This window comes from Podarcis muralis, chromosome W (genome assembly GCF_964188315.1).
Source record: "Podarcis muralis chromosome W, rPodMur119.hap1.1, whole genome shotgun sequence".
NCBI classification, from domain to species: Eukaryota; Metazoa; Chordata; class Lepidosauria; order Squamata; family Lacertidae; genus Podarcis; species Podarcis muralis.
The window spans coordinates 24,594,654-24,738,518 of record NC_135674.1 but is presented as its reverse complement, the minus strand read 5'-3'; the positions used below and the strand labels follow the sequence as shown (position 1 = coordinate 24,738,518).

Here is a 143,865-nt window from a genome sequence, read left to right as displayed (position 1 = left end):
CTGTCAGAGCTAATTCCTGAGTGGGTTCCATGTGGATACCCACTGCCTGTCCAGAATTTCTAATCGTAGCAGTCATCAAATCCGCCTTCTCATGCAATTGCTCTAGTAAAAGGCTTGTCAAATCCGTCTTCTCATGCAGCTGTTCCAGTAAAACGCTTGTCTTGCAAAGAGCACGTACCAGAGCCTCTGAATACATTGTTATGCAAGGTCAGCAGTCCTTTCCCACGATATTAATCTATTTGCAGCTGTAAGGCTTCCCAGTTCAAATTCAGTAACAATGTCCCAAGCTCCCTCTAGGGGAAAAACTTCTCTTTGTATCCATCTCTTTTTTCAAAGGCAGATCTAATAACAAAGTTTCTTTTTTCTGGTATTTTGTTAATACTTGTTCCTTTAAAATGCAGAGGAGAACAATGGAATCACTATCTTTCTCTTCTTTTAACTATCTGCCAAAGGCGTTTGTCTGTAGTCAATGAACTTCCCAAATGCTTCTGTCCTGACACCCCGCTCCCAGGTTCAAGACTATGGCAGATTACTTTTCTTTGCACTTTCTTCTGCAGGTTAAAACAGTCCGAAAAAGAATCCCCCCTCTTCTCCGGCTTCCGAAGGGGGGTTCAGCAATTTTTAATGATGAAAGTTGATCCTTTGAAAGCGATTTTTTAGACTTTAGTTTGCCATGTCTTTGCTTTAGTCTATCTACAAAAAACGGAAGGCTGACTTCCTGTTTAGACCTTCTCGTTTCAGTTCCAAATTAAAATAGATTTCTTAATCCAATTTTCCTTTCTACTCGCAGGTCATTATTTATAATCCAATTGTCCAAAGTTGAGGTACTCACGAGTAGTTGTTTTAAAAACCGAATTGTCCCAGGAAAAAGGCAGCGCTCTCCGGCAATGGCTATGCGGCTTCGCCTAGAGTGGGAGTCAGAGCTGCTCTTAGGGCTGCATGTCTGAAGCATGGGCAGAAATCTTTGGGTGTGAGGTTGCATGGGGCTGTCTCTTTGTGTTTTGGTGATGCCAAGCCGCCAGCCAGCCACAGGCAGGCAACCAACTGGCTTCAGGGGCAAGCTCCTTTGCAAATCCAGTCTGATTTCACCAAATGCAATGGCAGAGGGACCATTCGGCCCGTGTTCTGCTTCGCTGTGAAATGGCGTGTGTTCCTCAACCCAGAGAACCTCTCGTTCAACGTCAAGCTGGTCTAAGGAAGAAAAGCATAAGAGTTAGTCTTGAATCCCCCCACACGTGTGCTGGGAGATGCCTGCACACCGCACATGTAAAGCACATCTCCTCCCACCCACACCCAAAAAGTCCTGGGAACAATGGTTTGTTAAGGGTGCTGGGAATCGTAGCACTGTGAAAGGAAAAGTAAGGTTCTTAGGATGCTTTGGAGGGGGTGGAATGTTGAATACACAGCGGCCACATGGACGGACGGACACACCCACACACCCCAGCATAGCTTCAACTTTTAGCACAAAAAGTCTTCAGCCAGATGTCATGCAACCCTTTGGCAGGGGCAACTTATCATTTTATTGATTTTCCATAACAAACAATTAAAAAGGCGGACAATCTTGCAAAGGAGTGTTGCCATTTAAACTGCTGGTGTGACGTAGGAACCCGAACAAAGAGAAGGAACCAACTACCCAGAGTCTGCTTCCGATTGCCCTTGTTCTCCACCTCCCTCTATGCTAATCAGCCGCAAACAAGAGTTCAGATTTGAAAGCCTTGTTATCACCTCATTCCCTTCAATTAGCCAGCTGCTCTGGCAGATGACATCAGTTCCTTCCCGCTCCCAATATTCCTGCTCCTAACCTGGTTAGCCACAGCCCGGAAGCTGAATCTCAGGGGAACGCCTTTGGGCTGGGAAGGGCTCATCTTTTCTGGGCCTCTTCTCCCCCTCAGGAAGGGGTGCTTGGCTCCTGGCCTGTGAAATGCACTCAGAATGTAAAGATGCCTTCTTTCCAGTGAGCCAAGGGAGAAGGGGGGGAATTTGAAATATCTCCAAACCTTCCCACGTCAGAGATGCAGGAGTTGCGTCACCTCCAACTTCCTCAGGGATGAAGCAGCTACGAAAAACGAAACATCCTACCTGGGCATGGTTTCTGAGAGAGCAACAGCAGAAGACCCAGACTCTGGCAAGATGAGCATTTGCCCAGTGGATTCTGGCCGGTCCATGAGGGCAGACAAGGGATGGCTGTGGTGGCCGCCAGCCCCTTCCCACTCCATCTGAGATACAGAACGCATTTGCTCTGCCACTCCTTGGCTCTGGCGCCACCTACTGTTGGCCTCCTTGCCTTCCACCCTCCCAGTCCCAATGAGCAACATCCACCCCTGATCCAGAGGCGCAGAGCAGTAGTTAGGTGATCTTGCGCCCCGGCAGAACCGTCCAGATTGCGCCCCCTAGCCACGGACAAGTTAGCTCTTCTTATTGCCTCTCCTCCAACCCCCCCCCCCCCATTCAATTCACCCTGGAAATACAAGTATCGAAAAGTAAAATGTTAGAGATTTCCCCCCACCCCATAGCAATATAATTGGATTCAGCTAGCTGGTCAGTCTACTTTCGGTTTCACTCCTGGCTCCTTGTTAAATTAACACTGCATCAGAAACTTCCCAAGCAGATATCCAAAGTTCTTTGGCATTTCTCCAGTTGTTAATGAGATGTCTCTTCTAGTCCAGGGGAGTCTTTTGATCTTCTTCCAGGAAACCAAGACTCAAAAGCCTTGATTTTCCTTTTTTTCCTTTTTCCAGTCATTTCCTCATTTTTTTTAGTCTCCCTTGCTTTCCTGGTGACCTTCAGCTTAAAGACAAACTGCTCTGGAGTGAGAAAAACCCATCACACTCAAAAAGCCCAGCTGGAGGGACCTGGAAGTGTGAGGGAAAGAGCAATTTTGTAGCAGGTTTGTTGCACAGGAGCACCAAGTTCACTAACTGGCTGATTCAGATTGAATCCCATTCAAAAAGAGTGCAATGGTGTGTGTTTCAGCCAGCCATCCGGCTGCTGCAACTATTCCCTGGGTGCCACCACACTGTCCTGTCTGTGTGTTTGGAAGGGAATGGGAGCTATGCTCCCCCCGGAGACACTCCACTCCTTCTTCCTTAGCTGTGTTGCTCAACAGTTGAGGCAACCTTCACAGTTCTGGGATGCCGAGGAAGCGAACCAATAGTCACGTTCATCTGTACTGGCTCAGTATGACCTATTCTGACAGATGCTGCCTTTCATATTCACGCCCAAGAGCCTTTCCGCTCCAGAGATCTGGGGCTGAACGCGGGATCTGCATGCCAAGGCTGGAGTAAGAAAGAGCCCTTGCCAGCTGGCCACGTTTGGCGCCTTCCTGGAGAGTGGAAACCGGGGGTTCGAGGGACATCGTGCTGCTCCTGGCAACCCCCACCCAACCCGACGCCCACCTCCACCTGAATCCCGCTTCCCCTGGGACGCACTTCCCATCCTGGAGCGGCTGGGGGGGAGCGCTCCCCACCCCCCTTTCCAGACTCTCCTCCTGCTTCTTCTTCATGTCTCGGGTGTTTTCCTGAGTGTATCTTCAGAACAACCCTCTGTGAGGGAGGCTAAGCTGGCCCAAGGACTGGCCCAAGAACTGGCCCAAGGTAGATCAGCCAAGTTGCCAAGGCCAGCATTTAAGACCGCACATCCTTTCCCCTCAGATGAGAAAGCCGGGATGAGTCATGCTAGCAGCCCGTGGCCTTGATGGGCTTTGAGGCAGCCCAGCCCCCTTCTCTGCAAGCAGGCTGCCTCCTGGGAGGAGCAGCACTTTTCTGACAGGACAGAAGCGCACGACTTCCCCCTCCCACTTGCCGCCCGCCCCAGTCTTTCTCCAGCGGCTCAGTTTAGCGGCTCATCCCAGGTGGAAATTCGGGTAGCGCTGCTTGCAGAAGGAGAAGTGGCTGGCACTAGTGGGAACTCCTATTGTTCTTCTCAGGTAGGACTTCCGGGATCCAGACGAACGTTTTACCAAAAAGTATGGCTTGACTACTGATTTCCCATTTAAAGGATGGCAAAAAGACCGAAGTTTGGAGGACAGGTGAAAAAACCACGAATTACATTTAAAGTTCTGCGAGATGCAAAGGAAAGCTTGCTTTTTAAACTTTCATTTTACAGCTTGTTGCTTGGTGCGGTTAATGGAATGGGGATATTGAGAAAGAAGAGACTTGGAATTAGAAGGTTAGGATTTCAGGGTTAGATGGCTTGGATATTTGTGGTAGATCAAGTCAGAGTAAATGCGCACCTTGAGAACCACTGTATTAGACATGTGTGGCGTATTAAGAATCTGAAAATAGATATAAAGTTAGTTTATACACAAAGACTCTATTTTGGGTTTCACCAGAAGACACTTTTTATAGACAAAAGGGTGACGGATAAAGAGAAATGGTTAATCTATTGAGAGTTCTTAAAGTGGAAACGGGGAGATTGTAAAATTTAAACAAGGGGTTTCTCTTTTACACTTAATAAAAGAGAGTTGGGGTGTTGTTTATGGGTTCTTTTTCCGAGGGGGGGGGGTTTGCTGTTGCTGATGTTAATTTTTTTCCTCTTTAGTTTGGATTATATGATTTACGTGGAATCTTATTATTTATGTGGATTTTTTTTTCAATTTCGTTGTGTACTTTTTGATATTTTGTTCATTGTTTACGACTAGTTTTGTTATGTTTGCAGTTATCTAATATTTTATTTTTTTGTAAGCTGCCTTGCACATGGTTTGAAATTTGGAAAGGCAACATACAAATAAATAAATGATTGATTGATTGATTGATTGATTGATTGAGAGATTCTAGTTGGAAATGAAGACTTGGGGTATGGAAGAGTGGAAGACGGGTTTTGAGATACAATTGTGCAAATCATGTGATATCAAAAATGTACAAACTTTTGTTGAAATGGAAGAGGAACAGATTAAAAAGTGCATGATTAAAGAGGCAGGATTTTCTATTTTTTTGGTTATATTGTACAGTTGGAATAGTGGTAACATATGTGGACTAAAGAGTTAAAATATACATTGAGTTATGACTTAAAATAGACTTTTAAATATATATATATATATATATATATATATTTAAGTATTGTTGGTATCTAACTCCCGAGAAGTTATTTAGAATACATGAAAACATACCAAATGTTTGTTGGAAATGTCAAGAAGATGAAGGGACATTTTCTCGTGCTTGGTGGACATGTGAAATAGCTTAAAACATGAGATACAAATACATACATTGATTTTGAAGGTTCCTATTCCACTGTTGGGACTTGCTGATATACAGAAAGCCTTTCCTGACTATAGCGCTGCAGCAGCTCCCAGCCAAGTGCTAGGAAATGTTCCCCAGCAGATGCCATGCTAGGAGGTCCTGCACCACTGGGTTTTTCAAGTATTCAGAGAAATTGTGGATTTTAGGAGTTAGAAATGGGTCAGTAGCTTCATTTGGCACTGCCAGAAAAGACTGCCCCTTTAAATTCTGTTTCGGTTTAGGCTGGGTGTTCATCAGTATGCGAATGATACCCAGCTCTACCTCTCCTTCAAATCAGAACCAGTGAAGGCAGTGACGGTCCTGTGTGAGTGTCTGAAGGCGGTTGGAGGATGGATGGCGACTAACAGATTGAAACTGAATCCTGACAAGACAGAAGTACTGTTTTGGGGGGACAGGAGGCGGGCAGGTGTGGAGGATTCCCTTTTCCTGAACGGGGTAACTGTGCCCCTGAAGAACCAGGTGCGCAGCCTGGGAGTCATTTTCGACTCACAGCTGTCCATGGAGGCGCAGGTCAAATCCGTGTCCAGGGCAGCTGTTTACCAGCTCCATCTGGTACGCAGACTGAGACCCTATCTGCCTGTGGACTGCCTTGCCAGAGTGGTGCATCCTCTGGTTATATCCTGCTTGGACTACTGCAATGCGCTCTACGTGGGGCTACCTTTGAAGGTGACCCGGAAACTACAACTAATCCAGAACGCGGCTGTCAGACTGGTGACTGGGAGCGGCTGCCGAGACCATATAACACCGGTCTTGAAAGACCTACATTGGCTCCCAGTACATTTCCAAGCACAATTCAAAGTGTTGGTGCTGACGTTTAAAGCCCTAAGCGGCCTCGGTCCAGTATATCTGAAGGAGCGTCTCCACCCTCATCGTTCTGCCCAGACACTGAGGTCCAGCACCAAGGGCCTTCTGGCGGTTCCCTCACTGCGGGAAGCCAAGTTACAGGGAACCAGGCAGAGGGCCTTCTAGGTAATGCCCTCCCACCAGATGTCCAAGAGAACAACAACTACCAGACTTTTAGAAGACATCTGAAGGCAGCCCTGTTATGGAAGCTTTTAATGTTTGATGTACCACAGTATTTTAATATTTTTTTGGAAGCCGCCCAGAGTGGCTGGGGAAGCCCAGCCAGATGGGCGGGGTATAAATAATTTTTTCTACCCCGCCCATCTGGCTGGGTTTCCCTAGGCACTCTGGGCGGCTTCCAGCAAAAGATTAAAAATACATTAAAACATCAGTCATTAAAAGCTTCCCTAAACAGGGCTGCCTTCAGATGTCTTCTAATTGTCATATAGTTGTTTATTTCTTTGGCATCTGGTGGGAGGGCGTTCCACAGGGCGGGTGCCACTACCGAGAAGCCCTCTGCCTGGTTCCCTGTAACTTGGCTTCTCGCAATGAGGGAACCACCAGAAGGCAGTGTCCGAGCTGACCGATGGGGCTGTATTGAAGCACAATAGGGGGTGGCGTAGGGACTTTGCACAGGTGATCGATGGTCAAGAAAAGGCAACCTTTGTGCTGTTTTATGTCAGGAGTTGGGAATTCTAGAAGTAGTGCTCCTTTTTACGTGTTCTTACTTCCTGTACTGCTTGAATGGAAGAGGAAAAATTCACTTACTAATTAATTATGTTAAGCGAGGCAAATGTTAGGTCAGGAAGCTCAGCGCAGTATACCTGAAGTAGCATCTCCACCCCCATCATTCAGCCCGGAGGTCCTCCTCCGAGGGTCTTCTGGTGGTTCCCTCCCCGCGAGGTTGCAGGGAACCAGGCAGAGGGAGGGCCTTCTCAGTGGTGGCAGCCTCTCTGTGGAACGCCCTCCCTACAGGTGACAAGGAGATGAGCAACTATCAAACCTCTGGAAGGCAGCCCTTTATATGGAGGCGTTGAATGTTTGTTGTTGTAATATGTGTTGGAAGCCGCCCAGAGAGGCTGGGGAAACCCAGTGAGGTGGGTGGGGTACAAATAACACAATTACATTTATAGCCCCCATTTCCTGCAAGGAGGTCAAGTTGGTGTGCAGAGTTCTTTCCCCCCCCCCATTTTATCCTCACAACAACCCTTTGAGGTAGGTTAGGCTGAGCGTGAGTGCCTGGCCCAGGGTCACCCAGTGAGCTTCAGGGCTGAGTTTGAATGCCTGCCCCCAGCATTCCTCCTCTGCAAGGCCTGCCTCCTCCCATGACAAAGTCTGCTCACACACTCTCAAGCCCCCATGGATGGCTGAGGCAGGTAAGGTTGCCTGTGTTGGAGGAGGGCAGGAGCAGGCAAGGTGAGCCATGCCCCAAAAGGAGGCAGCTGCAGCAGCCCCCTCCTCCTGCTGCCCTCCAGGAACAGGGCGGGGAGGGACCAGCCCCCAGGAAGGACATGTTTGCCTCCCTCTGCAGTGCTCAGAACAAGAGGGGAATGAGGCCACCCAGGCCCTCTGGAGCACAGAAGGGCTCACCATCCTTGACTTTCCCCCTTCAACTGCCTTTTTACCCAATCCCTCATTTTGAGGAAGTCTCCTCTTTTGAAGTCAAATGTGACTGTTCTGGATTTCCTTAGCAATTGTTGGTGATTGCCGGTGATTTCCCCAGGAGTAAAAAGGCCTACCTACTCTGGGTTTATTCTTGGGAACTACTTTGCAACAAAGAACAAAGCTTTTCGTCTTCTGTTTCTTTTCATTTTTATGTTTTCAAAATGCTTGATATCTGACACTGATTTCTGTATATTGTGTTTTCTTTGTTTTTCAAGCTTTCATAAAAAATAGCCTTTGAAACCAGCTGGTACAGTGGTCAGAAGACTTGCCTTCGTGTCCACAGAATGGAGAAGAAAAGTTCACCCAACGAATCCCTGGGTGCGACCCCAGAGACCTCCGGCTCCCACCTGGCTGAGCCTTCTCATTGCCAGCTCACTTCAATGCCCTCTGTTCCCAGAGATACCACTGGAAGAGCTGCTTCCCTTAGCCAGGAAGAGTCGGGCTCCCAGCAGCCTTCCCAGCAGGCCTCCCACATTTCCTCCTCCTTGGGCAGTGCTCCATTGCAGGTCCCCGAGCAGCTTTCTGAAGAAAGGCCCCATGGCACTGGCCAAAGTGCTTCCCTCCCATCTCTGGATGAGGTTTCTTCTTCCCAGTGCACCACCCAGGGAATGGGTCACCAGTGTACAGCGACGTTCTCTAGCCTGCTGCCTGGGAGTAGGAAAAGTGTGATCACCTTTGCGGGGACCCAGGCTGTTTCCTCTACCTCTAAGTCTCCAGAGGGGTCTGTCCCAGCTCCGAGCACAGCTGATCTGGCTAAAGGCGGCCAGGGGCAAGGCCAGGTAAGTCCAGATTGAGAGGTAGGGAAAGGGCTTTGAGGCTGCAATGCCCTCCTTGAGTCTATCCAGCTGGTTTGGACAACTGCCCCCATCCCTGACCCCTGGCCATACCGCCTGGGCCTGGTGAGAGATGGAGCCCCAGAACACCTGTTACGAAAAAGGAGCAATGCAGCAGCGAGCTGCAGCTGGCTGGAAAGCCAAACAGGATGTTGATGTTTGGGACTGTACCGTGGGAACAAAGGGACAGTCTATTCACTGTACTAAGCACCGGATGTTAGCTCAGAGTGTCATCTGACCTGTACTGGAAGTACAGGGGTGGAGTCTCTCTCTCTGCTGTTGGTGTTTGGAGAGTGCAGACGTGTTTCTCTGTACTGCTGCAAAGACAGAAATAAAGGCATGTAAATACATTTCTGTCTGTCTCTTTCCCCTCCCTGGGGGAGGCAGGGAGGAGGGAAGAGTGGTGTGTTCTTCTCACGTTTGAGGAGGATCGCCGATAGAGACGTCGCCTGTATCTTGCCGGGAGTCGCAGACGGGGAGGTCAACAAGGAACTCAAGCCGGGTGCCTGGAGAGTGGCCAATTCCTCTGATTAGGCTTGAAGATTCCAACAGGGTGGGGAAGGATGTCGTGAGGTGGAAGGCAAAAGGAAGGCATTTCCGAAAGGCAGCTTCTAGCTTAATGGCTCACCTGAGCCGCCATCCTTTAAACTGGGGAAGCAGCAGTGGCTCATCAGAACTCACGAGTTAGGAAGTCCTATGTTATAGTGCCCATCTTCTTGTTATGTCCTGTTGGTGGGGAGATTCGTGCCGTTTTCCTGTGGGTGAGCAGCCAGCCAGCAGCAGGCTGGCAGGTGGGCCCAGGGAAATGGCTTTGTTGGGGGAGCCTCAGAACTCGTCCTCTGCATGTTTGTTCCCTGTTGCCCCAAAGTGGGAACTGTCTTGCAATTCAGGCTTGTGGCACACAGGTAGAGAAGGGGAGCCGTTTGTCTCTTCAGATGCCTGGGAGAAGAGAGCAGTGGGTGGGGGCAGCCTCTGCTCCCCCTTCTAGAAAGGAGGCCTTTGCCAACATGGGTGCAATTCTGCTCCATGTGGGGAAAGTGTTTATCCATCATGGACTTGGGGGGATGTTGCTGCCAGCCAATATGGGCTTTGAAGGATATTTTTTTACTGTAGGCCTGTTTATTCTGCTGCATTTCAATGTTTGCCTATTTTTGGACCTAGTTGTAAAGTACCTTGAGATTCCCACATAACAGGTTGCAGGTAAATACTCTAAAAATAATAACTCCCCCCCCCCATCATGTCACAAAGTCAATTGACACAGAGCCTAAAATAATGCCAACGAGCTCTTCTACCTGGAAGTGCAACATCAGCCCTTCAACACATCAGCATGATGTGCAGTTGTCACACGGCTACGACTCATAAGCCATGAATGCAGGTCTGAATAGTGCTCCTTTGGAAACCCCCACCCTCCATGCAGAAAAAGAGCATCTGCCCCTGAAATCCTTTCAGTATAAAGTGTATGAATGACAGGCAGCTAAAAAACTGTCTCCTCGGCTATTTGGCTCATGTGTCTCATAGAACACTTTGTGGGAGAGCTTGCTTGCAGATAGGGATAGTGCACAGTTGGAGAGCCTTTTATTTGTAATTGCTCTGGTTGCTTAGAAGGGTAGTTGGCGGATGAAGTGTGCATGCACACGAAAGCTCATACCAAGAACTAACTTAGTTGGTCTTTAAGGTGCTACTGGAAGGAATTTTTTATTTTTTTTTTACTATGGCAGACCAACACGGCTACCTATCTGTAACTGAAGTTAATCAAGTCAACTTTAACCATTTAACCTGCCAGAAAAAGGGCCAGTTTAAAACAGCGGCTGTCTAGTTCACAGAGTTCCTGAACAAGCATGCATGGAAACACCGTTTCTATAATAACTGAAATGTGCTTCATTTGCAACTAAGTAGAGCCTCTCTCCTAATGCAGAGCACAATCCACAGCTTCAGGCAAGGCCATTTATATACCCAGAATCCAGAGCAGCCTTTTGCGTGGCGAGTTCCCGCCCCCCACCAGGAAAATAAAGACACGAGACACCATAATTTAAGGTTAAATGGGTGAATTAGGCCACAACTTTATTGAATTCAGGAATGAGAGGCATTGGCTTAGGCATTGGTGCTATCGACTATCCGGCTCCAGCCCATTTGCTGGAGACACGGGGAAGGGTTAACACTATATCGGGGGAGTCTCCTGCCGAAGCACGTCGACTAGGAGCTCCCCCGGGTCACCGCTCTGGGGCGTGCCTTTGGCCCACACCTCCATAGGCTTCGGACAGGGCCACGCCCCCGGAGTCCTTTAACGGACTACCCTTGGCTCACTGGGGGGAGGTGATGGCGTTCCTCCCCCCCACATCCTCTTAACCCCTTCCTACCAATGCCTACCGCCACACGAGCAATCGCTCGCCGCCAATACTCTCATGCCTGAAACCAATTTATTATCCCCTTTGCTATCCATCAGCCAAATATCATTTCCAGCATCCGAAAGATGCACGCCATCACACGAAAGAGGGCCTCACAGTTGAAACGTATGCCCGGGTGTCCAATGACCTTCCCACCCAGGGCTGCCACTCTACGCACCACCGCCCGATCCAAGGCTTTCCTAGGCCTATTCATGGCTATCGGGCACCTGCAATCTCTCCAGACCCGCCTCTCCATCAACGAGGCCCAAATAATTGTGACATTCGGGTAAGAGGCCTTAAGCTCCTCAAAGTCACTAAATATGTGCCACTGCAAATCAACTGCCTTTCTGTAAGCCAGGTCATTCTCTCCCAATTGTATCAGTAAAGCATCTGGGGGGCCCTCCGCTGCTGCTCTGGTCTTAATTGCGGGCAGCGTCTCGGCCCAGCGCATTCCCCTCCGAGAGACCCAGGATATAGTGATGCCGGACGGTAAGCCAAGGCGCGGCCCGAGACCGGAGTTGATGGCGCGGACCCTGGCCCAATGCACAATGCTGTGCCCGATTATCCAGACGCGCACCCCCATATCTCCTGTAAGAAATTGAAAGGACAGGCCATGGTCAGTCAACCCCAGTTGAACCGTCATAAAGAACCGTCATAAATTTTTCCTAACATAGCATTTATAAGCATCCGATTTCCAGCGGCCTAAGTCCTTAATCCTCTCCGCAGTAAGGCCCAGGTGCATTGCTGTGGTGGCCGCTCGTGCCCCAAGGAGTTTTGCCTTGCCAAAGCAATTCATTGATTGCAATTTTAATTTATTTAAATAAGCCTTTCTATATATATAAAAGTAGATCTGTTAGTTTATATTTTTTTTTAACAATATTTTTATTGGTTTTTTCCAGATACAAGCTATAGAAAAAGAAAAAGAAAATAAAAGACAAAAAGCGAAAGAAAGAAAAAACCATCTTTCCAAGATATTTTTCTCATAACCAACTGGACTTCCCCACGTCTCCCTCCCCCTGCATTCTTTACAATAAAGATATCAGCAAATTATTACCTTGTTTCATGCATTCCTTTGTACTTTCCAATAGTTATACTTTATGTTTAAGAAACTTATTGTCTAATTACTTTGCCTTAAAATAAAAATGATGTTACTTTAAACATTGGTCCTTTCGTACTTATAAACTTAATTTCCATATCACCAAATCTTGTTGCTGAAGCCAAATTTTCTGAGTCATGCAAACTCTTAACATTCATATAACTTATAATATTTTTGTAGATAGTCTTTAAATTTTTTCGAATCCTCTTCAATTGTTCCTTCTCCCAAATCTCGGATTCTGCCAGTCATTTCGGCCAATTCCATGTAATCCATCAATTGCGTCTGCCACTCTTCCAGTGTGGGCAAATCTTGTGTCTTCCAATATTTTGCAATTAATATTCTTGCTGCTGTTGTTGCATACATATAAAAAGTTCTGTCGTTCTTTAACACCTTCTGGCCGTCGATGCCCAGGAGAAAGGCCTCTGGTTTCTTAGGAAAGGTGTATTTAAGCACCTTTTTTAGCTCATTATGAATCATTTCCCAGAAGACCTTCACTTTTGGGCAGGTCCACCAGAGGTGAAAGAATGTCCCTTCAGCCTCCTTGCATTTCCAACATTTATTATCAGACAAATGATATATCTTAGCAAGTTTGACTGGGGTCATGTACCACCTATATATCATTTTCATAATATTCTCCTTCAAGGCATTACATGCCGTGAATTTCATACCAGTGGTCCATAACCTTTCCCAGTCTTCAAACATAATGTTGTGCCCAATGTCCTGAGCCCATTTTATCATTGCTGATTTGACTGTCTCATCCTGAGTGTTCCATTTAAGCAGCAAGTTATACGTTCTCGAAAGTACTTTAGTCTTTGGTTCTAACAATTCTGTCTCTAATTTTGATTTTTCCACCTGGAAGCCTACTTTTTTATCCAACTTAAAAACCTCTTGTATTTGAGCATAATGGAACCAATTTTGCACCTTATTTTTTAATTTTTCATAACTCTGCAACCTCCAATTTTCTCCAACTTTTTCTAAAATTTCCCCGTATTTCGGCCAACCAAGCTCCATATTGGGTTTTTTCCAGGCCTTGGCCTCTGCTGGTGATAGCCACCTCGGGGTCTTACCTTCTAGTAAGTCTTTATATTTTGTCCAGACCAAAAATATTGCTTTTCTGACAATATGATTTTTGAACATTTTATGAACCTTTACCTTGTCGTACCACAGATATGCGTGCCAACCAAAAGCGTTGTCAAACCCTTCCAGATCTAGGACATCAGTGTTCTCAAGAAGTAACCAATCTTTCATCCAGCAGAAAGCTGCCGCTTCATAATACAACCTTAAATCTGGCAGGGCAAACCCCCCTCTTTCTTTTGAATCAGTTAGTATTTTAAACTTTATTCGGGGCTTTTTGCCCTGCCAGACAAACTTAGAGATATCCTTCTGCCACTTTCCAAAACATTCCACTCTGTCCACAATCTGTAGGGTTTGGAACAAAAATAACATTTTCGGCAATACATTCATTTTTATAGCTGCAATTCGACCCAACAAGGAAAGTTTCAATCTTGACCAAATTTCCAAATCTTTTTTGATTTCCGACCAACATTTTTCATAATTGTCTTTAAATAAATTCAAATTTCTAGCAGACAAGTGAACCCCTAGGTATTTCACTCTTTTGACCACACTTAATTCTGTCTCCTTCTGAAACCCCTCTGTTTCCGATAATGTCAGGTTTTTTGCCAAAACCTTGGTTTTTTGCTTGTTCAGTTTAAATCCCGCCACCCGACCAAACTCTTGTATCAGTTCTAGAACTCTTTTTGTACTAGATTCTGGCTCCTGTAGTGTTAAAACCAGATCATCTGCAAAGGCTTTCAATTTATATTGTTTCACTCCGACCTGTATTCCTTGCACCAACCGGTCCTCCCTAATCATATTCAGGAGCACCTCCAGGACTGAAATAAATAAAAGAAGGGATAAGGGGCACCCCTGTCGTGTCCCTTTTTCAATTTTGAACTCTTCGGTCACCACATTGTTCACTATCAGTTTAGCTTTTTGCTCTGAGTAAATTGCTTCTATTCCATTTTCAACCCCCCGTCCCACTCCCATCCCTTCCAGGTTTTTCTTCATGAACATCCAAGAAATGTTATCAAAGGCCTTCTCCGCATCAATAAAGATTAACACAGCTCTCGTATTGATATTTGTTTGTAAAAGTTCCAAAATATCAATAATGTTCCTAGTGTTATCAAACATATGTCTACCTGGGAGAAAGCCAGCCTGGTCTTTGTGAATCACTTCATTGAGTACTTTTTTAAGTCTTCTTGCCATAATGTCTGCAAAAATTTTGTAATCCACATTTAGGAGTGAGATGGGACGGTAGTTCTTAAGTTGAGTCTTTTCAGTCTCCAGTTTAGGTATCAATGTGATGAAGGCTTCTTTCCACGTTTCCGGTGCCTTCTTCCCCTCCATAATCTGGTTACAAACCTCCATTAGTGGTTGTATCAAGTAGTCTTTTAATGTCTTATAATATTTGGAGGTAAGTCCATCAGGGCCTGGGGATTTGCCCAGTTGCATATTCTGAATGGTGCCCTCAATTTCCTGTTGTGTTATTCTGTAATTCAAAATTGTTGTCATCTCCTGGGATAGTTTTGGTAATCCATTGGCTTTTATAAATTGGTCTATCTCTGTCTCTTCCTGAGGCCCTTGCGTATAAAGTTTTTTGAAGTATCTCTGGAAGCACTTTCTAATTTCATCTGGTTTCTGAATATTTCTCCCTTCTACCTCTAGATTTGTAACAAAGTTCAATTTTTGTCTTTTTTTCAACTGCCATGCTAGCAGTTTTCCACATTTGTTCGCCGATTCAAATGATCTTTGTTTCATTTGTTTGATTTTCCATTCCACTTCTTGATTTATCAATTTCGCATACTGTGCTTGATGGAACTTAATTTCTCTTAAGATCTCTTTAGATTTTGGTTTTAGTCTCAATTTTTTCTCACCATCTCTTATCTTCTCTAGTATCTTATCCTTTTTTCCATTCCAGAGTTTTTTCTTGATCGTGTTCTGTTGTATCAGAAACCCTCTCATTACTGCTTTGCTTGCGTCCCAGATTGTTCTTTTTTCCACCGAAGTATTCAGGTTGATTTCAAAGTAGTCTTTTAAAGTTTTTTGGGCCTTCTTTACAATCTCCTGATCTCTTAGTAGGGCGTCATTCATTTTCCATCTGAAGGAACCGGTTGGAGTAAGTCTCAATTCCGCTTTCAAAGCGTTATGGTCGGAGCAGGTTTTTGGGCAGATTTCCACTTTTCTAGTTTTAGGAGCCAGCCCTCTAGTTGTCCATATTTGGTCGATTCGTGTCCATGACAGGTGGGCCTCAGAAAAGAATGTTCCTTCTTTACCTAAGGGATTTTTTGTCCTCCAAATGTCAATCAAATCCATACTGTCAGTTAGTTCAAAAAAAGTCTTAGGTAGTCTACCATCCTTGGTCAGATTTTGGTTCTGTGACTTATCCATATAAGTGGAGACCACCCCGTTCATATCTCCCATCATAATGATGTTGGTATAGTCCAGATAATCCAGCATTGTCTCATGCAGCTTCCTATAAAATTCCGATTTCCCCTCATTTGGTGCATAAATTCCAACTATTAGAAATTTTTCTCCTTGAGTTTGTATCTCAATTGCCAAAATTCTTCCTTGTTCATCTTTAAATAGAAACTTCGGTGACAAGTTCTCCTTTGCATAAATCACTACGCCTCTTTTCTTAACTTTGTCTTGATGAGATAAATTCTTGGCCTAATCTTTTATTGATTAACACTTTCCTATGGAGCCTAGTCACATGTGTTTCCTGCAAACAAATAATGTCCAGTTGTTCTTTTTTCAATATATGAAAAATCCTTCTTCTTTTTTCCGGGGAATTTCCGCCATTTATGTTCCAACTAAGGAGGTGCAGAGACATCCTGGATCAATCTATGGGTCTTTTTGGGATGTGTCTTCCTTTTCGTCCAGAGATGGCACGGGTGTTGAATCAGGCGGAGGTGATGGCCAAGCTCCTGCTACTCCCTTCTGAAGGTCCTCTCCGTGGTCGTTTAGAAACTTTTGTTGGTCCTCTGCTGTTCTGATTTTAACCTTCTTTTCTTTAAAGTTAAAGGATAATCCTTGGGGGAACTCCCACCTGTAAGGAATTGAGTTGTTTCTCAATAGTCTTGCTAGGTCTGCTCTTAAATCCAAGAGTTGTTTCGGGATGTCTCTGTAGATTTCTGCTTTCTTGTCCTGGATCACCAGTGCTTTTTTAAAATGTAGGCCTAAAATTTTATCTCTTTCTTGCCTAGATCTCAAAATGATCAGGCAATCTCTAGAGCTGTCCTTCTTCACCAATCTTCCCAGTCTGAAGGCGGTGACAATTTTGAAGTCCTTGTCTTCTTCTATACCCCAGAACTTTGATAGTTCTGATGTCAAATAACCAATCAAATCTGCTTGTTCCAGTTCTGGAATTGCTCTTAATCTGAGGTTGTTTTCCCGATTTTTCAATTCCACCATAGACAGATAGGCCTGTTGTTCATTGATTTGCCTGCATAGTGGCCTTACTTCCTTTTGTACTTCCTCGGCCTTCTTGTTCGCTTGTTCTGCTGTTTGATTCGCTTGCTCAGCCAATTTGCGATTTTCCAAAGCTGCTGTTTGAAGGTTCCCAATTACTTGTGTATTTTGGGAGACCTGCTCAGTCAGTTTATTGATAGTAGTTGTAACTTGATCAAATTTTGTGTTTAATGCTGCCAGCTGTTCCAAAATTTGTTTAGAAATTGGGTCAGTCCCTCCTGAAGCCATATCCTCTGAAGCTGGCTCTTGAGCTGGCTGAGCAGTTACTCTTTCTTGCAGTGTTACAACAGTAGGGACAGATGCTCTACGTGGCTGAACAGTTAACGTTGTTTGTAACAGTTGCTGTAAAGTTTGTTTTGCTCTTGTCTTTGCCGCTCTTGATTTCCCTGTGCCACTCATTCCACAGCTGTCTATGTGTCAAGGTCAAATTGTAGATCCCATGGGAAAAGACAATCCAAATTATAAACAAACACTAAATAGATAATCCAAATAATATACAGTTCCCAGAGACTTATTAGTCACAAATCCACCAGAGGGAGCTCCCCTGTAATTCAAAAGAAAGAAGAAGCTTTTTCCGCCATTAATCCAGCAGTCCGAAAGAGAAAGTTACAGAGGGACCTTTAAAGTTGCAGAGTTTCCCCCAAATAAAACAAAGTTTCAGCGAAGGTGCAAGTAACAGTTTCTTATTTGTATCCACCAGCGCTCAACAGTAACAGTTCCACCTACTACAGTTTCTGCAGTTTGACAGTTATTTTATATCCTGGCAGCCCAGCGATTTTGGGTTTTGAACTTTTATAATCCACTAAAAAGAGGGGGAATTCCAGTTCTAATCCAATTCATTTATGCCAAATAAGCCGAATTTTTAAAGTTTAAGTCCCAACAAATTTCTTATAATCCTTACTCACGAGTATGTAGTTTTGAAGCCTGATGTTTCAGAAAGAAAGGACAGCGCTCATCAGCAGCAGCCGCGCGGCTTCGCTTCCGCGGAAAGAGCGATGAACTCACAGCACCGCTCCCCCTTCCACGTTCCGGGGCTCCTTACGGAGTCCCTTCTCCGTTTTCGGGGTCGCTCCTGGTGCCCGCCGAGTCCCACGGCCACGGGCTCACTCTACCCGTGGTTTTTCTGAATGGGTCGTCGCTGTGCCGCAGCGCACGACCCTTTTCCGCGGAGCCCCTCTTCAGAGACTGAAGAGGACCGCCATTGCCGTTTTGCGCCGCCTCCGGAAGTAGTAGATCTGTTAGTTTATAAGGCTATATTTTATCCGGCAATTTAATTCATTTGGTAAATTGGCAAAAGTGCTTAAGGGCTCCTGGGAGCTTGGTTTTGCTACTTAGGTTTGCTGCATAGGTTTGCTGCATAAATCAAGTTATCCCTCTCCACTGCTGTATTGTTGGGTACAATTCATAGCTCAACCTCTTGATTGCTGCATAGCTGCGTGCTTTATCAAGTTTAGCTTCTGTTTATTATAGATTTAGCAGGCAATCAGTTTTAAGGGATTAGCATTAAGCAACAATAAATAAACCGAATAAATAAATAAAATAAATAAATAAATAAATAAATAAGTATTTAGGAAGTTGCATCGAATTCATTAAATATAACCAGTTAAACATAACTAGTTAGCGTTTGTACCAGTGCAGATAATACTGACCTACTGTCATATTGCCTGCTGCAAATACTATCAGTGCAGACAATACTGACCTACTGTCATATTGCTTGCTGCAAAATACTACCAGTGCAGACAATACTGACCTACTGTCATATTGCTTGCTGCTAAATACTACTAGTGCAGACAATACTGGCCTACTGTCATATTGTTTGCTGCTAAATACAATTATTGCTTGCTGCTCGTGCATATAAGCTGAACTAGTTGCCACTGGCCTTATTGAACTAGGTTAATCAAGAGTCTTGACTGCAGCTATGTCGGCTCAAGAAAACCAGGTAAATTCCGCCGTAGCTGGGGGGGCACAGGGGAACCAGGAGGAATCCCAGCCCTTTGTTATACCAAGTAACCCACAGGCATTGGCACAGTTTTTCACGGCTTTTCAGGAATTTTACAGGCAAAGCAGGTCTGCGGGCCAAGTGCCAGCAGTGCCAGTGGCAGCAGCAGTGGCACCAGTGGCAGCGGCACCAGTGGCAGTTGCACCAGTGGCAGTTGCACCAGCGGCAGTGGCACCGGTGCCAACGGCACCTATTGCAACACCAGCGCTTGGCCTTCTGGCACCTGCAGGCTAGGGAAAGAGCTCTTTGGCTCCCTGGGGTGGAGCTCCTTCTCAGCAATAGCACTGTCTGCTCATTCCCAACTTCTTCAACCAGTGCCTCTGTGCCTTCTGTAAATGTCTGGAGTAAATGTCTAGCAGGAAGTGTCTGTCCTCTCCAGGATGTTGAAATACTGAAGAAGGCGCCCAATAGCCCTAAGACGGGGGCGGAAACAGTACTTAAGGGTGATCAAGCATTGGATATGAAGGTCCAGGAGCTTGTAGAAAACCTCCAGCCATTCCCTGCAATACTCCAGGAGCCGCAAGCAAGAGGTATTTTTGAGAATCCTGTCTTCACAAATTCCGGGGACATGGCCCTCCCAGTGTTAAGGTGGGGAGGTGGGGTTGGGAGTTTGCAGATAAGAGTCAAAAGTTAAAAATGTAAAGGCTAATGGAATTCTATTTAAAAATCAAAAGTCGCTGTGGTGGTTCAAGTTGTAGTGTCAGACAAAAGACAAGATGAAAAAGAAAAGATAAGGAAGAGAGAAAAGACATAGAGAGAAAAAGAAGAAAGAAAGAAAAAGAAAACACAAAAAATCCTACTGAAAATGGTTTGTTTGTTTTTTCAGAAAAGAGGAGGGGGGAAAAACACCATGGTAATAAGTAAATAGAAAAAGTGGGGGAAAGTGGGGATGGAAAAGTAGATATATATAGAATTCTTTAATGAGAATTTTTTTAAAAAAACTTCATTTGGAGTGGGAACAACCCGCCCCATCTGTGCACCCCAGCGGTCTGTGCATGAGCTAGAAGCCAGCGGCCCAGCCAGCAGCTGACATTGGGAGGTCCAACCAAAGACCTTGCTGGTCCGATATGCTTTTCTCACGCTGCCCTCTGTTGTAAACCAAATCTGCCCTTCGTCCCTTATGGGGTATGCAAGAGCCCGTATAGAGTCCTTAAGTGGGTTCCCTATTGGTAGGAGAAGATAACAGAGGTCAACCAGAGAATATTGAGAAGCAAAGCAGCTAGTAAGCCTGATCTTTATTAAAGCTGTTGCAACAGGGTGCTCCCCTCACACGCAGGAGGAGGGAGGAGGGCCCGCAACAAAGGTGTGCCCACCCTTATATAGACATTTAAAATTGCCCGCCCTGGAGTCCAAGACCACCCCCAGAAACATCATACATACATCACAGAAGGGGTGTAGCCCAAGACCACCCCCCAGATACATCACACCTACATCATAGAAAAGGTGGTCTACAACAGAAATCTGAGTGCGTTGTTTGTCTCCTGTCTGGCAGGTTACCTGTTAATGGTCACTTGATTGGATTACCTGGGGAACCTGGCCAGTCCTCTGAGATGGTAATCACTTAATTCCTGGGACAATGGGAAGGTTCCCTCTCCCTCCTTGGAGAGAAACATTTGGTCAGTTTGGGAGTCAAAATGGTTTCAGGACTGTATTCCTGTGCTGCTCCAGACATGTGGTTTCTATATTTATGCACGTGTTTGCTTGGTCCATTTATGAACATTTATGACCTATCTAAGACCTTCAAATTCTTATAAGACCACCCTCCAGATGCATCTTGAAAGCAGGCTTCTGGCGCAACAGCCCTCCCCAAGCTCGGAGCACTGGGGATGAGGGGCCTGCGGATCTCCAGAGGCTGCTGGAGCCTGGGGACCACATCTGGAGCGGAAGAGGCGCGCCAAAACTCAACTCCTCACCTCGGTCTGGTTCCTACTTCAGCGAGAACTTCTTGGTTTATGCTGTGTAATTTATTGGTTTCTGCATTCGGAAATGGTGAGCTGCTTTGGGTTCCTTGGCCAGAAAGGCAGTGCGTTACAAATTAAATCATTCAGAAAGCTGGGGAAGGGACCTCCCAGCAAAGTCCCACCAATTCCTGCAAGCCGGTCGACGGGAAATGAGAATGGGGAGTTCAGGTGTGGTCGACCCCCCGTGGCCCGTCGCTCGCCGGACTGGCAGCCAACATGGCCGTGGGCTCCCCCTCTCTGCCACCTTGGGAAGTCCTCTGCCTACCGCTGAGTTTCCTCGGTGCCGCTAGCAAAGATGTTTCCGCCTCTGTTATCTCCACCTCCCCGCGTCTCCAGCAGCCAATGATTGCTCGGGATCGGCCGCCAAAGAGTGAACCAGAAGCGCTTGAGGCTGCGTGCATCGAGGTCTGCGCGCACCCCTGCGCAATTATGCGCCATGCCAATGATGTCCTGATTCCTCTGATACCCAGAGAGAACTTGCTGCAAGACAGACCCAAAAAAGAAAATAACAGACCTTCTAAGACCTTCAAATTCTTATAAGACCACCCTCCAGATGCATCTTGAAAGCAGGCTTCTGGCGCAACAGCCCTCCCCAAGCTCGGAGCGCTGGGGATGAGGGGCCTGCGGCTCTCCAGAGGCTGCTGGAGCCTGGGGACCACATCTGGAGCGGAAGAGGCGCGCCAAAACTCAACTCCTCACCTCGGTCTGGTTCCTACTTCAGCGAGAACTTCTTGGTTTATGCTGTGTAATTTATTGGTTTCTGCATTCGAAAATGGTGAGCCGCCTTGGGTTCCTTGGCCAGAAAGGCAGTGCGTTACAAATTAAATCATTCAGAAAGCTGGGGAAGGGACCTCCCAGCAAAGTCCCACCAATTCCTGCAAGCCGGTCGACGGGAAATGAGAATGGGGAGTTCAGGTGTGGTCGACCCCCTGTGGCACGTCGCTCGCTGGACTGGCAGCCACCTTGGGGAAAAAAAGAGGAAGGAACAAAGCACGATTAATAAAATTAAAATAGAAGAACAAGAGATAGAGAACCCGAAGGGAATAAGGAAAGGATTTGTGGACTTTTACAAGGATTTATATAAAAGAAAAGAGAAGCTTAACATTAAGACAATAGAAGAATATCTGAAGAAGAAAAAGGTGCAAAAGATATCAGAAAGTAACAAGAACAAATTGAACGAACCAATAGGATTGGAAGAGATTTCAAGGGCAATAAAGGACTTAAAAAGTGGAAAGGCACCAGGGCCGGATGGATTCAGTGCAAGGTATTACAAAGAAATGAAACGCATCCTACTTGTACCGTTGAAAGAAGTAATGAATAGGATATTGGAAAAAGGAGAAATACCTGAAACATGGAAAGAAGCATACATAACGTTAATTCCCAAGCAAGATTCAGATTTAATGCAAGTCAAAAATTATAGGCCAATTTCATTATTGAATAATGATTATAAAATGTTTGCAAATATCCTAGCAAATAGGTTGAAAAAGGTACTAAATGAAATGATACATAAGGATCAAGCAGGATTCCTCCCCGGTAGACAAATGAAAGATAACATAAGAAATGTAATTAATATAATTGAATATCTGTCTAGCGGGAAGGAAAAACAAGCTATGTTGATTTTTGTGGACGCTGAGAAGGCCTTTGATAATATCTTTTGGGAATTTATGTTAAAGAATTTAGAACATATGGATGTGGGCCAATCCTTTATGAGTGGTATACAGGCGATATATTCAGAACAGAGAGCAAAACTAATTGTAAATAATGTTATAACAGAAAATATTGCCATTACGAAAGGTACAAGACAGGGATGTCCGTTGTCACCGTTGTTATTCATATCGGTCCTGGAGGTTTTCCTAAGGACAATAAGAAACAATGAAAAGATAAAAGGTGTAACAGTGGGTGGCAATCAATATAAGGTTAAAGCCTTTGCTGATGACTTAGTCATAACTATAGAAGATCCTATACAGAGTGTTCAAGAGGTGTTAGAAGAAATTGAACATTTTGGTCAGGTGTCAGGTTTTAAACTAAACAGGAAAAAAACCAAAATAATGGTTAAAAACTTAGATCAAGAAGTTATAGAAGAAATACAGCAACAAACAGAAATGGAAGTGGTTAAAAAAGTAAAATATTTAGGGATTACGTTAACTCCCAGGAATATTGACCTATTTCAAAATAATTATGTACCTATCTGGAACAAAATTAAATGTGATTTAGATGTATGGACAAGGATGAGATTATCGTTATGGGGAAGAATTGCAACGATAAAAATGAGTGTGCTACCAAAAATGTTGTTTCTGTTCCAAACGATACCAATAATTAAAGGTGTGAAAATATTTAAAGAATGGCAAAGAACAGTGTCAAGATATATCTGGCAGGGCAAAAAGCCAAGAATTAAATTTAAGATATTGACAGACGCAAAAGAAAGAGGAGGCTTTGCCCTGCCAGACCTAAAGTTATATTATGAAGCTTCATGTCTTTGCTGGTTGAAAGAATGGATAAAATTAGAGAACACAGAATTGTTGGATTTGGAAGGATATGACAACAGATTTGGGTGGCATGCGTATTTATGGTGTGATAAGAACAGAATGCATAAAGGTTTTGAAAACCATATTTTTAGAGGAACGTTAATTGAAGTGTGGAATAGGTACAAAAATCTATTAGAGCCTAAAATCCCAATGTGGCTGTCGCCATTGGAAATAATGAGTATGAAAAAAGTCAACATGACAGGGAACTGGGTCACATATGAAAATCTGATAATTAAAGAAGGAGATAAGTGGAATTTGAAACCATATGAAGAGGTTAAAGGAAAGGTGAATGATTGGTTGCAATATTTTCAATTGAATGCAATGTTTAAAAAAGAGATGAAAGAAAAAGGTTTTTCAGGAAAAAAATCAAGGTTTCATCAAGAAATCTTGAATAGTGATGTAAAAATATTGTCCAAAATGTATAAATTATTACTTGAATGGCACACAAAAGATGAAGAAGTAAAAACAGTTATGATTCAATGGGCCAAAGATTTTGGTTATAATATACAATTAGAGGAGTGGATAAAACTATGGAAAGAGGGAATGAAATTCACCGCATGTACTACGATAAAGGAAAATGTTATGAAAATGGTATATAGATGGTACATAACTCCTGTGAAACTTGGAAAGATGTTTAAAGTTAGTAATAAATGTTGGAAATGTCAAGAGAAAGAAGGAACATTTTATCATATGTGGTGGGTGTTAGGATATTTCCGTTCCACCTTAAGAGGGAGCAGGCTGTGAGTCACAGAGTCTGCGTATTTCCTGTTACAGGATGTTTATGTTTGCTATTCCTTTCGGTTTTGCTCTGTCTGTGCTTGAACGCTGAAGCAGACGGTCATGTCTTCTGTTTGCTCTGACCAACGTTGAAAAAAATGTAAATATGCTCTCCTGCTGTGCAACTTCTGCTGTGTGAATTCTGCTGAAAGAGTGTGCACCAGCCTAGGAATGTGGCAATCTATTTCTAAGGCTTTGTGCCGCTAATTGTTGATACTGAGTGACTGCGTGACTACGGGAGGCCGATGGATCGTCCGGCAGCCGGCTTGGGGGCTCAGATGGACGTTATCTCCCTGGCAGTATCCCAACAACAAGGTTTCGGGCCCAGATTCACGGGACTTACAGGAGAGTAAGACAACTGCGTCAGACTGCTGAGGTATGTGTTGGAAAAGCGAAAGCAGAGGCTTTTCCGTGGGCCCCGGCAAGAGCTTTTGATGTCCGGCAAGGCTTAATTGGCCTGGGAGCCGAGCCAAAAGGCTTCGTGATTAATGAGCTGCCGAGATAGGAAGTCTTTGAAGGCATAAAGGCTCACGGCTCAAGTAAAAAGCTGGAATGGAGTTTTTCCACGCTTTTGAAGCTTCAGAGGCCACTGAGTGCCCAAAGTTAAATGGGCACAATTATAAGACCTGGGCAAAATGGTGTGAGAGTTTGCTGCGTCAGTTTGGAGTGTGGCATACCGTGTCTGAAGCCCCTCCAGTTCCTCTGACAGGGAAATGGGAGGCCCAGAATTCGAGGGCCATGGACATAATAGTCCTATCCGTCTCTCTGGAGGAAATAAAAACGCTTGCTGGCAATGTGACTGCACGTAAGATGTGGAATGCTTTGAAGATAGCCCACATGCCAGTCATCCCAGCTCAGAGTTTGAATGCCCAGAGTTTGACTGCATCGGAGGTCCTGGCTGTTTCCCAGAATGCGAATGAATGCAGGGATGCTGAGGGCACCGGTTGCAAGCTGCAGGGGGAGCAGACTGTGATGTCATCCCAGGCAGCATTCCAGCCTCCAGGGGGAGCCAAGGAGTCGGCAGCTGAGAGCTCTGTTTCTCGTGGGAACCAAGGTCATCGCCTTTGCAGAGGCCGGAAGGCCAGAGGTAAACAAAGACAGATGCCTGCAGATGGCCCGAAGCAGAAGGGGGGTGAAGAGCCCACGCCAGTGGAAAACAAGGCTTTGTTAGCTGGCACTGCTTCACCAAAGGCTAAAGGCAAGTCTCATGGCCAGGAGCAGGGGGGCAAGCTGCAAAAGCCCACGCCGGTGGAAAACAAGGCTTTGCTTGCTGCAAAGACTGCTCCAAAGGCTAAAGCCAGGTTTATTGTGGACTCTGGTGCGAACCGCCATTTATCAAAGGATAAGCACCTGTTTATCTCCTTCACACCTCAAGACGGAGAGATCCACCTGGCTGATGGAAGGACGTTGCAAATTGCAGGAGAAGGGACTGTGAAACTTGCAAGTTTGCATACAACCATCAGTAATGTACTGTATGTGCCAGGTGCTGCGGACAATTTGCTTAGTGTCCCACAGCTGACTGGGCGTGGTTTTGAGATTTCCTTCAAGAGGAGTGTCTGTGTCATCAGGAAAGGCAAAGAGGACATTTTGCATGCAAAGTTTATAGATGGTTTATTCTGTATAACTTATGATGACAATGCTGTTGTGTCTAATGCTGATTCTTGTTGTGTTGCACAAACTAACAAGGTTCTTCATGCAGGATGTATTCATGATGCACATCGAAGATTTTGTCACATGTCTTGGCAGGCGCTGGCCAAGATGCCTGGATTGGTTGAAGGTTTGAACATCAAACCTTGCAAATTTCACATGAAATGTGTATCTTACCCAGAGGAAGATGAAGGTGATGAGAAAAAGGCAGATGATGCTGAGAAAGCTGAGGAAAATGAGGATGATGATGATGATGATCAGAGTTCGGATTCCAGTTCAGTGGGCGGCGCTGCTGCTGGTGTCAGTGACAGTGATGACCAATGTTCACCATTGGTCATTTTTCTCCAAAGAAAGAGGAGATGAGTCCAGAAGACTTGCGTCTGGTTCGCAAGTCTGAAAGGGCGACCAAAGGCAGACCTCCAAAGAGATTTGCTGATGAGTTTGCTAAGACAGCAACTGCTGTTCTTAGTAGCTCAGAGAAGGTGTGGGAACCTTCAAGCTTCAAAGAGGTTCAGGAGTTAACCTCTAAAGATGCTGAGCCTTGGCTTAATGCCATGAAGGCTGAAGTTGATTCCTTGAACAGGAACCAAACTTGGGAACTGGTACCGGTAGTCCCAGGTATGAGACTGGTTGGCAGCAAATGGGTCTTCAAGGCCAAGACAGACCAGAATGGTAAGGTTGTTAGACACAAAGCCAGTTTGGTTGCCAGAGGTTTTTCACAGGTACCAGGACAGGATTACCATGAGACCTACTCACCCACCGTCAAATATGAGAGCATTCGGCTGATGCTCAAGATCGCTGCGGAGGAGAAACTGCATGTTTCCCATCATGACATTAATACAGTTTTTTTGTACGGGATTTTGAACGAGGAGCTGTTTATGCTTCCACCTGACGGGATGCAGATACAGAAGGGAATGGTCTGTAAACTGCGGAAATCCTTATATGGTCTCAAGCAGAGTGCCAGGTGTTGGAACACAAAACTCACTGAGACATTGCTTTCTCTAGGTTTTCACCAGGGCAAAGCTGATTCGTGTGTGTTTGTCAAGGAGGAGGGGCAAAACAAACTGTATTGTTTATGTTTTGTTGATGATCTTCTGATGTTTTGGAAGAATCAGGCTTTCTATCAAAGCACCCTAGCTCAACTGAAGGAGCACTTTGACATGAAGGATCTTGGTGAGGTATCCAACTATCTTTCTCTGCAGGTGGAGAGGAACCAAGCAGGTAATTTTCTGGTACACCAAACACAGAAAATTGCTGATGTATTAACCAGGTTGAATTTGGTTGATGCAAACCCAGCAGACACACCGATGGTGACAGGTTACCAGGTAGATAGTACTGCTGAAGCGTTTTCTGACACTACGCTGTACAGATGCATTCTAGGCAAGTTGAATTTCATTGCTAGATGCTCAAGACCTGACATTGCTGTAAGCACTAACCTGCTTAGCAGACATGCTAACAATCCTACTGTTCAGGATTGGAAAGCTCTGAAGCGCATAGCCCGCTATTTGAAAGGGACTTTGCACTACAGGCTGAGGTTCACCAGTCAGAAGACTGGAGGTCTTGAAATCTTTGCAGATGCAAGTTTTGGAAGTGACACCACGGATGGTACAAGCACTTCTGGAGTATGCTACATGTACAACCACTGCCTGTTTGACTGGTTGTGCAAGAAGCAGACGACAGTGAGCCTAAGTTCCTGTGAAGCAGAACTCAATGCTCTGTCATTTTCACTCATGGATTGTGAATGGTTGATGCAACTGTTTAAGGACATCGGGGTTTCTGTGAAATGTCCTATACAAGTGTATCAAGACAATAGATCCTGTTTGGCTTTGCTGAACTCAGAGAGTTGCAAGCAGAGAACCAAGTACTTGCAGATTAAGCTACATCGTGCAAGAGAGTGTATTCAAAAGGGACTGATTCGGGTGTCCTACATGGCAGGAAATGAAATTCCTGCTGATCTGTTGTCTAAGGTTGTTAACAGAGAACAACTTAAGGTTTACGTACAGAGGTTGCAATTGGGTTGAACCACAGGTACTACAGGTTACACGGAAAGGGGGGAGGATGTTAGGATATTTCCGTTCCACCTTAAGAGGGAGCAGGCTGTGAGTCACAGAGTCTGCGTATTTCCTGTTACAGGATGTTTATGTTTGCTATTCCTTTCGGTTTTGCTCTGTCTGTGCTTGAACGCTGAAGCAGACGGTCATGTCTTCTGTTTGCTCTGACCAACGTTGAAAAAAATGTAAATATGCTCTCCTGCTGTGCAACTTCTGCTGTGTGAATTCTGCTGAAAGAGTGTGCACCAGCCTAGGAATGTGGCAATCTATTTCTAAGGCTTTGTGCCGCTAATTGTTGATACTGAGTGACTGCGTGACTACGGGAGGCCGATGGATCGTCCGGCAGCCGGCTTGGGGGCTCAGATGGACGTTATCTCCCTGGCAGTATCCCAACAGTGGGAATGTAAGAAAGTGAAATGCTTTTGGGAAATGATTTATAATGAGATGAAAAAAATGATGAGATATACTTTTGTAAAGAAACCAGAAGCATTGTTACTTGGTATAGTAGGGAAGGATGTTGAAAAGAAAGATGTGAAGTTATTTAGATATGCAGTAACAGCAGCCAGAATTTTGTTGGCCCAAAAGTGGAAACAGGAAGAAACACCAACGAGGGAAGAATGGAGAATGAAACTGATGGAATACGCAGAAATGGATAAATTAACTGGAAAAATTAGAAACCAACGCGATCAGAGATTCACCGAGGACTGGAATAAATTTACAGAGTATATGAAAACTGTGTGTGATCAGGAAATAACGCTTGTTGGATTTCAGGAAGCTCTGTGAAAAATAAATAAATTGGAATGTCGCTTAAAAGAGAAGATAAAATAGGGATTGTCAAAGTGCAACATAAATGTATGAAATGTGAGAAGTTGTGATAAATATGAAAATTGTCAGATAGGCTGATGGAAGTCTAAAAGAATGTATAAGTTAAATTAGATTTTTAATTGTAAATGGATTGGTTATTGGAAATCTGAATAAAAATTAATTGTAAAAAAAAAAAAAAAATACACACAGGGAAGTCCTCTGCCTTCCGCTGAGTTTCCTCGGTGCCGCTAGCAAAGATGTTTTCGCCTCTGTTATCTCCACCTCCCCGCGTCTCCAGCAGCCAATGATCGCTCGGGATCGGCCGCCGAAGAGTGAACCAGAAGCGCTTGAGGCTGCGTGCATCGAGGTCTGCGCGCACCCCTGCGCAATTATGCGCCATGCCAATGATGTCCTGATTCCTCGCGTCACTCCTGCTCTCGCGCACATCCTTCCTCTTCTTTTGAGCCCTTTAAGAGCGGCTGGTGTCAGCGCTCCCTTTCCCTCCCTTTCCTCTAGTCCTCCCAAATCACTACACTGTCATGTTGCCTTTTGGCCTCCGTTGTTGAAGGAGCTCTTTTTAAGAGATCTGGGGTGGCATAGTGATTAGTTTGTCAGACTAGGACCTGGGAGAGACCTGGGTTCAAATCCTCCCACTCGGCCTCGAAGCTCCCTGCGTGTGGCATTAGAGGCCAGTCCATGGAAGCCAACTCCTAGGGGTCGAGGTCCCTTTCGCCACCCCCTAATAAAATATTTGGGTGGGACAGTCGATTATGCGGGAAAGGGCTTACCTGCCCTCCCACAATATTTCATACAAGTCCCCCCCCCCCCCGGGCCAGTCACTGCTTGTCACTCTAGCCTACCTCACAGGGTTGTCGTTGGGATTAGATTGCGCCACTCTGGACGCCACGTGGATGGCACTTTGAGCTCCTCCGAGGAAAAGAGGGGATATAAATGCACTGAATGAATGAATAAATAGCACCCGACCAGGGTGTCGTGTTGAAATGTGTGCCCCTCCTTCTCTTTCCTTCCCTTTTTCGTGCGCCCATTTGCTCCACGCAGAATAATAGAAGAACAGAAGAACGTGGGGCAGTTGCCTTTTGCCAAGTCAGAGACTCCTGGTCTATAGAGCTCGGAATTGTCTCCACTGACTGGCAGCATCTCCTCATAGTCTTCTCCCAGCCCTGCTTGCTGGAGATGTCCCTGGGGACTAAGCCTGGGACCTTCTGAACTATAGCCCTTCTCCGCCCCTCGCGGCGACCCCTGGTGGATAAAGCCACGCGAAGGCCAGTCGCAAGGCATCACAGGGTATGGGCACTCTGCATGCACTCAAAGGCACTGCAATGGTATTGCTAGAGAGTGCTGCAATGGGATTCAATCGGGAAGGGAGAACCCTGTACCTCTGCCACCTTAAGCTCCTTGGAGAACGAGGTGGGATACAAATGCAAACAAAGAAATATTTTGGACTACAACTCCCATCAACCACCATCAGCTGGGGCTGAGGGGAATTGTAGCTCAGAAACCTCCGGGGTGAGGCCCAAGGTTTCATCACACCTGCTCCGCCAAGGCACAGAACAGAAGAATCTGGCGGACACTGGTGTCCATCTAACCCACCGGTATTGTCTGCTGTGCTGGCACCAGCTCTCCGGCCAAGGGTCCTTTTAAGGGGGGCGGGGGTGCAAGGGATTGAACCTGGAGCCTTTGGCATGCAAAGTGGGGGCACTTCACCACCGAGCAGATCTCCCCCCCCCCTTGGTGCCTGCTGTCAGAGGGGGCTCCGGCCAGCCAGGTTCTGCACAATGGGCGTGCCCAAGGGACTCCAGTGAGGCCCGCATCCCAGTCCACTGCTTGGCTGGACACTCAGTACTGCTCAGGATAGGAGGCCATTTCCTTGCAATGGTAGAAGAAGCTGAGCACCCGATTTAAACAAAAAATAAATAAACAATGTAGTATGTAATATGCATAGCATGTATCCAGGAAAAATAGAGCTTGCAAATTTTCTAATACACATGGGTCATCACTTCTTATTGCTGAGAATAAATTGGGGATCTTGTGTGACATTGTAATGATTCTGATTCTGATTATATTTAGACCCCGCCCACCCAGCTGGGATTCTCCAACCACAATTGTATGTTGCCACAGAAAGAAATATTAAAAATTAAGAAGTTTAGTTGTTTGCCCACAAATCTTTCCCTATAGACCAATATTTGGATTCTTCTTGAACATTCTCCACAGTTTGAGGAAGTTCCAGGCAGCTGTAAAAGTTATAAACAGTTCCATGAAGTTTTAAAAAGTGCTCATAGTTATGAGTAGTAACGTTACATATACGATGTTTCCAACTTTTCATTTTGGGGCGACCATTTCCGTAACTGAGAATACTTAGTCCCTTTTCCAGTGTTTCTCAGCAAAAGTGCATCCCTTTATGATACAGGAAACTGTTTTGGGGGAAGAAAAGAAAAGTCAACAAGTTACACCCCTAGTGCCCACACAAACACACAGACACGCCTTCTTGGCACTGCCTGCTTTCATCCACATGCCTTGGGATATGTGTGAGGGTGCTTCTGAGCATGTACAAAGTAACCCCCCCCCCATACATGAAAACCCTGTCTCCACCGGCTTATCACACAGCTCACCCATGAGCATGCCTGAGTCTGGATGTGCAACTGGAGAGGGTGAGAAAAACAGTCGCCCTGAACCAAATTTGAAAATTGCAATGGATAGAGAGGGGGGGGGAGGATTAGATTCTCAATTATACTCTCTATTGCTTCGTGTAGGTTATCAATGGAACCCCTGAAAAAGATATGGCACACAAATGATTCCCAAGGATGGGAATAAAATCTGCTTCCAGATTTCTTTGGGGAAACTCCTTGAAACTATTGCACAGATGGGAGAGCAGGAGCTGGTCGCTCGCGCATGCGCCTGGCAGGGACCTGGCCTCGTCGTGAGCAGCAGAGCTTCCCGCCGTGGGGCTCACGGCGGACTCCCGAGAAGGGCACAGAGGCTGCAGCGCCTGCTGTCGCTTACTCCAAAGTAAGTGTGTACGCACCTACCTGGGACTAGTTGGCCCGATCTGACTCAATGCACTTACTTCTGAGTAGACATTTAGGGGAGGGGGTGAAATGTTGCGCCTGCCTGTTGCGCCAACAAGGAGAGGGAGCTTTCTTGCAGGAAAAGCGCCAGGAAAGTGTTGTTCTTATTACACCTGTTGCTTGAGAGAACTGCCAGCACGGCAAGGAGGCAAGGTGCGCGCCCAAAGGGCGGCAGACCCGTGTATGGCTGCGCGTGTGTGAATGTGAAGTTGCGTGCAGTGGGCGAGAGACGAGCCCTGCAGCCAGGGAGAAAGTGTGGTTCCCACAGGCTTTCTCATGGGAAGCGGGCAAGGCAGGGAAGAGGCGCTTGCCCTCCGAGGCTGCAGCAGGACATGATACAAGAGCGAGCGCGCAAGAGGCGTGTGCACGCCAGGCACAGATGGCAGCAGCGGCTCCCTCCGAAAGCGAGGGGCGGGGATTCGTCTTCTGAGGGTATAGGCAGCAAGGAGCCAAAGACAGCTCCCGAGCGTGCAAAGGGAAGGCAGTGTGGTGTGGCGGTTAGAGAGCTGAACGTGGGGGCCGACCTGATCTTACTCAGAGCAGAGCCGCGGACATTACGGGACACAGAGAGAGTTTGGTGAGAGCCTGCAGTTCTATGATTCTTTGAGAGCAGGAGAAGGACTTTTCCCTACCCGCTTTCTCAATGCCATCCATCATTTTAAAAATAATAATCTTATATCTATAAAAACATATCAGTTCCAACAGTCATACAACAGATCTTCTCATCTTATACAATATTTTAGACTTCCGTCAACACCTCTGATGATTTCCCATTCTTTATCACTTATTCTGCATTTCTTAATTTCTAGATTACATTTAATTATCCTTAACTAATAATGCTTTTCATAGTCTTTCTTGCAGTATTTCAAACTATCCACCTGACCAAACTTCTTGCAGTCCTACTAGCGTAATCTGTTCATCACAATTACTTTTCAAATAGTTCATATATTTACTCCAGTCTTCTATGAATCTCTGATCCCGCAGGTTTCGAATCCTTCCTGTTAATTTATCTAATTCTGCATAGTCCATCAACTTCACCCTCCATTCTTCTTTCATTGGTAGTTCTTTTTGCTTCCATTTTTGTGCCAATAATATTCTTGCTGCAGTCATTGCACATAAAAACAACTTACAATCCTGTCTATTAATATCATCTCCTACAATGCCAAGTAAAAATGCTTCTGGTTTCTTAATCAATGTATATTTCAACATCTTTTTCATCTCATTATATATCATTTCCTGGAAGCTTTTCACTTTTTTACATTCCCACCACATGTGATAAAAAGGTCCTTCCTTTTCTTTACATTTCCAACATTTATTACTTATTTTATACATTTTAGCTAATTTTACTGGGGTGATATAACACCTATACATCATTTTCATCACATTTTCTTTCAAAGCATTGCATGCAGTAAATTTTAATCCTTCCTTCCACAGTTTCCCCCAATCTTTTAACTGTATAGTATACCCAAAATCTTTGGCCCAGTGTATCATAACTGACTTTACCTCTTCATCTTTCAAATGCCATTCAAGCAGCAATTTATATATTTTAGACAATTTTTTAAATTTATTATTCAATACATCAATTTCAAATTTTGATTTGTTATCATCAAATCCTTTCCCCCTCAAATCCTGTTTAAACATTTCATTGACTTGGCAATAGTGCAGCCAATCACTTACATATTCTTTAACCTAAAAGAATAACCGCTTTAACCCAAGTGGTTAGCACGCTGTCCACCAGCCCAAAGAGTGCTGGATTGTCTGTGTGCCGCTTGTTCGCTTATGGTAGTCTGTTGTAACATACACAGAGCTACTCTCTCAACCGGAAAGGAGAGTAGAACACTTCAAAATGAATAAATTAATCAGCCACAGGTTTGCTTGATCTATAAGTGATACGTTGTGGTCTTAATATTGATCCCTTAATTGGTCTAGGGGTTTTCAATTCAGCTATGCAGTTGTTCCTCGCAATATTGACTTGATAAAATGCTTATGACCCTGAGAGGTAGTGCCTGGCCCATGGTCACTCAGTGAGCTTCATGGCCTGCTGTGGATTTGGACCCTGGTCTGCCCAGTCTTAGTTCAACCCTCTTAGCACTACCTTTTACTGATGAAAATAAACTTGTTCAGAAACAGCATAGTCAAAGAGCATACACTGAGTGCTCCTAGCAGCCTTCTTCATCTTCCCAGAGGCACAGCTCTTAGTTACTGATTAACTGGAGTCCTGGAGCCGCTCCGTCTGCAACAACACAACATACTGGTTGAGACACACACACTCTACACACAGACTGAGGCCCACAGAGATGGCTGGTTACATTTATAGGGAACCCAAGATGAGTCCCGAGTCACAGTGACCCAGCATTTGACTGCTAACACTTAGGCTTGACAGATTTGTGTAGCCCTCGTAGGCCGCGCTGCCTAGGCCTGGCCTGCTTCTGCTCTCAAGAACCTTTGTCTCCTGACAAAACCTCAGGCCTGTCCTTAAGCGCTTAGCCATCTTCTGGGTTCTTGGGACAGGAGCATGCAGCTAAAGTGTCCCATCCTTGCTGCTCCTCACCAGTTCAGAGTCAGGCAGGTCTTTGGCCAGTTTGTGGCGATGCATCGACTTTGAGGTGATCGAGAGAAGTGAAGCTACTGTGGAACCATTGCTCTGCCAAGTCCTCAAGGGGCGGTACAGAGTTCTCCTCCCTCCCACTTAGTCCCACAGCCACGCTGAGAGGCAGGGACTGGGCATTCAGTGAGCTTCACGCCTAGTGTGGATTTGGACCCTGGTCTTCAACACTCTTGCCACTACCTGTCTGAGGAACTGGCAAAAAGCCACAGGAAAAGATTTTGCAAGGATACAACAGTCTCTCAATCTGTGCACTTTTGCCCATGCTAGACCCCAGCAATGCTTATGCAGCTGCAGTAAAAGAGCCAGGATGCTTCCTTGGATGTTTGAGCATGGGCCATACTGGAGATCTAACTCCTTTTTGTGTCTCTCCTCCTGCTGTAGGTCCGAGGGCGGCTTCCAAAGAAGCTACTGGGTAAGTTTGTTTTACTTAAAGTCTTTGGAAAAGAGGTGGACAATATTGACGCTGCTTCTGTGCAGTCGCTTTGACTGTGAGCCCGATCGAGATGCACAACAGTGCACTGCCGCCTTGGGCAAACGAGAAGCTATGGAGGGATCATGCAACTTTTTGTTCTTTTCAAAGTTTGCACTTCAAGACTTTTATTTTTTTAAAAAATCCCCTTTGCAAATTCGAGAAGTTTCCCCATGTTGTGCCTCAGCATTTGACGCTGCTTCTGTGCAGCCTCACCAGTGCACTGTGCTCACTAGAAAGACTCCCTTAAAAATCCATTATTTGCCAAACTCATTTTGGCACCAATGCTCTCCCTGATAACAACAACAACAACAATTTATTATTTATACCCCGCCCATCTGGCTGGGCTACCCCAGCCACTCTGGGCGGCTTCCAACAAAATATGAAAATACAGTAATCCATCAAATATTAAAAGCTTCCCTAAACAGGGCTGCCTTCAGATGTCTTCTAAAAGTCTGGTAGTTGTTGTTCTCTTGGACATCTGGTGGGAGGGTGTTCCACAGGGCAGGTGCCACCACCGAGAAGGCCCTCTGCCTGGTTCCCTGTAACTTGGCTTCTCGCAGCGAGGGAACCTCCAGAAGGCCCTTGGAGATGGACCCAGGTGTCTGGGCAGAACAATGGGGGTGGAGACGCTCCTTCAGGTATACTGGACCGAGACCATTTAGGGCTTTAAAGGTCAACATCAACACTTTGAATTGTGCTCAGAAACGTACTGGGAGCCAATGTAGGTCTTTATGTGGTCTCGGCAGCCGCTCCCAGTCACCAGTCTAGCTGCCGCATTCTGGATTAATTGCAGTTTCCGAGTCACCTTCAAAGGTAGCCCCATGTAGAGCACATGGCAGTAGTCCAAGCGGGAGATAACTAGAGCATGCACCACTCTGGCGAGAGAGTCTGCAGGCAGGGAGGGTCTCATCCTGCGTACCAGATGGAGCTGGTAAACAGCTGCCCTGGACACAGAATTGACCTGCGCCTCCGTGGACAGCTGAAGGAGAAAAATAATCATTTCCTTAATAACAATTTAAATAGCGTATTTAACTAAAACAATAAAATTATAGCATATGTATCCATGTTTGTTAACTGATGTGGTTAAACGTGGGGTTTTTTTTTGTTAACCCCCCCCCCAAAAAACTTAGACTGAGTTTTAGCACACATGAAAGACTTAAAACAAATACTTCTTTCCTGATGAATAGCCTTTGGACTACAATGTAACTTAAATAGAAAACTATCTTTGGAAAGATCTTTCCTCCAAAAGCATTTTATTTTAAAAATCCAATTTAAATAAAAAACAGATTTTTTAATTGTTCTTTTTTAAATCATTGATTTTTATCCACCCTGTTGGGTGTACACATTGAATGTGTCATACCTGGAAAATACCTCTTGCAAGAGCAGCCATAGGAGGTGCACTCTAGTAGAGGCAACTCCAATGAATTTCATTTAAGATTTCCCATCGTCCTCAGCTTGGCTATGTGCCCTGGTTCTTCTTGAAGAAGAGACATTCATCATGAGTTCTTCCCTTCTCCTTATCAGACTCTTGTATAAAGAGGACTGTCAAGGTAGGGAAAGATGCTCCACCTCGTAATAATCCTAATTGTTTTAGCTAATCTCTTGGCTGAAAGACAGAAAACTAATAGTTGTGTGCCTGCTTCTTAGCCTAATCCTGTTTCTTCCCACGTGAATGCAGTTCTATAGAGTAACATGAAAGACACCCTAACTCAGGCTTCCTCAACCTCGGCCCTTCCGATGTTTTGAGACTACAATTCCCATCCCCCCTGACCACTGGTCCTGCTGGCTAGGGATCATGGGAGTTGTAGGCCAAAAACATCTGGAGGGCCGAGGTTGAGGAAGCCTGCCCTAACTCCTCAAGATGTTGAACTTGCTCCAGCTTCGGAGTACCTGCTATAAAAGAGACAACTCTAAGAAAGTTACGGTGCTCCAAAGCGTCACCAGTTGCATCAAGTTGCTTTAGAGAGAGCATTCATGATCATCATTATCACATTACAGAATTGCTTGGCGACTAAGCAGGGAGCAGCACACGGAGATAAGGGGGGAAGCAAGTACTCTGCAGCCTGTGCCTCTCCCATCCCTGTGCATCATGAGTTCAACAAGTACAGAATGTAATGCAACCCAGCACAGCAACAGCAAGAGGGGCAGTCGCAACACCTCCGCAAGACCTCCTCATACTCTGGACAAGATGATGGTGGGAACTGCTTCTGAACCCTGTATCCCCTCCTCCTCCGCCTCCGCCTCCCTGCCACACAGCCTTAATGATAGAAGTATGGATGTGGAAGTAGTTGACCTCACTTGTGAAACTTCAGAACCTCTAGTTGTTGATCTTACGCAAGACGCTTCTCTTGTGCTTGTTGGAGAGAGTGGGCAGCAGCCCGATAGAGAGTTCAGACCTCAACCATTGTCTGACAGCCTCATATTTAGTGGTGGTGGTGGTGGTGGTGGTGATAGCAGACACACACAGAGTGGTGCTCTTGCCACTAGAAAGCTCCCCAGAGAAGTGGGAAGGAGGGAATTTGCAAGATCCTCAGGCACTTTGAGTTGTGGAATTTGCATAGACAGCTTTGCAGAGATTGTGCAAAGCGGACGGCTTATAGTGTCAACTGTTGGGATATTTCTGTTCCACCTTAAAAGGGAGCAGGCTTTGTGAGTCACAGAGTCTGCGCATTTCCTGTTCACAGGATGTTTATGTTTTCTATTGCTTTCGTTTTTTTCTCCTCGCTGCCTGAACGCTGAAGCAGGTGGTCATGTTTTTCTCTGTTCTGACTAACGCAGAATAAACTCTCTTAAATAATGCTCTCCTGCGTGCATCTTCTGCTGTGCATTATCTGCTGATAAGAGCGTGCACCAGCCCTAGAATGTGGCAAGCTATTTCTGGAGCTCGTGTCGCTAATTGCTGATACTGCGTGTCTACGGGAGATCGATGGACGTCCGGAGGCGACGGCGTGGGGCCATGATGGACTTTGTCTCCCTGGCAGTATCCCAACAACAGGTTTCGGGCCCAGATTCACGGCACTTACAGGAGAGTAAGACTGCAACAGACTGCTGAGAGGTATGTGCAGGAAAAGCGAAAGTGAGGCTTTTCTGTTTGCCATGGCAAGAGACTTTGATCTCCGGCAGACTAATGGGTCTGGGAGCTGAGCCAGAGAATTCGTGATTAATGAGCTGCCGAGATAAGAAGTCTTTGAAGGCATAAAGGGCTCACGGCTCAAGTAAAAAGCTGAAATGGAGTTTTTCCAAGCTTCTGAGGCTGCTGAGTGCCCAAAGCTAAATGGCCACAATTATGCGACCTGGGCTGTGTGGTGTGAAAGTTTACTGCGACAGTTTGGAGTGTGGCATACTGTGTGTGAGGCCCCTCTAGTTCCTCTGACAGATAGATGGAAGACCCAAAATTTAAGGGCGATAGACGTAATAGTCTTATCCGTCTCTCTGGAGGAAATTAAAACGCTGGCTGGCAATACTACAGCACGTCAGATGTGGAATGCTTTGAAAGTAGCCCATCTGCCAGTCATCCCAGCCCAGAGTTTGACTGCATCGGAGGTCCTGGCTGTTTCCCAGAATGCGAGTGAATGCAGGGGTGCCGAGGGCACCGGTTGTAAGCTGCAGGGGGAGCTGACTGTGATGTCATCCCAGGCAGCATTCCAGCCTCCAGGGGGAGCCAAGGAGTCGGCAGCTGAGAGCTCTGTTTCTCATGGGAGCCAAGGTCATCCTCACAGATACCGGAAGGCCAGAAGTAAACAGAGACAGATGCCTGCAGATGGCCCGAAGCAGAGGGAGGGTGAAGAGCCCACGCCAGTGGAAAACAAGGCTCTGTTTTCTGGCACAGCTTCACCAAAGGCTAAAGGCAAGTCTGATGGCCAGGAGCAGGGGGGCAAGCAGAAAAAGCCCACGCCGGTGGAAAACAAGGTTTTGCTTGCTGAAAATGCTGCTCCAAAAGCCAAGGCCAGATTTATTGTGGGTTCAGGGTGCACCCGCCATCTCGCAAAAGATAAGCATCTTTTTATCTCCTTCAAGCCTCAAGATGGAGAGATCCACCTGGCTGACGGAAAGACATTGCAAATTGCAGGAGAAGGGACTGTGAAACTGGCAAGTCTGCACACTACCATCAAAGATGTACTTTATGTTCCAGGTGCTGCAGACAATTTGCTCAGTGTCCCACAGCTGACTGGGCGTGGCTTTGAGATTTCCTTCAAGAGGAGCGCCTGTGTCATCAGAAAAGGCAAAGAGGACATTTTGCATGCAAAGTTTATAGATGGTTTGTTCTGTATAACTTATGATGACAAAGGTGTTGCTATGTCTAATGTTGATTCTTGTTGTGTTGCACAAACTAACAAAGTTCTTCATGCAGGATGCATTCACGATGCACACAGGAGATTTTGTCACCTCTCTTGGAAGGCACTGGCCAAGATGCCAGAGATGGTTGAGGGTTTGAACATCAAACCCTGTAAGTTTCACATGAAATGTGTATCTTGTGCAGAGAACAAGGTGAAGGTTGCTCCAAAAGGCAAGGAGTCTATCTAGCAGGCAGGCTTCCAAACCCTACCAGCTAGTGCACGCAGACCTGGTTGGTCCACTTACGCCCTCTTTGGGTGGAGCAAGGTACTTCATGGTTCTAATTGATTCTTTTTCCAGGTACATTCATGTGTTTATGCTCGAGCAGAAATCGCAAGCGTTTCCTAGGTTCAAGGCATTCTGTGCTTGGTTGGAGAATGTTTACGGTAAACGTATCGGCTGTCTCTTTACTGATCGGGGCGGGGAGTTCACTTCTCAGCAGTTTGAAGCTTTCCTGACTGAGAAGGGAATCCAGCATGACTTGTCAACGCCTAGATGGCCATGGATGAATGGGCTTGTGGAGCGAGCAAATCAAACTTTGCTTCAAGGCCTAAAAACCTTGTTGCATGATGCCAATCTCCCTGAAAAGTTTTGGGGGGAGGCTCTGTCGAATTTTGTTTACACTTTTAATCTCAGATTGTCATCACCTATTGGTTGTACTCCCTATGAGAAGATGTTTGGAAAGAAACCTTGCGTCAAGCACATGAGAATCTTTGGTTCTGACATGTGGGTACACACCCCACAAAGCAACAAGCTTGGGAAGCGTGGGGCACATGGTTTGTTCATGGGGTACGAAAAAGGTGCATACAGGGTATGGATGACTGACTCTAAGTCCATTAAGTTCACAAGGAGTGTTGAGTACAATCCTAAGTGGGGGGAAAATGTGGGAATTTTCCAGAGTTACCCAGAGGAAGATGAAAGTGATGTGAAAAAAACAGATGATGCTGAGGAAGCTGAGGAAGCTGAGGATGATGATGATGATGATCAGAGTTCAGATTCCAGCTCAGTGGGCGGCGCTGCTGCTGATGTCGGTGACAGTGACGACACAGCAGACTACAAGAGCGCAAAGGCCTCAGTCAGACCATCTGATGCGTCTGACAATGAACTGGAAGAACCACTGTTCACCATTGGTCACTTTTCTCCTAAGAAGGAGGAGATGAGTCCAGAAGACTTGCGTCTAGTACGCAGGTCTGAGAGAGCCACAAACCTCCAAAGAGATTTGCTGATGAGTTTGCTAAGACGGCAAAAGCTGTTCTTAGTAGCTCAGAGAAGGTATGGGAACCTTCAAGCTTCAAAGAGGTTCAGGAGTTAACCTCTAAAGATGCTGAGCCTTGGCTAAATGCCATGAAGGCTGAAGTTGATTCCTTGAACAGGAACCAAACTTGGGAGCTGGTACCGGTAGTCCCAGGAATGAGACTGGTTGGCAGCAAATGGGTCTTCAAGGCCAAGACAGACCAGAATGGCAAGGTTGTCAGACACAAAGCCAGATTGGTTGCCAGAGGTTTTTCACAGGTACCAGGACAGGATTACCACGAGACCTACTCCCCCACCGTCAAATATGAGAGCATTCGGCTGATGCTCAAGATTGCTGCAGAGGAGAAACTGCATGTTTCCCATCATGACATTAATACAGCTTTTTTGTACGGGATTTTGGGGGAGGAGCTGTATATGCTTCCACCTGACGGGATGCAGATACAGAAGGGAATGGTCTGTAAACTGCGGAAATCCTTATATGGTCTCAAGCAGAGTGTCAGGTGTTGGAACACGAAACTCACTGAGATGTTGCTTTCTCTAGGTTTTCACCAGGGCAAGGCTGATCCATGTCTGTTTGTCAAGGAGGAGGGGCAAAACAAACTGTATTGTTTATGTTTTGTTGATGATCTTCTGATGTTTTGGAAGAATCAGGCTTTCTACCAAAGCACCCTAGCTCAGCTGAAGGAGCACTTTGACATGAAGGATCTTGGTGAGGTATCCAACTATCTTTCTCTGCAGGTGGAGAGGAACCAAGCAGGTAATTTTCTGGTACACCAAACACAGAAAATTGCTGATGTATTAACCAGGTTGAATTTGGTTGATGCAAACCCAGCAGACACACCAATGGTGACAGGTTACCAGGTAGATAGTACTGCTGAAGCGTTTTCTGACACTACGCTGTACAGATGCATTCTAGGCAAGTTGAATTTCATTGCTAGATGCTCAAGACCTGACATAGCTGTAAGCACTAACCTGCTTAGCAGACATGCTAACAATCCTACTGTTCAGGATTGGAAAGCTCTGAAACACATAGCCCGCTATTTGAAAGGGACTTTGCACTACAGGCTGAGGTTCACCAGTCAGAAGACTGGAGGTCTTGAAGTCTTTGCAGATGCAAGTTTTGGAAGTGACACCACGGATGGTACAAGCACTTCTGGAGTATGCTACATGTACAACCACTGCCTGTTTGACTGGTTGTGCAAAAAGCAGACGACAGTGAGCCTAAGTTCCTGTGAAGCAGAACTCAATGCTCTGTCATTTTCACTCATAGATTGTGAATGGTTGATGCAACTGTTTAAGGACATCAGAGTTTCTGTGAAATGTCCTATACAAGTGTATCAAGACAATAGATCTTGTTTGGCTTTGCTGAACTCGGAGAGTTGCAAGCAAAGAACCAAGTACTTGCAGATTAAGCTACATCGTGCAAGAGAGTGTATTCAGAAAGGACTCATTCAGGTGTCCTACATGCCAGGAAATGAAATTCCTGCTGATCTGTTGTCTAAGGTTGTTAACAGAGAACAATTTAAGGTTTACGTACAAAGGTTGCAATTGGGTTGAACCACAGGTACTACAGGTTACACGGAAAGGGGGAGGATGTTAGGATATTTCCGTTCCACCTTAAAAGGGAGCAGGCTTTGTCACAGAGTCTGCGTATTTCCTGTTCACAGGATGTTTATGTTTTCTATTGCTTTCGTTTTTTCTCCTCGCTGCCTGAACGCTGAAGCAGGCCAACATCTTCTGTGGCCTCCTGACATCTTCTTCTATCCCAACATCTTCTGTGGCCACATCTTCTGTAGTCAGTGCCTCAGCAATTTTCTCCCCCCCCCCCCATAGATATTTATTGGCATTTTCAAAATATTACAAAATACAAAAAAGAAAAAAAAGAAAAATACAAAAAAAATTAATAATAGTTAAAAACAATTCTATCTTACTTAACTTAACTTTCATTTGCTTATTTCCCGGACTTCCTCACCCCTCCCTTTCCTGTATTCCAATTCAATTTGTTAATTCAGCAAATCCTTCCCCACTTTATTTGTCCTAATCTTTCATTGCATTACCTTAATCTATTTTCCTCATTATCTTATAAAAAACCTTATAATTCAAAACCTAAATCTTATTTTTACTAACTTCTCATAACCATTATATTCTTTCCTAATCCTTTAAACATATATACTAAAGCCAGGCAATTTCATTTCAAACATCCTTCTAGCATTCATCAGTTATGTAAGACTAGTAACAAAATAAAGAAGAAAAAATAAAACGATCCAATCTTCATCCAGCGTCCCTTCCTCCTGGTCCCGGGTTTGTCAGTCCATTTTATCCCATTGAACTAGCACAATGACCTGGTAATCTTATATCTGAGGCTCTTAAGTCTCTTCCATGTCCCTTCCACAATTTTTCTTCATATTCTCCTTTCACTCGTGTGAACTCCAACTTAGTAATGCTTTTGCCCCTTTTCAACCAATCAGTCCCTTTTCCACAGTCCAGACTGAGCTCCATGTAGTACTTAAAAGCATGTTTCAAAATCCCTCCAAAATTTAGAGCCCCCATATCTCCAAACCTCTCACGGCCCATTGCCAGACTCGGAAAGTCCATACGTCCCTGCTCAGGGGGGTCAATCCAACCCCCCATTTCCAAACCAGTCCGAACTTTATCTTTCCGAGTCTGATTTTTTCGAAGATCAGTTGCCAGATCCAAAGGCTCATGTTCCTGCAGGGCCGCAACTTCCTCCATCTCTGGCTCCATTTCTGACTCCCAAAATTCAGCAGCATCCTCTTCTTTCATCTGTTCTGTCAAGGCACACTCCTGGTTTGATTCCTGGGTAGGCTCCATACCTTTTGCTACTGCCTGTCCAAAATTTCCCGCTGTCTGCTTAAGATTTCCAACCAAGTCAGTCATCAAATTCATTCTCTCATGTAATTCTTCCAATAGAGCATTTGTTTTGTAAAAGACACACAACAACACTTCTGAATACATTGTCCTTCAAGGTCACCAGTCAATTCCCACGGGTTATACTGTAGCGGCTAGAAACTCCATAGAATTAGTTACAATTTCACAGTCTCCCTCTAGGGGGAAAACTTCTGTTACAAATCCAACCCCAAAGTTTCTCTCTTTTTTTTTTTTTTTTAGATACTTTGTCAATCATTGTTATTTTAAAATGCGAAAGGAAACAGTGGAATCACAATGTTTCTCTTCTTTTAGCTATCTGTCAAAAGACTTCTGTCTCTGGTCAATGAGCTTCAAACGTCAGTCCTGACACCCCGCTCCAGGGTCAGGACAGTGGAAAATTACTTTACTTTAAACTTACTTCTGCAGGTTAAAACAGTCCAAAGAAAGCTCCCCCTTCTCCTCCTGCTGCCGAAGGGGGGGTTCAACTATTTCAGATGATGAAATCCACTCCTGTAATGGTGATTTTCAAAGCTCTAGTTTACTTTGTCTTTGCTTTTGTGATGGCCTGGGATTCCGATTTAGAGAGTGAACCGGAGGAATCCCAGCCGGCACAGGAGTCCCCGCCTCCAGGGCCGGCTGAACTGGGGCAAGGCCTTGATTCTGAGGAGCCTGCACCTGTGCTGGATCCTCAGGAGCAGGCACCAGGTGAATCCATTCTGGCCCCAGAGGTGCTTGAGGACTCAGTGTCTACAGGTGAGTCTCCCCCGGGGCCCAGTAACCCTTCAGCCTCTCCTGAACTGCAGAGGCTTAGGGCAGAGAGGCGAAGGGAACTGGTTTCTCCCCGGAGGAGTGCTCGCCTTAAGGCCAGGAGAGACTCCCTGGAAAAGACCCTGATGTTGGGAAAGATGGAGGGCACAAGGAGAAGGGGACGACAGAGGATGTGATGGTTGGATGGTGTTCTTGAAGCTACCAGCATGAGTTTGATCAAACTGCGGGAGGCAGTGGAGGACAGAAGTGCCTGGCGTGCTCTAGTCCATGGGGTCACGAAGAGTCGGACAAGACTAAACGACTAAACAACAACAACAGCTGGTCAGTCTACTTTCGGTTTCATTCCTGGCTCCTTGTTAAATTAATACTGCATCAGAAACCTCCCAAGCAGATATCCAAAGTTCTTTGGCATTTCTCCAGTTGTTAATGAGATGTCTCTTCTAGTTCAGGGGAGTCTTTGGATCATCTTCCAGGAAACCAAGAGTCAAAAACCTTGATTTTCCTTTTTTCCCTTTTTCCAGTCATTTCCACACAGTCATTATTAGCGTTATTAAAACCTTATTATATCAACAAATGCAAAATTTTTAGTCTCCCTTGCTTTCCTGCTGACCTTCAGCTTAAAGACAAACTGCTCTGGAGTGAGAAAAACCCACCACACTCAAAAAGCCCAGCTGGAGGGACCTGGAAGTGTGCGGGGAAGAGCAATTTTGTAGTGGGTTTGTTGCACAGGAGCACCAAGTTCACTAACTGGCTGATTCAGATTGAATCCCATTCAAAAAGAGTGCAATGGCGTGTGTTTCAGCCAGCCATCCGGCTGCTGCAACTATTCCCTGGGTGCCACCACACTGTCCTGTCTGTGTGTTTGGAAGGGAATGGGAGCTATGCTCCCCCCGGAGACACTCCACTCCTTCTTCCTTAGCTGTGTTGCTCAACATTTGAGACATCCTTCACAGTTCTGGGATGCCGAGGAAGCGAACGAATAGTCACGTTCATCTGTACTGGCTCAGTATGACCTATTCTGACAGATGCTGCATTTCATATTCACACCCAACGCCCAAGAGCCTTTCCGCTCCAGAGATCTGGGGCTGAACCCGGGATCTGCACGCCAAGGCTGGAGTAAGAAAGAGCCCTTGCCAGCTGGCCACGTTGGGTGCCTGCCTGGAGAGTGGAAGCCGGGGGTTGGAGGGACATCGTGCTGCTCCTGGCAACCCCCACCCAACCCGACGTCCTCCTCCGCCTGAATCCCGCTTCCCCTGGGACACACTTCCCATCCTGGAGCGGCTGGGGTGGGAGGCTAAGCTGGCCCAAGGACTGGCCCAAGGTAGCTCAGCCAAGTTGCCAAGGCCAGCATTTAAGACCGCGCATCCTTTCCCCTCAGATGAGAAAGCCGGGATGAGTCATGCTAGCAGCCTGTGGCCTTGATGGGCTTTGAGGCAGCCCAGCCCAGCTGCTATAGTCCACCTCTGAACCGAGGAAGCACAACTGGAGAGACAGAGCCCAGGACTTTTCTCACGGGACAGAAGTCCACAACTTCCCCCTCCCACTTGCCGCCCGCCCCAGTCTTTCTCCGGCGGCTCAGTTTAGTGCGCCAAGCGGCTCATCCCAGGTGGGAATTCGGGTGGTGCTGCTTGCAGAAGGAGAAGCGGCTGGCACTAGCGGAAACTCCCATTGTTCTTCTCAGGTAGGACTTCCGGGATCCAGACGAACGTTTTACCAAAAAGTATGGCTCGACTACTGATTTCCCATTTAAAGGAAGGCAAAACGACCCAAGTTTGGCGGACAGGTGAAAAAAACCACGAATTACATTTAAAGTTCTGTGAGATGCAAAGGAAAGCTTGCTTTTTAGACTTGTATTTTACAGCTTGTTGCTTGGTGCGGTTAACGGAATGGGGATATTGAGAAAGAAGAGACTTAGAATCAGAAGGTTAGGATTTAAGGTAAGGTTACCAGATTTTTTTCAAAGAATCCGGGGACACTTTTTTTTTCCCCAAAAGAGAAAAAAATGTTATTTTTTTTAAATCATTTTTTTAAAAAATAAGAAGTAATACCTTCTCTTCTGGGTCTCCTCTGTCGCGTGGCCTTCCTCTGGGCCCCAGCCTGATCTCTTGGAGTGCTATCTGCCGTGGAATAGGCTCGGGTCGGGCCTGGGCTCGGCCCTGTGTCCTTGCCCTCCTGGTGCTCTCCTACCTCTCTTCCTCAGTGGCCGCAAGGTCGGGGCTCCCCTCTTTTTTCTCCTTCCTCTTTCTCTCTCTTCCTTCTCCTTCTCCTTTCCTCTTTCTCCTTGGATTGGCTCTGGGGTTTTTACTGGCCCTGGAGCGCCGCTGGGCAGTCGTCCATGTGGCCGGGCGCTCTCGCTCCTGCCTCGATTTGGGTCCTGAGGGGGGGTGTCAGCGGTTCCCCCAGTTGACGCGCTGGGCATCCCTGGTTCCCCCTCGGCAGTGGCAGCGGTAGCGGCAGTCTCAGCAGCCCGGAGCCAGCCTGGTAGTGCACTTGGCTCTGGCTGGCTTCAGGAGCTGTTCAGTGCAGTGGCACCCGCCATTTTGCCTCGCCGGAAGTCCCCATATGATGTGTCTTGTGCCGTTGAACCAATCACGCAACATTCCTTCCCTACTAATAAATCTACAACACTTAAAATATAAATCTGTGGGCCTTATATGAAATCCGGGGACATTCCGGGGATGGATTTTGTTGGGGACAAATTTGTAAATCCGGGGACTGTCCCCGGGAGACGGGGACATCTGGTAATCATTCCGTAATAGGGCTTCTCCTGCCTTTGCCAGTATGTCAGCCTTCTCAGCCTCCTTAAAGAGGGCGTTCAGAAGCACTTGTACGTCTGGCCATATGGGATTGTGAGTGGAGAAGGTGGCGCAGTCTGGATGAGTCCCTCTGTCTTGCTCTTTGGTCACTGTGACCGAGCACCATTTTGGGCCGATCAGGATCTATGGGGAAGGGGATCCACCGAGAAGTTGTGGAGGGAACTGGAAGAGAAGCTTGGTCAAGAGACTGGCTCATGTCAGAATGAGGCCTGACTGCATCCTTGGCGAAGCCCAGGGCAGGGCAGGAAGGCAGACTTGCCCAGCGGGAAGGCATTCAGAGGCAAATCATCAGCAAGGAGCAGAAAATCCCCTCCCCGGGGTGGCGCCATCGGCAATGGCGGACTCCCTCTGAACTGGAGGGACAAGCTCCGCGCGAAACGGGTCCTTTCCGCTACAGCGAAGCGGGGACCCCTTAAAAAATAACAGGCGGATGAAGCCTGTGACCATGGGACTCGGCGGGCGCCCTTAGCGCCCCCCCAACCCGCAAAGGAACCCACTAACGGGCTCTGATGCGAAGAGGGGGAAGTGGCGCGGTGCTGTGAGTCAACTGCTCTTTCCGTGGAGCGAAGCCGCATAGCCGTTGCCGGAGAGCGCTGCCTTCTTTTTGGGACAATTTGGCCTCTAAAAATTATCACCGTGAGTACCTAAACCTTGGAAAATTGGACTTTAAATAAGGAATTGGGAACAGAAAGGAATCGGACTTTAAAATTTATTACAATTTGGTACTGAAACGGGAAGGTCTAAACAGGAAGTCAGCCTTCCGTTTCCCTATAGACTGAACAAAGCAAAGACAAAGTAAACTAGAGCTTTGAAAATCACCATTAAAGGAGTGGATTTCATCATCTAAAATAGTTGAACCCCCCCTTCGGCAGCAGCAGGAGAAGGGGGAGTTTTCTTTGGACTGTTTTAGCCTGCAGAAGTAAGTTTAAAGTAAAGTAATTTTCCACTGTCCTGACCCTGGAGCAGGGTGTCAGGACTGACGTTTGAAGCTCATTGACCAGAGACAGAAGTCTTTTGACAGATAGCTAAAAGAAGAGAAACATTGTGATTCCATTGTTTCCTTTCGCATTTTAAAATAACAACTATTGACAAAGTATCTCAAAAAAAGAAAAGAAAAAAGAAAGAAACTTTGGGGTTGGATTTGCAATAGAAGTTTTCCCCTAGAGGGAGACTGTGAAATTGTAACTAATTTTAGGGAGTTTCCAGCCGCTACGGTATAACCCGTGGGAATTGACTGGTGACCTTGAAGGACAATGTATTCAGAAGTGTTGTTGTGTGTTCTTTACAAAACAAATGCTCTATTGGAAGAATTACATGAGAGAATGAATTTGATGACCGATTTGGTTGGAAATCTTAAGCAGACAGCGGGAAATTTTGGACAGGCAGTAGGAAAAGGTATGGAGCCTACCCAGGAATCAAACCAGGAGTGTGCCCTGACAGAACAGATGAAAGAAGAGGATGCTGCTGAATTTTGGGAGCCAGAGATGGAGCCAGAGATGGAGGAAATTGTGGCCCTGCAGGAACATGAGCCTTTGGATCTGGCAACTGATCTTTGAAAAAATCAGACTCGGAAAGATAAAGTTTGGACTGGTTTGGAAATGGGGGGTTGGATTGACCCCCCTGAGCAGGGACGTATGGACTTTCCGAGTCTGGCAATGGGCCGTGAGAGGTTTGGAGATATGGGGGCTCTAAATTTTGGAGGGATTTTGAAACATGCTTTTAAGTACTACATGGAGCTCAGTCTGGACTGTGGAAAAGGGACTGATTGGTTGAAAAGGGACAAAAGCATTATTAAGTTGGAGTTCACACGAGTGAAAGGAGAATATGAAGAAAAATTGTGGAAGGGACATGGAAGAGACTTAAGGGCCTCGGATATAAGATTACCAGGTTAAAGTGCTAGTTCAATGGGATAAAATGGACTGACAAACCCGGGACCAGGAGGAAGGGACGCTGGATGAAGATTGGATTGCTTTATTTTTTTCTTCTTTATTTTGTTATTAGGACTGTGTTACATAATTGATGAATGTTAGAAGGATGTTTGAAATGAAATGGCCTGGCTTTAGTATAAATGTTTAAAGGATTAGGAAAGAATATAATGGTTATGAGAAGTTAGTAAAAATAAGATTTAGGTTTTGAATTATAAGGTTTCTTATAAGATAATGAGGAAAATAGATTAAGGTAATGCAATGAAAGATTAGGATAAATAAAGTGGGGAAGGATTTGCTGAATTAACAAATTGAATTGGAATACAGGAAAGGGAGGGGTGAGGAAGTCCGAGAAATAAGCAAATGAAAGTTAAGTAAAGGAAGATGGAATTGTTTTTAACTATTTTTATTTTGTCTTTTTGTCTTTTTCTTTTTTCTTTTTTGTATTTTGTAATATTTTGAAAATTTCAATAAATATCTATGGGGGGGGGGGGAGAAAATCCCCTCCCCTTCCCTCAAGAAGACTGAAGAATCTCTAGTCGGCCTTCAGGTGAGTTCAGCATCCCAGGTCTCTGGGGTGTTCCTGTCCATTACCAAGCTGACTCGAGGCTCCGTCAACTGAGCCCCTACACTCCTTGCGTACATGAAAGGGGCACAGAAAGGATGGGAGGCAGCCTTTTCCTGGAGCCGTCTTACCTGCAGCAGTTCACTCGCTGGCTGCTGACCCTTTTCCTCCATCACCTGGATGATCCTCTCAAGAGAGGAGAGTTTCCTGCAGAGTCTGGCCAGCTGCTCATCCCTTCTCCCTGCAATCTCCTTCTCCACCTCTTCCACATGATTCAGCAGACACTTTTCTTCTTCTTCTTCCAGGAACTGGCGCAGTTGTCTCAACTTCTCCACAGTCTTCAGCCTCTCCGTTTCTGAGGAGGTCGGAGTGAGGAAGATGGTCAGCCTTCAAAACATCAGCAAGAGAATTAGGATTTGAATTGAACTGCTTCCACCCTCTCAGCTCACAAGTCCTCAGGCTTCTCCTTGACTGCTTTTCACATAATAAACAACAATGAGAAATAAACTCCATTTAGCTGCATTCAAAGGCAAACTTACCTAATTCACAATTCTTGGAAAAATATGGAGACCAAAACAGCAATCTTTTGAAATTCACACCTCTGAATTTCTCAAGGTTGACCCAGCCAGGTAGTGTTCACAAAAAATGTATTTATGAGGGCAAAGCACGTATCAAAATATTTATACGAGAAGGTAGTCACCCTAGTATTTGATTCATTTTCAGAATAATAAATAAATAACAAACCGATATGGGGAAAGGAGAAAGGTGGAGAAGTTGAAATGGGCAGATTTCCACATCCCTCCTCAGTCCGGATTTGCTTCTTGAAGTGCTTGTTCCCTCACTAGTAACAATAGGGCCACTTCCAAGGAGGTCTTTGCTTTCCTTGTCCAGGTCTGCTTGATAGGCCAGAATTTCCCCTCTCTCTTTCCTCCGAATCTCCAGGCGGCGACAGATCTCTCCCTGACAAGAAAAGGGAAAACTCAGTTTTATTTGAGAGACAAAGAGAGGAGATGAATATTATACTGGCTTCTTGGGTCAAGTGGCCTTGCTATAATAGCAAAGTAATTGACTGGAGGGGAAAAAAGTACAGAACACATACATAAATACCGTAAGTAGTTATCATCACAAAAGAATATGCAGGTAAACCCATGAACAGCCAGGTAAACCCATCAACAGGTTTCCTGCCAGACAGGAGTCTGTTGTAGGCCGCCCCTTCTGTGATGTATGTATGATGTATGGAGGGGTGGTCTTGAGCTCCAGGGTGGGCAATTTCAAATGTCTATATAAGGACTTGGTTCGGGGTCTCCTCCTCCCTCCTGCGTGGGGGGGGGGGGGTGAGCACACTGTTGCAACAGATAATAAAGATCTGGCTTACTAGCTGCTTTGCTTCTCAATATTCTTTGGTTGGCCTCTGTTATTTTCTCCTACCGATAGAGAAGCTACCAAAGGACTCTATATGGGCTCTGAGGTACCCCAGAAGGGAAAAGGAGCCGTTTTTTCCTTATAACACTGGCCCCCAGTCCCCAGCCCCTTGCAGCTGACCCCTTGCTGCTCTCTGCTTGGCAGGTTATTGAGGAGGCATCCTGCTAGCCAAAGGAGACATGTGCAATTCACATTTGTAGTGTTCTAAATATGTACAAAGCAACCTTGCTGGGGGATGTGGATGAGGTTAACCCTTTCTCTCCCTGCCATGGTCCCATGAAGCTGCTGTATTTCAAGGGAAGATCCCTTGGCACCCTTGGCAGAGAGAAAGACTTTGACTCCCTCCTCCCAGCCATCCCAGCAGCCCTCAGGCTTCCCCTTGGCTGCTTCTAAGGTAATAAACAACCACCAATGAATACCATGCCTACTTTGGATCTGAGAATTAAGAAGATAACCTGCCAAGAAGAATACACAGCTATTTCTCCCCCTCAAGATACCTTGTATTCCTCGACAGCCTCTTCCAGAGGAATCACCTCGTGGTGTTTGTGGTTCTTGGATCTGCCCCAAACCACACAGATGGGGGCTTCATCCTCCTTGCAAAAGAGTTTCAGGGGCTCCTGGTGCTTCTCACAGACTCCTCCTTTCCCTCTTGAAGACTGAGAGTCTTGGCTACTTCGACAAAGGTAGCCAATTGCCGATTGCGGACGAGGCTCCTTCTCTGGACTCCAACTCGGCCTTGAGGACAGGAAGCCAGCCTCCTTTTTGCCCCGCTGCACTGGATCAGGCCGGACCGGCAGAAGTTGTGCCCACACTCTGGGATGGTCCCTGTGTCGTAAGAGAGTCAGGGTCAGAGAGGGGAATGAAGGAGAAGGACCCTACCAATATCAAATAGATCATATTTGCCTTGGGGAATGGATCGTTTTTCGCTGTATCGAATTGTATCCTTTTTGCTGTATCTTTCTCATTGACTTTAAGAATGGATCTGAATGTATTTTTCGACTCAAATGTATTTTTCCTCAAAATGCTGTACTTTTCTAAATGTATCCAAATGTATCCGAATGGGTTTTTGTATTTCCCCCCAATCTCATCGCCTAGAGAATGTTCCTTAAATGTAACAATCTCTTGTTCCAAATGTATTTGATACAAATGTATTCAAGTGTATACTTTTATGGGAAAACGTAGCTAGGAAAATGTGGCTATATATATATATATATATATATATATATATATATATATATGTATATATATATTGCTTATAGGGCCTTTGAACGTTCCACCCTCTGTCCTTTCACGAGCTGCCAAAAACACTCTCCACACCACACTGCCATCTACTGGGTCCACAAATGATACCATGAATACACACAAATACAAGCTCTAAAATAAATTAGTTTTATTTTCCCATAAGTATGCAAACATAAGACTATCACACCCGAATTGATAGCTATGCAGAACAGGATTTCCCCCCCTCCCTCCATCGGATAGCTGCCTGCGCGGCTGTCTTTGAGGGGGGTGGAGGGAGGAACGGGCGGGATCGACATCGGATAGCTGCCTGCCTGCCTGCCTGCCTGCCTGAACATGCCGTGCCCCCGGGGGACGCTGCGACCGGCGCCCATTGGGAAGGAACAAGACAGGAAAAGGAAGGAAATGGGAGAGGTTTTTGTAAGGCCCCACTTTTCACATGGTGTCCTGTTGTGTGGTCGGAAAGTACTCTTTATTGTTTGATTTGAGTTAATGTCAGAATAAAAGCGAGTTCCTTCAAAATAACACATTCCTTTTTATCTTACCAATTTCTCATATTGTAAGAAGTGGAAGAAGAAACCATCGAGAGCATTCATATTTTCCTTCTGATCAATGAAGTCAAACGTTACAATTATCCATTTTAGAATGAGCACCTATAGGGAGAAGACAGATCTCAGTAAGCCAAAGCTCCCTGCTTCCGTGAGGCACTATCTTGAATTAGAAAAAGGTCCAAGTGTGATTCAAATCCATTCGAAAAACCGTCCTCATGCAGGATGGCCTGTCCAATGGCTTGCTTTACCATCAATTGGCAAGGGAGCCCCATTGAAATGCCATGGCATTTGGAAAACTCTTTAATGCTGAACTTGCCTTTTGCTTTCTTGCTCCTTCCTTCAGTGGGTAGGTAGGTGTAGGTCGGGGCAAGTCGAAAGCTTCCTTGAAATTCCTCAGCCCCAGCCAGCATTGCCAATGGGCAGGATGAGGAGACTTGTAGTTCAGCAACGTCTGGAGGGCCAGAGGTTACCCTCACCTGTTTCATTGGTTAGTGTGCTAAGATCTGGGCACAAGCCCAATTCAGCTGACGGTACTTAACAAGGGCTTGCTTTACACAAAACATGAGAGCTAATACACTATTATGCTCCAATATACGAAACAGCCCCTTCTCTAGAGAAAGCTCAAGAAAATACAAACTTCGGGCTTTGTAGATGGTTGTAAAGGTTGCTGAAAGGTTTCTAGTTCACTAGTTGGAAACAGCTTCCAGGCTAGGCAGGACCAAGGTTGCTTTGTAACTGTTCCTGTCTGCCTGCTTGCCATCGTGCATATTTGTAAACCATTTCTGCCAAAATATCTACATCTGCAATAGTAGTTTCTGGAAGCAGACCCTGCAAGACTGCACACTCCATGAAGTCCATATGAAGAGTGTTACGGAATGGAGGGGGGGCATATGAACGAAGTCTTACTCCCGAGTAAGAGACGTAGAGCCCGAGGCGATGAGCTCAAGGGAACCCTGCCACACTAGGGCTTCCCTCGCCCCGTCACAACGTTGCACCAAGCACCGCACAAAAGTCCAAAACCCCGAGAAGAAAGCGCCATTTCTGACCCCGTATCCCGATGCTATACACGATCGATGTATTTTATGAATGAACAATGTATTTTATGAATGAACAATGTATTTGCATGAGGATGCGCTCTAGCCAATCAGATGGCGTTGAATGTAGCCCTTCAGCCAATCGCAGCAATGCCATGGCTCTGCAGAGGCAGCTCAGCTCCAGCTGTTTTGACAAGGTGATGACAGCTCCTGCTGCGAGAACAACGGACTGAGTCAATCGAAACCTCGTTACCCTGTTAATCCAATCAAAACTAGATGTTGTTTAGTCGTGTCCGACTCTGCGTGACCCCCTGGACCAGAGCACGCCAGGCCCTCCTGTCTTCCACTGCCTCCCGCAGTTTGGTCAAACTCATGCTGGTAGCTTCGAGAACACGGTCCCACCATCTCGTTCTCTGTCGTCCCCTTCTCCTTGTGCCCTCCATCTTTCCCAACATCAGGGTCTTTTCCAGGGAGTCTTCTCTTCTCATGAGGTGGCCAAAGTATTGGAATCTCAGCTTCAGGACCTGTCCTTCCAGTGAGCATTCAGGGCTGATTTCCTTCAGAATGGAGAGGTTTGATCTTCTTGCAGTCCATGGGACTCTCAAGAGTCTCCTCCAGCACCAGAATTCAAAAGCATCCATTCTTCGGCGATCAGCCTTCTTTATGGTCCAGCTAGATACAATGTAGCAATGTCAGGCCAGGCCACTTCCGCAAAGAACCGTCTGTCTTAAAAAAGCCTAAAAACACTTGGAAATTCATAGGAAACCACTGGTTTCACTGATTCTCTTCATTCCACCGCCAGTCTGCTTCGTTGGCCAAGGACTTGGGAACCCCTCGGTCCCCACCAGAATTCCCCAAGCGGGAGGTCACCTACTCACAGGAAGGTACTTTACCCGTAGGTGACAATCGCTGGGCAAAAGCTCTCCTCTGGACTTACCCAGGCGGCAGACTATGCAAACCAAAGTTCTATTGTCCTCTTGCAGTAGGTGCTTAGAATGTACTTCCCAAGACATATCCTGTATTTGCATGTTACCCCAACACATTCCTCCTATGTTAATCATGTATAACCCTCCCCTTTTCTGATGGAGTGGTAATGTTTAGCGAACTGTCTGCTGGGATAAGATAGGAACTTTAAAAAGTCCTTGTCACCCCGTTCTCGGGGTTCAATTCCTCTCTGAACCTGTTGCGCAATCAACTTTGGTCTCTGCTATTTGCTCCGGTTGGTGGCTGGACTCCTTCTTTGTTCCGCAGGGACCCACGGGCTATGAGCAGCCTCCCACCTGGATTTTTCCGTAACAACAGAAACTCCACTAACCCTCTTGAGAGAAGAAAGGTGGCTTTTGCTCCCACTGCAATGTTGTAATCTAAATAAGCACATCTTCCTACAAGTGAATAGTAGCCACCTATCTGGGGGGGGGGGGGGAAGGGGTATGCTGAGAGACATGGTTACAGTGGAGAGCAAATCTGTGTTCGACAATCCGAACATCCAGAGAGAAACCAGATGGCAGCTTTGTTTTACTGTGTCCACAGAACTCAATGAAAGCCAACCAATGGTTTGGATCAGGTGAAGTAGAAGCATGTTGAAATCTGCAGATGGCACAAAGTTCAGTGGCAGTAAATCAGAAAGAGGGGCAGTCCTTAAACAGCTGAAGAGAAGGGGGTAAACCTCAACTGAGCATCCAAGTATTAACATCCTGACAGTAAGGACCTTACCCAACCCTAGTCACATGTAAACACCATTTTAAAGTATGGCTTGATGAGCTAAAAGGTGAATAGGAGTACCCATTCAGAAGCACATCATATTGGAAGCAATGCAGTTCAGTACTAACACTCAGATATGCACCAGCTTTATTCCCAGTTCGTGATCCAGCAAGAGACAAACGTACTGGAGCTGATTTACATGTCTTGTTCTTCTTTGCTGGATTGGGGCATAAGCACTGAGCCCTATCTTTGTTCTTACCTTTATTCAAACGGGTCAAGGCTTCTTCAATGGAAAGTCGTCATCTTCTGTCTCTTCTGGTTTGTTTACTACCAGTAGCAGGCAAAGCTTGTTCTGGCACCTTAGAATTCTTGTGTCTCTTCATTTTTTTCTTATTCCAGGAAAGAAACACAAGATAAGGTCAGCTTTTTTCCCCTTTTCTTTTGCTAGTATTTTCCTGTCCTCCGATAATCAAGTTTGGTGCAGAAAAGGAATGAAGAGCTTTGTTGTTGTTGTTGTTTAGTCATGTCCGACTCTTCGTGACCCCCTGGACCAGAGCACGCCAGGCACTCCTGTCTTCCACTGCCTCCCGCAGTTTGGTCAAATTCATGTTGGTAGCTTCGAGAACACTACGTCCGCCTCGGCATCGCGCCTCGCTATTCTGCAACTCGAGATAACACTGAACGGCTCTGCAGGGTTGTTGTAAGGATTGCAAGTCAAGGCATCCAAAGTGCCTTTGAACATTGAAAAGACCCTAGTCAATGCTTTCAACTACTGTCGCTTTAAAAACGAAACTCTGATTAGTAAGAGTTTGGGGAATTAAAAATTAGTTTGTTCTGGGGGCGCTGAAGCTGTGTTCTGGCTTGAAACCCCAGTGAGACCACTGGGCCATCGAGTTCTGTATGGTCTGCCACAGCCAGCAGCTGCTCTCCAGGATTTCAGAGCTCAGTTTCCCATGAATGGGTTGAAACTGCCGCTTTTTGCATCATGTGCCTCTCCCAGTGGGCCACCCCGAGTCATTTCCTGTATAGCGTTCTACATCCCATGTAGTCCTGCTTCTTCCAGCTCAATTCAGTTCATTCCGCAACTGTGCAAGTTAGGCCGCATCTGCTTTATGCATTCAAAGCACCATCATGCCCCTTGACATTCTAACAGCTGCATCTTTGTATTCAATCCCTTCAGCACCTTGGACAGCAGTCTCTCAAGGCTCAGCCACAGGTACCTGGTGCCCCATGCTTCCTAGGCCCAGGTCCGTGCTTTAAAGGCACTGCGTCCGAGTGTTTTGTTGTCCCAGGGCTGTCTAATTGTGACTCATTTTCAGCATCCCTTTCCAGGGCAGCTTTATTTATTTCATGTCTTTAAGGAGTCCTCTGTGCGTGGCAAAGGCTTGTTGCTGGGACAATAGGAGGCTGCCTTATACTGAGTCCCACTATGGCTCTCTCTAGCTCAGTCTTGTCCACAATGGATGGCAAAAACTCTCCAGGGTTTCAGACAGAGGACATTCTAGCTGGAGATACAACAGATTGAACCTGAGAGCTTCTGCATGTAAGCAGCTGCTTTACCACTAAGCTATGGCCCTTCTCCCATTGCTTCTGCCCTGAATGAACTGCAAGCCTGTCCTCCAGTCCTCCCAAAACTCTCTTTTGTGGCTACACTCTGCAGGAGGTCATTGGTTGCAGAAGTTGAGCTGTCTGCACAAGTGACTGAATCCGTGAGAAGGCTGATCTGGAATGAAATGCTGACTTTCAGGCATCTCTTGAAGACCTTTTTTATGCCAACAGGTCTGTACTATCATTTAAACATTTCTTGAGCACCCAGACATTTGAATTCTTTGGACTGATTTTAATGTCCACCCTCCACCCGCTTTTGTACATTGCCGTATTTTATGACATGCCCTAGCTTCTGAGAAGCCTTTCGCTCAAACCAGTTAGACATGACATGAATTAGTCGTTTTATCCACCCGGCATGTATGGAACAGACCTTGACGAATCAAATGACAAGGCATAATTAATCCCCCAGCTGAACTGAACAGGGAGCAGCAGCTGGGGTAGAACATGCAAACAAGAAATTATTAGTTCAAGGTACAGAAGCCCCAGAACACCCCAGCCACATGGAGTTAAGAATAGCAATTCCAGATTAAAGGGCTTGCATCTGAGACATTTGTTCCTTCCTTTTTTCCAAGACAGGTGATGTTCCTACGAATACATGGGAAATTTTGAAAGGACCGTGGGCATTTTCCCTCCGCAGCTGAAGATCCAGAGCTATCTGAAGAGGGGGAAATACCAGGTCTTGCTCAGCTGGAGATGTCTTATTTCCTTTGAAGATATAAGCTGATGAGAATTTTAGGCTGCCGGGGGTGGGGCAAAATCTGAGGATGGGAAAAATGATATCACTGGCAGTCACATGGGAGGCCGCTGAAAATGCACATGGAGAAACAATGGGTCCTTGTACTGAGGGGACTGTCTGACCTGCAGGAGGAAGCCAGTTGTTGAAAGGGAACATGGATCTGAGAAGGAGCTTAGAGGGAGATTTCAACATCCAGCTGGAGCCATCAATGGCAGTTCGTCACTAGTTTGGAGTTGGGCACTCTTTTTCAGTCTTAAGGGCCATATTCTCCTCTGGGAATTTTTTTTTTTTTAAAAAAATATTTATTACTTTTACAACAATTTAAACACTACAAAAAAAACAAAGGAAAAACAGTACATTACAATACAAAAACACCACACAACACCAAAACATCAAACTAACAAGACAAAACAAAAACAATTTAAAAACACCTCAAAAAAAGAAAAAAAATCAATATCTTATCTTTCTTTCACATACTTCCACGACCTCCTCACACCTCCCTTTTTGTATTCCACTTCAATTAATTATTTCAGCAATTTCTTTCCATCTTCCCCTGTTTTCTATCCTATAATTATCTTAACACATTTTAACCTTATTTTTCCTTTAATACTCTATTAATCTATTTATACGTAATTCCTTATAACATTTATACTAAAGCCATATCACTTCATTCCAACATTCTTCTAGCATTCATTAATTTTGCAATGTTTCTGTAAATAGTCTTTAAACTTTTTCCAGTCTTCTTCCACCGACTCTTCTCCCTGGTCTCGGATTCTGCCAGTCATTTCCGCCAGTTCCATATAGTCCATCAACTTCATCTGCCATTCTTCCCTGGTGGGTAAATCTTGTGTCTTCCAATACTTCGCGATGAGTATTCTTGCTGCTGTTGTTGCATACATAAAAAAAGTTCTATCCTTCTTTAGCACCAATTGGCCGACCATGCCCAGGAGAAAGGCCTCTGGTTTCTTCAGGAAGGTATAGCTTTTTCATTTCGTTATAAATCATCTCCCAGAATGTCTTAATCCTTGGGCATGTCCACCAAAGGTGAAAGAATGCACCTTCAGTCTCATTACATTTCCAACATTTATTATCGGGCAAATGGTAAATTTTTTCAAGCTTAACTGGTGTCATGTACCACCTATAAATCATTTTCATTAAATTTTCTCTTAGGGCATTACATGCCGTGAATTTCATACCTGTGGTCCATAACTGTTCCCAGTCAGCCATCATTATGTTATGTCCAACATCTTGTGCCCATTTAATCATAGCTAATTTCACCGTTTCATCCTGAGTGTTCCATTTCAACAGCAAGTTATACATTCTTGACAAATTCTTGGTTTTTGGGTCTAACAATTCTGTTTCCAATTTTGATTTTTCCACCTGGAAACCAACTTTTTTGTCCAATTTGTATGCCTCCATTATTTGGTAATAATGGAGCCAATCTAGCACTTTGTTTTTCAATTTTTCAAAACTCTGCAATTTTATTCTGTCTCCATCTTGTTCCATAATTTCCCAACATTTCGGCCATTTGGCCTCCATATTGATTTTTTTCTGTGCCTTCGCTTCCATTGGCGACAACCATCTTGGGGTTTTCTTTTCTAACAAATCCTTATATCTTATCCAAACATTAAACAATGCTTTTCTAACAATATGATTTTTAAACGCTTTATGTACTTTTACCTTAAACCCTCAGTGAGTTAGGGGCTTCCCCTGCATGCAAAGCTAGTGTTGGGTACTGGCTAGAGAAGGAGGAATGGCAGGAGGCTATAGCCAGGGAACCCCCCAGGGAAGCATCAAAGTGTGAAGGCTCCAAGGCAGGAGACTGCTGGTGGGATGCAGGAGACAGGTTAGAAGAAGAAGAAGAAGGGGGAGCAGATGGCTTGGAGGTTAAACAAGCAACAGGTTTAAGTGACACTGAGGCAGCTGAGGAGGAGGAGGAGGTGGTGGCGGCTGAGGCTACAACAGATCCCCAGGCACCTGCCATGTCCACTGTTCCCTTCTCCCCTCCTCCTCTGTCCCCAGAAACAAGGGAGGCATTACATGGAGCAGAACAAAAGGCACAGAGAGCCCCTCCACGACTGTTGGGAAGTCAGCCGACTGGGGAGGAGCCTTAGGCTAGGGATGCCATATTTCTAAAAGTAGAAACCAAGACACCCCGAAAGCTGTGGAGCTATTTTTAGGAAGACCCCCAAATTGTTGAGCTTCTTAAAGGAAGACCCAGAAGCTGTTGATGTATGATAGCCCTGCCTTAGGAGGAGGCTAAGATCCTCCGTTCTGGCCTGTGGAGTTTCTCTCTCGGGTTTTGTCTCTCTGAAGAAAGAGTCCACCTTACTGCTCATCTCTGAGTTTTGTTGCTGAACTGCAGCTGAATCAGCCCTGACAGCCAGGCAATTGAGACAGATGAGACCACTAGGGGCTCCAACAGTCAAGAAGGTGGTTTCTGCCCGTGCTGTAGAGGGAAGTGACGAGCAGTGGGGCTCATCCACCTGGGAAGGTAGCTCATTTAAGAGAAGGAAGTCCCTGATCCTAAACCTGATTGATCCATTTAGCCCAGTATTGCCCACTTCCAGCCTGAGTGGCAGAAGCTCTCCAAGGTCTTGGGCAGAGAGAGGCTCCTACCTACATTGAGCTTCTAACTGCAGGTGCTAGGGACTGCACCTGGGACCTTCTGCATGCAATGCAGGTGCTGACACACTGAGGCTATGGCGCCTCCACAAAACCTTCAGGTATGGGCAGGAGGCACTACTCGGCATCCTTATATCCCACCCTTCCTCCCAAAGGAGTCCAGGGCAGCAAACACACAACAGTTAAACAACCAAAACATCCAAAACAGTTCCTACACAGAAGCAGACTAAGAAAAATCTCTCCTTAGAAGGCTTCTTGAAAGAGGAAGAGGAAGTAGGCATTGAAAAGATAGCAGAGAAGGGACCCCCGATAAGATGGTACCTGCAGGAAAATGTCACTACTCCTCTTTTGTCTCTTCCTTCTGAAGGATCCCAGTGAACAAGCAAAAAGCCCTTGGAAAAACACACACACACACACACAAACAAACACACAAACACACAAACACACAAGAGGACAAGACAAGACAGGGCTGTGCACCACAAACCATCCCAAAATAAGCCTCCATTCTGTGGGATGTAAAACACAGGAGCAGTCAATGACAACATTCCTAGAGTGTACATGTTAGAACATGGAGAGGGATGTCTGTCCAGCAAGCAGGTAAACTTCCTGGGACGGACTTCCTCCGCATGTGACCAGAGGTGGGTGTGGCCTCACCTGTGAAGGTAAATGATAAAAGCACAGGGCAGGCAGCCATCTCTCTCTCTTGCCTCTTGCCTCTCTCATCTTCATCTTTCGAAGAAGCAGGATGCCCTCTTGGCTCTCAGCCAAGAGAGGAGGAAAGGACTACCTTCCTATAAGATAGATTCTAAATGTATTTTACCTTTTTAAGCCTGTCTGCCTTCTGGGATCATATTGTGAACAGAACGTGAGTAAACTCTTTTATACTTTTATAAAGACTGTGTCGTGTCTTGTATTTTAAGAGGGATCAAAAGGGGGAAATTACCAGAGTAATTATTATAGAGGTTCTAGCGAAGCTGTGCAGACGTTACCGTTGCGAACTTAAAAGGGGGAATGTTATAAACTCTGCTGATATTTTGGGAACTTGTTAGCACAAGTTGGATTAGGATATAATCTCACAATATATCCTCTCCTGCACCCCAGAACATTCCCACACATTCCCCATCAATCAATATTGGGCTAAAAGCTATAGAACTCAAAGCTACATGCACCTGAAAACTGGTTTTGAAATAGCCTTGGTCTTGCCAAGTCCCTCAGCCTTGTGAGTTTGGGAGCTAGTCTGCAAGGGTGAAAATCTAATGGAGGATTCCATTGTTGAATTAACCAAGCAAGGGTCATAGTTGCCACCTATGTACCTTGTGGTTGCTCTGTGCCAGAGGGCAAATGAGGGTGGGCCTCCTCCCTTGCCTGGCTGGGAATGAGAAAGGAAAAGGTCAGAGTTGTGTGAGAGAGCTGGGCTGGAAGTTGGCAGAAGTCACAGAGAGAGAGAGATGCCTGATTTATTCTTTTTTATATATATATAAATTTTTATTGATTTTCCAACACAAAATAAGAACAAAACAATACACAATACGTACACAAACAAACATATAAACACGTATAATTTCATAACCTCTTTTTCATAAATCTTACTTTCCTGACTTCCCCATGCCTCCCCTTTCCTGCATCCCTGTTTTACAATTTCTTCAGCAACCCCTCACTTCAATTAACTAATTACTTATTTTCTTTTTTCCCCCCTTCTTCTCTTGCTTAAACAATTACGGCTGAAATTCTGTATTTTTCTTTTCCCTTGACATTTTAGCACTCATTAATTTTACAACAGTTCTTAAGATAAACTTTAAATTTCTTCCAATCTTCTTCCACCGTCTCTTTTCCTTGGTCACGGATTCTGCCGGTCATCTCCGCCAGTCCCATACAGTGAATCACCTTCGTCTGCCATTCTTCCAGCGTGGGTAGTTCTTGTGTCTTCCAATACTTTGCTAAAAGAATCCTTGCTGCTGTGGTAGCATACATAAAAAATGTCCTATCCTTCCTTGACACCAATTGGCCGACCATGCCCAGGAGAAAAGCCTCTGGTTTCTTATGAAAGGTACATTTAAGGACCTTCTTAATTTCATTATAGATCATTTCCCAGAAGGCCTTAATCCTCGGGCACGTCCACCAAAGGTGATAAAAGATACCTTCAGTTTCATTACATTTCCAGCATTTATTATTGGGCAAATGATAGATCTTTGCAAGCTTGACTGGGGTCATGTACCACCTATAAATCATTTTCATAATATTTTCTCTTAAGGCATTGCATGCCGTGAACTTTATGCCGGTGGTCCATAACTGTTCCCAGTCAGCAAACATAATGTCATGACCAATGTCTTGTGCCCACTTAGTCATAGCTGATTTAACTGTTTCATCTTGTGTATTCCACTTCAACAGCAAGTTATACATTCTTGACAAGTTCTTAGTATTGGGTTCTAACAATTCTGTTTCTAGTTTTGACCTCTCCATCTGGAAGCCAATTTTCCTGTCTTGTTTAAATACCTCCATTATTTGGTGATAGTGGAGCCAGTCTCTTACTTTAAACTTCAATTTCTCATAACTCTGTAATTTAACTTTTTCACCGTCTTGCTCTATAATTTCACAATATTTTGGCCATTTAGATTCCATATTAAGTTTTTTCACCTCTTTAGCTTCCATTGGCGACAACCACCTAGGGGTTTTGTTTTCCAACAAATCTTTATAGCGGGTCCAAACATTATATAGTGCTTTCCTAACAATATGGTTTTTAAACCCTTTATGAGTTTTTACCTTGTCATACCATAGATATGCATGCCAACCAAATCTATTGTTAAACCCTTCCAAATCCAAAATGTCCGTGTTCTCAAGAAGTAGCCAGTCTTTCAACCAGCAGAAAGCTGCCGATTCATAATACAGTCTTAAGTCCGGCAGGGCAAACCCCCCTCTGTCTTTTGCATCAGTTAATATCTTAAATTTTATTCTGGGCTTTTTGCCCTGCCAGACAAATTTGGATATGTCTTTCTGCCACTTCCTGAAACAGTCCATTTTGTCCACAATCTGTAATGTCTGAAACAAAAATAACATTCTAGGCAATACATTCATCTTGATAACAGCAATTCGGCCTAACAAGGAAAGTCTCAAACTTGACCATATTTCTAGATCTTTTTTTACCTCTGTCCAACATTTATCATAGTTATCTTTAAATAAGTTCACATTCTTAGATGTCAAGTTAATCCCCAAGTATTTCACTTTCTTTGCCACCGTTAATCCCGTTTCACTCTGAAACCTCTCTTTTTCAACATTTGTTAGATTTTTCTCCAGTACCTTAGTTTTTTGCTTGTTCAACTTAAATCCTGCTACTTGACCAAATACTTGAATTAATTCTAAAACTCTTTTCGTACTAGTGTCTGGCTGTTGCAATGTCAATACTAAGTCATCTGCAAAAGCCCTCAGTTTATATTGTTTGGCTCCGACCTGAACTCCTTTGACCAGCTGGTCCCCTCTAATCATATTTAACAAAACCTCCAAGACAGATATAAAAAGTAGTGGGGATATTGGGCATCCCTGTCATGTTCCTTTTTCTATAGGGAATTCTTCAGTAACCACGTTATTTACAATTAACTTTGCTTTTTGTTCAGAATATATTGCACCTATACCATTTTCAAAACCTTGGCCTACCCCCATCCCTTGGAGATTCTTCTTCATAAAGCTCCAAGAAATATTGTCAAAGGCTTTCTCCGCGTCCACAAAAATTAGAACAGCCTTCGTATTAATATTTGCTTCTAACAATTCCATAATGTCTATTATATTTCTCACATTGTCTGACAGATGTCTTCCTGGAAGAAAGCCAGCCTGGTCCTTATGAATCTCTCCCAACAACACACTCTTCAGTCTTTTTGCCAAAATGTCTGCAAAAATTTTGTAATCCACATTTAGTAATGATATAGGGCGGTAGTTCTTAACCTGGTTCTTTTCAGTCTCAGTTTTTGGTATAAGTGTAATAAACGCTTCTTTCCACGATTCAGGTGCCTTTTCCCCCTCCATAATTTCATTGCAGACCTCCTTCAACGGTTGTACCAACCATTCCTTCAAAGCTTTGTAGTATCTGGAAGTCAGTCCATCTGGTCCTGGAGATTTTCCCAATTGCATATTCTGAATGGCACCCTCTATTTCTTGTTCTGTTATTTTCTCATTCAAAACCATTTTACTTTGTTGTGAAATTTTTTGTAATCCATATTTCTTAAGAAATTCATCTATTTCTCCTTCATTCACCGGCCCTTGTGCATACAGTCTTCTGAAATAACTCTGAAAACAATTACTGATCTCGTTTGGCTTATAAATGTTCCTTCCTTCCACTTCTAAACTTGTAACCGTATTCAATTTTTGTCTTTTCTTCAATTGCCATGCAAGAAGTTTCCCACATTTGTCTGCTGATTCAAATGTCCTTTGTCTCATTTGTTTAATTTTCCATTCTATCTCTTGGTTCATCAATTCCATATACTGCATCTGATAATACTTAATTTCTCTCAAAATCTCATGTGACTTTGCTTTAGACCTCAATTTCTTTTCTCCTTCTTTCATCTTTTCCAGAATCTTATCTTTCTTCTCATTTTGTTTCTTCCTCTTTATGGAGTTCTGTTGTATTAGGAAACCTCGCATCACGGCTTTACTTGCGTCCCAAATTATTCTTTTTTCCACCTCTGTATTCAGATTTATCTCAAAATAGTCTTTCAAAGTTTTTTGGGCCTTCTTGTAGATCTCTTCATCTCTAAAAAGGGTGTCATTCATTCTCCATCTGAAGGATCCAGTTGTTGTTAGTTTCATCTCCATCTTTACAGCGTTATGGTCGGAGCAAGTCTTTGGGCAGATTTCTACTTTTTTTATCTTTGGAGCCATCCCACTAGTGACCCAGATTTGGTCAATTCTTGTCCATGTCATTTTTGCTTCAGAGAAAAAAGTTCCCTCTCTCTCAAGAGGGTTTCTTGTTCTCCAAATGTCAATCAAGTCCATATTTTCAGTCATTTCAAAAAAAGTCTTTGGTAATCTCCCATCCTTAGAGACCACCTGTCTTTGTGCTTTATCCATATTTGTGGAAACCACACCATTCATGTCTCCCATCATAACTACATTATAATCCAAATAATCCATTAAAGTCTCATGCAACTTCTTAAAAAATTCTGCCTTCCCTTCATTTGGTGCATAAATTCCAACTATCAATAATTTTTCTCCTTGAACTTGTATTTCAATTGCCAGAAATCTTCCTTGTTCATCTTTAAAGATCATCTTTGGGGCCAACTTTTCCTTTGCATAAATCACCACTCTTCTTTTCTTAACTTTGTCTGATGAAATGAATTCCTGTCCTAATCATTTATTTACAAGCAATTTTCTGTGTATCCTGGTCACGTGAGTTTCTTGTAAACAAATCAAGTCCAATTGTTCTCTTTTCAAAATATGAAAAACCTCACGTCTTTTTCTGGGAAGGTTCAGTCCGTTACAATTCCAGCTTAGAAATTGCAGAGACATCTTGTTGCTTATTTGGTTACTCCTCCAACTGCTCCAAGCAGTTGTTCCTCCTCTGACGGTGGTTTAAGTCCAAATGTTAAGTTCAAAATATCTGTTGCTCCTTTTGCTTTTGAAGTTGGTTCTACCACTTCCTTCTGAAGGTCCTCCTCGTTTCTCTCTAGAAATTGTTCTTTATCTTGCACTGTTCTTATTTTTACTTTCTTTCCTTTGTAATTAAAAGACAATCCTTGTGGAAATTCCCACCTGAAAGGTAAATTGTTCTTTTTCAGCAGATAAACCAAATCCTTGTAATGGGCTCTCACCTCCAAGATGTATTTAGGGATGTCCTTGTAGATTTGCACAAAAGAATCTCCAATCTCTAAAGATTTTTGATAATGTAAGTTCAATATTTTATCTCTTTCCTCCTTGGATCTTAAAGTTATCAGGCAATCCCTTGGATTCTTGCCTGATTTCTTCTTGATTCGAAGGCTGTAACTGGAAGAAGCAAGAACTTCTGGGGCGTTAATGCTGTGAGCCTCTCCATCTTCGGCTCAGGTTGTATATGTGTGTGAATAAACCATATATCATAAAGACACCACAGTCTCCGCTGAGCCTCATTCCAAGGAAACTTGCTAGAACAACCTCACTAATGCAGCCCCTTCAGTCCTTTATTCTAGTTCCCCTTTCCATGCCGTACCATACCAAGGCTTTGCCAGTATTTTCAGGGTCATCTTCCACCACAATTTAGGGTTGCCATATGTCTGGGGAAACCCGGACATGTCCTCTTTTGGGGGACCAACATGCCTATCTGGGCGATTTTTTACATTTTAAAGGAAATGTCCAGGTTGAGGGGGAGTTGTTGGGGTCTCGGGCTCAGGTGGCTCGGGAGTGGGCTGCTCTGCCCGTCATGGCCCCTGCCAGCCCGAGCTGGGGAAAGGGGCATGGCAGTGGCGACCCCGCACACCTCTTTTCCCAGCTCGGGCTGGCAGTGTCTCAGGCTGTCCTCTTTTTCTGCTCTTGTACCTTCGTTTTCAAACAGCTTAGTTCTTGAACTTTTTGGCTCCCAGAACTGATTCCATTCAAGTTCCAAGGTACGTTTTTGATAGTAGGAGTTTATGCACCAAATGAGGGGAAATCTGAATTCTTTAAAAAGCTGCATGAGACCTTGATGGACTATTTGGACTATAATCTGATTTTGATGGGGGATATGAACGGAGTGGTATCTACAAATATGGACAAGGCACAAAGACAGGTAGTCACTAAGGATGGTAGACTACCGAAAACATTTTTTGAGATGACAGACAACTTGGACTTAGTTGATATCTGGAGAACAAAGAATCCCTTGGGTAGACAGGGAACTTTCTTTTCTGAAGCCAAAATGACATGGACAAGAATTGACCAAATATGGGTAACTAGGGGAATGTGCTGGTCCCAGGGGGGATAAGGTACTATTACCGTAGCCCAAGATCAGTCCAGAGTCTCTAGCAGGGTAGACGATCACTAGATGAGACGCGAGGTCCGAGACAGGGAGCCGGGCGGGGTAACAGGAACGCTGGTAGGGCAGAAGCAGGAAGCCAGGCGAGGAACAGGAACACTGGTAGGGCAGAAGCAGGAAGCCAGGCGAGGAACAGGAACACTGGTAGGGCAGAAGCAGGAATCCAGGCGAGGAACAGGAACACCGGATAGTCAGGAACAGGAAGCCGGGCGAGGAAACAGGCACACTGGGAGTGCAGATCAAGGACTGGGTAAGCAGGTACTCCACAACGACGTTGCTCCCGCAACCTGGGACCGGGCTGCCTGACCTTTATCTTCTTCTAAGGCCGGGGGCGGTCCCGGCCCCCAGAAGCCCCGCCTCTCTTGGCCTTAAGGCGAGCACTCCTCCTGGGAGACACCAGTTCCCTTCGCCTCTCTGCCCTAAGCCTCTGCAGATCAGGAGAGGCCGAAGGGTTACTGGGCCCCGGGGAAGGCTCACCTGTAGCCACTGAGTCTTCCAGCACCTCTGGGGCCAGAATGGTTTCACCTGGTGCCTGCTCTTGAGGTTCCTCAGCATCTAGGCCTTGCCCCAGTTCAGCCGGCCCTGGAGGCGGGGACTCCTGTGCCGGCTGGGATTCCTCCGGATCGCTCTCAGACTCGGAATCCCAGGCCATCACAGGGAATGGCACCAAAGACAAGAAAAGTGGAAATCTGCCCAAAAACCTGCTCCGACCATAATGCTATGAAGATGGAGATGAAACTAACACCAGCTGGCTCTTTCAGATGGAGGATGAATGACACCTTATTTAGAGACGAAGAAGTGACAAAGAAGGCCCAAAAAACCCTGAGAGATTATTTCGAGATAAACATGAATACTAATGTTGAAAAAAGAGTAATCTGGGACGCAAGTAAAGCCGTCATGAGAGGGTTCTTGATACAACAGAATGCAATAAAGAAGAGAATCCAAAATGAGAAGAAAGATAAAATTCTGGACAAAATAAAGGAAAGTGAGAAGAAATTGAGAGCAAAACCAAAGTCGCAAGAAATCTTGAGAGAAATAAAGTTATATCAAGTACAATATATGAAAATGATGAATCAGGAAATAGAATGGAAAATTAAACAAATGAGACAAAAGACATTTGAGTCAGCTAACAAATGTGGGAAATTGTTGGCCTGGCAAATGAAAAAAAGACAAAAACTAAACACTATCATAAATTTAGAAGTGGAAGGAAAGAACAGACAGAACCCAGCCGAGATTAGAAACTGTTTCCAGAGGTACTTTAAACAACTATATACACAAGGGCCACAGAAAGAAATTGATATAGATCGATTTTTGAAGATAAATGGATTACAAAAAAATCTCCCAAGAAAATAAATTAATGTTGAATTATAAAATAACTGAACAGGAGGTAGAAGGTGCCATTCAGAATATGCAATTAGGCAAATCTCCAGGACCAGATGGACTGACTTCTAGATATTACAGATCTTTAAAAGAATGGTTAGTACAACCTTTAAAGGAAGTCTGTAATGAAATATTGGAAGGGAAAAGGGCACCAGAGTCGTGGAAGGAAGCGTATTTCACACTTATACCGAAAACAGAGACTGAAAAGACTCAGCTCAAGAACTACCGCCCCATATCACTGCTTAATGTGGATTACAAAATTTTTGCAGATATTTTGGCCAAAAGACTAAAAAAAGTGCTGGTGGGGGAGATTCATAAAGACCAAGCAGGCTTTCTCCCAGGTAGACACTTGTCTGATAATTTGAGAAATATAATTAATATTTTAGAAAAACTACAAGTGAATATCAATACCAAGGCAGTTTTGATATTTGTGGACGCGGAGAAAGCTTTTGACAATATTTCTTGGAGTTTTATGAAGAAGAACCTACAGGGGATGGGGGTAGGTCAAGGTTATGGAAATGGTATAAGTGCAATTTACTCTGAACAAAAGGCCAAATTAATTGTTAACAATGTGGTGACGGAGGAATTTAAGATAGAAAAAGGGACACGGCAAGGTTGCCCAATCTCCCCATTGCTTTTTATATCGGTCCTGGAGGTTCTGTTGAATATGATTAGAAGGGACCAGTTGGTTAAAGGTATACAAGTCGGAGCTAAACAGTACAAACTGAGAGCATTTGCAGATGACTTAGTATTGACATTACAGGAGCCAGAATCTAGTACTAAAAGAGTTTTGGAACTGATTCAAGAATTTGGTCAGGTTGCAGGATTTAAACTGAATAAGTTAAAAACAAAGGTTTTAGAGAAAAATTTAACAGCGATTGAGAGAGAGAGGTTTCAGAACGAGAGGTTTAACAGTGGTTAAGAAAGTGAAATATCTGGGGATTAACATGACAGCTAAAAATGGGAATTTATTTGAAGACAATTATGAAAAATGCTGGACGGAAGTGAAAAAAGATTTAGAAATTTGGTCAAATTTGAAGCTTTCACTGCTAGGCCGTATTGCTGCGATAAAGATGAATGTATTGCCAAGAATGTTATTTCTGTTTCAAACATTGCAAATTTTGGATAAAATGGATTGTTTCAAGAAGTGGCAGAGAGACATTTCTAGATTTGTCTGGCAGGGCAAGAAGCCTAGAATAAAATTTAAAATACTAACGGATGCAAAGGAAAGAGGTTGATTTGCCCTGCCAGACCTTAAACTTTATTATGAATCAGCAGCTTTCTGCTGGTTGAAAGAATGGCTGCTTCTTGAAAACACAGACATCTTGGATTTAGAAGGTTTTAATAATGTATTTGGATGGCATGCATATTTATGGTATGATAAGGTCAAAGCACATAAAGCATTTAAAAACCATATTGTCAGGAAAGCATTGTTTAATGTCTGGATGAGCTATACTTACTTGAAAACATAACCCCAAGGTGGTTGTCACCGATGGAAGTGAAGGCTCAGAAAAAGCTCAATATGGAGGCCAAATGGCCGAAATATTGGGAAATTTTGGAACAAGAGGGAGATAAATTGAAATTGCAGAGTTTTGAAAAACTAAAAAACAAAGTGCAAGATTGGCTTCATTAATATCAAATAATGGAGGCATACAATTTGGACAAGAAAATTGGATTCCAGGTGGAAAAATCAAAATTGGAAACAGAACTGTTAGATACCAAAACTAAGACTTTGTCAAGGATGTATAACTTGCTGTTGAAATGGAATACTCAGGATGAAATGGTGAAATCTGCTATGATTAAGTGGGCACAAGATGTTGGACATAACATTATGATGGCTGACTGGGAACAGTTATGGACTATAGGTATGAAATTCACGGCATGTAATGCCTTAAGAGAGAATATTATGAAAATGATATACAGGTGGTACATGACACCAGTCAAGCTTGCAAAAATCTATCATTTGCCCGATAATAAATGTTGGAAATGTAAAGAAACTGAAGGTACATTCTTTCACCTTTGGTGGACGTGCCCAAGGATTAAGGCTTTCTGGGAGATGATATATAATGAAATGAAAAAGGTATTTAAATATACCTTTCTGAAGAAACCAGAGGCCTTTCTCCTGGGCATGGTCGGCCAATTGGTGCCAAAGAAGGATAGAACTTTCTTTATGTATGCCACAACAGCAGCAAGAATACTTATCGCAAAGTACTGGAAGACACAAGATGTACCCACCCTGGAAGAATGGCAGATGAAGGTGATGGACTATATGGAACTGGCGGAAATGACCGGCAGAATCCAAGACCAGGGAGAAGAGTCGGTGGAAGAAGATTGGAAGAAATTTAAAGACTATTTACAGAAATACTGCAAAATTAATGAATGTTAGAACGATGTTGGATTGAAGCTAAGTGGTTTTTAGCAGTAATGTTATAAAGATGTGCAAAAATGGATTGTTAACAGGTCATAATTTAAAGTTATAATATATTAAGATTAAAGATTAGGATAAAAATAAAGAGGGAAAGGATTTGCTGAACCAACTAATTGAACTGGATACAAAAAAGGGAGGTGTGAGGAGGTCTGGGGAACAAGCAAATGAAAGATAAGATACGGAAAGATTGAATTGTTTTTAACTGTTTTTACTTTGTATTTTTTCTTTTTCTTTTTTCTTTTTGTAACATTTTGAAAACTTTAATAAAAATCTTTATAAAAAAAAACTTCCAAGGTACGACTGTAATCAAAATAAAAACAACCACCACCCAGTAACCCACAATTGGATGGCTGGCCCCATTGGGTTCTGGAATTATGGAGGGATGAAAAACTTACCGCATTCCACTTTCTCTACACTATGCGTGTACCCCTGACCGTGTCCTCCCTTACTCATTTCCCCCCTAAACTAGAAAGCCCCAAATGTTTTAGCTTCTCATCTGGGAGTTGCTCCAGCCCCTTGATAATTTTGGTTGCCCTCTGCTGAACATTCCTGCCCCCCAAGCTATGCCTTCAACTGCAAATGTGGCAGACAATGCCTTCCCTGCAGTTGCACTGCCAAAAAAGTTCAGTTTTACTTTTAAGGACAGGAAATTCTCCTGCAGGCCATCTGTGCTAAAGAGAGGGTGCAGATATAAGTCTCCTTCTTTTGGAGCACCCAATTTGCATAAAAATAAGACAAGATTAAAAGTGTTGAGTTTTCCCCACCCCATGGAAAAGGAGCAAATGAAAAATCCTCTCCTGAGCTGTGGCTGCTACTTCCTGAGCATGAGAGATGAAAAGGGCCTGTATGGATTTGGCAAAGTCAGCATTCAGAGTTCGAGAATCACACTTGGCTCATGACCAAGGGTGTCCAAAAATAGCAAAAGCCAAACTTTTGGCTCAGAGTTGAAATGCTGACGTTCCTCTTCTCTCTGGCCTGCTGGTCAGCGGATGCCTTGACCAAGACCTGGTTGTCTAACTTTAGACCTTTCGCCTACACCTGCTGTTCTGGGCTATGAAACAAGAGCAGCAATTCAGCCCTTGGCTCACTGCAAATCATGTGTGCAAACACAGAACCTGGCTTTGGGCTGCTTTGCCTCTGACTTACTTTGCAGCATCCTCTCCCTCCAGAGGAATCTTGCTTTGAACAAAAGTAACCCACAGTGGAGGATCAACTTCACTTTACTTGACTAGACCCAGTGGCGTAGTGGGCTGCGGGGGCACAGGGGCAGTCGCCCCAGGCACAAAATTGTTAGTGCTGCCCACCACTGGTTTCACCAATGTAACTCTCTGGTTGTCTGTTTTCCAAGGAATGAGTGCTTCTGCATTACCTTGGTTAGAGAACGTTGTGTTATGCTTAGCAACTCCCTGTTGTGTCTTTGTCTCTGACTTAGACATACCCTTAACCTGGCTTGAGTTGTCAACAATAGCAATACATGCAACAGCTGAACTAGCAAACTCTTGAGAATACCTCTTTGGTGGTACGCCCTTTGTGATTCTCTCAGACCTGCATATGAGGTGCTGATCCTCCTTGCTGACTGGTTCAGTCTCAGGACTTTTCGGAGAACCAGTTCCAATAGTAAACAGTGGTTCATCTTTAACCTGTGAAGATCTAGCCATTGTGTGTGAACCTCTCTCAATGACTGTGTCAGCAGAACTCTCTGAGCTTTCTGTGTCACTTTCAGCATCACTATAATCAGAATAATCAAATTCATCATCTGAATCATCAGCAGTGGGAAATGTGTGAAAAATTACTCTCTCCTGTCCAGGAGCACTTTCTAGAAATTTTGTGAGAATCACCTGACCAGATTCAGACAAAATTACTCTGTAGAGACCCTTTTCATAACCCACAAAAATGCCTTTGGCATTCTTCACCCCATCTGGAGTTTCAGTCCTGATTTGAGATCCAAAAACCCTAAAATGCGCTAGAGAAGGTTTTCTGTGGAACAGCCTCTCAAAAGGAGAACATTCCATGCCCTTTGAAACCTTTCTCACCCAAGTGTAACAAAAACAAGATAAAGATTCAGCCCAAAACTCATGTGGCAAGTGTGAACTCAGCAATTGTGCCTTCATGCCATTTTGCAACACTCTGTTCACTTTTACACAAACAGTTTTGTTCCATGCAGCTTTTGAATCAGCAACCTTGTGCTCTATCCCTTGCTTCTCAAGGAAATCCTGAAAATCCTGTGAAAGAAAAATTGGCTTCTCATCTGTGAAAAGAAAATCAATTTTAGCATCATGAATATTCTTAACCTTATCACAAAACTCCTTAAACCTTTCTAAGGTTTCTCTGGGACTCTGCAACATGTAAATCCATACATATTGAGAAAAATGATCAACAAATACAAGATAGTACTTTGCATTGCCTCTAGATGGTGCTAAAGGACCAATTACATCAGCATACACTCGCTGAAAAATACTGTTAATCTTTGTTGCCTTTCCTCTCGTGTCTTCTTTCGAGATACCTGCAAGAGAAAGCATTTTAGATTCACATGCTGTACACATATTATAATCATTTTCATCGGGGACTTCCGGGTTAGCGCCATCGGCAATGGCGGTGTTCCTCTGACCGAGAGGAACCCGCTCCGCAAAAATCGGGTCTTGCCGCCGCTGCGAAAGCGGAGACCCTTTAAAAATCCCAGGCAGAGGAAACCTGGGAACGTGGGATTCGGCTGACCCCAAGAGCGCCTCACCTACTCGCGGGGAAACCCTTTTTCGGGGTCCCAAAGCAAAGTGGGGGGAGCAGCGCGGTGTTTTGAATCAACCGCTACTTTTACGGACTGAAGCCGCATAGCCGTTGCCGGAGAGCGCTGACTTTTTCCTGTGGACAATTGGACTCTAAACAAGTATCCGTGAGTAGAACGGAAAATTGGATTATAAAACGTCGTAATTTGGCATTGGAGTGGGAAGGTCTAAACAGGAAGTCCGCCTTCCGCTTTTGTAAATAGTTTGAAGCAAAGACATCACAAGCTAAAGTCTGGAAAGTCTTTTGTAAAGGGCTAAATTTCCATTGATTATAACTGTAAAACCCCCCTTGGAAGCAGGAGAAGAGGGGGGGGGGATTTTAAATTGTTCAGGCCTGCAGGAGAGAGAGTAAAGAAAGACAAATTTCTATCGTCTTGAACCTGGGAACGGGCTGTCAAAGACGGACGTTTTGGGAAAGTTCATTGACTGTGAATAGAATGTATGTTGACAGATAGTCAAATAAGAGAAACATTTTGATTCCAATGTTTCCTTTTGCACTAAAAAGGAACAAATATTTGAAAAATGAAAGAAATTTTGTTGCCGGATCTGCTTGTAAAAGGATGGATACAAATAGAAATTGTTTCCTCTAGAGGGAGCTTTTGAACTGTTCCTGGAGTGGACCTGGGAATTGTACAGCTGTAGAAATTAAAGATCGTGAGAACCAGACATTTGACCTTGAATTACAATGTGGGCAGAGGAAGTTTTAGTGATTGCTTTTTGCAAAACAAGTGCCCTACTGGAACAGCTTCATGAGAAGATGGATTTGTGACCACAGCAATTGATAATTTTGGACAAACAGTGAATACTTATACTGAACCTGTTCAGGGACTGACTCAAGAATCTGCTCTGACAGGGCAAGCTGTGGAGAAGACAAAGGAGGAGGTTGTTGATGAACCTCAAGTAATACAAGTCGAGAGAGCTGTGGCCCCGCAGGAACATAAGTTGTTGCCTCTGATGACTGAATCTGGAGTGGGCCAGACTTGGAGAGATGGAGTCCTCTTGGGATTGGAGATGGCAAGTTGGTCAGACCCCCCTATGCAGGGATGTCCTGGCTTTTGGGAACTGGTTTTGGGCCAGGGGGAGACTGGAGTGGTCGAGGCCCTCGACTTTGGAGGGACATTGAAGTATGCTTCGGAATATTTTCTGGATTGTGGTGTTGACTATGGAGAATGGGCTGACCTGTCGAGAAGGGATCAAGATATTTTTAGATTGTTTTCCTGAGAGCCACTCCTCAGTGATAAAGGAAGGAAACCAAGAACAAGACCAGTTGAAGATAAAGTAAAGTTCAGGTACAAATATGAAGAAGATCTGCAGAAGGGACATGGAAAAGAGTTAAGAGCCTCGGACATAAGATCACCAGGTTGATGGACTAGATGGAACAGGCAGAAAGGACTGACAGAACCCGAGACCAGGAAGAAGAGACGGTGGATGAAGATTGGAAGAAATTTAAAAATTCATTTAGAGAAATATTTCAAAATTAATGAGTGTTAGAAAAATCTTGGAATGGAACTATTCGGCTTTAGTAGAAATGTTATAAGGAGTTATGTATAAATATGTTTTTAAGTTTTAGGGTTTTTTATGGTAAGATAAAGTTAAAGTCAATTAAGATAACTAAAGGATAGGAAATGTAAAACTTAAGGTCAAATTGTGTTAAGATAAATTATAGAACAAAAATTGAGAAAGATGGAAAGGATTTGCTGAAATAGCTAATTGAATTAGAATACAAAAAAGGGAGGTGTGAGGAGGTCGATGAAACAAGTAAATGAAAGACAAAGATATGGAAATTGGATGTGTTTTTAAATGTTTTTGCTTTTAAATGTTTTTTTTGTTTTTCTTATTGTTTTGTTAATTAATTAATTAATTTTAGAATGAATGATTTTAGAGTGTTGTTTATGCTGTACTTTTGTACTGTTTTATTGTTGTTAGCCGCCATGAGCTAAGGCTGGGGAGGGCGGGATATAAATAAATTTTTTTATTATTATTATTATTATTATTATTGTTTTTTATAGTGTTTTTTTTCTATTTTTGAAGTATTGTAACTTTTTATTGTCTTCTCTCCTTTTCTTTTCTCTGTAATTTGTTAAAATTTTAATAAATATGATTTTTTAAAAAATATAATCATTTTCATCAAATGTTAACAGATATAGTCCGTCTTTCTCTCTGGCAGAAAGATACAGCTCTCCATCTTTGTAGATTTTGCAGCTTTCCTCATCATACGATAATAACAGTTTCTTCTTAGCGATTTGAGAAACACTCAGCAAATTGTACTTTAAATCAGGAACAAAATAAACATTGTTTATAGTCAAGTTCAGGCTTTCTAGATACACAGTTCCGATCCCGGTTGCTTCCATTTCCTGACCATTGGCCAGTTTCACAGTGAAGCGTTGCTTCTCAAACGTCATGTGTTGCGTGCATCCTGTGTCTATAATAAATGAGTTCTCCACGGATGATGTGGCTTTTAGGGACATCAAAGCCATATCTGGTTTTGCCTGCGACTGGGTACGACCTTTGCTTGAAGCCTCAGGCTTTATAGAGCTCCCTCTAGCTCCTTTCTCCTGATGTGGTGTCTCCTGACGAACAGCGTTCTGAGCTACAGCTTTCTCCTCTGTAGCAACTGTAGTGGGGGTGCTTGATTTCTGAGCTTCACTCCCCCCATCAGCAACAGCCATTGCAGCAGTGCTAGGATCATCAACAGCAACAGCAGCAACAGTCCCTTCACTTCCTTGTTGTGGCTCAAAGCTCCTCCCAGCTTTCGATGAGCTCTCAAGAATTTGGCTAGCTTCATCTTGGCTCTCCCTCTTTGGTGCAACCAATTCTCGGTCCTTGCTTCCCACCCCAGCTTCACAAGGTTTATGGAGTGACTACCAAGCGACCCTTGGTTCTTCTGCACCCTTTAGGACTGGCTCAAGATAAGCGTCCACATTTTCTGCCAAAATTCTTAACACACGTTGCTTCAATTCACTTTGAATTGCAGCCTTCTTCCCCTGTGCTTGTACAGCAACAGGCTGTGGGGTCTGGACTAAGTCCCATAATTGCTCTCCCACCAGCAAGAATTCCATTGCAAATGACTATTCTAGCCAGTTTTGGCTATTCAGTTTCTGAGAGAACAGAGCCATCTTTAATCCCAAGCTGCAGCTTCAGCTACAAACTGGAAAATCCAAAAGTCTATGTCCTGTTTACTAGCTGCTTTGCACCTGGCAGTCAGCCCAGCTGCCTGGAATTTTCACTTCCACAGAGAATCTGTAAACAATAAGCCTTCACTGCAATCCAACAGCAATCAGCAAGCTGCTTCGGAAAGTCCCTTTCCAACAGTTTGTTTACAACAAGCGTCACTGAAAAATCCAGCCTTGCTTTCGCTTCTGAAGCTTCTTTTTCTCTCTTTGCTTTTTAAAGTTAACCAGCCCATAAATTTTGCTCAAAAAGTACTCACGTCTTGTCGCATAGCAACGGAACTTCTTATCAGCTCTGGAATGCGAAGTATGTGGCTTCTCTGCGCTCTGTTTTATCCAAAACAGGAGCTTTTTTCTCAGGGAACCGAAGAAGTTTTCCAATTCGCGTTCAGCATCCAGCCATCAATCAGCATCGCAGAGGTCCGTGGATCGCTGCTCATCAGCAAAAAAACTTCTCCCACCTGGTGCTCAGCCGTCTTGTTCTTGCAACCATCGGGCTCTGCTACCACTTGTCGGTTTGCAAGCCCCCTCCATAGAGGCTGGCCCCTCTCACTGTCCTCGGAGCTTGCTTACCGGTAACCTCCTCTGGCTGATATCTCGGACAGACCAGGGAGATTTTGATAGGCGGCATTTTCCCAAGCGTGGGTAAAATGCACAACCCCTCCCTCCTGCTTCCGCAGGGGAAAGAAAATAAGTCAGAAATCTATTTACATGATGTTTATTTCTGACCTTACAGCACTAAAGAAAAACATGTCCTTTCAGTTCAGTTCTTCTAGCAAGTCTGACAAACTTCCTGAACATGCGCAGTCGGAAGGTTTCAAATTACACTCTTCACAAAGACTTATCCAGCCTGTGAAGTTCCTGGGAAATTCTTTCCCACAGATAGTCGTATCATGTGATGTCAACAAGCTAGCTGTTTGCTGCTTCGATGTTTTCATATACTGACAGTGTCCGCCTCTTCGTGACCCCCTGGACCAGAGCACGCCAGGCCCTCCTGTCTTCCACTGCCTCCCGCAGTTTGGTCAAACTCATGCTGGTAGCTTCGAGAACACGGTCCAACCATCTCGTCCTCTGTCGTCCCCTTCTCCTTGTGCCCTCCATCTTTCCCAACATCAGAGTCTTTTCCAGGGAGTCTTCTCTTCTCATGAGGTGGCCAAAGTTTTGGAGCCTGAGCTTCAGGATCTGTCCTTCCAGTGAGCATTCAGGGCTGATTTCCTTCAGAATGGATAGGTTTGATCTTCTTGCAGTCCATGGGACTCTCAAGAGTCTCCTCCGGCACCAGAATTCAAAAACATCAATTCTTCGGTGATCAGCCTTCTTTATGGCAGGCAGCATAGTGCTCTCCAAATGTTGATAGACCAAAATTCCCATAATCGCTAAGAATTGGCCTTGCTGACTGGGGCTCATGAGAGTTCCACTTCAGCAACACCAGGAGGGTGCAGTGTCGGCGATCCCTGCTGCTGCAGCTGCACCACTAAGGTTTCTACTAGAGCAGCCAGTAGAGAGCAACATAAACCGAGTGGCAGAGATGTATTAGATTAGATTATAGCAAATGTGGGCAACTTCTCCAGTGATCGGGGTGGGAGTTGCAGTTTGTTAAGGGCCGTAACGCGAAAGCAGAGCGGCCATTTTGCATGGAGAAGGTTCCAGGCTCAGTCACCAGTGTGTGCAGATAGGGCTGGGCATGATCTCTGCATGAAAGCTGCTGCCAGTCCATGTAGTCAGTCCTGAGCTTGATGGGTCAATGGTCTGCCTCAGTATAAGGTAGCTTCCTATGTTCCTGTGTACTACAGCAGGGTTTGGAGGGCCACAAGCGCCCTGCCCATGAATTAAAGAACCAGGGGAAATTCTAAAAGACTTTGCTGAAAGGACATCAAAGCAGGGGCCAGGTGAACCTCTTTGGGAGATTATTCTGAAAGGTCGGGTGCCATGACTGAAAAGGCCCTGCCATGCTTGAAAGAGCAGGAGTTCCCTGGGAAAGGGCTGCCCCTGCTAAAGTGGAGAGGCAGTGCAAAAATAAGTGGGCCTTCTTCTGGTACCCTTTTCCCAAACCTTGAAACACTTTAAAGGCCAAATGGGATGCTCTAAATTGGGCCTGGAAGCAGTTCAAGAGCCAGTCTAGTTCACAGAGCACTAGCCTAATATGATCATACTGCCCAATCCTAGTTATCAGTCTTACTACATATTGCAGGAAGTGGCAGCAGGCTGCCCCCCGACCCCTGACCCCCGACCCCGTGAGCTAGCCTGTAGCTGTGGTTTCTTTGCTTTTTTCCAGCACTGTCATCTGATCCCTAAAAATGAGCTTCAGAGACTTCTGACCTACGACCAGGTGAGAGACATCTTTGTCTTATATGTGGTGGTTTAGGATATTGCCCTGTTTATTTCCTTTGTCTGGGATACCCCAGCCTAGGCTAGAGAAACCACTTTCAGACAGTTAGGAGCAAAGTGTAGCTATAACATAGGATGACTGCGACTTCTACAAATGCCTTTTAAGGTTGCAGGTTTGTGCAACCTGAATTAGAAGCAAGTCCCAATTAAGTTGGAGGGTTGCCTTGGAATAAGTAGGACTGCTCTGCAGTTTCCCAGTTAGAGGGCTTTCCTAGCTCAGCACACGCTCCAGATGTTGTTGGCCTCCCATCAGCCCCAGCATAGCTGCTGTCCAGCAATATCTAAAGGTCTAAGGTTTCCTGCTCTAGGTTTTGCATCTGTCTGGAAAATCTGCGTTGCTCACATGTTCTTATCAGCAGAGACTTCCATTAAGTCCAATTAAATTGCTGATGCTTTTTGTTTTACATTTTTCTCTCCAAGGTTTGTGTGTTCATCATGTTGACGACCTTTCTCCCACTTGGCATAAGGATCATTGGTATTTTGTGTTGAAACAGAGGCCTGATTGCTGCACCTTACGGTGGATTTCAACTCTGTGAGCGTAGTCATGCCTTAGCCCTTTGAGAAGGATGCTGCAAGGAAGGCAAGGGGGGGGGGGCAGCCTCAGACTTCCAACATATGCAAAACCATCATAAAACATTAAAAACTTCCCTAAAGGCTGTATAGTTACTTATCTCCTTGACATCTGATGGGAGGGTGTCCCACAGGGCAGGTGCCACTACTCAGAAGGCCCTCTGCCTGGTTCCCTGTAACTTCGCTTCTCACAGTGAGGAAACCGCCAGAAGGCCCTCGGTGCTGGACCCTGATGCCTGGGCTGAACAATGGGGATGGAGACACTCTTTCAGGGCTGAGGCCATTTAGGGCTTTAAAGGTTGGCGCCAACACTGAGAATTGTGCTCAGAAACGTCCTGGGAGCCAACGTAGGATGCAAAAGGATGGTTTTGCAGTTGCTCATAGTGTCGGGGGTGTATTCTGGTGGTTGTTAACAGTTTGTATGGATTATTGGTACATATAACATTGTCTATTGGAGGTATAGCTAACCTGTGGTCTGCCAGATGTTACTGAGCTGCAGTTCCTGTTGGCTCCAGCCATCATGGCCAGTAATCAGGGATGATGGGAATTGTAGTTCTGCAGCATTGTGAGGGCCACGTGTCTGCTACTCCTGAGTTAGAGGATTTTCCTGTCGTGTGATGCAGCAAAGTAATTTAAGATGACATGGGGCAAAAATGCACAAGCATCCTGTACCTTTAATAATTGGGTATAAGATAGGATTTCAGCAGGCATACCCCTTTTTTTGCACTTGGCTAACCTACTAGTAGGGACGCGGGTGGCGCTGTGGGTTAAACCACAGAGCCTAGGGCTTGCCGATCAGAAGGTCGGCGGTTCGAATCCCCGTGATGGGGTGAGCTCCCCTTGCTCTGTCCCTGCTCCTGCCAACCTAGCAGTTCGAAAGCACGTCCAAGTGCAAGTAGATCAATAGGTACCGCTCCGGCGGGAAGGTAAACGCTGTTTCTGTGTGCTGTTCTGGTTCACCAGAAGCGGCTTAGTCATGCTGGCCACATGACCCGGAAGCTGTACGCCGGCTCCCTCGGCCAATAACGCGAGATGAGCGCCGCAACCCCAGAGTCGGTCACGACTGGACCTAATGGTCAGGGGTCCCTTTACCTTTAACTTTAACCTACTAGTACTTCACCTTGGTCTTCCAGCACAACAGTGGCTGTTAATAGACTCCATTGTCAGGCAACAGGGGGTCTTTTGCTTCTCTGCTGATAAGCGATTTCTTTTTGGCTTTAGCTAAACATTCAGCATACCCAAAAGACAGCTTTTGCTGATTTCACAGAGGGAGAGATCAAGTTCATCCCGACGTACAAATTCGACTCTAAAACAGATCGCTGGGACTCCAGGTAAGCGCCTGCTTGATAGTTGAGCCTTTGTAAGTAAGTCCTCTCAATCATTCTTCTGCAAGGCTTGTTTGTTTGTTTTTCCTAGTCTGCTGAGATGCTAGTAGTGTCCTGCCTTTCCATCCTCCTGAGCAGGCTAGTAAAACATATATTTTAAACATGGCTTTCTGCTAAGCAAGCTGTTGGAGGAGGGCTAGAGGTGAGGGCTGGATGGACTTCCTTTCCTCTGCAGCCCGAATGGACACCAAGCCACGGAGGAAGAGAGAGATCCAGCTCTCCTTCACCTGCTCACTTTGCTTGCATGGAATTCCGGGTTGCCAAAGGCTGCTAGGCGAGTTGTGAAATGCAAGGCTGTCATATGTTGTCTTCCTCAAGCCATCCCTGCTCAAAGTCTCTGGAAATGTTTTGGCTCCTTTTCCACAAGCAGCCTTTCCCCCACATTTGTCCTGATAACCAGCATCCTCTGTTTCATGGCGTGTATAAGCAGAGAATCCTGTTTGTGTCAAGGAAGTCTGGGAATGAGACTTGGTGCTCTCTCAAGATGAGTCTGCCAGGGCATAAGAGCATGAGAGCAGCCCTGCTGGATCAGGCCATTGGTCCATCTGGCCCAGCATCCTGTTCTCACATTGGCCAATGAGATGCCTCTCGAGGAGCCCACAAACAGGACCTGAGTGCAACAGCACGCTCCCCTCCTCCAAGCCATACTGCTTCTCTTGGTGGAGTATGGTCTGTGGCCATTATGGCTAGTAGCCATTGAGCCTCACCATCCAGGATTTGGCATATTCTTGTGGTTCTTGACAACTGTCAGAAGCCACCTAGGCCTGCTAGTTTCATTGCTCTTGCTGTGGTAATGGGGAAATCAAAAGGACAGGCGGAACATGTAGTGACGAAGCCGGAAAACGGCAGGCTCCTTTGGGCAGCATTTCAGAAAGGGTCTTTTGGATCACTGAAAAAATAGTGTCTGAACAAGAATAACGGGGCCCCTTGCTTTGGGGAAGGATCATCATTTGGTGGTGTGCCATATGCTTTGTATGCAGAGTCTCAAGTTGAAAGGCACCTCCACCTGAAAAAGGATTGGGCCACAGAGAGCTGCTGCCGGCCAGAGTAGACTTAATTAATGAATTGTGGGGTTGGAAGGGATCACGAGGGTCATCTAGTCCGACCCCCTGCAATGTAGGAATCCAAACTGGGGGAGGTCAGAAATTCATTTTCACCTGGTAGAAGGAAGCTTTTGATTTCCTGACAACTCTCTCCATGAGGCAAAATGCCTGCACACCTGCAAGGTCTGCCCCTTCAGAAGTTGGACTCCCAAGCCCCATCATCTCCAGCTCTTGACCGTGGTCAAGATCACAGGCCGTGTGTGGAGCCAAAGTTTGACTGTGTGAGCCTTGTGTGTTGCCTCAGCCAGTCCAACAGTCCTGGTGTCTCTCCTGTCTCCTTGCAGTGGGAAGTGCCGTGTGCCAGCATGGTGTGAGCCAATCCTCTGGAGAGGAGGCAGCGTGAATCAGCTCAGCTACCGAAGCCACATGGAATTGAAAAGGAGCGACCACAAGCCCGTCAGCTCCCTCTTCCTCACAGGGGTAACACCTGCCCTGGCCAGGGCTATCGTCTATTCAGGGTTTTTAATTGCCTGCTATGTGGCACCTCCTCGAATCTGGGCAGGCCCTGACCAACAACCAGGCCCCTTTCCACAGAGCTCCTCCTTGGCCAATGACTTCCGGTGCAAGGAGTGGGCAGGTTTTGGCTCTGTTAAATCCCTAGGCTTCCATTCTCCACTCTTCTGAGTACACGCTGCTCCTGCAGGCATGGCAGACCACATGGGCTGAACTGTATACCTTAACCGTTGGCTCCATTCATCCAATGGAGCTTCTGTGGTACTTGGCTTGGAGCATTTGGCTTCAGCCCATTGGCTCTGGAAGTCACAGCCGCTGCCATCCTGGGGAAGCTCTCAGAGTTACAGTACTTGCCTCTTTCAGGGCTGGGAACAGGGGGGTGCATCAGGCCTTTCTGCTCTTAACTCATGCCCCCCCTTTAGTCCATAGCCCCAACAAATGTGCTCTGCCCCCCCCCATAGGTGAAGGTTGTGGAGGGTATTGTTCAGTTGATGGACAGGATGGAGAACGAATTCCTTCCCTCCCTGGAGGGAGGTAAAGACGAATAGGATCCTCTCCAACCCCTTAAAGAGGGTTTGCTGCAAAAAGACCAGGGGGAAAAGAAGCCCTTGGCCCATCTAGCTCAGTCTTGATTTCCGGGGGAGCTCTCCCAGCCCTACCTGGAGATGCTGGGGATAGAACCTGGGACCTTTGCATGCAAGGCAGATGCCCTTCCACTGAGCGGCAGCCTCTTCCTCTTCCTCGCAGGCAAAGACTCCAGGGGTAGCCAGCGTGGTGCCCTCCAGATGCTGGACTACAACTCCCATCATCCCCAGCCAACATGGCCAGTGGCAAGTGCAGCAAGATCTGGAGAGCCCCACGTGGACCTGTTGCATGTGCAGTCCCCTAAATGAGAGCCCGGGGCCAAGGACAAACTCCCCCCTGGAGCACGTTTCCTTGCCTCTGCTGAAGGCAAGCACTCTCTTTCCTCCCCCCCCCCCCCTTTTGCTCTGCAGTTTCCGTTTGAGAATGTGAAGTTCCGGCAGCTGCAGAAGGAGAAGTTCCAGATCACAAACAACGGGCAGGTCACCCTCCACTTCTCCTTTATCCCCAAGCTCAGTGACAGCCAGTATTGGAAGCCATGGCTTCGCGCTGAGCCCTGCGAGGGATACTTGGAGCCCAGCGAGTCTCTCTCTGGAACCAGAGAACTGTAGAGTTGGAAAGGGACCCCAAGGGTCATCTAGGGAAGGCCTTGGTTTCCTTTTCATCCCCCCTTTTCCCCTCCTCTTCCCAACCCTCCTCCCTCAAACCTTGGGAGTTTGGTAGAGCAGGGGAGGCTTAACATTTGTGGGCTGCATTGCCCCATGCTCAAGCCTCCAAGGGCTACACGTCAAAGCAGCTGAGCCCAAAGTGTAAAAGTGTGTGTGACCAGCTTTAAACAAACACGCACACACACAAATGAATTGAAGCCAAAAAATGCTGGAGGGTCCCAAAACACCTTTTGGCATCGCAGGGAACCAGTGAGAGCAGTTTTTATGTTGTGGAGGCACAAAAATATCTTGGGGAACATATAGAACTAGCCAAACTTTTAAAAACTCAGTGAAATGTAAACTAAAAAAGAAAGTTACTTTGGGGCACAAAAATGCTTTAGGAGACAAATAAGTGCTTTCCCTTTTTATATTCTTTTGTTAGGATCACTTAGTCTTACCCCCCAGTATCCTGTCACCATCTTCTGTGCAGCTGCTGCTTTGGAGGACTAGAGAGGAAAGTGGGGTGGGGGTGGGAACTGAGTCGCTTCTTTGCCTAATTCTTGAAGTTAAGGTTTCCCCCATACACCTGTGAGAACAGGATGCTGTACTAGATGGGCCATTGGCCTGATCCAGCAGGCTCCTATTGTGTCCTTCTGTTCAATTATTCACCGTCTTAACTTTTAATTTACAGACAAGCCAACTTGGCTGTGCCAAAGAGTGTATCTACCTGACCTCCTCCCGTTTTAGGTGAGACGGTGGACATTTCCCTGGATGTGTACGTCAGCAAGGAAGAGAAGATTGAGGCTATCTTTGTCCTTCACCTTGACCGTGGCAAGGACTATTTCCTCACCATCAGTGGGAGCTATCTATCAAGCTGCTTCGGGACCTCCTTGGAAGCCTTGTGCTGGATGTCTACCCTTCCCACTCGGCTTGCCTGCTTGAAAAACAGCTGCTCTTCCACTCAGAAATGTGGGGGCTGGGGGTCCTCCGCTGCATTCAGCTTCAGCTTCTGTAGCTGTGCATCCGCTTCCTGTGTGCTGTTCATGCCCTTTGTTTGCCTTGACTGAGTCATCCCAGGTTCTGGTCCTCCCACCTGCCCTTTCGCAGGGCCACTGAACCGTGTGCATTTCCCTGCCATCTGCCCAGATACTGTTCAGCCAACGGGCTGTTTCTTTCTCTTCTCAGGGCCTGGGCCATTAACACCCTTGGTTGTCTTTTGCTCTTGCCTTCCTCCTCTGATCTCAGGGAGAAGGTAACAGCTGGTTTGATATCCTCTAGATGTTCTTGTAGGTACAGACAACGCCCCGTTGACACGGGGGTTGCGTTCCGAGGTACCGTGCGTTTAAATGAAATTGCGTATATTGGGGACAGCATTGGAAAAGCCTGCAAACACCCTCTAAACTTCCGGAAACCCTTTTGAAAGGCCTTTTGAAAACCAGCAGCCTCCCTGCAAAACTCCTTGCTCCAACTCTCCATAGGCCTGAAAGGTCGGTGCCAAAGCTCCTGGGAGGGAGTCGAGATGCTGTTTCCATGCCGCTTTGCCGCTTTTGTGCTCTTGGGGGGGACATTTTTGCCCCTTCAAGTGCCCCTTCCAGCTTTGCGGCAGTGTGCATGTGCCTCGAAGGCACGTAAATGGAGTTGCCCTTGTCAACGATCAGCAGCTGCTCCATGCAGTGGCAGCTGGTCCCTTAGGGCAAACCAGGCACTACCCCACCAACCTGACTTTCCTCTCAGGCAACCCGCACCTGCCTGCCTTCTGACTCAAATCCAGTCCAGGTGGTGGCTCTAGCTCTCTGCTTTGGTCTCTTCCCTAGTCTCAACGTGGCCCTTGTAGAACTCGGCAGAGGAGAACGGAGACGAAACCAGAATTTGCCATCACTGCTTGTAACTGATTTTGCGCTGCTCGACTCTGGGTCCGCTTGCGATTGGCAGCACGGGAGGCAGAAAGCTCAGTCTCATGATGCAGGCGCCAGCCCCCTCTGGCCCCAAGAGCCAGTTTTCTCCACCTGAGCACTGGCATTTGGGAAGCGGTAGTGGCTGCTTTGGGGTGGCTCAGGGAAATGTCACTCCTCTCGAAATCATATCTACTTGGGTGTATTATCATAGCCACAAGGAGACAGTGGTGACTGTCAATTTGGACAGCTGTAGACATTTAGAATCATGGAGGATATGTTTATCAGTGGCTACCGGTCAGGGCTATTTCTTGCCACTATTATCACAAACCACATGCTTTTGATTACCAGTTTCTGGGGAACATTATGGACAGAGTGCTATTGTCCCCGTGTCCCTATGGACTCCCAAGGGCATGTGGTTGGCCATTGTGGGAACAAAATGCATTGCTGTCAAGTGTCCCTTATTTGAAGGGACAGTCCCTTATTCCAGCGCCATGTCCCGCTGCTGTCCCTTATTGATGGATGTCCTTTAAATGTCCCTTAAATGATGTCCCTTAAATTTCAAAGCAAGCAGCTCCTCTCCCCCCCTCCCTGCCGGCCAGGGAGGAGGGAGGCTCCAACTGTGTTGCTTGGCTGTGTTGCTCACCCAATAAGAAGTCTAAGAACGACTGGGGGGTGGAGCTTGCATGCCTTGTGTGTGGCTAGTTAATGCAAGCTGAGGGGGTTTTTGAATGCTGGACGCCATTTTGTTGCACATGCTGCTGCAAACTTTGCAGTGCAAAGCCAGGCCGGGGAGCCATCTTAAGTTGCGGCTGCATAGGCCTTGTGGTGCATGTGATTCAGATTCTATTCAGTTGAACCTCTGGTTACAAAGTTGGTTGGACAGTGTTCTCGAAGCTGCCAGCGTGAGTTTGACCAGACTGCAGGAGGACAGGAAGACTGGAGTGCCTGGAACAGGTGAGGCTGCAGGTCCCTTATTTTGGCTGCTGGTCCCTATTTTCAAGACTGCTGGTCCCTTATTTTCAAATCTGTAAGTTGACAGCTATGACAAAATGCTGATCTAACCCAGCAAGGCTCCTGTGTTTTTTGGCATGCACCAGCTACTCTTGCACTAAGACTCTGATACAGCATGTGTCATTCCCCACACCAATACTCTCTCTCTCTCTCTCTCTCTCTCTCTCTCTCTCTCTCTCTCTCTCTCTCCAGGGGTGGGGAGTATTGGCGGGGGGGGAGGGGGGATGAACTGGGTCCTAATCAACAGCTGCCCTGGGGATGAGGGGATCAAATTCTCCATCCTTGCCAACTCCTTTTAGTGATGGGCTGCTTGCCACTGCTGTGCTCCTAAAGCTCTCTTGCTCCCCCCTCCTCTCTTTCTCTTTCTCTTGAATGTGGTAGCTTGAGATAGAACTAACCACCCTGAACATTTCTGGAGAGGAAGATGGGAAGGAGGCAGGAGGCATTGTTCACCAGCTGCTGTGTGCTGCATTGTCCATACAAAGTCGTGGGCTGGGGCTCCAGCTGTTGCTCAGTTTCTACCACTGCCTCTGCAATGTGCTCTAGACAAGGGGTGGTGAACATGTGACCCCATCATCTCATCATGCTGGCTGGGGCTGCAGCCCATCAACCTATGAAGACCCATCCATGTTCTGTTGCTGTTTTTGTTACTTATTTCCTGCCCTTCACCCAACAATTTTAAAAAAATGTTAGCCAAACCTCATGTCCACAGCTGCATATTCAGTAAGCTTTTGGGTGAACTGCACATCCGGAGTGGGAGGATTACGAGCTGCATATTAATAGGGGGAGGGGGAGCTTGGATTTGGGGTGCGAGCAATTTGTTTTTTGTTTCCCCACTTGAGATGCTTGCTGTGGCTAGGGCTGGGCGATATATTTTCAAATCAGCTTGAAGTCTAGATAGTGAGACTGGTTTCATAATTTCTGACCTGGCAATATATTGCGAATCATGATGTGTGTGTGTACTATGCAAAAAACACCATGTGGGGGGAAACTGTGAAGCCAGACAATGCTTCTCTAGATTCCTGCAGCCCCTGTGGACTCTGCCGGTTCAGCTTTCCCCTGCCCTCCTGCAGAGGGCAGCAAAAATCACAATGCGGGGGAAACCGCGAAGCAAGCCAATGCCTCTACATAGCTCCATCTTATTTCAGACATCGTGATATATTGGTGTATTGCAATGTTTAGCTAGTGATGTATCACCGTGTTGAAAGCCAGCTATCGCCCAGCCTTAGTTGTGGCCTCAGAGGGCAAGACTTGTTCACCCAGCTGGAGCAAGGAAAGAATGCATACAGGCACACATTCTGTCAGGCTCTCATGCCAGCCCCGCTTGTCATTGGACCTCCAGGAGAAGCAGTTTCTGGATATAGTACCCCAGGATGGTGATGACTCCACTGAGCGGCCAAGGAGATCTGGCTTTTGGTGGACCACCTTTTCAAGAATGCCTGCCACCAGGTGAGCTGAGGGGGACTGTACCATTGAAAGGATGGGTTTGGGCTGGAATCCAGTACCAGTTTTGGGGTGTGCAGGTTCCAAACACCACAATTGATTTATATCTTAGCTACCGACTCGCTCTTACAAGCTCCTGCTGTGAGTATAGTGGCACCTTGGTGGAGCGGCAGCGGGTGGGACATCCAGCATATGCTATTCCTTAGAGTGGCTCAGAAGAACCCAAGTGTTCCCAACCATTGTCTGTCTATCCCTAGCAAAGCGGCTCTCTGAGACTCGTCACTAGAAGATGCGGGGAATGATTTCACTCTCCCATTGCCCCAAATCATGAGAAGGGTAGTAGGAATGCTACTGTGGAAAGCAGGCGGGATACAATTCTCAGCCCTTGTGCCAGCTCTCTTGGTGATGGGCTTCTCTCCATTGTGGCATTCCTCGACCTCACATTATGCACCCCAGGGCTGGATTGTTCTTCATGCTATCCAGGATGTACCTCATCCCTTCCTAACGCATGGGTGATACTCTGCTTCAGGAGGACCTCTTCCAGACCCCGGGCATGCAGGACGAGCTGCAGGAGATAACTGAGGGCCTGGACACCAGCATTCCCGAGACGATCCGTATCCTCTTTGGGGGGCATTGTTGGGGAGCAGGGCTGCTTGGTGGTTTTCTTTCGCTCTTGGCTGGAGTGGACCTCACTTTTATATACCTGGTGGCTTAGGTTCCTAGGCCAGCCCATCCTTAAGGCTCTGGGACACAGCACAATGAAATGCCCACAGTCAAGTCCAGTCATGCATCCAAACAGCTTCACAGCTTTAACCCCCATTTGAAAACATCAGCCTGGCTAGATAGAGCAGAGGTGGGGAATCTTGACAGGCCCGCAGGCCCCACATCTAGCATCATACGTGGTGTCAGGTGTGGAGACAGGTAAAGACATGGCTGCAAACTTCCGGGGTGGCGCGACTTCCGGGGTGGCGCCATCGGCAATGGCGGACTCCCTCTGACTTGGAGGGACCAGCTCCGCATGAAACGGGTCCTTTCCCCTGCGGCGAAGCGGGGACCCTTCTGGAAATCACAGGCGGATGAAGCCTGTGACCGTGGGACTCGGCGGGCACCCTTAGCGCCCCCCCAACCCGCAAAGGAACCCACTAACGGGCTCTGAAGCGACGAGGGGGAAGTGGCGCGGTGCTGTGAGTCAATTGCTTTTTCTGCGGAGCGAAGCCGCATAGCCGTTGCCGGAGAGCGCTGCCTTTTTCCTGGGACAATTTGGCATCTAAAATAATCACCCGTGAGTACTGAAACATTGAACATTTGGATTTTAATAAAGAACTGGCGAAATAGAAAGGAATTTGGACTTAAAATTTACCCTAATTTGGTACTGAAACGGGAAGGTCTAAACAGGAAGTCAGCCTTCCGTTTCCTTGTAGCCAGAACAAAGCAAAGACAACGTAAACTAGAGCTTTGAAAATCACTTTCAAAGGATTGGCTTTCATCATTTAAAATCACTGAACCCCCCTTCGGCAGCAGGAGAAGAAGGGGGATCTTTTTTGGGCTGTTTAAACCTGCAGAAGTGAGTTTAAAGCAAAGTAATTTTCCACCGTCCTGATCCTGGAGTGGGGTGTCAGAATTGACGTTTGAAGCTCATTGACCAGAAACAAATGTCTCTGACAGATAGTTAAGAGAAGAGAAACATAGTGATTCCATTGTTTCCTTTCGCATTTTAAAAGAACAAATATGGACAAAATATCTCAAAAAAGAAACTTTGTTGTTATTGTTATCAAAAGAAAGAACAACTAGAAGCTTTCCCCCTGGAGGGGGATTGTGAAATTGTAACTAATTCCTGGGAGCTAGCAGCTGCCTCAGATTACAACCGTGGGAAAGGATTTGTGACCTTGCAGGACAATGTCTTCAGAAGCACTGTTGGGTGCTCTCTGCAAAATAAATGCCCTATTGGATCAGTTAAGCCAGAAGACGGATTTAATGACTAATGCGGCCGGAACCTTTGAACAGGTAGTGGGAAATTATATGGAGCCCACCCAGGAACTAAAACAGGAGTGTGCCATGACAGAACAACTGAAAGAAGAGGATGTTGCTGAATCTTGGGCGCCAGAGACGGAGGGAGCAGCAGCCCAGCAGGAACATAAATTTTTGGATTTGACAAATGAACTTGGAAAAAACCAGACTTGGAAAGATAAAGTTTGGCTAGGTTTGGAAATGGGGAGCTGGATAGACCCCCTTATACAGGGAGATTTGGACTTTTCGAGTCTGGCAACGGGCCGTCAGATGTCTGGAGCTGTGGGGGCTCTCAATTTTGGAGGGAATCTGGAACATATTTTTAAATACCATATGGAGTCCAGTCTGGTCTATGGAAAAGGGGCTGATCTGTTGAAAAGGGTCCAAAGCATTACCAAGCTGGAGTTCTCACGAATGAAAGGAAAATATGAAGAAGAGCTGCGGAAGGGACATGGAAGAGACTTGAGGGCCTCGGATATAATATTACCAGGTTAATGTGCTAGATTATTAGGATAAAAAGGACTGACAAAACCCGGGACCAGGAGGAAGGGACGCTGGATGAAGATTGGATTGTTTTTTCTTTTTTTATCATTAGGACTGTTTTATAAAATTGATGAATGTTAGAAAAATGTTGAAATGAAATTACTTGGCTCTTGTAAAAATGTCTAAAGAATTAGATAAGAATGTTATGGTTAGGAGAAGTTGGTAAAAATAAGATTTAAGTTTTAAACTTTAAGGTTTTCTATATGATAAGATGAAAATAGATTAAGGTAATGTAATGACAGGATTTTATGAATTAAGGAAAGGATTTGCTGCGATTATTATTAATCAGGATACAAGAAAAGGGAGGAGGAGGAGGTCAAAGAAAGAAGGTATTGAAAGTGGAGAATTTGAGAATGATGGTTTTATTTTTTATTTTTATTTTTCTGTTTTTGTGTGTGTGTGTGTGTGTGTGTGTAATTAAAAAAAAATCCCCCCCCCAATAAATATCATTTTTTTAAAAAAGAAGACATGGCTGCAAAGGAGCTTCAAGGGTGCGTTCAATTGTTCTTTGGCAAGCAGGGTTTCTTGACCGCACTTTTGGAGTTGACCACGAGTATTTGTTGTTTGGATTGAAACCATGCCTGCAGAAGGACATTTCCTTGGCAGATCAGCTTTGCAGGCAGCTTCGTCAAGAGGGGAGGTGTGGGATAATTACAGTGGGATGGCTCAGCTGGTAGAGCGTGACACTCTTAATCTCAGGGCTGCGGGTTCAAGGTCCACCTTGTGCCAAAAGGGGGAACTTGCAAGGTGGGCCCAGATGTATAAGGACCAAGCTTCTTGCTTTGGACCAGCCTGGGAAGGAGGCAGGCTGCAGGTATGTTATGTACTGAGTTGAATAGGATCCAAACTGCAGCAGTCTGATTGGTCCTAGAACAATAGGATCCAAATTGCAGCAGTCTGATTGGTCCTAGAACAATAGGATTCAGAATGCAGCAGTCTGATTGGTCCTAGAACAATGCAGCAGTATGATTGGTTGGCAGGAACCACCCAATCATGCTCCAGATATAAGTGAATCCACAACCTGATTGGCTTACAGTAGAATTCCAGAATTAGCCAATCATGTGCAGCCCATTGTGTAAATAATGTATATATATATATATATATTTTAAATATTTTATTGCAATTTTTTGAGAAAAGAAAATCACCAAGTATATAACACCAAATATATAATAAACACAGATATTATAAAAAAAGAAAAAGAAAAGAAATAACAAATCACATCCTTTCATGTATTTTTTCAAAATCTTCTGGACTTCCTCACGTCTCCCTTTCTTGCGTTCCCCAAACAAAAATTATGTTCCGCAATTTATTACCTTATTTCAGATCTTATGTTCTAATTCTCATATGTTATTCCTCTAGCTTTAAATATTTCCATCAGATATTTAACTACTTAATTTAGATATAACCTTACTTCAAATCTCATCTTTATGATTCAACTTATTCTCGTACATTTCTCATCTAGATTACTGATGCCAGATTTTTTCCATTCATGCACTTTCTCAACATTCAAACAGTTTATAAAATCTTTGTAAATAATCTTTAAATTTCTTCCAGTCCTCTTCCACCTCCTCCTTTCCCAGGTCTCGAATTCTGCCGGTCATCTCGGCTAACTCCATATAGTCTATGTCAGGGAACTGCCATCGGAAGGACAGGAGGTGGAAGGGCTCACAGAGGTTGGGAGAGACTTAGCAGCTGAAGAGGGAACCAGCAGGGGGAGAGAAGGAGCTCCGAGGGAAAGTGAGTCGGAGGGATGGCTCAGAGACACTTCCAGCGAAAACAGTGGGGAGGTTTCAGGACTTCCTATAGGGACACCCACTCCTCGCCGGAAACTGTCGCGCCGGGAGTCCAGAAGACGTGTTTCCGTTAAGGAGCTTTTATGCTGGAAGAGATTCCGTAAGCGCCCACTGTCGGATTCTGCTAGCGACTGACGGAGCCATGCTTAAGGGGCTCCGTTATGGACAGAGGTTTGCGGACTTAACCAAACTCTGAGGGACTAAGATTTTACGCACAAGCAGCTCATCATCCCATCACAGTCTATCAGTTGCGTTTGCCATTCTTCCAGTGTGGGCAAATCTTGTGTCTTCCAATGCTTTGCAATAAGTATTCTTGCTGCTGTTGTTGCATACATAAAAAAGGTTCTATCCTTCTTTAACACCTTATGGTCGACAATACCCAGAAGGAAGGCCTCTGGTTTCTTAGGGAAGGTATACTTAAATACCTTTTTTAGTTCATTATAGATCATTTCCCAGAAGGCCTTCACTCTCGGGCAGGTCCACCATAGGTGAAAGAATGTTCCTTCAGTCTCCTTACACTTCCAACATTTATTGTCATGCACATGATATATTTTTGCAAGCTTGACTGGGGTCATGTACCACCTATATATCATTTTCATAATATTTTCTTTCTTTCTTTTTTTTTTTTTGAATAAATTTTTATTAGTTTTCCATAAGTAAAAAAGAAACAAAGCAAAAACATAAACATAAACATAAACAAACACAAAATCGACTTCCCCGTACCACCCCTTTTCTGCATTCTTGTTTCAAGATTTTTCAGCAACCCTTTCGTAATAAACTTGTTTATATTTCATAAATTTAACTTCTATAAGTTATTAATACAACTGTAGTTCTTTATCTCTTATTACCCTGAGCCCCTAATTTTCCAAATTACAACAGTTTTTAAGATAAACTTTGAATTTGTTCCAATCTTCATCCACCGCCTCTTTCCCCCGGTCTCGAATTCTGCCAGTCATCTCTGCCAGTCCCATATAATCAATCACCTTCGTCTGCCATTCTTCCAACGTGGGTAAATCTTGCGTCTTCCAATACTTTGCTAGAAGAATTCTTGCTGCTGTTGTGGCGTACATAAAAAATGTCCTATCCTTCTTTGGCACCATTTGGCCCACCATGCCCAAGAGAAAGGCTTCTGGTTTTTTAATAAAGGTTCTCTTCAGAACTTTTTTAATTTCATTATAGATCATTTCCCAGAAAGCCTTAATCTTCGGGCAGGTCCACCAAAGGTGATAGAAGGTTCCCTCCGTTTCATTGCATTTCCAACACTTATTGTTGGGCAAATGATAGATCTTTGCTAACTTGGCCGGAGTCATGTACCACCTGTAGATCATTTTCATAATGTTTTCTCTTAAGGCATTACATGCCGTGAATTTAACACCTGTGGTCCATAACTGCTCCGAGTCAGCAAGCTCAATGTCATGCCCCATATCCTGTGCCCATTTAATCATGCTAGATTTCACCATTTCATCTTGAGTATTCCATTTCAACAGCAAGTTGTACATTCTTGACAAATTTTTAGTATTGGGTTCTAACAGTTCTGTTTCTAGTTTTGACTTCTCCACTTGGAAGCCTTTCTTTCTGTCCTGCTTAAAAACTTCATTTATCTGTCGATAATGTAACCAATCTCTGACCTTAAACTTCAGCTTCTCGAAACTCTGCAATTTTACTTTTTCACCATCTTGTTCTAAGATTTCAAAATATTTAGGCCAATTAGAACCCATATTCAATTTTTTCACCTCTTTTGCCTCCATTGGTGACAGCCACCTAGGGGTTCTACTTTCAAACAAATCTTTGTACCTTATCCAAACATTATACAAAGCTTTCCTCACCATATGGTTCTTAAAACCTTTGTGCGCTTTTACCTTGTCATACCATATATATGCATGCCAACCAAATCTATTATCAAATCCTTCAAGATCCAAAATGTCTGTATTCTCGAGGAGCAGCCAGTCTTTCAACCAGCAAAACGCTGCTGATTCATAGTAAAGTCTTAAGTCCGGCAGGGCAAAACCCCCTCTATCTTTTACATCTGTTAATGTCTTAAATTTTATTCTCGGCTTTTTGCCCTGCCAAACAAACTTCGATATGTCTTTCTGCCACCTCTTGAAACAGTCCATCTTGTCTATTATTTGTAATGTCTGAAACAAAAATAACATTCTAGGCAATACATTCATTTTGATAACAGCAATTCTGCCTAACAAGGAAAGTTTCAGCCTTGACCATATGTCTAAATCTTTCTTGACTTCTGTCCAACATTTATCATAATTGTCTTTAAATAAATTCACATTTTTCGCTGTCAAATTCACCCCCAAGTACTTCACTTTTTTTGCTATCCCCAAACCTGTTTCATTCTGGAATGTCTCTTTTTCTTCATTTGTTAGATTTTTCTCCAAGACTTTAGTTTTTTGTTTATTCAATTTAAATCCTGCAACTTGACCAAATATCTCAATCAGTTCTAAAACTCTTTTTGTACTAGTGTTTGGCTGCTGCAGAGTCAAAACTAGGTCATCTGCAAATGCCCTTAGTTTATACTCTCTCACTCCGACCTGAATTCCTTTAACCAACTGGTCCTTTCTAATCATATTTAACAAAACCTCCAGGACCAGTATGAAAAGTAGAGGGGAAATAGGGCATCCCTGTCGTGTTCCTTTCTCTATAGCTAACTCTTCCGTTACCACATTATTCACAATTAGCTTTGCCTTCTGCTCAGAGTATATTGCACCTATACCATTTTCAAAACCTTGGCCTACCCCCATCCCTTGGAGATTCTTTTTCATAAAACTCCAACAAATGTTATCAAAGGCTTTCTCCGCGTCCACAAAAATCAAAACCGCTTTTCTGTTAATGTTCATTTCCAGCAGTTCCACAATGTCTATTATATTCCTCACATTGTCAGACATGTGTCTTCCCGGGAGAAAGCCAGTTTGGTCCTTATGAATCTCGCCTATCAATACTTTCTTCAGTCTTTTTGCTAGAATGTCTGCAAAAATTTTGTAATCCACATTTAGTAATGATATCGGGCGGTAGTTCTTAACCTGATTCTTTTCAGTCTCAGTCTTTGGTATAAGTGAGATAAAAGCCTCTTTCCACGTTTCAGGTGCCTTTTTCCCCTCCAGAATTTCGTTGCAGACTTCTTTCAATGGTTGCACTAAGCATTCTTTCAAAGCTTTATAATATCTGGCCGTCAAACCATCTGGTCCTGGAGACTTTCCCAGTTGTGCCTTTTGAATGGCCTCCTCTATTTCTTGTTCTGTTATTTTCTCATTCAAAGTCAACTTGCCCTGTTCTGAAATTTTAGGTAGTCCATGATTTTTAACAAATTCATCTATTTCTTGTTCGTTCACTGGCCCTTGTGTGTATAATTTCCTAAAGAAGCTTTGGAAACAATTACTTATCTCATTTGGCTTATGGATATTCTTTCCCTCTATCTCCAAACAGGTGACTGTATTCAATTTTTGCCTCTTTTTCAATTGCCATGCAAGGAGCTTCCCACATTTGTCTGCTGACTCGAAAGTCCTTTGTCTCATTTGTTTGATTTTCCATTCTATCTCTTGATTTGTCAGTTCCATGTATTGCATCTGGTAATACTTTATCTCTCTCAAAATTTCTTGAGACTTTGGTTTTGACCTCAGTTTCTTTTCTCCTTCCTTCATTTTTTCTAAAATTCTTTCTTTCCTTTCATTTTGCTTTTTCCTCTTGATTGAATTCTGTTGTATCAGGAAGCCTCTCATCACGGCTTTACTCGCGTCCCAAATTGTTCTTTTTTCAACTTCTGTTCTCAAATTTATCTCAAAGTAATCTTTCAATGTCTTTAGGGCCTTTTTACAAAATTGTTCATCTCTAAATAAGGAGTCATTCATTCTCCATCTAAAGGATCCAGTTGTTGTCATTTTCATTTCCATCTTTACAGCGTTATGGTCGGAGCAGGTTTTTGGGCAGATTTCTACTTTCTTAATCTTTGTAGCCATCACACTAGATACCCAGATTTGGTCAATTCTTGTCCATGTCATTTTAGATTCCGAGAAAAAAGTTCCCTCTCTCTCGAGAGGGTTCCTTGTTCTCCAAATGTCAATCAAGTCCATGTTTTCCGTCATCTCGAAGAAAGTCTTTGGTAGTCTTCCTTCTTTAGATATTGTCTGTCTTTGTGCCTTATCCATATTTGTGGAGACCACTCCGTTCATGTCCCCCATCATTATTATTTTGTAGTCGAGATAGTCCAATAAAGTCTCATGCAACTTCTTAAAAAATTCTGCCTTCCCATCATTTGGTGCATATATTCCAATTATCAGATATTTTTCCCCCTGAATCTGTACTTCAATTGCCAGATATCTTCCTTCTTCATCCTTAAATTTCATTTTTGGGTCCAATTTTTCTTTTGCATAAATCACTACTCCTCTCTTTTTAACTTTATCAGAAGATATAAATTCTTGTCCTAATCTTTTGTTCACCAACAGTTTCCTGTGTGCTCTGGTTATATGAGTTTCCTGTAGACATATCAGATCCAGTTGTTCCCTTTTCAAAATGTGAAAAACTTGTCGTTTTTTTCTGGGAAGGTTCAAACCGTTACAATTCCAGCTAAGAAGTTGCAGAGACATTTTGTTTATTAGATGTTTGACCCTCCGACTGCTCCAAGCTTTTCTTCTTCTTCAGTTGGCGGTTGTGGTAGTCCAAATGATAAATTTGCAATGTCCGTTAGCCCTCCTCCTTCTGATGTTAATCCTTGTCCTTCTTTTGCCGGGTCCACCGTACCTTTCTGTAGGTCCTCTAGGTTTCTCTCCAAAAAGTGTTCTTTTTCCTGTACTGTTCTTATTCTTACTTTCTTCCCTTTGTAGTTAAAGGACAACCCCTGTGGAAATTCCCACCTGAAGGGTATAAAGTTCTTCCTCAACAAATTGGCCAAGTCTCTATAAAAAGTCCTCACTTCCAAGATGTATTTAGGGATGTCCTTAAAGATTTGGACTTGAATGTTTCCAATCACCAAAGCTTTTTGATAATGGAGGTTCAGTATCTTGTCTCTTTCCTCTTTGGTTCTGAAGGTAATCAGACAATCCCTTGACTTCTTGCTTTGCTTTCTACCAAGTCTGAAAGCAGTTGTTATCTCTACTTCATCTTCCTCCAGATCTCCTTGCCAATTTTCCAGAATTGCCTCTGTGAGAAATTCCGTCAGATTGTCCTCTTCGTTCTCTGGAACCTGTCTTAATTTCAAATTCCGTTCTTTCCGTTGTAGTTCCAGTAAGGAGAGGGCCGCTTCATGCTCATTCACCTTTTTCTCAATCGGCACAAGTTTTTCCTGCGTCTCCCCTGCAACAGATTTTGCACTCTCTGCAATTTTCCTCGTTTCTGAAGATTCCTGAATCAGTCTATTTATAGATTCTGTATTAGTCGCCACTGATGTAGTGTTCAAATCCAATCTTGCTGTGAGTTCTGTCAATTTCTTTGAGTTTTCTGTAGATTGCTTTGTTAAGGCCTCTAGGGATTGATTTATTTTAAGCAGTGCCTGTGTCATAGATTCCATTGATGCTGCTGTCGCACTTTCCGGTGCAGGCACTGTGTTGCCAGAGATTGAGCCTCTTTTCTTTTGTGTTAGTTTAGCTTTAGATCTGGTTCTTATCTCCTCTGCCGTGCCACTCATATCCCAAGGCCGTTCTCACAGGAAAAACTTGCAATGGAAAATCCCACTGTTAGTCAGTTACTTTGCAGTTTTTTCCCTCTTAGTCCTCAAGAGGGAGCAATTAATAGTATCCAAGTTAGAGGAAACAAAGAAACAGAAAGCCAGATGTAAAAAATCTAAAGTCCGCCATTAAAGTTGTAAAACTTTTTCTCCAGTTAGATTTAAATAATCAAATATCTGTAACAAAGTCCCATTCAAGTCTTAAAAGTCTTAAAACTTTTTCACCATTTAAGGTATAGTCTATATCCACTTCAAAGTTATTTTAAAGAACAGTTTTCCCGGTGTTAACTCCTGGCAGCTCGTCCCCGGGGATCAGGGCAGTGAAAAACTTTGTTTCCCTTTAAATTAAGAGTATCTTCGCAAGACTGTCTTTTTTCCCCCTTCTCCTGCCGATCGGGAGGGAAGAGATACTTTTGACAGCTCAGGGTTGACAGTTCGCAACTAAGTTTCTTATAACTGCAGCGAGGTCTTTCGTTGCTTTAAGTTTCTGCAGTCCGGGGGGGGCAGACTTTCATAATATTTTCTTTCAAGGCATTACATGCCATGAACTTCACACCGGTGGTCCATAACCTTTCCCAGTCAGCAAACATGATGTTATATCCAATGTCCTGTGCCCATTTTATCATACCTGATTTAACCGTTTCATCCTGCGTATTCCATTTCAACAGCAAGTTATACATTCTTGAGAGCACCTTAGTCTTAGGTTCTAACAATTCTGTTTCTAATTTCGATTTTTCCACCTGGAATCCTATCTTTTTATCCATATTAAAAACCTCTTTAATCTGAGCATAATGTAACCAGTCTCGCACTTTATCCTTTAGTTTCTCCAAACTCTGCAGTCTCCAAGTTTCTCCAACTTTTTCAGTTATTTCCCAATATTTCGGCCATTCGGCCTCCATATTGAGTCTTTTCCGAGCCTTGGCCTCCATAGGTGACAACCACCTTGGAGTCTTGTTTTCTAGTAAGTCCTTATATTTTGACCAGACATTAAATATTGCTTTCCTGACAATATGATTCTTAAACATTTTATGAACCTTTACCTTGTCGTACCACAAATACGCATGCCAACCAAAAGCATTGTTAAACCCTTCCAGATCCAGGACATCAGTGTTCTCAAGAAGTAACCAATCCTTCATCCAGCAGAAAGCTGCAGCTTCGTAATATAACCTTAAGTCCGGCAGGGCAAACCCCCCTCTTTCCTTTGCATCTGTTAATATTTTAAATTTTATTCTGGGCTTTTTGCCCTGCCAGACAAACTTAGAGATATCTTTCTGCCACTTTCCAAAGCATTCCACTCTGTCCACGATCTGTAGGGCCTGGAACAAAAACAGCATCTTTGGCAACACATTCATCTTTATAGCAGCTATTCGGCCCAACAAGGAAAGTTTCAATCTCGACCAGATTTCTAAATCCTTTTTGATTTCTGACCAACATTTTTCATAATTGTCTTTGAATAAATTCAGATTTTTAGCAGATAAGTTAACCCCTAGGTATTTCACCTTTTTAACCACATTTAAGTCCGTCTCCTTCTGAAACCTCTCTGTTTCCATAGATGTCATGTTTTTTTTCCAAAACCTTAGTTTTCTGCTTATTTAATTTAAATCCAGCCAGCCGACCAAACTCATAAATCAATTCTAAAACTCTTTTTGTACTAGACTCTGGCTCCTGCAATGTTAAAACCAGGTCATCTGCAAATGCCTTTAATTTGTACTGTTTGGCTCCGACCTGTATCCCTTCCACCAACCGGTCCCCTCTAATCATGTTCAAGAGAACCTCCAGGACCGAAATAAATAACAGAGGAGAAATAGGGCAACCTTGTCGTGTTCCTTTTTCAATCTTGAACTCTTCTGTCACCACATTGTTAACTATCAGTTTAGCTTTTTGCTCTGAATAGATCGCATTTATTCCATTTTCAAATTCCCGTCCCACTCCCATCCCCTCCAAATTTTTCTTCATAAACTTCCATGAAATATTATCAAATGCTTTCTCCGCATCTATAAAAATTAACACTGCCTTAGTATTGATGTTTGTTTGTAAAAGTTCCAAAATGTCAATGATATTCCTGGTGTTATCAAACAAATGTCTACCTGGGAGAAAGCCTGCCTGATCTTTGTGAATTACTTCATTTAACACTGTTTTAAATCTACTTGCCAAGATATCAGCAAAAATTTTGTAATCCACATTCAGGAGCGAGATGGGGCGGTAGTTCTTAGGTTGAGTCTTTTCAGTTTCCGATTTAGGTATCAATGTGATGAAAGCTTCTTTCCACGATTCCGGCGCCTTCTTCCCCTCCAAAATCTCATTGCAAACCTCCAAAAGTGGTTGTGTCAAATAGTCTTTCAATATCTTATAATACTTGGAGGAAAGTCCATCCGGCCCTGGGGATTTTCCAAGCTGCATATTCTGAATGGCACCTTCAATTTCTTGTTGTGTTATTTTGTAGTTTAGGATTGACCTCTTTTCCTGAGATAGTTTTGGTAGTCCATTTTTCTTTAAAAATTGATCAATCTCTGTCTCTTTCTGTGGCTCTTGCGTGTAAAGTTGTTTAAAGTATCTCTGGAAGCACTTTCTGATCGCTTCGGGGTTTTGTATATTTCTCCCTTCGATTTCTAAGTTTGTCACCGTGTTCAGTTTTTGTCTCTTCTTCAGCTGCCATGCTAGCAGCTTCCCACATTTGTTTGCTGATTCAAATGTATTTTGTTTCATTAATTTGATTTTCCATTCCACTTCTTGATTTACCAGTTTAGCATATTGTGCTTGTTGGAATTTGATTTCTCTCAAGATCTCCTGAGATTTTGGTTTCACTCTCAACTTTTTCTCACCTTCTCTTATTTTCTCTAAGATCTTGTCTTTTCTTTCATTCTGTGCTTTTTTCTTAACGGTGTTCTGTTGTATCAAAAACCCCCTCATAACAGCTTTGCTTGCGTCCCAGATTACTCTTTTTTCCACTGTGGTGTTCAGATTTATTTCGAAATAGTCTCTCAAAGTCTTTTGGGCCTTTTTAATAAATTCCTGGTCTCTAAACAAGGTGTCATTCATTTTCCATCTAAAGGAGCCGGTTGGAGTTAGCCTCATTTCCATTTTCATAGCGTTATGGTCGGAGCAGGTTTTTGGGCAGATTTCCACTTTTCTAGTCTTCGGTGCCAGTCCTCTAGTTATCCATATTTGGTCGATTCGCGTCCATGACAGATGGGCTTCAGAGAAGAATGTTCCTTCTCTTCCTAGGGGGTTCTTTGCCCTCCAGATATCAATCAAGTCCAAATTGTCAGTTAATTCAAAAAAAGTTTTAGGTAGTCTGCCGTCTTTTGTCAAGTTTTGGTTTTGTGACTTGTCCATGTTGGTAGATACCACCCCATTCATATCTCCCATCATAATGGTGTTATCATAGTCCAGAAAGTCCAGCATTGTCTCATGCAGCTTCTTATAAAATTCCGATTTCCCCTCATTAGGTGCATAAATTCCCAATATCAAAATCTTTTCACCTTGTGCTTGTATCTCAATTGCCAAGATTCTTCCTTGCTCATCTTTAAATAGAAATTTTGGTGATAGGCTCTCCTTTGCATAGATCACCACTCCTCTTTTCTTGACTCTGTCCGATGAAATAAACTCTTGGCCTAATCTCTTGTTGACTAACACTTTCCTGTGTAGCCTAGTCACATGTGTTTCCTGCAAGCAAATTATGTCCAATTGTTCTTTCTTTAATATATGAAATATTCTCCTCCTTTTTTCCGGGGAATTACCACCGTTAATATTCCAACTGAGAAGCTGCAGAGACATCCTGGCCAAATCTACTAGTCACTAGGTGGTGGCGTTTCTTTCTTCTGTTCCTCAGACTCCAAAGGTGTAGGTGCAGGCGATGGTATAGGTACCACCAGAGGTCCAGGCCCTGGTGTTCCAAAAATCCCTTTCTGAAGGTCTTCTCCGAAATCTTTCAGAAATTTTTCTTTGTCCTCAGCAGCTTTTATTCTTACTTTCTTCCCTTTGAGTGTAAAGGATAATCCTTGGGGAAATTCCCACCTGAAGGGAATAAAGTTGCTCCTCAACAACTTAACAAGTTCAGAATATGTAGATCTAAGGTCCAAAAGTTGTTTTGGGATATCTTTATAAATTTCAGCCTTCCTGTCTTGGATTGTTAGTGACTTTCCGTAGTGTAAACTTAGTATTTTATCTCTTTCCTCCTTGGACCTCAAAATAAGCAGACAATCTCTGGGCTTATCCTTCCTTGCCACTCTTCCCAGTCTGAAGGCGCTTACAATTTTAAAGTCTTTATCTTCCTCCAGGGCCCAAAAGTTAGCAAATTCTTTTGTCAGATAATTAATTAAGTCCCCCTGTTCCAATTCTGGAATCGCCCTCAATCTGAGATTATTTTCCCGGTTTTGCAGTTCAATCATAGACAGGTAGGCCTGCTGTTCATCAATCTGCTTGTGTAGTGGCTTTACTTCTTCCTCTAATGCTTGAACTTTCTGATTGACTTCCACAGCTAATTTGCGATTTTCTGTGGTGGCTTCCACAAGACTTCCAATTGCTTGAGCATGCTGAGCAACTTGTTCAGTTAATTTATTAACACTGGCTGTGGCTTGGTCAATTTTAGCTGAGTGTTCATCTGCCTTTTTATCCAAACTTTCCAATTTTCCCAAGATTTGATCTAATACTGAGGCAGTTTTTCCCGCAGCCATACCCTCTAACAAGTCCTGCTCTGTTTCTTCCTCTTGTGCCACCAAAACAGCAGGAACAGATGATCTACGCTGCTGTGGAATCAAGGTTGTTTGTGTTAATTGTTTAGCCTTTGCTTTAGCCGATCTTGTTTTCCCAGCACCGCTCATTCCACTCCTGTCTACGTGTCAAGGTCAAATTGTATAGAGTCCCATGGGAATCTACAGTCCCAGAAAGTAAACAATAAAACAGGAGAGAGAGGAAAAATACAAGTCTCCAACAATTGTAATTCCAAAGTCCTCTAGGGGGAGTACAGCCGTGTCTTAGGAAGACAAAGAAATTTTTTCCACAGCTTATTCCAAAAGCTTAAAGATTTTAACAATGTCTAATGGTTCAGAGGAGCCTTCAGATTCTTGTAACCAGCAGAGTGGAATCTTTGTGAACAATGTTTCTATATAAGTGCCAGACAACTGTAATTCCCAGCAACTAGGCCAATTGTGCTCAAAATGTAACAGTTCAAAGTAACAAAATTAAAGTCTGCAGTCTGACAGTTCTGAAAGTTTGGCAGTTCAAGTACCTGGGTTTCTTTATAAATTATTTGCAAGTCCACAGGGAGAGGATAGTCAAAGTCAACAAAGAGAGAGCAAAAGAAGATCCTTTAGTTCCTTTAAAGCAATCCTGCAGTGCTTGAAGTAATAGCTTCTATTTCCACTTCAAAGGCTTCAGATCCAAGTCTTTGCTTTGAAGTTTAAGCAAGATCGGGAGGCGGACTTCCTGGTTACGTCTCCCGCTTCATCCAAATTATTTTAAAATTATTTAATCCAATTTCTTTAAATTTATATAGTCCAATTACTTTAGTCCCTTTTACTCACGAATTGAAGAAGTTTCCGAGTCTTTTGTTCCAGGAAAAAAGGTCAGCGCTCACCGACAGCAGCTATGCGGCTTCACTCACGCAGAAAGAGCGATCGACTCACAGCACCGCGCCAACCCCTCCACGTTCCGGGACCCCTTACGGGGCTCCTTCTTCGTTTCAGGGGGCGCTTCAGGTGCCCGCCGAGTCCCACGGCCACAGGCTCACTCTGCCTATGGTTTTCCGACGTGGGTCCCCGCTTCGCCGTAGCGGGCAACCCTTTTCCGCGGAGCTTCCCCTTCACTAAGCGAAGGAGACCGCCATTGCCGGTTGCGCCGCCTCCGGAAGTCTGTAAATAATGTATATAAAGCAGATACTTTGAGGGGACTTTCATTCATTCCTCCTCACCACTATGAGCTGAATAAAGGGCATGAAATCACTTTGCGACTCTGAGTATATTTCAAGGTAACAGGACAGAACACTTCCCTTGCCAGGCTGTCAATAGTTGGCAGTGACCACTCGGTGGCCGAAGCTCTGCTCATCTTCCTGGAGGCAGTGCCAGAACCAGTCCTTTGCTATGAACTGTATCAGCGCTGCCTTGAGTGCTCACATGACAGCCACCTCTGTCGCCAGGTCGGCCCCAGAGCCCCATCTCTTCCTGGCTGGTCTGTGGTGTGTACAGAAGCATAGAATCAGAAGGGATTTCCAAAGTCATCTAGTCCAAATGTTGCCGCGAGTAACAGGAAATCCACTAAAACATCCCTGAAAGCCAGTAAACCGGCACACTGGCAGGAGGGCTAGTCTGGTCTGGGAAGCCTTCTTAACTGCAGAGGTTGCTGATGTCTCCTTTGATAACCATCCCTCTCGGTTGTGGAGGGGGGTGGGGTGCGCACATGTTGCCTTTTTGCTTTCTGGCAAGGAGTTGTAACAATAGCCCACCTGTTTCAGTGAACCTCGCTTGAATTTCCAACACAGGAAGCGGCCATATACTGAATCAGACCCCTGGGCCATTTAGCTCAGTATTGCCGAAATTGACAAGCAGTGGCTCTCCAGGATTTCAGACAAGGGATGTTCCCTACCCTCCTGGGAGATGCTGGGGGTGGAGCCTGAGACTTTCTGCATGAAAAGCAGGTGGTTTACTGCAGAGCTATGGCCCTTTCCCCAAGATATCTCAGTTGGTAGAGCATAAGACTCTTCATCTCAGTGTCCTGAGTTCGAGCCCCACCTTAGGCATTGCAGGGGGTTCGATTAGTTAACCCTCGTGGTCCCTTCCGACTCTACAGTTGTATTATTCCCCAAAGTTCCCAGCAGAGTTCTAGTCCGGTTACCATTTTAAACATTCTTTTTTTTATGCCAGGTCTGAACCTGCGAACATAAGAAGTACACTGTGCTAGTGATCCATGCCCCTCCTCTAGCAAAGCTCTGCACTGAAACTCCAAACTGTGGGATGTAAACACAGGAGCAGTCAATGACAACATTCCTAGAGTGTACATGTTAGAACATGGGGAGGGATGTCTGTCCAGCAAGCAGGTAAACTTCCTGGGACGGACTTCCTCCGCATGTGACCAGAGGTGGGTGTGGCCTCACCTGTGCAGGTAATGACAAAAGCACAGGGCAGGCAGCCACTCTCTCTCTCTGCCATTTTCCTTCGATGAAGCAACATCTAAGGATGCTCTCTTGGCTCCCAGCCAAGAGAGGAGATAAGGACTATCTTGCTACAAGATAGATTCTAAATGTATTTTACCTTTTTAAGCCTGTCTGCCTTCTGGGATCACATTGTGAACAGAACGTGAGTAAACTCTTTTATACTTTTATAAAGACTGTGTCGTGTCTTGTATTTTAAGAGGGAACAAAAGGGGAAATTACCAGAGTAATTATTATAGAGGTTCTAGCGAACCTGTGCACACGTTACCGTTGCACACTTAAAGGGGAATGTTTATAAACTCTGCTGATATTTTGGGAACTTGTTAGCACAAGTTGGATAAGGATATAATTAGTCAATATATCCTCTCCTGCACCCCAGAACATTCCCACACAAACTGCCCCTCCCTGTCTTGCAGGTGATCTGCCAGTTGCCGCGGTCGCACCAGAACGTGTTCCGCTTCGTGGTGGCTTTCCTGCGGGAGCTGCTGAAATACTCTGAGAGCAACAACGTCAGTGGCAACATGCTAGTTAAGGCCTGCCTGTCGTGGCTGGGAGCTGGCCTTCCTCCTGCTCCCGCCTCCTCTCATGCAAATGTTTCCGCTTCCCTGCAGCCACCCTCTTTGCCAGCCTCCTGCTACGGCCTCTGCCCAACGTTCTGCCGAGTGCCATCGGCTTCCTCCTGGGCTTCCTGCTGGGGGCGGATGACTACGAAAGGTGCCAAGCGTGACTGGAGACAAAGTTGGGAGGGAAGAGGCAAGGCCCAGCCTCTGTTCTCTGGTGCCTGCCCTTCCCCTTGTGCCATCTTGCCATGTGCCAGCTCAACTTCCCTGTGCTTCGCCCTTTCCACCTTTTCCTCTTGACTCCTGACACGGTTGCACACTTGGCTTTCCACATGGTTTCAGGGCATTGGCAGCAGGTTCAGGGTGCTTGGGGAGGGACCCTGTTGGAGGACAGTCATTCCCCTGCCCATCCTACTACCACCACTGCTGCTCTCAGTCCCTGCGCAGTAGTCCACGCTCTCCCCTTCTGCTGCAGCTGAGCATGTGCTACTCTTGGTGGGTGCCAGGCATAAGGATTCCTGGCCTGTCCTGGGATTGCAGGACCTCTTTCTCTCATCAAGAAGGGGCAGGGCAGCCACTGTGGCCCACATACGCCTTAGCCTGCTCTCTATAGTTCAGCTATCTGTCCCCATTCTGCCAAGTAGAGTTCTAGGGTGTTCATTCTTCATGAAACACTAAGCATTGCCTAAAGGGACCAGGGGGGAGGAGGGGGCACAGGCTGGGCAGCAGGAGGGGAGCTGAGGCAGTGGGTACAGCTGGGTTGGGTTGGGCTCCCCACCTGACCCCAAGTTCTGCAACTTTGTCTTTCTGCTTTTCTGTCCTGGGTTCCTGTACTTGGTGCACACACACTCTTAATTTATTGGGAAACGGTTGTTTCAAAATGAAAGATCCGTTGTGCAGAGATTGTTCTGGTGTTTGGAGGGGAGCTACACTTGCCTTTGCTGGTTTCTCCACTGCTCTGAAGCTCAGCCAGACTTTCCAAATGTAGCCGCCTTGGGCCCTCGCAGCACACATGAGGGAGAGGCTGTGGAGAGGGGGTGCTGCATGGGGCATCAGGTCGTGCAGATACCATGGAATCTGACTTCGCTCTTCACAACAAGGCTTGCAGGTGCAGAAAGAGGGCTACATTGCTTCCCCAAGGTGTTTCTCAATTGCTCTCCTTCCTCATACTGCTTGCAGCTTGCAAGTTTCAGCCCAGCAGCAGCTGGCTGCAAATTATTGCATAGACTCTTGAGGGGAGGTCTGCCCTCCCCTCTCCCCATTAAGCTTTGTCTCCAGGGCTCAGTGGTAGGAGGGAGAACAGAGGAAGAAAAAGAACTGGGCTTGGCTTGAGGGGGTTATGAGAGCATATGTGCACCTGGTGCCAAGGGATAAGGCTGCAGAACTGAGCAGAGCACACTTAAGAGCAGGAGGAGCTGAGCCCTGCTCCTGCCACCACCACCAACAGCAACTCCTAGATGTCCACTTGTTCTTCTCAAGGGAGTCCCCAAAATGACCAAAAGAGACTGGAGCTCTGAGAGCAGCTATGGAGACTGCAGAGTCTGGATGGGAGCTCTTTTATTATTTATTTTCATTTGAAGTGGGATGGAGTGGAGGGTAGATGGATCATTTTGAGGGGGAGCAGGCGGAGAGCAGTGGAACGGGATTGGGAACTTCCCCCTTCCCCACTGAAATAGTCCAACTGGGCACCCTAGGAATTGGCAGGGCCAACCTGCGCATGAGGCGTTGCGAGGCCATTGGCTCAAGGGGGGGCAGATCAAGGTCCATAGAGCACCATGCTTGCAGCCATGCCACTATTGTGACCACGGTCAGGCCCTTGTGAGGGTTTTGCCAACGCAACCTGCTCCTCTCCAGCCTCCTTTCCTAAAGGAGAAGCAGAGGCAGGGCTCAGGGTGTTTCTGCCTCAAGCAAAAACATCCTCAGCTGGTCCTGGCAGTGGAAGAATGGACAAAATTCAAAGATTATTTAGCTAAATATGTCAAGATAACCTAATTGGAAAAGCTTGTAAATACAAGATAGGCTTAGGATTTAAATATGTAAGGATAGGAATTAAGATGTTTCAAGCTAGATTAGAAAGAATGAAAGATGTGAAGTGATCAAGTTAATATTTTTTTTGAGAAGATTGATTTTGGAAAACTGTTAAAATGAAATATAATGAAATTCAACCAGGGGGATTTGAGGAAGCCACTTAACAATGTTATCAAGATTGGTTTAATTACAATTAGGATGTTTGTTTGTTTGTTTGTTTGTTTGTTTGTTTGTCTCAATTTTTTTTTGGAAAATTAATTTAAAAAACTGAAAAGAAAAACACCATAGATTATCCAGAATCCCAAGCAGCGACATTGTGAAACTTTCCTAGGAATAAAAGGTAGGGGGGAAGGAGGCACAATGTCAAGCAGGCAACAGAATAAACCCGAGCACTGTGGGTCTGAAACCGGCCCCTGAATTTCTTGCTCCCCACTCTGCCCTTCTGACAGTAACATTTTTTTGCTTGCTGGATGGCTGTGTGCAATGAGAGCTCAGTCACTGAGGAAGGGTGCTGGCCCAGTGGGAGAAGTATGTGCTTGGCATGCAGACGATCCAGAAATCCATTCAAGCCCAAAATTCCAGTTCTCACGTTTTCTGTATACATGGCTAATTTAAAGGGGAATAGCATGGTGCCTTCCACAGAGTCAGACCAAGGAGAAATTCTGTAAGCAAAGGTAGCAGGCTTTGAACAGCTTATGCAGATACACAAGGACACATTGCTAAAAGAAACAAAGGGATTTGGAGGGACCATGAGTGAACAGGTAGTACCAGAATGTACAGAATTGTACCTAGAAAAAGGTTACAACTGGATTACCTTTTTGTAAACAACAACATCAACAACCCCCAAAATAAAACTCGGAAGCAGCAGGACTCCTTAGGAACTCTTCAAAAAACAAAACACAAAACTGCATATCCCTACCTAGTCACCAAATGTGAGGGGAAACGTAAACCAGCATGTTACACTGCTTTAAATGATAGCCAGATTCTGCCATTTTTTACCACACCAGAAGTAAAAGCACAGGGCATTAATAAGTTTTTGAAAAATCCTGCACTTCATTTGTAGCCAAGGGAAAGCTTTCTGAAATGTACAAAATCTTACTAAGACACACAATCTGTTGAAATGACCAAGCAGCGGACGAGATTCGGGGACAGTGGTGTGCCGCCTGGGGAAATGTTCCTTTCCATTCACCTTAATGGTGACCTTGTGCATCCATAAATAACTTTCAGAAATGTATTTCATTACTTCCCAAAGCTTCTCAATGGGCTACCAAATGACATTTCTTTCTATTTTGGATGAAACTGGGGAAGCAGCTTTAGAAGAAGGGGTTGCTGACATTCACTGGCCTGGAAAACACCTGATGCCAATATGATGGCATAGCGGTGTCCGCAAATGGTGGGTGGTGAATTGCTTGGGTGGCCTCTCTTGAGAAACGTTGCCAGAAAATGTATGAACCTGTTTGTGATAAAAAGTGATTCGTAAAGCTGCAAACAGCAGGTGTCCCAAGGTTAGAGAGAAAACATGGCAACGAAAGAGCAGGGAGATTAGTTCAGGGTCAAGCTGGGTGGGTTGTCAAGGAAACAGTGTCCTGCCCATCTTTGTGACATCTCGTGCTGCTTGTAGAAAAGACAGCAGCTACACATCCCCGTCGTGGGATAGTTGGGAGGAGTTGGCTGAGACAGAACTGGGACGGAGAAGCAAGCAAGCAAGCAAGCAAGCAAGCAAGCAAGCAAGCAAGCGAGGGACCAACAGGGGAGATAGGTGTAGACTTTGCTTTGCTTTGCTTTCACTTTATCATTTCATTTTCATTTGTATATTTTGTGCACATATTTTCCTGTATATTTTAGACAGAGAGGAGTAGCAATAGGGTTAGAGGCAAGGTTCAGAGTTTGTGTTGTGTGAGCATTTTAAAGCAGTTTAGTTTAAACAGGAGGGGATTTTACCTGAAGAGATGGCCAGCATCGTGAATCTGTAAGTAGGATTTCTTCTGCTTCTTTTTTTTAATCTTCTGGGGCGAGGGCTTGGGGTCCCCCACACGGCCAGCATCCCCATGGAATTTAACCCCTTCCTGAACAGTTTAACTTCTCTTCCCACCCCCCTCCCTTTCCCCGCCTTCCCATTCTCCCTCAAATCTCATTGCAGCTCAGCTGGTTAGAGGGAGCTGCAGATAGCACCAAGGTTGCAGGTCCGATTCCCATAAGGTACAGCTGCATATTCCTGCATTGCAGGGGGCTGGACTAGATGATCCCCAGGGTACCTTCCATGATCATTATTTGGGGATGCTTTTTATTACATTCATAGCCCACTTTTCATCCAAGCAGTTCAAGGTGGCATTGATGGCTTGCCTTTCCCCCCGTTTTCCCCCTCACAAAGCGTGTTCTCCAATAAATGAGAGCACGTGTTGCGGTGTGGGCCACCAGGCCAGGCCTCTTGTTGCCAGGAAGGTTAATAGTTGTTGCCTGGCATCATGATTGGGTAACCGGGTTGCTGGGGCAAATTGTATGTTGCAAATTGGGTGGGTGGGACCATAGTCTTTAAATATTGGTGCACTCTGGTTTCTCTTTCTCTTTGCAGAGTGCATCGGATCAGGAGCAATCTTCTCATGTCTGGTTACATTTCTTTATTTCCCCCCTTCTTTTTAATCCTCTCTATTTTATTTTCCCCCTTCTTTTTAATCCTCTCTAGTCCCTTAATTAATCTATTTCCCCTTTTTTCCTGTTTGATTTCTCACCCCACCCCTTACCCTGCCCTGTGGGAAGATTCTCCCTGTATCTGTGGTTGCCTTTCCCAATAGGGAGGGAGCCGCCATTAGGGGCTTTCTTTGCAAAAAGGTTTCCCCCATTTTTGCCTGTTTAATTGTGGTGCTAGTCAGGGCTGTTCCCAGCTTAGCTGGTATCACTTTCGTTTATAGTATCCCCAAAGGTTGGCTTTATTTTGGGTGCATGCAGTGCTCTTGGCCGAGTTTTAATCTAGCCTTGGGCGGGCGCACTATATTGAGTTCCTTTAATATTGCAATGAGAGTATAAAAGGCAGAGAGCAGAGCAGGGAGGCCTTCACGGCCTGCTCGGCCTGCACATATCTTTCAAGCCTTAGCCTGCTACAGTTAGCAGTACAGTAAAGTGTTAAAGTCTATGTGACATGTGACTCATTTTCTCTATAAGAATTTATCTGTTTGTTTGCAGGCTCACTTGTTGCTAATGTATATCTTAGGCAGACAGAGTGGAACCAGAGGCTCTCTGTGCCTCCAGTGAGCACTCTGTGTATGCTCTTTATTATGCTGTTTCTGAACAAGTTTATTTTCTTCTAGTTTGTTTTGCCCTGATAGTGGCAACTGCCATTTTAGAGGCGAGCCACTGTGGCTTAGTGGCCAGAGTGTAGGACTAGGACCTGGGAGTCAGGGTTCATATCCCCCATTTAGCCATTGTTATCAAAACAAAACAAACTGCTCCGTTTGGACTATTCTGTTGCTGGGTAGTCCGGCCCACTTGTAACATTGCTCCCCAAAAGAACTTTGGGTTTCTTGAGGGCGTGCTTCCCTCTAAAGTGCAACAGGGGTACCTGGTCAGGCAGTGGGCTGCCTCGAGTTTGTTATCTCATTGGAAACATTTATCTCTGGCCTAGCAGGTGATCTTAGGGTTTGGCCCGCTTGGCCCTAGAATTTGATGGACACTGGCAGCGTTTCCGGCCTGAATAGCTTCCCCATGTGATGCACAAAGCATTGGTTTCACCAGTTCCTCACATTTAGTCTTTTGCAGATTATGACAGGGCCTTTGCAGATGCCTCCAGAGCTTGCCTCTCCTGCAGAGGGTGACTTGCTGGTGCCCTAGGTGCCTTCTTCCAGAAGGAAGCGTCTTCAGAGGTGGCGATCCAGGAGCAGGGAAAAGGGGAGCAGGGATGATGCTGACACCTCCTTGCAGGTACATCAAACCTGGGTCTTTAGGGATCATCCTGGATAGCTCAGCTGGTCAGTGTATGGTGCCGGTAATCCCTAGGTTGCTGGATGGTCCCTATATGGGACAGCTGCATGCTCCCTCATCACTCTGCCCGGACACTGAGGTCCAGCGCCGAGGGCCTTCTGGTGGTTCCCTCACTGTGAGAGGCCAAGTTACAGGGCACCATGTGTAGTACCTTCTCGGTAGTTGCACCCGCCCTGTGGTACGCTCTCCCATCAGATGTCTACTACCAGACTTTTAGAAGACATCTAATGCAGCCCTGTTTAGGGAAGCCTTTAATGTTTGCTGCATTTCTGTATTTAATCTTTTGTTGGAAGCTGCTCAGAGTGGCTGGGGATGTCCAGCCAGATGGGCGGGGTACAAATAGATGATGATGATATTGTGGGAGAGTGGACTACATGATCCTCAGGGTCCCTTCCACCCCACTATTCTTTAAGTTGCAATTCACTCTGGGTATGTTAGATTCAGGGCTGCCATCATCCCCTCAGCTTGCTAGGATCGCAGGGACAGGGACATGTGGACCACTTGCGCAGCTCCACATTTCAAATGAAAATTCCCTGAGCAATAGTACCTTAAGCTGGTATGCAGGAAGCTGGCCCAGCAGCAGTTTTGTAGGGACTTTTTAGGGTTTCTGGCCAGCGTTGGCCCTGTAAATTTACACATCAGGGTGGCAACTCAAGGCAGGGCATTCTGCCCAAGTGGGGGCTGGGGGCTAGCAAGCTATAACTCTATACCTCTTGCCCATATTTCCATAAAAATACCTTCCTTGGAAGCCTGGCTAAAAGGTTATCTAGATGGGTCATTTTCCCAAGGTTTGGGATTCCTCTGGCTTTTCAACCAGTGGCTCAGAATACAGCAACTTTAAAGCCAGTCAGAGAGCTACCTGCGGTAGCAAATAAGAAGGTTAGGAAGCAGCTTTCATTGGGACGTTTGGTGGGATCCCCTTGATTCTCCTTCTATTCCTGATTTTCATTTACCCCCTTTGGGGATCGTCCCTAAGGATGCCCCATATAATCCATATTTATCGCATCCCATAGGCACCTCAGTGTATGACTCTCTGGAATTGTTCCGTGAAATATGCATCTTTGGATCAGGCAGTTGAGCTTACCAACTAATTGGATGAGGGCCTGGTTGGCATTATGCGATATTGAATTGGCTGTTAGGCTGCTGCCGGTTCACCTTCAAGATTATAAGTAGTTGGGCTTTAATTGGATGGTCCTTACATTGATAAGGTGATGGCAATGGGTTGTGCTATAGGCTGTGCAGCACTCGAGTCCTTTAGTGTCTTTCTGGATTGAACATTGCGAGTCAAGACTCGTTTAACTGGGGGTACCATTATTTGGATTATCTCACTGGCTGGTTCATGTGACACCAGCCCCTGCTTAGGCTTACTGCACGCCCCTTATATTCCCTGAGGAGCTGGGTGTTCCGTTGGCAGTGGATAGGACAGTGGCTCCTACTGCCCCTTTTAACGCATTCGGGGGCTAGCTGGATATCGTTGCTCATACCTCTGCTTGCCTGTGGAAATGCTGTTTGCCGTGAAGGACATTATTCTTGTAATACTTCCTCTGATAGCAAATATTGCTTTGTCAGATTCTATCATTGCTAAGTCAGTTAAAAATTGGCATGCAGGGTGGTTGTTCCAGGCTGCCCCTTCCATTCCTGCTCGGCCAGGTGGTCTCATGGCCCGGGGTCCCTTCATCATCCTGTACAGTGGCCTTGAGCCTGGCAGGGCAAGGCTATCACATGTGACCTAACTTTTCTTGAGTTCTCCCCATTGTAGTGTCAGCGCACATCTGGACTGAGGAGTACAGGGACCGTCGGGTCTGTCTTGGTCTGATAACCAGGCAGTGTGAGGGTCCTGGCAAAATGGTCCTCATGCTTTGGCAGAGTCTCCGCCCCCTTTTATGTGCCTTCCAGCTGCACTGCTTAAGGTTTAATATTGCGTTTCTGCTCGCTCTATTACGGGATCATCTAATGTTTTTGCTGTCACTCTATCCCATTTTCAGTTGGAGAGCTCAGATCCTAGGCTCTGGACACCAGGCTATAGCCGGATTTTCTGGAGCTCCCGTGGCGCTTTGGCAACAATTGATAATTAAGAGGGGGAGTAGTTTACATTTCCCCTTCTGCTTTCAGGTCTTATGAGAAGGCCTGGACTGATTTCTTAGCGCTTAGCTGGCAGTCCTCTGCTATTCAGAGGAACTTGCCTCCATTCTCTGAGCAGCACCTGCAGTAATTGGCCTACCTGCTGCAGATCGGACGCACTGTTAAATCTACCAGAATTCAGTCCGCTGCAATGTCTGCTAGAGTAAAGCTTTAATTTTTCAGAGACCCTTCTAAAAGTGTGTCGTGCGCAGGGTCTCGGAAGGTTGGAAAAGACTCCAGCCTTCACAGGACTGCAGGCAGGAAGCCGGTCAATTTTGACCTATGCAGTATCCGCAACAAGTTAAGGCTTGTCTCCTGGTTCTAGATCTAGACGAGACTTCTTTCAGTATTCCATTGTAATTTTGGTGTGCTGAGGGTTGGAGAAATTGTGTTGGAGCCAGTACCGGGCTGAGAGTTTGGAGGCTTATTGCCTCAGGTTTTTTCCTTATCTGCTTTGTAGCTTGTCATAAGTGTCTGGAGCTTTAAGTCAGACCTAGTGAGCAGGGTTGCCATCATCAGACTTCCAGTCACAGGTAAGGTGGGCCCTTGCCCTGTTATTGGATACCAGAAATATTTGGCTTTTCGTTCCCCTGCGGGGCTGGCTCGATCCTAGAAGTTGCTGGTTCTCATGGGTTGCTCCTTCAGGATATATGTGTTTCTCTTTTGGAGTTGAGACTTGTAGTGCGCAACTCCAAGACTGACTAGCTGGGTCGGGGGGAGGTTGTCCGCCTCCCAGTGACTGGGGAGGTGAGCCCGTGCCCGGTCAAGGATGTAAGGAAGTACTTGGCCTTGAGACCTCCTGGGGTTGGCCCCCTACTCATGCATGAAATGGTGCGACACTAGTTCACAAAAGTCATGCTGTCAGGGGCTCAGGGACTGAGCCACAGGAGAAGGAGGAGATGGAGAGCGAAGGGGAACAATCGGAGGGGAGCGCAGGAGGGTGTGACAGTGACCAGGGAGATTCCCTGAGTCTCTCCAGCGAATCAGAAGATTCCCAGAAGGAGGCCCCCAGGGTCAGGGCAAGGGGGGCCAGTGGGGAGTTGCCAAGTGGCAGCTGGAAATCAGGGGTAGCTTCCCCACCAGAGCGCAGCGGGGGGGGGGGGAGAATCCCACAGATTAGAACAAAAGCCTCCACCTGCAGGAGGAGGGAGTGAGGCAGGACTGACCACGCCTCCGTCAGAGAGTGGAGGGGCGGAGGAGAGAGCAGGGCCGTCCAGCCTCCCGGAAGGAGAAAGCAGTGAAGGGAGCAGTGTAGCCGTTAGGAGGAAAGTGGGCGGCTGCGCGCGCGCGCCAAGTTCAAAGGTAGAGGCGCGAGGGACAGCAGAAAATCCGGATTGGAAGCCAGGTCCCAAAGCCCGCCGGAGACAGGGGGAGGAGTCAGAAGAATCCGCCTCCGAAGAGTCCAGGAGGGTTGGGACCCCAGAGGGCAGGAGGACCCGGAGGCGTAAGGAGCAGAGGGAGGAAAGGAAGAGGTGGAGCAAAGCTCAGGTATTGAACTGGTGTAAAGGAGGGGCGGATTCAGACGGGACTTCGCCGGTCTAAGGACTCAGATGTAGCGCTGCGCGCCACGGATGTCAAACCAACAATGAACCACAATAAAGACTTTTGTTTATAAAGAGCAACTGGCGTTGGTCCTTTGTGAGCTGGGACCTGAGGCAGCCGCTGACAGTAAGTCCCGTCTCAATAAAAATTAACCCTCGCAGCGCGAGTTGGCGCGGAGAGGGGCAAGACTTGGTGTTTTGCGAGCTCACGAAGAGAGGGAAAGATGACTACAGAAGGGAAGATGGCACAGCTGGAAAAAGCGGTTGAGGCGCTTTACGCAGAGCTGGAAGTTTCCAGGAAGAGAGAGGAGGAAGCAGCGAAGTTCTGCGAGGATCTGTGAACCAGGTGGGAAAAATTGGGCAAGGAAGGGCTGCCGGGACCCAGACCGGAGGGAGTTGGCCTCGGAAAGCGGGGGGGCAGCATTGTCGCCCATTTTGATGGAAACCTACAGCAGTATCCGAATTTCAGAGCAGATGTAGTTTTCGCGCTCAAACTGCTGCGGAAGGACTTTAGAGATGAGGAGGAAAAAGTGGGATTTATCATAACGCACTTGCATGGAGAAGCAAGATCCTGGCTGCGCAATTTATGGCGCGACAATGATCCCGCCCTCCAGAATTCAGACGCTTTCATAGCGGCTATGGACGCTTGTTTCCAGTCTACCACAGATGTAGACGTGGCTAGAAGAGAGATGCACGGCTTAAGGCAGGGCAAAGCAACAGTAAGACAATATCACTCCCGCTTTTTTGCGTTGGTAAACACGCTACGCTGGCAAAAAGACTCTGCAGCAGTGAGGGATCTGTTCTGGGAGGGGCTAAACGCTTCCGTGAAAGATGAGCTGGCCAGGGGAGATAGACCTAGCACCACGGCAGAAGTCGTTCAGAGAGCGCTCACGATAGGAGTGAGAATGGAGGAACGCCCCTGGGGCAGAGATGAGGGTCGCTTCACACGCACACCGGCCAGAGCACCTCCCTTCATGCCCAGGGAGAGTGGAAGCACAAAATCCACGCCTCCATTGGGGGAGGGAGAAGAACCGATGGAGTTGGGCAGCGTTAAGGCTCAGACAGCGACCAGAGCCCCAACACCAGGAGCAGCCAAGACGAAAACTCCTAGAGGGAGCAGGAAGTGCTTCATATGCGACAGTGCACAGCACCTGGCTAAAGAGTGTCCCCAGAGGATCCAGAAGCACACTGCAGCCTCAGCAACAGTAAAAGGAGATTTTCAGCAGGGGGAGGAGCAGCAGGGAAACGGCCAAGCCTGGTTGGAATCAGAGGCACTGGGGCCCAGCCAGGCACGTTTCTGAAGCAGTCCCCAGAGATTCTGCAGCCCACAGACCCCCTCCCGCCCAAACCAGTGGTGCAACTCACTGCATCACTCCAGTTGCCCAATGGATTCACCCTGGAAGTCCCCATTACCATTGACTCTGGTAGCAATGCAGACTTTGTGGGGGTGGACTTCATCAAGCAGCACCGCATAGCGCTTCTACCGGCCACGATGCCACTGAACGTCGTCACAGTCGATGGCAGGAAGCTGCTAGGAGGGCAAGTGGTACAGTAAACACCACCTATGGTGATGCAAATTGGGAATCATCGCGAAGTCATCAGTTTTAACGTCACCCACCTATCAGACACGCCCATAGTGTTGGGCATGAGTTGGCTGGATAGGCACAGCCCGGGATTGGCTTGGTACCAGCGCCAATTGACCTTCGGCTCCTCCTACTGCGCGGAACACTGCATCCAGCCCAGCCAAGAGGGGGAGGGGCAGGAGGATGAACCAGAGCTACACCTCAGCATGGTGCAGGCGGTACCAGACAAGTACAAGGAGTTTTTGGAAGTCTTCTGCGAGAAGGAAGCTGACAAGCTGCCTCCCCATCGGCCCTACGACTGCGCGATTGACCTCCTGCCGGGGGCGACGCTGCCGACGGGAAAGCTGTATTCCATGTCTGAGGACGAAAGGAAAGAACTCAGGGAGTTCATAGAGCTCAACTTGAAGCGGGGATTCATCCAAGAGTCCAAAGCAGTGGGGGGCAGTCCCGTGTTCTTCGTGATGAAAAAAGACACGCCCCAAAAGAGGCTTGTAGTTGATTTCAGGGTCATAAACTCGAGGACAAAGCCCACGACATTCCCCATGCCCAAGATCGACGACCTACTAGCGACGGTGAGGAAGGGGAGAATCTTCACCAAGCTGGATCTGCGAGGCGCATACAATCTGATACGCATGCGGGAGGGCGATGAGTGGAAGACGGCCATGTTTACGCCCTTAGGCACCTATGAATACAAAGTTATGCCTTTTGGCCTCCAAAATGGCTCTCACACGTTCCAAGCATTTATGAACCACGTGTTAGCGGGACTCCTATACAAGAAGTGCGTCTGCTTCCTCGACGACATCCTGGTCTTCTCGGAATCGCAGGAGGCTCACGAAGGGGACGTCAAGGAGGTCCTGCAGAGACTACGGGAGCACAGGCTTTACGCCAAGCTGGAAAAGTGCCAGTTCGACGTGAAGGAAGTGGATTTCCTGGGCTACAAGCTGTCAGACAAGGGACTCGCCATGGACAGCAACAAGGTCCGCTCGGTGCTGGACTGGAAGAGCCCGCGCAATAGGAAGGAAGTCCAGAAGTTCGTCGGTTTCGCCAACTTCTACCGCAAGTTCATCAAGGGCTTTGCGAAGGAGACGGCGGCTATCACGGACACCCTCAGCTCCAAGAAAAAGAAGTTCATCTGGACGGACCAAGCGGAGCAGTCTTTTCAGAGACTCAAGCGTCTCTTCGCGTCTGAGGAACAGCTGCTTCACGTCAACCCCGGCAGACCGCTGAGGATCGAGACTGACGCATCAGACAGAGCGGTGGGGGCGGTCCTGTTACAGGAAGATCCGCAAGGGAACTGGAGGCCCTGCGCATTTTACTCCAGGAAGCTCAGCAAGTCGGAGCAGAACTACACAATCTGGGACAGGGAGTTGCTGGCCATTCATGCAGCCTTCAAAGCGTGGCGGCACTTCCTCATTGGAGCCAGACACACCGTGCAAGTCCGCACAGACCATAAGAACCTGGAGTACTGGCGCACAGCGAGGTTCCTGAACCAAAGACACATCTGTTGGGCGGAGTTCTTTGCGGATTTCGACTTCAGGATAGAATACATCCCGGGAGACAACAACGTCATGGCAGATGCCCTTTCCAGGAAACCGCAGTATCTGGAGGAAGCGGCGCCGGCGGCAGCTAAACACATTTTCACACCGGCAGTGTGGAAGTGCTCGGCAGCCACCGTTGACCTGGACGCGGTACGTCGCGCGTTACAGACGGATCCATTCGCACAATCCAAGATGGAAGAGGTGCGACGGCGCAGCGAAGGACGCCGAGTTCCAGATCCGTAACGGACTGCTCATCCGCAAAGGGACTCTATACGTGCCGGGAGACGAACTCCGCGCGAAAGTCCTGCAGCAGTTACACGACGCACCCAGCGCTGGACATTTCGGCAAGGACAAGACAGCGGAATTAGTAGCCAGAGACTTTTGGTGGCCCAAGATGAGGGGTGAAGTGGAGGATTACGTCGCTCGGTGTGACACTTGCCAAAGGGCCAAACCAGTACACAGGGCGCCGGCGGGACTGCTGGAACCGCTTCCGACGCCGTTTGAACCGTGGGAGAGAGTGGCCCTGGACTTTGTCACAGATTTACCCAGCTCGAGAGGCAAAACAGCGGTGCTCGTAGTAGTAGACCTGTTCACCAAGATGGCGCATTTCATTCCTTGCGCGAAGGTGGCCACGGCGGAACAAACCGCCAAGCTGTTCATAGACCACGTGTTCAGAGTTCACGGATTGCCGAGGTCCATCCTATCCGACAGGGGGCGCCAGTTCATCTCGAATTTCTGGCAGAAGCTGCTGGGCATCCTGAACGTCAAGATCAACTTAGCGTCGGCACGACATCCGCAGACCAACGGACAAGCAGAGAGGGTCAACGCCATCATGCAGCAGTACTTGCGCTGCTACGCGAATCAACAACCCTCGACATGGGTGGACTACCTACCGCTGGCCGAGTTTGCCTACAACAACACGAAGCACGCGTCGACAGGGGTGACGCCGTTCTTCGCCAACAATGGGCGGCATCCCAGAACCTTCCCGGGTTTGGAGACGACAGGGGAGGGGGAGCCACAGGGGGCAGAGCACTTGGCAGCAGAATTGCAGGAGGTCCACGAGCAACTCCGAAGGAACTTAGAACTCGCAAAACACGCCTACAAAGTGCAGGCAGACAGGCACAGGAGAGTCGGGGAAGACATCCAGGTGGGGGACTGGGTATGGTTAGCAGCCCAGGCAGTGCCAGCCAGAACGTTAGCTAAGAAGAAGCTTGGGCACAAGCAGCTAGGGCCTTACCAAGTCGAGGCACAAATCAACCCAGTAGCTTTCCGGTTGACCCTTCCGGAGGGTTCCAGAATGCACCCGGTCTTTCATAGGTCGGTGCTTACACCCTACAAGGCACCACACAGGTTTCAGGCGCCAGGGACCGCACCAGACCCACGCAGACAATCACCCACAGGGGGGGAACCACGAAGGGCGACACCAATCAACGAGGTCACGGAGATTTTGGACTCGAGATGGGGGGAGGAGGGAGTTGAATATCTCCTTGCCGAGGAAGGTACCCCGGCAAGCGTCAACAGGTGGGTACCGGACTATGCCCTGGAGGAGCGCTATCTCAAAGACGAGTTTCATGCTCTCTTCCCCCAAAAACCCATGCCGGCAGATTTTTTCGACGACTGGCTTTTCACACCCACACTTTCGGCCAGCACGTTCCAGGGGTTCTCATCAGACGAGGAGCCGGAGCCGGGCTGGAGCACACCAAGGGGATCTTGTTCGGGGGTAGACACTGACCGTTCCTATTGGTGGGACGATCAGCCGGAGGAGGAATGGAGACGAAAATGGTTGAAGGGACCTTGGCACGCAGCTCCCGACGTACCGGAGGGTGGGGAGGACATGGACGTGTGGGGTGAGGATCAGGGGTTTGAGCACGAATACAAAGAGATGGAAGCGGAGGAGATAGACGTCGATGAGCACAGTATGGACTGGTTGAATCCAGAGGGAGGGCTGCACGACGGGGGCATCAAACAGTATCCAGCTCTCGCCCCCCAAGCACTGGAGCGCCCGGAACCCACGCCCGGAGAGGGGGAGGGGGGAAGGGGGGGCTTCGAGGGGGGGATGGATGTCAGGGGCTCAGGGACTGAGCCACAGGAGAAGGAGGAGATGGAGAGCGAAGGGGAACAATCGGAGGGGAGCGCAGGAGGGTGTGACAGTGACCAGGGAGATTCCCTGAGTCTCTCCAGCGAATCAGAAGATTCCCAGAAGGAGGCCCCCAGGGTCAGGGCAAGGGGGGCCAGTGGGGAGTCGCCAAGTGGCAGCTGGAAATCAGGGGTAGCTTCCCCACCAGAGCGCAGCGGGGGGGGGAATCCCACAGATTAGAACAAAAGCCTCCTCCTGCAGGAGGAGGGAGTGAGGCAGGACTGACCACGCCTCCGTCAGAGAGTGGAGGGGCGGAGGAGAGAGCAGGGCCGTCCAGCCTCCCGGAAGGAGAAAGCAGTGAAGGGAGCAGTGTAGCCGTTAGGAGGAAAGTGGGCGGCTGCGCGCGTGCGCCAAGTTCAAATGTAGAGGCGCGAGGGACAGCAGAAAATCCGGATTGGGAGCCAGGTCCCAAAGCCCGCCGGAGACAGGGGGAGGAGTCAGAAGAATCCGCCTCCGAAGAGTCCAGGAGGGTTGGGACCCCAGAGGGCAGGAGGACCCGGAGGCGTAAGGAGCAGAGGGAGGAAAGGAAGAGGTGGAGCAAAGCTCGGGTATTGAACTGGTGTAAAGGAGGGGCGGATTCAGACGGGACTTCACCGGTCTAAGGACTCAGACGTAGCGCTGCGCGCCACGGATGTCAAACCAACAATGAACCACAATAAAGACTTGTTTATAAAGAGCAACTGGCGTTGGTCCTTTGTGAGCTGGGACCTGAGGCAGCCGCTGACACATGCGTAAGGCCATCTCTGCTTGTGGGATCTCGGCCTCTGGTTTCGCCCCTCATTCCTTTCGCATAGGTGCAGCGACTATGGCGGCCCATTGGGGCTTCTCAGCCGCCAGGATCAAGGATTTGGGACATGGAAATCGGATGCTTTCAAGTGTTATGTGCGAAAGAAATGCTGAGTTTGGTACTAATGCTTGTTTGTTTCAACCCTTGTAGATCCCATGCTGGTCCGCATCTGGTTAGTGGGACACAGCATCGTTCAGTGGGCTGGCAGCAGAGCGAGGCAGTCTGCAAGGGGAGCGTGTCTCGGCCTCCCACAGCATATGCAAGTGTCATGGTTTTCCAGATGCGGAATGTCATGGGGAGAGTTTATGCCGCTGATTGGTCGCCGGCTGCTCTCAGACCTCCCCACCCCATGGCCATAGTGGTGCAGCTGGGGGAAAATGATGTGGCAACTATTGATTGCCTTGCTTTGCGTACCTCAATCCAAAAAGGGATTTGGAGGCATTGGCAGCCTTATTACCTTCAGTGAGAATAATTTGGTCTCACCTGTTGCAGAGGCAAACCTGGCGCGGTGTTTCCCGCCCGGAGGCCGCTGTAAGGGCCAGGAAGCGCATTAACTCTGCTGTTTGCGGGAAGGTATTGGAGCTGGGTGGTTTGGTGATTTCACACCCAGACATTAATTTTAAGGCTGAGGCCCATTACTGGGCAGATGGAGTGCACCTCTCCAATTTGGGGAATGATGTTTGGCTGGATGTGGTGGCTACTAAATTGGGTTCATGGTTGGGTTTGTGAGTGGTTGGCGGCGAGCGTTAGAGCTCGTGTGGCGGTTAGGCATTGGTTATAATATGCTGGTGGTGGAGGGCTCAGGCTGGGCCTGCCCCTCCTATTGCGCTGAAGGGAATTCCGTTAAAGGAATCCTGGGGCTTGCCACGATTTCGTCCAATCCCTGTTATGGGACCAGGGCCGCCCAATCCCTGTTACGGGAATCCTTGTTATAGGACCGGGCAGGCAAGCTTTCGGGGAGCTGCTGGGGTGAGCGGCGTGGGTCCGACGCTTAGCTCAAGTGACCCCCCAGTTTGACTTTCTCTTCTACTGGCTACCGATCGGACCTCGGGATGTCAGTTCTGTCCCAGGCGGGGGGACAGATAGTCATAACCAATGTCTAAACAACCACTCACTGATTTTGTATTTTAATAAAGTTGTGGCCAAAATAGTGCCCAAAAACCAAAACTAAAATTACGTGTTATGTGTGAAGTTATTTGAGGGGTGGCCTGGGGACCTACACACGCAACAAACCTGTTAGGCAGGCTAGGATGAGAGTGACTGGACCCAACATCAAACAGTGCACTTCATGACTGAGTGGGGATTTGCACTCGGATCTCCCAGGTCCTCCTAGTCCAGAATTCTAGCCACTATACACCCCCCTCTCTCTACCCCTTCTCCCTTTCTCAACTCTTCAGCCATCAACTGCAACAGACAGGGCTTCTGTCAGTCTTCCTGTCAGTCACTCTGGCTCTAAGAGAGTTTTCATTGCATTCTTTGGCTCATCTATGCCTTGATGCTTTGACGACCTTCCTAGCAGCCCCCTTCACTCTCCAGGCATGGCTGCTGTCCTAACAGCATTATGCTGAGGGCTCTTTTAAATGCTGGAAATGCTTCCCTTATCTTTGCTTTGCTGGGAGTGGGGGGAGTGTTGGAATCCCCCCCCCCCATACATGAGATGCACCACTGTGTTCCTGTGGAGAGCCGTTTGCGGTCTGTGGGTGCATAAAAAAACAAAAAGAGCCCTATTGCGTGGCGAGTTCCCGCCCCCCCCCAAAGTGGAAATAAAGACACATGACACAATTATTTCAGGTTAATGGGCTAAATATGGCCACAACTTTATTGGTTACAGGTGATGAGCGGTATTGGCTTAGGCATTGGTCCTAACCGACTATCCGGCTTCAGCCCGTCCGCTTGAGGGTTAACCACCAGTAGGGGGAGTCCTGCTGATGCACATCAACTCGGGAACCGCCCCCCCCGGGTCACCGCTCAGGGGCGTGCCTTAGGCCCTCACCTCCATAGGCTTCGGACAGGGCCACGCCCCCCGGAATCCTTTATCGGACTACCCTTCAATATGCGGGGCAGGTGATGGCGCTTCCTCCCCTCTTCCATCTACAGAACAATACCAATACCAATGCCTAACCGCCAATACCCAGAATGTTGTGACGATTTGCTACGAGGTAGGCGGCTATAAATAGGGCTGGTCACGCTCCCTGAGCCAGCGATTGGCTGTCCAGGGGCTAACGCGGCCGGGGATTCCCTCAGTCGCCCGCAACTCCACCTCCTTTGTAGGCAGAAGTGGCTTTGCTGGATCAGAGGAAAAGCCCGTCTAGTCCAAACTCACAAGCCCACTCCTGCTGCTTCTCCTCTAGCTGTGGGCTTCAGAGGTAGAGTGCCTCTGTTCCTGGAAGCTCTATATTGCTATGCTGAGTAATAGTAAGAGATGCTGTTGTTCTCCTCCAACAATTGGTGTAATCTGCTTCCCAGCCCTGCAGGCTACTTGTCCGTGTAGCATCGGCTGCCTGCAAATTTCAGCAACGGAGTAAACATGATGTGAAGAAGTTCCCACCAGCATTCTCAAATGAGTTGATTCAAAGCTCTCCCTCCATCTGCTTTCTCTCCTAGGCCACAATCATCTTGGATAACTCCTTCCTGCTCCTTTCCTTGTTGGCGTTTTAAAAAATAAATAAACAAATAAACAAATGATTAAAGATTTCTTAGTTTACAAAAAAACCGTGCCTTGTCTCTTTTGTCAAGTTGTGTTTTCTACAGATCAGTTTCATTTGTTGTGAGACATTAGTGTTGCATGCAGTGTTGGGTTAGGAAGAACAGAGGGGGAAAGAGGGGGAGGGTGGGGTCAGGTGGCAATGCTTCTCTTCTACTTAGTGTACAGGGGAAACTCGGGAAATTAGAATATCGTGGAAAAGTTCATTTATTCAAGTAATTCAACTTAAAAGGTGAAACTAATATATGAGATAGACTCATGACATGCCAAGTGAGATATGTCAAGCCTTTATTTGTTATGATTGTGATATTATGGCGTACAGCTGATGAAAACCCCAAATTAACAATCTCAGAAAATTAGAATATGAAATGAAATCAGCAAAACAAGGATTGCAAACAGAGCAATATTTGACCTCTGAGAAGTAGAAGTTTCACCTTTTAAGTTGAATTACTGAAATAAATGAACTTTTCCACGATATTCTAATTTCCCAAGTTTCCCCAGTATGTGTGGGGTTTTGTGTCAGCATCACTTGTGTGGGTTCACTTACTATTCCCTTGTTGCATTTCCTTGGTGGTGAGAGAGGTTGGGGGGTGACCTAGGGTGTGGTTGGTGGTCTTTGGTTGGCTGCAGGGAGATTTGTTGTTGTGTGTGAGTGGGCACCTAGGGTACAAATAACCAGAAACCTCATCAATCTACCGTATTTTTCGCTCTATTGGACGCACCGGACCACAGGACGCACCTAGTTTTTAGAGGGGGAAATCAAGGGAAAAAATATTATTCCCCCCCCCCCAGCCCCAAAGAGCAACGGACAGGCTGCACACAGCCTGTCCACTTCTCCCAGACCTTCTCGGGGCTGCGGGGGAAACCCGGGTTCCCTCCCCCAGCCCCAAAGAGCAAAGAAGCCAAGACAGCGCGCGGGGTCCATAGCCGCACAACCTCTCCAGCCAGGAGCTAAACCTCTCCAGTGCAGCTAAAGAAGAAGACAAGGCAGCAAGCGCGATCCATCCCGCTCGCTGCCTTGGCTTCTTCTTTAGCCTTGCGCAGCATCTTTAGTCTTGTGCAACGGGATGGATTGCGCATGCTGTCCACCGGGGCTGGACTAGATGACTCCTGGGGTTCCCTTCCAACCCTGCAATTCTATGACCTCAGAAGGTGTTTGGGGTCTCCACCACTGGAGGCTTTTAAGCAGCGGTTGGGGCACCATCTGCCTGGCGTTCTTTAGCTGTGATTCTTACATTGTGAGGGGGCTGGGCTAGATGACCCTCGGGTGGCCCTCCCAACTCTATACAGTCCTACAGTTCTGCGGCAGGAGATCCACAGCCACTTCACACAATGCCCACTCCCAATTTTCATTGGAGAGACATGTGGCTTCACTGTCTAGGTAGGTACCCCCCTACCTGCCACACTTCCCCCACCCCACTTAAGCTGGGGGGGGAATCCGCTGAAGCCTCCAGCAGCGGAGGATCCATGGTCCCCTTCCTTCCCTCCTCCGTAGTTGCTTTGAAGGAGGAAAGTGGGAGAGGAGCTGCTTACACGAGTGTAAGCTGCCCCCCTCCCACTTTCCTGCTTCAAAGCAATCACGGAGGAGGAATCCTCTGCAGCCTCCAGCAGCGGAGGATCCATGGTCCCCTTCCTTCCCTCCTCCGTAGTTGCTTTGAAGGAGGAAAGTGGGAGAGGAGCTGCTTACACGAGTGTAAACTGCCCCCCTCCCACTTTCCTGCTTCAAAGCAATCACGGAGGGGGGAATCTGCTGAAGCTTCCAGCAGCGGAGGATCCATGGTCCTCTTCCTTCCCTCCTCCGTAGTTGCTTTGAAGGAGGAAAGTGGGAGAGGAGCTGCTTACACGAGTGTAAGCTGCCCCCCTCCCACTTTCCTGCTTCAAAGCAATCACGGAGGGGGGAATCTGCTGAAGCCTCCAGCAGCGGAGGATCCATGGTCCTCTTCCTTCCCTCCTCCGTAGTTGCTTTGAAGGAGGAAAGTGGGAGAGGAGCTGCTTACACGAGTGTAAGCTGCCCCCCTCCCACTTTCCTGCTTCAAAGCAATCACGGAGGGGGGAATCTGCTGAAGCCTCCAGCAGCGGAGGATCCATGGTCCTCTTCCTTCCCTCCTCCGTAGTTGCTTTGAAGGAGGAAAGTGGGAGAGGAGCTGCTTACACGAGTGTAAGCTGCTCCCCTCCCACATTGCCGCTTCAAAGGGAACCCGGGAGGAGGGAATCTGCTGCAGCTTCCCCCACCTCCCGCAGAAGCCGCACGCTCTTTAAAGGGGCGGTGCGGCTTCTCCTGGGTTTTCTGGGAGGTGGGCGGATTCCCCCACCTCGTAGAAAAGCCTGCAGGAGCCGCACAGCCTTTAAAGAGGGCGCCGCTCTTGGGGGCTTTTCCCCCAGGAGGGAGAAGGGACTGCTACAGCCAGTCAGTCCCTTCTCCCTCCTGGAGAAAAGCCCGCAAGAGCGCACGAAGCTTGTGTGCGGCTCTTGAGGGCTTTTCCCGCCTGCCTCCCCCCTGCATTCGCTCCATAGGACGCACACACATTTTCCCTTGCTTTTTAGGAGGGAAAAAGTGCGTCCTATGGTGCGAAAAATACGGTATACCTCCACAACTACAACCCCTCGTGGCGACAAATCAACAAATACCCGAGGAGATGCAACAACACCAAATGCTCCTTTCCTTGTTGATACGATGTCCCGCAGCCAAAGTAGTGTGTGAAATGATATGGGTCTGCCTGCAACTGTTAGGCCACCCGTATTTGTGTTATGGCTATGCTGCAAAGACTCCCTGCCTTCTCTTACACACACACACCCCATTTTGGTTGTAGGCTTCTGTCTCCCACGTTTTGAAATGTGTTGGGGAGGGGGCTTTACTGGGTTGTTTTTCACCTTTATTATGCATTTTGTGTTTCTATATTGCGATTTTTATGTTGGAACCAGTGCTTTTTTCTATTAAAAAAATGTTTGGGGTACTCTCATTTTGACTCAAGAAAATGACCATTTTATAGTTCAAATCGGGGAAAATAAATGCAGTACAGTAAATGGAGAAAAGTGCAAAGATTCACAAAATGTTTCGGGGTGTGCGTACCCCTGCATCCCCCCAGAAAAAAGCACTGGTTGTAACTGAGACCTGTGGGTATAGGGTGGTATAACAACAACAACAACAAGGTCTGCCCCTCTCCTTCTCTTCTAGGTTCAGGCGACTGAGGGACACGGCAGCCCGCAAGAAGAAGGGGACCCGCAAAGTCCCCAAGAAGTCCAGGGTTGCTGTAGGCCCACGTGAGGAAATGCTTCCTTTTCATTTTGGAGCGTAAGGAGGGGTGGCCTTAATGCTCTAATACTCAACTGTGGAAAATAAGTAGAAATGAACTAACCTGCCCCCATGTCCTTTCCTTCTTCTCTTGTTGCAGATGGTTCAGAGACTGGCAGGGTCTGGGCATCGCCTGTGGTTAGTATTTGAGAAAACAGCACAGTACATACGAAATCCCTCACCCCCCATTTTGGCGGTCTCAGATGCAGAGAAGCCCTCCTGCCATGAACTGACAGCCTGACTCTTGCCATTTCAACAACTGGAGAAGGATGAGATGTTGCTCTGCTGCGTGCTGGAGAAAAGGACAGGTTGAGGTACTCCAAAAAGATGGCCGTCAAGGCAATTGTGGTGAGTGAGAGGTTGCATGAGGTATCCTGGGGTGAGGGGGGCAGGAGAGCTGGGGATGGGATTGGGGGGATGCTGGGCAGAAGGAAGGCCTGGTGGGGTTTGGCCAAGAGAAGGGTTGTGCAGGCATTTGGCATGAAATTGCCAATTCCTGCACTGAGTTTGGGGTTGGAGGAATCCCCCTGATGTCCGTAGGGAACTGACGTTTTTCCCCTCCGCCCTCTGTTCTCTATCAGGATCTCATGGGACGGATTGCGTGCTTTACGCAGCCTGAATTGGCCCTTGCTATGGCTCTGGAAGCCCTTTACCAACTGAGGTATACCGGGTTTTTTGAGCTTGACGAGGAGCTGGCGGGGGGGGGGGGGAGGGGAGCAGAATGTGGAAAGGTGTTACCAGACCTTGCCACTGCAGTGAATTCGATTGGAAGAATTGCTTACAATTTCTTGGGTTTCTTGCGTTCAAAAAGCTTTATTCATGCAGCAACTATTTACAGGATGAGTGGAGATGTGAGAGAGAAAATAGAAGATATATTGTCTAGAGATGACTGCGAAATGGCTCAGCTTTTAGGGGTGGGATTAACTAAGACCTAGAGGCTTGCAACCAAGTGCCAGGTAGACTGCCACATAAACAGTGCCCTCGTGTGTTTATTTTAATTTTACCTTTATTCATTTTTACCCTGTAAAATTGATACGCTGCTTAATTGTCAAAAGTGGTTTAAGCTAACACATGCATTCACTAGAACTTCAAGAGAATGACATGTATTTGATGCTCCCCCCCCCCAATATGAGGAAGACTCCAAGGAGACAGAGTCTAAAAAGGTTTCCCTCCTTCTCTCCAGCCTCAAGAAGCCCAAATTACCACTGAAGCTCCACAGCCTGATTGTGCATGCCGCCTTTGCGGCGGTCATTGAGGTCAAAACTGAGCCCGACAAGCAGGTAAGTTGTTAGCCTTGAAATTTGACTTCTGTAGTTGTTGTTTCTTCTTCACACGCTTTAAGCATTGCTCCCATTGCTCAACATCTGATCTCTCTTTCCCCTGCTTGGCGCATCCTCTCCCTCATTGCCATTGCCTGCAGGAGTTAGAGGAACGCTATACTCTGATGCTGGGAGGCCTCCTCTGGGAGGCCCCAAGCACTAAGACCCTGAACTTGCTGATGAATGTAAGTATCTTGATGGCCTCAGTGGCTGTTTGACCTAGAAAGCTTTCATGGAGAAGCCGCCACCTAGCAGTGCACCTCTTGGGCCCTTCCCCTCTTGTAAGGCAAGCTGGCCACATGGACCAGCCAGCAAAGGCCCACTTGCCCAGACAGCCAAAGGAGGGCCTTGGATGCAGAGCTACAATTTGGGGCTGGAGGACATTGCCATTTTAGAACAGAAACGGATCTCTCTCTGAGAGTGTAAAGGGCTTCACAGTGGTCTGCCTCTTTCCCCCAGACCAGCCTCCTGATTCTGAGGTCCCCTTTCCTCCCACAGGAACTGAGAGGTTACACAACAAGTGCGATTGCAGCGGAGAGGCAACTGACAGCCAGTGGCATTAGCTGGCTGATGTCCTGTGCAAGAAGGCTCAGTTGCCTGAAGGTAAGTCTCTCACCTTTGGCACCTTCACAGCCCCAAGAGGCTCCCAGAGTGGCTTGTGAAAGGATTCCCACAGGAGGAATCACAGTCTGGTATCAGGCGCACAACACAATGTGTGTCCCTGGGATGCCGGACAAGGCTGGAGACATTTCCTGCCCTCTTCCTTGATCTTACACTTCCACCTTGGGGCCAGGCAATAGAACTCACTCATCCCATGATGGAAGCAAGTCTTCCCTGGCTTGGGTCTACTTCCATGTTCTCTTGCACCCATATTTTTTTTGGGGGGGGGGGGGAGGGTTGAGGATCAGATCAGTCATCTGATCCAGTACGGTCTTTTCTTTTCTCTACAGCAGTGTTTCCCAACCTTTTTTGGGCAAAGGCACACTTGTTTCATGAAAAAAATCTCGAGGCACACCACCATTAGAAAATGTTAAAAAATTTAACTCTGTGCCTATATAAAAAGTACAGTGGTGCCTCGCAAGACGAAATTAATTCGTTCCGCAAGTCTCTTCGTCTTGCGAGTTTTTCGTCTTGCGATGCACGGTTTCCCATAGGAATGCATTGAAAATCAATTAATGCGTTCCTAGGGAAACCGCCTTCAGACCAGGTCCGGGGACAGTCTGTCCCCCGACCTCTTCTGAAGGCTGGGGGGGGGGGGGACAAGGGCTTTTCTTCCCACTGCCAGCCTTCAGAAGGCTGTTCTGAAGGCTGGCGGTGGGAAGAAAATGTTGGGATATTTCCGTTCCACCTTAAAAGGGAGCAGGCTTTGAGAGTCACAGAGTCTGCGCATGTCCTAGTCACAGGATGTTTATGTTTGCTGTTTCCTTTCGATTTCAGTCGGTCGGAGTCACTGACTCAGAACGGTCATGTTTTTCCTTTGTTCTGTTCAACGCTAAATAAAGTCTGTAAATTATGCTCTTCTGCGGTGCAAGCTTTCTGGCTGTGGTTTCTGCTGATAAACAGTGTGCACAAGCCTGGAATGTAGCAATCCGTTTCTGAGGCTTCGTGTCGCTAACTGCTGGATCTGCCTGGCTACGGGAGATCGATGGACATCCGGCAGCCGGCTTGGGGCCATGATGGACAATATCTCCCTGGCAGTTTCCCAACAACAAGGTTTCGGGCCCAGAATCACGGCACTTACAGGAGAGTAAGACAACTGCGTCAGACTGCTGAGGTATGTGAAAAGCGAAAGCAGCGAGAGCAGAGGCTTTTCTGTGGGCCCCGGCAAGAGCTTTTGATGTCCGGCAAGGCTTAATTGGCCTGGGAGCCGAGCCAAAAGGCATCGTGATTAATGAGCTGCCACGATAAGGAGTCTTTGAAGGCATAAAGGCTCACGGCTCAAGTAAAAAGCTGGAATGGAGTTTTTCCACGCTTTTGAAGCTTCAGAGGCCACTGAGTGCCCAAAGTTAAATCGGCACAATTATCAGACCTGGGCAAAATGGTGTGAGAGTTTGCTGCGTCAGTATGGAGTCTGGCATACTGTGTCTCAAGCCCCCCCAGATCCTCTGACAGAGAAATGGGAGGCCCAGAATTCGAGGGCCATTGACATAATAGTCTTATCCGTCTCTCTGGAGGAAATTGCTACGCTTGCTGGCAACGTGACGGCACGTAAGATGTGGAATGCTTTGAAGATAGCCCACATGCCAGTCATCCCAGCTCAGAGTTGTAATGCCCAGAGTTTGACTGCATCGGAGGTCCTGGCTGTTTCCCAGAATGCGAGTGAATGCAGGGATGCTGAGGGCACCGGTTGCAAGCTGCAGGGGGAGCAGACTGTGATGTCATCCCAGGCAGCATTCCAGCCTCCAGGGGAGCCAAGGAGACGGCAGCTGAGAGCTCTGTTTCTCATGGGAACCAAGGTCATCGTCTTTGCAGAGGCCGGAAGGCCAGAGGTAAACAAAGACAGATGCCTGCAGATGGCCCGAAGCAGAAGGGGGGTGAAGAGCCCACGCCAGTGGAAAACAAGGCTTTGTTAGCTGGCACTGCTTCACCAAAGGCTAAAGGCAAGTCTCATGGCCAGGAGCAGGGGGGCAAGCTGCAAAAGCCCACGCCGGTGGAAAACAAGGTTTTGCTTGCTGCAAAGACTGCTCCAAAGGCTAAAGCCAGGTTTATTGTGGACTCTGGTGCGAGCCGCCATCTTTCAAAGGATAAGCACCTGTTTATCTCCTTCTCGCCTCAAGAAGGAGAGATCCACCTGGCTGATGGAAGGACGTTGCAAATTGCAGGAGAAGGGACTGTGAAACTTGCAAGTTTGCATACAACCATCAGTAATGTACTGTATGTTCCTGGAGCTGCGGACAATTTGCTTAGCGTCCCACAGCTGACTGGGCGTGGCTTTGAGATATCCTTCAAGAGGAGCGTCTGTGTCATCAGGAAAGGCAAAGAGGACATTTTGCATGCAAAGTTTATAGATGGTTTATTCTGTATAACTTATGATGACAATGCTGTTGTGTCTAATGCTGATTCTTGTTGTGTTGCACAAACTAACAAGGTTCTTCATGCAGGATGCATTCATGATGCACATCGAAGATTTTGTCACATGTCTTGGCAGGCGCTGGCCAAGATGCCTGGATTGGTTGAAGGTTTGAACATCAAACCTTGTAAGTATCACATGAAATGTGTATCTTGTGCAGAGAACAAGGTGAAGGTTGCTCCAAAAGGCAAAGAGTCTAGCAGGCAGGCTTCCAAACCCTACCAGCTAGTTCACGCAGACCTGGTTGGTCCTCTTGCGCCCTCTTTGGGAGGAGCAAGGTTCTTCATGGTTCTAATTGATTCTTTTTCTAGGTACATTCATGTGTTTATGCTCGAGCAGAAATCACAAGCGTTTCCTAGGTTCAAAGCATTCTGTGCTTGGCTGGAGAATGCTCACGGTAAACGTATCGGCTGTCTGTTTACCGATCGCGGCGGGGAGTTCACTTCTCAGCAGTTTGAAGCTTTCCTGACTGAGAAGGGAATCCAGCATGACATGTCAACGCCTAGATCGCCATGGATGAATGGGCTTGCGGAGCGAGCAAATCAAACGTTGCTGCAAGGAATGAAAACCTTGTTGCATGATGCCAACCTCCCTGATAAGTTTTGGGGGGAAGCTCTGTCGACGGTAGTTTATACCTATAATCGCAGACTGTCATCACCTATTGGTTGTACTCCGTACGAGAAGATGTTTGGTAAGAAACCGAACATCAAGCACCTGAGAATCTTCGGTTCTGACATGTGGGCACACTCCCCACAGAGCAACAAGCTTGGGAAGCGTGGGGCACATGGTTTGTTCATGGGGTACGAAAAAGGTGCATACAGGGTATGGATGACTGACTCTAAGTCCATAAAGTTCACAAGGAGTGTTGAGTACAATCCAAAGTGGGGGGAAAATGTGGGAATTTTCCAGAGTTACCCAGAGGAGGATGAAGGTGATGTCAAGCAAGCAGCTAAAGCTGAGGAAGCTGCTGAGGATGATGATGATGATGAGGATGAGGATGATGATGATGATGATGATGATGATGATGATGATCAGAGTTCGGATTCCAGTTCATTGGGCGGCGCTGCTGCTGATGTCAGTGAGAGTGATGACACAGCAGACTACAAGAGTGCAAAGGCCTCAGTCAGACCATCTGATGCGTCTGACAATGAACTGGAAGAACCACTGTTCACCATTGCTCATTTTTCTCCTAAGAAAGAGGAGATGAGTCCAGAAGACTTGCGTCTAGTACGTAGGTCTGAAAGGGCGACCAAAGGCAGACCTCCTAAGAGATTTGCTGATGAGTTTGCTAAGACTGCAACTGCTGTTCTTAGTAGCTCAGAGAAGGTGTGGGAACCTTCAAGCTTCAAAGAGGTTCAGGAGTTAACCTCTAAAGATGCTGAGCCTTGGCTTAATGCCATGAAGGCTGAAGTTGATTCCTTGAACAGGAACCAAACTTGGGAGCTGGTACCGGTAGTCCCAGGTATGAGACTGGTTGGCAGCAAATGGGTCTTCAAGGCCAAGACAGACCAGAATGGCAAGGTTGTCAGACACAAAGCCAGATTGGTTGCCAGAGGTTTTTCACAGGTACCAGGACAGGATTACCACGAGACCTACTCACCCACCGTCAAATATGAGAGCATTCGGCTGATGCTCAAGATCGCTGCGGAGGAGAAACTGCATGTTTCCCATCATGACATTAATACAGCTTTTTTGTACGGGATTTTGAACGAGGAGCTGTTTATGCTTCCACCTGACGGGATGCAGATACAGAAGGGAATGGTCTGTAAACTGCGGAAATCCTTATATGGTCTCAAGCAGAGTGCTAGGTGTTGGAACACAAAACTCACTGAAACGTTGCTTTCTCTAGGTTTTCACCAGGGCAAAGCTGATCCATGTGTGTTTGTCAAGGAGGAGGGGCAAAACAAACTGTATTGTTTATGTTTTGTTGATGATCTTCTGATGTTTTGGAAGAATCAGGCTTTCTATCAAAGCACCCTAGCTCAGCTGAAGGAGCACTTTGACATGAAGGATCTTGGTGAGGTATCCAACTATCTTTCTCTGCAGGTGGAGAAGGACCAAGCAGGTAATTTTCTGGTACACCAAACACAGAGAATTGCTGATGTATTAACCAGGTTGAATTTGGTTGATGCAAACCCAGCAGACACACCGATGGTGACAGGTTACCAGGTAGATAGTACTGCTGAAGCGTTTTCTGACACAACGCTGTACAGATGCGTTCTAGGCAAACTGAATTTCATTGCCAGATGTTCAAGACCTGACATAGCTGTAAGCTGTAATCTGCTTAGCAGACATGCCAACAATCCTACGGTTCAGGATTGGAAAGCTCTGAAGCGCATAGCCCGCTATTTGAAAGGGACTATGCACTACAGGCTGAGGTTCACCAGTCAGAAGACTGGAGGTCTTGAAATCTTTGCAGATGCAAGTTTTGGAAGTGACACCACAGATGGTACAAGCACTTCTGGAGTATGCTACATGTACAACCACTGCCTGTTTGACTGGTTGTGCAAGAAGCAGACGACAGTGAGCCTAAGTTCCTGTGAAGCAGAACTCAATGCTCTGTCATTTTCACTCATGGATTGTGAATGGTTGATGCAACTGTTTAAGGACATCGGGGTTTCTGTGAAATGTCCTATACAAGTGTACCAAGACAATAGATCATGTTTGGCTTTGCTGAACTCAGAGAGTTGCAAGCAGAGAACCAAGTACTTGCAGATTAAGCTACATCGTGCAAGAGAGTGTATTCAAAAGGGACTGATTCGGGTGTCCTACATGGCAGGAAATGAAATTCCTGCTGATCTGTTGTCTAAGGTTGTTAACAAAGAACAACTAAAGGTTTACACACAGAGGTTGCAATTGGGTGAACCACAGGTACTACAGGTTACACGGAAAGGGGGAGGATGTTGGGATATTTCCGTTCCACCTTAAAAGGGAGCAGGCTTTGAGAGTCACAGAGTCTGCGCATGTCCTAGTCACAGGATGTTTATGTTTGCTGTTTCCTTTCGATTTCAGTCGGTCGGAGTCACTGACTCAGAACGGTCATGTTTTTCCTTTGTTCTGTTCAACGCTAAATAAAGTCTGTAAATTATGCTCTTCTGCGGTGCAAGCTTTCTGGCTGTGGTTTCTGCTGATAAACAGTGTGCACAAGCCTGGAATGTAGCAATCCGTTTCTGAGGCTTCGTGTCGCTAACTGCTGGATCTGCCTGGCTACGGGAGATCGATGGACGTCCGGCAGCCGGCTTGGGGCCATGATGGACAATATCTCCCTGGCAGTTTCCCAACAGAAAAGCCCTTCTTCCCACCTCCCGCCCCGCAAGCTCCGGGGACAGGAGGGCTTTGCTGCCGACCGCCAGCATTTTAAAAGCCCCTGCTGTCCCGGGGCGATTTTAAAATGCTGGCGGGCGGGAGCGAAGTCTCCGCTGCCCCGAGGAGATTTTAAAATGCTGGGGGTCGGCAGCGAACGCTTCGCTCCCGCCCGCCAGCATTTTAAGATCGCCCGGGGCAGCGGAGAAGTCTCCGCTGTCCCGTGAAGGCAGGCGGGGGGAGCAAAGACTTTTGCCCCCGCCTGCCTTCAGAAGAGGTCCAGGACCTCGTTCCGATGCCGGGCGGCGGGGGGAGAGGTTCCCGCCCCACCGCCCGGCATCGGGGCATCGTTTCGATGCCCGGCGGCGGGGTGCGAGGTTCCCGCCCCACCGCCCCGCTTCGGAGCAGCGCTCCGAAGCGGGGCGGCTGGGGCAGGTGTTCCCGCCCCCCGCGCCGCTCCAGAGCACCGGGAGAAGCGATCTCCCCGCAGCCCCTTGCTTCAAAAGAGGTCCGGGGGCAGCGGGGAAGAAGCGCTGCGCTTCCCGCTGCCCCCGGACCTCTTTTGAAGCAAGGGGCGGTGGGAAGAAGCGATCTCGGGCGCCGCGGCGCACAGGCGCACTGCTCGCTCCTCTTTCCGCGCAGGCGCCTTCTCTCGCTCTTTCGCCTCCTTTTCTTTCTCTCTCGATGGTCCGCCTACAAAGGAGCGAGGGAGGCGCCCGCCATGTTTGGATTTGCATCCAGCAGGAGATGCCGCCGCCGCCCCGCCTCTCCCGCCTCCCTCCCACGGCACACCAGGCAAGGTCTCACGGCACACTAGTGTGCCGCGGAACACCGGTTGGGAAACACTGCTCTACAGCATGCTCTCGTCCCTCTGGAGCTGGCTCACTTCTGCCCCAAAGAAGGTAACACCCACAGCCTGGGGACATGGGATGCACTTTCCAGACTAAGGAGTGCCCACTCAGTAGCTGCAGCATCCTTGCTTGATGCAGACCTCCTGGGTCATGTGGCTGTGAAATCCTGCCACAGCACAAAGATGGCCAAACTGCAGGCTTGGAAGGAGTCGTTGCCACCAAAGACAGGATCCACAAAGCCTCCTTGTAAATAGGGTGGAATGGGGGCCAGGTCAATTTGGTGAATCAGTAAATGTGGCATAAATTCATCTCTCTTCTCCGTCATTCTCTTCCAGATGACATAAGACTTGATGTCAGTTTCGATTATGGGGATAAGACACAAGTTTCAAGGCTCAGCGATGATGGAGTGGCAATTTTTGCTTGCTGTTTCATTGTGTCTTGTTGCTAATTGTGATCATTGCTGTTGTTTTAGAATTCTTTCCTATGCAATATTACTTTATTATTGCTTTTAAATTGTTGCTTTTTAAATTGTCCTTGTAAAGGAAAGTGTTCTGCTAATGTTGATTGCATTCTGAATTGCTTCAAGAAGCCTCATAGCAATGAATAATATTAAGAGTAATAATTATTTTACCTGCCTTAATTATAATAAAGCATTGACATGCATATTTTAAATTAGCGGTTAAGGTCTTAAACTACACCTTTTAATAGCTTCACATCTGTATTCTTTACTGTGTTCTAGCTTATAGATTTTGATTTTAACCTACATATATATGAGAGCCAGTGTGGTGTAGTGGTTAAGAGCGGTAGTCTCGTAATCTGGGGAACGGGGTTCGCGTCTCTGCTCCTCCACATGCAGCTGCTGGGTGACCTTGGGCCAGTCACACTTCTCTGAAGTCTCTCAGCCCCACTCACCTCACAGAGTGTTTGTTTGGGGGGGGGGGAGGGAAAGGAGAATGTTAGCCGCTTTGAGACTCCTTAGGGTAGTGATAAAGCGGGATATCAAATCCAAACTCTTCTTCTTCTTCTACATGTTCTCTATCTCTGTATAAGTCCATATTCTGGTTTGTGACTGTAATAAATTGATTCGTTCATTCAATAAAGCTTCGGTGGTTTTGAAATTCAGTAAATTGTCTCTGCCTCCATTTTTTGGTATTGAGGGAAACGCTCTATAAAATAATCAGAAAACATCAGGGTTGTAGTCAACATCAGTCCTTTCCACAGCAGACCTATTTAAATTGATGGGCACAAATTACGTGGCTGTGTTAATTTTGACGCATCTCTTCTGAGTAAAACTCAGTTGACTACTCCTCACAGGATATCATGGAATTGTAGAGTTGGAAGGGACCACAAGAGTCATCTAGTCCACCCCCTGCAATGCAGGAATATTTTGCCAAACGTGGGGCTCAAACCCACGACCCTGAGATGCAGAGTCTCACACTCTACTGACTGAGCTATGGGCAGATATCTTGTTTGATAAATGTGTCCCTTGGAAACATGTTGGTTTTATCCTCTCTGCAGGAGTTGCTATGCCTGATCATTCCATCTAGTTCTGTCGAAAGAGAGGTGGGGGTTGTTTTCTGATTTCTTAATTGTGAATATTTTGGGGGGAGGGGAGGCATGGGTGGAAAGGAGATACTTAGATGGACCAGAGTGAAATGGGGGCTTCGGGATGGCTTGGGGAATTCTCAAAGTGTCACATCCAAACCAAAACTCTTGGTTGTTGGATGCCCCTGCCTTCTGTCATCATTTGAGCTTTCCTCTGCTTCCCTTTCAAGCTGCTGTCTGGAAGGAGGCCAAAGCCCACTTAAACATAAGAATGATTATCAGAAAGCATTCATTCAACAGCCAGAGTTGAATGAAGACGATGTGCTAGGAGGAGAATGAGCTAATTAAACCATTTTGCAAAACACACACACACACACACACACACTGCAATCCGAACCCCAGTGCTGTTATGAGGACAATTGTCACAACCACACATTTCAAGAAGCATTGCACTAAGAGTCACAGATTCACCCAACACATCCTGGGAACCTCTGTTTGCTACAGATCTAACATCTCTCAGCACCCTTGGCAAACTACAGTTCCCAGGATTCTTGAGGGAAAGCCTGGACTCTTTCAAGTGGTGTAAGAGCTTTAAATGTGTGGTGTGGAATTCCTCCAAAAGAATCGGGGAACTGTGCAACCCTCTCTCTCTCAGGCTACGGTCCTGCCCCAGGCTCAGGAGGAGGAGGAGGGCTCTTTATTAGATTAGGTTTGTATCCTGCCTTTCTATTTTCATGCTCAAGGCAGCTAAACCGTCAGAACTACATAAATCAATTATAATAATCAATACAATAAGAATAGCAATAAGAATTATTTACCAAATGTAAATAATCTGATAGAAAATTGAGGGAGGGGTGATCTCTCCATCAGCTGCAGTCTTTAGACACAACATTTCAATGAACATTATTATTATTGTTGTTGTTGTTGTTGTTGATGATGATCTTCTTCTTCTTCTTCTTCTTCTTCTTCTTCTTCTTCTTCTTCTTCTTCTTCTTCTTCTTAATTTCATTTCTATACCACTTTATATTTTCAAGAAAAAATTCAAAGCAGTTTACAGCATATTAAAACATAAATAAAACAAGCTGAAGAATGTCAAATATAGAGTATACAGTTAAAGCAACATAGTTAACAAAAAAACTGAAATATTAAAGATTTCAAAATAAAACATTACAAAGGAAGTCAACTACAGAATACATATTTAACACAAAGTTAACAAAAACAAAACAAAAAACTTAAGCATTCCCCCCCCAAAAAAACCCAACATTGCTAAGTAAAGTCAAATATAAAATGCACATTTAAAACAGCAGAATTCCCAAGAGAATAAAATATTATCATAAGCATGACACGGCTGTTTAGCAGGCACAAAAAGATGGGGAAAAAGAATCCAATAGTTTGGGTTTCTTGTCAGGCCGAGCGATGTCCCTCTGGTCTCACCAGGAGCCTCTTTAGTAGAGCTGGTGTCTGGGCCCTGCCCCCCAGGCCAGGTGGAAAGGGCCTTGCAGGAAGCGGCCTTCACAACTCACAACCGGCCAAGGCCATCATGATGACACACAGTTCAATAGGGCAAGGTTTCTGGCAGGTGGGCATCTAAAGCCTACCAGATTGTCCACGCAGACCTTGTTGGTCCACTTGCAACCTCTCTAGGTGGTGCAAAGTACTTCATGGTATTGATTGATGCTTTTTCCAGGTACATTCATGTGTTCATGCTCAAGCAGAAATCAGAAGCGTTTCCGAGGTTCAAGGAATTCTGTGCTTGGTTGCAAAATGTCCATGGAAAGCAACTGCAAAACCATTGGTTGGCTTTCATTGAGTTCTGTGGACACAGTAAAAAAAAGCTGCCATCTGGTTTCTCTCTGGATGTTCGGATTGTGGAACACAGATTTGCTCTCCACCGTAACCATGTCTCTCAGCATACCCCTCCCCCCCCCCCCGATAGGTGGCTACTATTCACTTGTAGGAAGATGTGCTTATTTAGATTACAACATTGCGGTGGGAGCAAAAGCCACCTTTCTTCTCTCAAGAGGGTTAGTCGAGTTTCTATTGTTACGGAAAAATCCAGGTGGGAGGCTGCTCAGAGCCCGTGGGTCCCTGCGGAACAAAGAAGGAGTCCAGCCACCAACCGGAGCAAATAGCGGAGACCAAAGTTGATTGCGCAACAGGTTCAGAGAGGAATTGAACCCCGAGAACGGGGTGACAAGGACTTTTAAAAGTTCCTATCTTATCCCAGCAGACAGTTCCCTAAACATCACCACTCCATCAGAAAAGGGGAGGGTTGTACATGATTAACATAGGAGAAATGTGTTGGGGTAACATGCAAATACAGGATATGTCTTGGGAAGTACATTCTAAGCACCTACTGCAAGAGGACAATAGAACTTTGGTTTGCATAGTCTGCCGCCTGGGTAAGTCCGGAGGAGAGCTTTTGCCAAGTGATTGTCACCTACGGGTAAAGTACCTTCCTGTGAGTAGGTGACCTCCCGCTTGGGGAATTCTGGTGGGGACCGAGGGGTTCCCAAGTCCTTGGCCAACGAAGCAGACTGGCGGTGGAATGAAGAGAATCAGTGAAACCAGTGGTTTTCTATGAATTTCCAAGTGTTTTTAGGCTTTTTTAATACAGACGGTTCTTTGCAGAAGTGGCCTGGCCTGACATTGCTGCATTGTATCTAGCTGGACCATAAAGAAGGTTGATCGCCGGAGAATAGATGCTTTTGAATTCTGGTCTGGACGAGACTCTTGAAGGTCCCATGGACTGCAAGAAGATCAAACCTCTCCATTCTGAAGGAAATCAGCCCTGAGTGCTCACTGGAAGGACAGATCCTGAAGCTGAGGCTCCAAGACTTTGGCCACCTCAGGAGAAGAGAAGACTCCCTGGAAAAGACCCTGATGCTGGGAAAGATGGAGGGCGCAAGGAGAAGGGGACAAAAGAGGACGAGATGGTGGGAAAGTGTTCTCGAAGCTACCAGCATGAGTTTGACCAAACTGCGGGAGGCAGTGGAAGACAGGAGGGCCTGGCGTGCTCCGGTCCAGGGGGTCACGCAGAGTCGGACACGACTAAACAACTAAACAACATCTAGTTTTGATTGGATTAACAGGGTAATGAGGTTTCAATTGACTCAGTCCGTTGTTCTCGCAGCGGGAGCTGTCATCACCTTGTCAGCGCTCAGTGGAGCATGCAAAACAGCTGTAACTGAGCTGCCTCTGCAGAGCCATGACATTGCTGCGATTGGCTGAAGGGCTACATTCAACGCCATCTGATTGGCTAGAGCGCATCCTCATGCAAATACATTGTTCATTCATAAAATACATCAATCGTGTATAGCATCGGGATACGGGGTCAGAAATGGCGCTTTCTTCTCGGGGTTTTGGACTTTTGTGCGGTGCTTGGTGCAACGTTGTGACGGGGCGAGGGGAGTCCTAGTGTGGCAGGGTTCCCTTGAGGTCATCGCCTCGGGCTCTACGTCTCTTACTCGGGAGTAAGACTTCGTTCATATGCCCCCCTCCATTCCGTAACACTCTTCATATGGACTTCATGGAGTGTGCACTCTTGCAGGGTCTGCTTCCAGAAACTACTATTGCAGATGTAGATATTTTGGCAGAAATGGTTTACAAATATGCACAATGGCAAGCAGGCAGACAGGAACAGTTACAAAGCAACCTTGGTCCTGCCTAGCCTGGAAGCTGTTTCCAACTAGTGAACTAGAAACCTTTCAGCAACCTTTACAACCATCTACAAAGCCCGAAGTTTGTATTTTCTTGAGCTTTCTCTAGAGAAGGGGCTGTTTCGTATATTGGAGCATAATAGTGTATTAGCTCTCATGTTTTGTGTAAAGCAAGCCCTTGTTAAGTACCGTCAGCTGAATTGGGCTTGTGCCCAGATCTTAGCACACTAACCAATGAAACAGGTGAGGGTAACCTCTGGCCCTCCAGACGTTGCTGAACTACAAGTCTCCTCATCCTGCCCATTGGCAATGCTGGCTGGGGCTGAGGAATTTCAAGGAAGCTTTCGACTTGCCCCGACCTACACCTACCTACCCACTGAACGAAGGAGCAAGAAAGCAAAAGGCAAGTTCAGCATTAAAGAGTTTTCCAAATGCCATGGCATCTCAATGGGGCTCCCTTGCCAATTGATGGTAAAGCAAGCCATTGGACAGGCCATCCTGCATGAGGACGGTTTTTCGAATGGATTTGAATCACACTTGGACTTTTTCCTAATTCAAGATAGTGCCTCACGGAAGCAGGGAGCTTTGCAGAGTCCTTTGGAGACTGTGGAAAAGATTGCGCAAGAGAGAGGCTTGGCACCAGAAGAAATTCAGAACTTGCTGAACATCGCACTCAGTGCCAAGCTTGGTAAAGAAAACATGTTTTGGCTTCTCTTTCCCCTTGGCAGCAAAGTATGTAACGGAGCTGCATTGCCCTGCCTTCTCCCTTAACAAGAACCGGGGCTACTTCGAGCTTGTGAGAAATTATCAAGAGTGAAGATGTTCAGAATGTTAAGGAGTGTCTTTCAAGGTCTTGCAGGCACAGTGATAAGCACTAGGCTACTGAAGACTCTGATTCCCATTTCCGTACTAACAGAGGATTCTCTTCTTTCAGCTGTGTCTTGGCTCTGTGCTCGCAAGTGTGGCTTTCAGGTAACTTGGAAAGCATGGGAATGATGTCTTGGTTCTGAAGAATGATATTTCCCCCAGTCTGACTTAGTTATCCTGGTGATGATTCGGCTAGATGTTGTACACGCTGACCATATTCCAGAAGGGGTTGGTTGTCTTGGCCTTGCTTTGGCTTACTGAGATCTGTCTTCTCCCTATAGGTGCTCATTCTAAAATGGATAATTGTAACGTTTGACTTCATTGATCAGAAGGAAAATATGAATCCTCTCGATGGTTTCTTCTTCCGCTTCTTACAATATGAGAAATTGGTAAGATAAAAAGGAATGTGTTATTTTGAAGGAACTCGCTTTTATTCTGACATTAACCCAAATCAAACAATGAAGAGTACTTTCCGACCACACAACAGGACACCATGTGAAAAGTGGGGCCTTACAAAAACCTCTCCCATTTCCTTCCTTTTCCTGTCTTGTTCCTTCCCAATGGGCACCGGTCGCAGCGCCCCCCGGGGGCACGGCATGTTCAGGCAGGCAGGCAGCTATCCGATGTCGATCCCACCCGTTCCTCCCTCCACCCCCCTCAAAGACAGCCGTGCAGGCAGCTATCCGATGGAGGGAGGGGGGAAATCATGGAACTTTGGGGTGTCAGGCATAGCCCTATTGGCTTTAGCCCAAACGTAGCAGAGTTTTCCTGCACAGCGAAGAAGCTAGTTGCGGCAGTAATGACAAGTCAGCTAGACTCAGAATAACTATTTACAGGATTTATTAAAAAAAGGAGAAATAAAACCAGCAGAGTTTCTGCATACAAATCAAAACAAAATAAACCCTCTCTTTCTCTCTCTCTCAAAACCATACACAGCACTTCTACTCCTAACACACCTCGCCTCAAGCTGAGCTAGCAATCCCTTGATAACAGAGCAGAGTGCTGGTCGTTAACCAATCAGAGTAGTTTCTAGGTCAGGCAGACCTGGGCTTTCTGCCAAGAGTAAATTGACACCAGCTTGAGTTAATTGTGAGAAGCCAGAATCTGCAAGTTTCCCACGAGAACCAATTAACAGAAACTGAACACCCCCTCACAGATTCTGCTGGACAATTAACACCAAATACACCTATGTAGGAGATCATTTTTCCAGCAAACCTAAACCCTTGCACATTCGCTTGTTCTTTATCTTTGCCAATGGTTTAGTTAACACATCTGCTACATTTTCTTCACTTGATACATAAGTACAGGTGATTACATTGTCTTGTACACAGCAACGTACATTTTGGTATTTTACAGAAATATGTTTGGAACGCGATTTGAAACCCTCTGTTTTACTTAAGGTTATACAAGCTTGATTATCAATGTAAACTTGTACTGGTTCTCCACAATTTACATTTAAATCTGCTAACAAATGCTTGAAATAAATCACCTCGTTGCACAATTCACTCAATGCGGCGTACTCTGATTCCGTTGATGACACACTTACAACGTCTTGCTTGCGTGACCGCCAGCTGATTAAAGCTCCACCGACCATTATGACTAGTCCTGTGACAGATTTTCTATCCGGCAAATTTCCCCA

General features: G+C 46.2%; 1 protein-coding gene across 1 annotated transcript; it reads left to right on the top strand.

Moving 5' to 3' along the window:
- The first annotated feature begins 31,259 nt into the window (after positions 1-31,259).
- LOC144326329 (uncharacterized) lies at positions 31,260-136,499 on the top strand. The gene is made up of 10 exons (XM_077922869.1): positions 31,260-31,376; positions 34,425-34,455; positions 88,139-88,194; positions 88,718-88,802; positions 104,208-104,335; positions 105,763-105,872; positions 105,956-106,060; positions 128,796-128,892; positions 129,430-129,534; positions 136,491-136,499. The coding sequence occupies exons 1-10, from the start codon at positions 31,260-31,262 to the stop codon at positions 136,497-136,499; spliced, it is 843 nt and encodes a 280-aa protein (XP_077778995.1).
- The last annotated feature ends 7,366 nt before the right edge of the window (positions 136,500-143,865 follow it).

Excerpts from the sequence above, each read along its gene's own strand:
- LOC144326329 (XM_077922869.1), top strand. The coding sequence starts at position 31,260 with ATGCGCCTGGCAGGGACCTGGCCTCGTCGTGAGCAGCAGAGCTTCCCG. Across the intron at positions 31,377-34,424 it reads CTGCTGTCGCTTACTCCAAA|GTCCGAGGGCGGCTTCCAAA; the intron begins GTAAGTGTGTAC and ends CTCCTGCTGTAG. Across the intron at positions 34,456-88,138 it reads GCTTCCAAAGAAGCTACTGG|CGGCCAAGGAGATCTGGCTT; the intron begins GTAAGTTTGTTT and ends GACTCCACTGAG.